This window comes from Eschscholzia californica, unplaced genomic scaffold (assembly GCF_041429995.1).
Source record: "Eschscholzia californica isolate CP2 unplaced genomic scaffold, dmEscCali1.0.p SCAF_4, whole genome shotgun sequence".
Lineage (NCBI taxonomy): Eukaryota > Viridiplantae > Streptophyta > Magnoliopsida > Ranunculales > Papaveraceae > Eschscholzia > Eschscholzia californica.
Window position 1 is genome coordinate 11,014,242 of NW_028238461.1, and position 143,276 is coordinate 11,157,517.

The 143,276-nt window shown below is 36.2% G+C and overlaps 12 protein-coding genes, 4 long non-coding RNA genes and 2 pseudogenes across 19 annotated transcripts; 9 read left to right on the top strand and 9 right to left on the bottom strand.

Moving 5' to 3' along the window:
• Window positions 1–355: 355 nt before the first annotated feature.
• CNX7 (co-factor for nitrate, reductase and xanthine dehydrogenase 7) lies at window positions 356–965 on the bottom strand. The gene is made up of 2 exons (XM_086638589.1): window positions 900–965; window positions 356–653 (listed from the first exon to the last, which is right to left on the bottom strand). The coding sequence occupies exon 2, from the start codon at window positions 635–637 to the stop codon at window positions 356–358; it is 282 nt and encodes a 93-aa protein (XP_086494715.1). The 5' UTR covers window positions 638–653; window positions 900–965.
• A 12,814-nt stretch (window positions 966–13,779) lies between these two features.
• Window positions 13,780–15,426, bottom strand: LOC147542635 (uncharacterized). Its single transcript, XM_086635325.1, has one exon. It carries the CDS (start codon window positions 15,397–15,399, stop codon window positions 13,780–13,782), a length of 1,620 nt encoding a protein of 539 aa, XP_086491451.1. The 5' UTR covers window positions 15,400–15,426.
• Window positions 15,427–21,813: 6,387 nt separating this feature from the next.
• LOC147542636 (protein SABRE-like) lies at window positions 21,814–30,543 on the top strand. Of its 3 annotated transcripts, none has more exons than XM_086636117.1 (9): window positions 21,814–24,571; window positions 24,702–24,895; window positions 25,732–26,393; window positions 26,898–27,043; window positions 28,065–28,137; window positions 28,865–29,041; window positions 29,278–29,583; window positions 29,699–29,856; window positions 29,944–30,543. In XM_086636117.1, the coding sequence occupies exon 1, from the start codon at window positions 22,017–22,019 to the stop codon at window positions 24,198–24,200; it is 2,184 nt and encodes a 727-aa protein (XP_086492243.1). In that variant the 5' UTR covers window positions 21,814–22,016; the 3' UTR covers window positions 24,201–24,571; window positions 24,702–24,895; window positions 25,732–26,393; window positions 26,898–27,043; window positions 28,065–28,137; window positions 28,865–29,041; window positions 29,278–29,583; window positions 29,699–29,856; window positions 29,944–30,543. The 3 variants fall into 3 exon arrangements, with proteins under 3 accessions (XP_086492243.1, XP_086492244.1, XP_086492245.1); XM_086636118.1 differs by having other exon boundaries at window positions 26,898–27,000; XM_086636119.1 differs by having other exon boundaries at window positions 24,207–24,571.
• A 17,449-nt stretch (window positions 30,544–47,992) lies between these two features.
• Window positions 47,993–49,444, top strand: LOC147542637 (uncharacterized). Its single transcript, XR_015223619.1, has 2 exons — window positions 47,993–48,310; window positions 48,961–49,444. It is a non-coding gene; the product is annotated as an uncharacterized LOC147542637 (long non-coding RNA).
• Window positions 49,445–49,831: 387 nt separating this feature from the next.
• LOC147542638 (uncharacterized) lies at window positions 49,832–51,532 on the bottom strand. The gene is made up of 2 exons (XR_015224379.1): window positions 51,198–51,532; window positions 49,832–50,282 (listed from the first exon to the last, which is right to left on the bottom strand). It is a non-coding gene; the product is annotated as an uncharacterized LOC147542638 (long non-coding RNA).
• Window positions 51,533–54,773: 3,241 nt separating this feature from the next.
• On the top strand, window positions 54,774–55,313 carry LOC147542639 (uncharacterized). The gene is made up of 3 exons (XR_015223931.1): window positions 54,774–54,974; window positions 55,084–55,177; window positions 55,267–55,313. It is a non-coding gene; the product is annotated as an uncharacterized LOC147542639 (long non-coding RNA).
• A 9,503-nt stretch (window positions 55,314–64,816) lies between these two features.
• Window positions 64,817–67,054, top strand: LOC147542640 (F-box protein At1g30790-like). Its single transcript, XM_086638055.1, has 2 exons — window positions 64,817–64,955; window positions 65,345–67,054. Exon 2 carries the CDS (start codon window positions 65,371–65,373, stop codon window positions 66,772–66,774), a length of 1,404 nt encoding a protein of 467 aa, XP_086494181.1. The 5' UTR covers window positions 64,817–64,955; window positions 65,345–65,370; the 3' UTR covers window positions 66,775–67,054.
• Window positions 67,055–77,519: 10,465 nt separating this feature from the next.
• LOC147542641 (putative F-box protein At1g32420) lies at window positions 77,520–81,587 on the bottom strand. The gene is made up of 2 exons (XM_086638350.1): window positions 79,674–81,587; window positions 77,520–77,765 (listed from the first exon to the last, which is right to left on the bottom strand). The coding sequence occupies exon 1, from the start codon at window positions 81,218–81,220 to the stop codon at window positions 79,697–79,699; it is 1,524 nt and encodes a 507-aa protein (XP_086494476.1). The 5' UTR covers window positions 81,221–81,587; the 3' UTR covers window positions 77,520–77,765; window positions 79,674–79,696.
• A 3,172-nt stretch (window positions 81,588–84,759) lies between these two features.
• On the bottom strand, window positions 84,760–85,988 carry LOC147542642 (uncharacterized). The gene is made up of 2 exons (XM_086635326.1): window positions 85,323–85,988; window positions 84,760–85,227 (listed from the first exon to the last, which is right to left on the bottom strand). The coding sequence occupies exons 1-2, from the start codon at window positions 85,974–85,976 to the stop codon at window positions 84,760–84,762; spliced, it is 1,122 nt and encodes a 373-aa protein (XP_086491452.1). The 5' UTR covers window positions 85,977–85,988.
• A 2,920-nt stretch (window positions 85,989–88,908) lies between these two features.
• Window positions 88,909–97,144, top strand: LOC147542643 (oxysterol-binding protein-related protein 1D-like). Its single transcript, XM_086638113.1, has 8 exons — window positions 88,909–89,928; window positions 91,071–91,427; window positions 91,870–91,957; window positions 93,359–93,837; window positions 94,900–95,055; window positions 95,249–95,557; window positions 95,766–96,110; window positions 96,713–97,144. The coding sequence occupies exons 1-8, from the start codon at window positions 89,386–89,388 to the stop codon at window positions 96,893–96,895; spliced, it is 2,460 nt and encodes an 819-aa protein (XP_086494239.1). The 5' UTR covers window positions 88,909–89,385; the 3' UTR covers window positions 96,896–97,144.
• Window positions 97,145–103,541: 6,397 nt separating this feature from the next.
• On the top strand, window positions 103,542–105,588 carry LOC147542644 (BTB/POZ and TAZ domain-containing protein 1-like). Its single transcript, XM_086638117.1, has 4 exons — window positions 103,542–103,852; window positions 104,051–104,184; window positions 104,263–104,566; window positions 104,912–105,588. The coding sequence occupies exons 1-4, from the start codon at window positions 103,676–103,678 to the stop codon at window positions 105,353–105,355; spliced, it is 1,059 nt and encodes a 352-aa protein (XP_086494243.1). The 5' UTR covers window positions 103,542–103,675; the 3' UTR covers window positions 105,356–105,588.
• Window positions 105,589–105,903: 315 nt separating this feature from the next.
• LOC147542645 (vignain-like) lies at window positions 105,904–107,853 on the bottom strand. The gene is made up of 4 exons (XM_086638115.1): window positions 107,159–107,853; window positions 106,780–107,015; window positions 106,559–106,699; window positions 105,904–106,346 (listed from the first exon to the last, which is right to left on the bottom strand). The coding sequence occupies exons 1-4, from the start codon at window positions 107,604–107,606 to the stop codon at window positions 106,101–106,103; spliced, it is 1,071 nt and encodes a 356-aa protein (XP_086494241.1). The 5' UTR covers window positions 107,607–107,853; the 3' UTR covers window positions 105,904–106,100.
• A 1,302-nt stretch (window positions 107,854–109,155) lies between these two features.
• On the top strand, window positions 109,156–112,153 carry LOC147542646 (glycerol-3-phosphate dehydrogenase [NAD(+)]-like). The gene is made up of 11 exons (XM_086638114.1): window positions 109,156–109,683; window positions 109,825–109,901; window positions 110,003–110,075; window positions 110,353–110,573; window positions 110,656–110,766; window positions 110,993–111,056; window positions 111,140–111,177; window positions 111,270–111,390; window positions 111,500–111,554; window positions 111,656–111,704; window positions 111,787–112,153. The coding sequence occupies exons 1-11, from the start codon at window positions 109,485–109,487 to the stop codon at window positions 111,967–111,969; spliced, it is 1,191 nt and encodes a 396-aa protein (XP_086494240.1). The 5' UTR covers window positions 109,156–109,484; the 3' UTR covers window positions 111,970–112,153.
• Window positions 112,154–112,283: 130 nt separating this feature from the next.
• LOC147542647 (uncharacterized) lies at window positions 112,284–113,634 on the bottom strand. The gene is made up of 2 exons (XM_086638118.1): window positions 113,358–113,634; window positions 112,284–112,532 (listed from the first exon to the last, which is right to left on the bottom strand). Exons 1-2 carry the CDS (start codon window positions 113,460–113,462, stop codon window positions 112,446–112,448), a joined length of 192 nt encoding a protein of 63 aa, XP_086494244.1. The 5' UTR covers window positions 113,463–113,634; the 3' UTR covers window positions 112,284–112,445.
• On the top strand, window positions 112,286–113,174 carry LOC147542648 (uncharacterized). The gene is made up of 2 exons (XR_015224211.1): window positions 112,286–113,025; window positions 113,073–113,174. It is a non-coding gene; the product is annotated as an uncharacterized LOC147542648 (long non-coding RNA).
• Window positions 113,635–125,234: 11,600 nt separating the features above from the next.
• On the bottom strand, window positions 125,235–126,257 carry LOC147542649 (autophagy-related protein 16 pseudogene; annotated as a pseudogene).
• An 857-nt stretch (window positions 126,258–127,114) lies between these two features.
• On the bottom strand, window positions 127,115–129,977 carry LOC147542650 (uncharacterized; annotated as a pseudogene). The gene is made up of 5 exons (XR_015223502.1): window positions 129,391–129,977; window positions 128,712–128,748; window positions 128,365–128,601; window positions 128,217–128,264; window positions 127,115–127,809 (listed from the first exon to the last, which is right to left on the bottom strand). The product of XR_015223502.1 is annotated as an uncharacterized LOC147542650 (transcript).
• Window positions 129,978–138,190: 8,213 nt separating this feature from the next.
• LOC147542651 (Transducin/WD40 repeat-like superfamily protein) lies at window positions 138,191–140,826 on the top strand. The gene has a single exon (XM_086638119.1). The coding sequence runs from the start codon at window positions 139,349–139,351 to the stop codon at window positions 140,678–140,680; it is 1,332 nt and encodes a 443-aa protein (XP_086494245.1). The 5' UTR covers window positions 138,191–139,348; the 3' UTR covers window positions 140,681–140,826.
• Window positions 140,827–143,276: the final 2,450 nt, after the last annotated feature.

The following is a 143,276-nucleotide window of genomic DNA, read 5'->3' on the forward strand; positions in this document are numbered from 1 at the left end:
GATCCCGAATAGTCAGATTTCAAGCAGAAGTTCTCACCAAGGGCCTTTGAGAAGCTAAGCAGCTGAATTATCTGAAGAGCAACTTCATTCAGGGAGAAATGTTTCCTATGTAGTAATGGATATCTTACCAATCTAATAGATGCATTGAAGTTTAAGAGTTTCCTACTTTTTGATATAAAAAGAAGATCAACGAAACATTGAAACATAACTGAATTAAAATCAGATTAGTTTCTCGATGAATGGCTAATGATTAACAACAAGATAAACAACATTGCTTTATTCAAAATCATTAAACAAGATCCGTATGTACCAAAATTCGAACAGAGATCCGGTTATTTCATTAACCTTCGACTTTCTAGCCCCTACTTATCGGAGGAATGATAGCTAACTCGTCTTTGTTTCTAACAACTGTACACTCAGGTTTATATTCTTCATTCAGAGCAACGACCATGCAGTGGCGGATTTCTTCCAGTTTAGGGAACTTATCGAAGATTTTAGTTAGACAATCTTGAGCTGTACTACCAGATGGGACTTGTAGTATCACATATGTCAAGCCAGTAAGATCTCGAGCTCTTGCAAAGAACATAACCTTTATCACAATATAAGAATTGCTATTCGCTTTCTCTCCATCATCCATGTTTAGGATCTCCTGCCTACACACATACAATCATAAATGTAATACTGCAAAATCATCCTAGAAAACAAAGAAAAATGGGTCGTTGTTGTTCATCCGGACGGAAATGGCTAACCTTGAGAACTCCAGTAAGTAAGGACTCCAAAAAAGTCAATGAACCCAAGTTCGAAAAAGAATTAAGCAAGACAAGGGGTGGGTTTTCTCAAATTTTGATTGCAAAAATTGGAACTTAACGAACTCGAAAGAATCGAAGAGATTATTATACCTAAGAACTGAAATTTGGTCCAATCCATCGGAATCGTTTTTTTTGTGTTGGGTACACTGCTTGCTTGTGGATACTCAATCTCCATGACTGATATCCTCCCTGCCCAAACAGAAAAATTCGAACACGAAAACACCAATCCCTTTAAATTCCAAAAGAGAATAGTTCATAAATCAAGCTGAATTAAGCCTCCTTGGTTTCAACTTTGAGGTTTAAGAATGATTTTTAAATGGTGATTGATATCAAAAGGAGCTCATAGTATTATGCTTTTCCAATAATTAAGCAGCAACCAAGTCCTAACCCTTTTTGAAACTATAGATGATGTATGCCCTAAAAGACCTGAAATTTGTCAACACCTCCATCACTTTAGGTCTTCTACATACACTATTACTTTTGATGCTACTCACCTGACTATATGTTTTTCTAAATTCTCCAAGCTGTTGTCTCCTTTGAGTATGTTGGAGAGAATGTCAAGTCGGTTTCTGTTTTTGTTAGAGCGTCTCCAATGCAAAACTCAAAAAAATCTCTATTCGTCCTATTTGTCGAGTTCCAATTGAGATTCTCACTCATAGGTGTCGAAAATAGAGATCCTCAATTCTTGTATGTCTCCAATGCGACACTCTAAACTCTTTTATTTTACTTACGTGTCATGGTTATTTTTAAGTAATTAGTTATTTTAGAAATATACGAAGACTTGATTTCTATTGGTTGAAATTTAAATATTGATGAGTTGGACAATTAGAGATATCTCAAGAGGACACTCTGAAAATAGAGTGTCCTCTTGAGATATCTCTATTCCACTCTCGACACATCATCTTTGAAATCTTAGTTGAGTTTTGCATTGGAGATGATTTTTTAAGAAAAACTCAGAAAATCCTACGTGGCACTCCGAGTTTCTAAGATTGAGTTTCTAAGATCTTAGTCCTATTTGACGCCTGCCATCTGTGAAGATTAAACACTGGAAATTAGGAGATGACGCCTGCCAATGAATGTAGTTATTCCTATTAGATTCTCAGTCATCAATTTGGTATATTCTTGAGTTACTAATCCGTATACTATATATTGTAATTGTCCTGTCTGTTATTGGTTACAAAATTTTTTCTCAGTTGTGTTGAGGCCAGAGTAGAAATATTGGTATCCCATCCTGTTTCTGTATGTTTTGGCCTCTTGTATTTGACAAACACAAAATAGGTGAAAAAAAACTTATGGTGTGTTTGGTTGGAGGATTCTTAAGTAGGATTCCTATTAAAAGTGAGATTTGGTAGGAATCATGAATCCTTGGTCTGTTTGGCTACCAAGAATCTTATGACAAAAAGAAACTAAGGCGGCGTTTTCTTTTCCCATGAATTCTTACTAGAAATCTAATTAGACCCGAGTCAGAGTTTGGAATATTTTGTGCGTTATATATGACTTGTTTGAATCACTGAGTTGAGCTAATTTTACGTCCATTTGAGTCGACACATACAATAGGCCTGGGATCTCTTTCAGCTGACGGGGAAAAGAAATTCTGTGCATCCCAGGACGCGTGCCTCACAGCTCGTGTTGGATACATTGGACCCCCAGGAGATGTATAGCTATACAAGCACGCTTTCAGCCTTGTTCTTGTTGTCATTCTCAGTTCCAAGCCTGGCAACAAATCAAACTTTTACTCAGATTAACTTCGTAACCCTGAAACCAAGGCATAAGATGAATAAATAAATGAAAGGGAAGAGAAGGGATTACCCTGAAGCGCTTTCAGCTGAGAAAAGTAGTGCAGTAATACTGGCTCTACTTTCAACTTCTGAAAGTGGTGACGTGTAGCAAGTTTCAGCATTGTCTGAAATTGCTGCAAATCAGCTCGTGTTAAGTTGCCCGAAAGGGCGTAATAGCGACAAGGTAATCTTTATGTGAAGGGTTGGTAGAACTACGGTAGGCTTGATCCTGTAAAAAGGTACGTAGGCAGCCATGGTCATATGGTGCAGTCGGATGAAGTTACAAAAGGAAGATATATCTTACAAGGAGTATCCAGGTGTTCGTCCAAAATTTGAAGTATATCAAATTGTGTACGAGGTGGAGAATTGTAAGAGGCAGTTTCTAAAAATTGAAGAGGAGGTTTAAGAGGCAGCAATAGGCAGTTTCCAAATTGGGATGGTTTCCAATTTTTTGGCTCAATAGGCAGTTTCCAATTTTTTGGCTTATAATATATATAAATAGGGGTTGAGTGCTTTGTAATCAACACACCAACACAAGCAACAACAACTCTTCTTTAGAGAGCTAGAGAGAGAGAGCAAGAGTGAGAGAAATTTTTCATAGTTTTTTGAGCGGTGTTAAATTTCTCGGTCGTCGAAGATTTAGTATAGAAGTTAAATTCTATACGGTACCATCTTGGGACGAACTTGCGGGTTGTGTGAGTCGTCTTTATCTATCCTTCAATAAAGATTTCGTGTTCGCCCGAGGACGTAGGCTTTAGGCCGAACCTCGTTAATTTCTGTTCGCATATTTGATTTTGACTTAGCTTTTCGATTAATCTTCATAATCGGATCAATTTCTAGGATAGGTTCGATAGCTTCCGCGACTTTTAGTTATAACAATTGGTACCAGAGCCTTGTTGAGATTGAACGAAGAGAAGATGGGATCGAGAAGTGGTACGGTCAAAGCAGGGAAATATGAGATAGAGAAGTTCAATGGGAAAAACGATTTTTCTTATTGGCGGATGCAGATGAAAAATCTGTTAATCTCGCAGAAATTACACAAGACGTTGACGGGAAAGAAACCAGGAGATATGTCAGATGAGGATTGGGAAGAGTTAGATCTCGAAGCACGGGCTACCATTATGTTGTGTCTTGAGAGGGACGTGGCGTTCCTAGTAGACGGAGAAACAACGGCGGCGGGTGTGTGGTTAAAGCTAGAAAGCAGTTTCATGACGAAAACTTTAACAAATCGGGTCTACTTAAAATCCAACTTATTCACATGTAGAATGGAAGAGGGTTCTTCTATTCAGGAATATGTGAATAGGTTTGACAGCATTATCTCAGATTTGAAGGATATTGATGTTAAGGTTGAGGATGAGGACCAAGCCCTCATATTGTTACTTTCATTGCCTAAATCCTATGAGAACCTTGTTCAAACTTTGATGCTTGTTGGTGATAGTCTAAGCATGGAAGAGACGAGAAATTCGCTATTAGCGGATGACCTTCGTAAGGTTGCTACTAGCAGTATGGCGTCGGGTGGAGTAGACAAAGAACAAGCACAAGGGTTGTTTGTAACGAGGGGGAGGAGTAATGAAAGGGGAAAGGGAAAGGGCGGGAAATCTAGATCAAAATCTAGAGGCTCTTTCAAGAAAACGTGCTTTAGTTGTGGTGAGCTTGGCCACTTTAAAGCGGCTTGTCCAAAGAGAAAGTTGAAGCAAAAGAACGAAGGCTACAAGGAGAAACAAGAGATGTAAGAGGCGGGATATGTGTCAGAAGAGGCGGATGAATGTTTCTCGGTGACAGAGGTGTCTGAGAAAATCTTCGATAAGTGGATGCTTGATTCAGGGGCGTCACACCATATGTGTCCAAATAGGGAGTTGTTTACTACCTATAGGAGTATAAATAGTGGTACAGTTATACTGGGTGATGATAGTATATGTAAAACTGTGGGACTCGGAACAATACGGATCAAGATGCACGATGGAGTGGTGAGAACATTGACGGACGTAAGACACATACCCGATTTGCGGAAAAATCTAAGTTCCCTTGGTGTGTTGGAGCGGAACGACTGTAAGATAATTATAGAGAATGGCTCCATAAAAGTCGTTAAGGGTTCTTTGGTGGTAATGAGAGGTACTCGTTACGGTAATTTATACAAACTTTTGGGGACAACAATTACTGGAGATGTAGCGGTAGGAATCAGTGGAAGGGATCCAACGGCTAGTACGAGGCTTTGGCATATGCGCCTTGGGCATATGTCAGAAAAGGGTCTATCTCTGATGTGCGGGAAAGGCTTGTTGAAGGACATGAAGAAGCCTTGCATGGAGTTTTGTGAGCATTGTGTGTTCGGGAAGGCACACAGGGTGACGTTCTCTACAAGCAAGCACAGGAGCAAAGAGGTATTAGACTACGTACATACCGATGTCTGGGGACCGGCAAAGTTACCTTCCAAGGGTGGTTCCAGGTATTTTGTTACATTCGTTGATGATCATTCGAGATTTGTCTGGCTTTATTTTCTGAAGCATAAGAATGAGGTATTCAACACTTTCCTGGTGTGGAAAGCAATGGTTGAGAACAAAACTGGTCGAAAGCTGAAGACGTTAAGGTCGGATAATGGGACCGAGTACACGGATGGGGCATTCAAGGAGTTTTGTAATCAGGAAGGCATTGTGAGGCACTGGACAGTAGTAAACACACCTCAACAGAATGGAGTCGCAGAGAGATTGAACCGTACACTACTTGAGAAGGCTAGATGTATGCGCTCCAATTCGGGATTAGGCGTAGAATGGTGGGCAGAATCGGTTGCTACAACTTGTTATATTGTGAACAGGTCTCCACATTCTTCTTTAGATGGCGGCATACCTTACGAGGTGTGGTCAGGTGAACATGCAGATTACGGGAGACTTAAGGTTTTCGGTTGTACGGCCTATTACCATGTTAAAGGTAACAAACTTGACAATAGAGCAAAGAAGGCAATTTTCTTAGGATATGCTACAGGAGTCAAGGGTTATCGGCTATGGTGTACGGAAGACAAGAAGTTTGTAATCAGCAGAGATGTGGTGTTTGATGAGTCATCTATTGTAGCTATGGCGAAAGCTACGGTGCCTAGTTGTGGTGATGTTGGGTCTACTAAAGCTCAAGTAGTGGAAGTAGAAATCGAAGACCAACGGGTTTCTAGGAATCATGATCAGGTGGAGCATCAGGATAATACTCAGGATGAGGAAATTGATGAACCCGATCATGAGGAGGTTCAAGGGGAAGGTACACAAGTTTTACAACAATAACAGCAGGATGTTTCGGTACACACTAGGCCGAAACGGTTATATAAGCCGGTACAGAGGTTAGGGTCAGACAAACCTCTTAGGCATTATGGGCAGACAAATCTGGTTGAATATGCACTCTCGGTGGAAGACGACGAGCCGGTCACCTTCAAACAAGCTATTACCGCGGAGGAAAGAGAGAGTTGGTTGGTTGCTATGCAAGAAGAGATGGAGTCTCTTCACAAGAACCAGACATGGGAGGTTGTCCCATTGCCCGAAGGTAAGTCTGTTATTGGTTGTAAATGGGTGTACAAGAAGAAAGAGGATTCTTCCGAAATCAAGGGTACAAGGTATAAGGCAAGACTAGTGGCCAAGGGTTATGCACAGAAAGAAGGGGTCGACTACAATGAGATTTTCTCACCGGTCGTGAAACATACTTCTATTCGGGTGCTATTGAGTATTGTTGCTCACAGGGATCTTGAGCTGGAACAACTCGATGTTAAAACCGCCTTCTTGCACGGTGATTTGGAAGAAGAAATTTATATGGCTCAACCTGAGGGATACAAGGTTGAGGGTAAAGAAAATCAAGTATGTCGTTTGAGAAAATCTCTTTACGGATTAAAACAATCCCCTCGCCAATGGTACAAACGATTTGATTTTTTCATGCTAAAGCATGGTTTTCGCAGAAGTGACTATGATTGTTGTGTATACATCAAAAAGCTTCGCGAAGGTGACTTTATTTATCTCCTTTTGTATGTGGATGACATGCTTATTGCTTCTCGAAGCATGGTGGAGATAAATAAGTTGAAATCTCAACTCAGTCAAGAGTTTGAGATGAAAGACATGGGCGCTGCGAAGAAAATACTGGGAATGGAGATTAAGAGAGAGCGATTAAGTAAGAAATTGTACTTGAATCAGAAAGGTTACATCGAACGAGTAGTTTCTCGATTCGGGATGCAGAATGCGAAGGCGGTGTCAACACCTTTGGCACCACACTTCAGGCTCTCGGGAAAACAATCTCCCACTACTACGGTGGAGAAGGATCATATGGATCGTATACCGTATGCTAGTGCAGTTGGCAGTTTGATGTACGCTATGGTGTGTACTCGTCCGGACATTTCACAAGCGGTCAGTGTGGTTAGTAGGTTTATGGCAAACCCGGGGAAGACACATTGGGAAGCTGTGAAGTGGGTCTTGAGGTACTTGAAGGGTACTGTTGATACGGGTTTGTGCTTTGGTGGAGACACATGTCAGGTAAGCGGTTATGTTGACTCAGACTATGCTGGCGATCTAGATAGAAGACGATCTACTACTGGTTATGTATTTAGGGTACATGGTGCTCCAGTTAGTTGGCGATCGATGTTACAATCTACAGTTGCGTTATCTACTACGGAGGCCGAGTATATGGCTATGGCCGAGGGTGTGAAGGAAGCATTGTGGTTGTGGGGTCTTCTGGATGATCTAGGGATTAAGCAAGAGTGCGTGGATGTATGGTGTGATAGTCAAAGTGCGATCCACTTGGCGAAGAATCAGGTTCACCATGCTCGCACTAAGCATATCGATGTCAGGTATCACTTTGTACGAGATGTCATAGAGGAAGGTGATGTTTCTCTCATGAAGGTACACACAGATGAGAATCCCGCGGACATGTTGACTAAAGTGGTGACGTGTAGCAAGTTTCAGCATTGTCTGAAATTGCTGCAAATCGGCTCGTGTTAAGTTGCCCGAAAGGGCGTAATGGCGACAAGGTAATCTTTATGTGAAGGGTTGGTAGAACTACGGTAGGCTTGATCCTGTAAAAGGGTACGTAGGCAGCCATGGTCATATGGTGCAGTCGGATGAAGTTACAAAAGGAAGATATATCTTACAAGGAGTATCCTGGTGTTCGTCCAAAATTTGAAGTATATCAAATTGTGTACGAGGTGGAGAATTGTAAGAGGCAGTTTCTAAAAATTGAAGAGGAGGTTTAAGAGGCAGCAATAGGCAGTTTCCAAATTGGGATGGTTTCCAATTTTTTGGCTCAATAGGCAGTTTCCAATTTTTTGGCTTATAATATATATAAATAGGGGTTGAGTGCTTTGTAATCAACACACCAACACAAGCAACAACAACTCTTCTTTAGAGAGCTAGAGAGAGAGAGCAAGAGTGAGAGAAATTTTTCATAGTTTTTTGAGCGGTGTTAAATTTCTCGGTCGTCGAAGATTTAGTATAGAAGTTAAATTCTATACGGTACCATCTTGGGACGAACTTGCGGGTTGTGTGAGTCGTCTTCATCTATCCTTCAATAAAGATTTCTTGTTCGCCCGAGGACGTAGGCTTTAGGCCGAACCTCGTTAATTTCTGTTCGCATATTTGATTTTGACTTAGCTTTTCGATTAATCTTCATAATCGGATCAATTTCTAGGATAGGTTCGATAGCTTCCGCGACTTTTAGTTATAACAATTGGTACCAGAGCCTTGTTGAGATTGAACGAAGAGAAGATGGGATCGAGAAGTGGTACGGTCAAAGCAGGGAAATATGAGATAGAGAAGTTCAATGGGAAAAACGATTTTTCTTATTGGCGGATGCAGATGAAAAATCTGTTAATCTCGCAGAAATTACACAAGACGTTGACGGAAAAGAAACCAGGAGATATGTCAGATGAGGATTGGGAAGAGTTAGATCTCGAAGCACGGGCTACCATTATGTTGTGTCTTGAGAGGGACGTGGCGTTCCTAGTAGACGGAGAAACAACGGCGGCGGGTGTGTGGTTAAAGCTAGAAAGCAGTTTCATGACGAAAACTTTAACAAATCGGGTCTACTTAAAATCCAACTTATTCACATGTAGAATGGAAGAGGGTTCTTCTATTCAGGAATATGTGAATAGGTTTGACAGCATTATCTCAGATTTGAAGGATATTGATGTTAAGGTTGAGGATGAGGACCAAGCCCTCATATTGTTACTTTCATTGCCTAAATCTTATGAGAACCTTGTTCAAACTTTGATGCTTGTTGGTGATAGTCTAAGCATGGAAGAGACGAGAAATTCGCTATTAGCGGATGACCTTCGTAAGGTTGCTACTAGCAGTATGGCGTCGGGTGGAGTAGACAAAGAACAAGCACAAGGGTTGTTTGTAACGAGGGGGAGGAGTAATGAAAGGGGAAAGGGAAAGGGCGGGAAATCTAGATCAAAATCTAGAGGCTCTTTCAAGAAAACGTGCTTTAGTTGTGGTGAGCTTGGCCACTTTAAAGCGGCTTGTCCAAAGAGAAAGTTGAAGCAAAAGAACGAAGGCTACAAGGAGAAACAAGAGATGTAAGAGGCGGGATATGTGTCAGAAGAGGCGGATGAATGTTTCTCGGTGACAGAGGTGTCTGAGAAAATCTTCGATAAGTGGATGCTTGATTCAGGGGCGTCACACCATATGTGTCCAAATAGGGAGTTGTTTACTACCTATAGGAGTGTAAATGGTGGTACAGTTATACTGGGTGATGATAGTATATGTAAAACTGTGGGACTCGGAACAATACGGATCAAGATGCACGATGGAGTGGTGAGAACATTGACGGACGTAAGACACATACTCGATTTGCGGAAAAATCTAAGTTCCCTTGGTGTGTTGGAGCGGAACGACTGTAAGATAATTATAGAGAATGGCTCCATAAAAGTCGTTAAGGGTTCTTTGGTGGTAATGAGAGGTACTCGTTACGGTAATTTATACAAACTTTTGGGGACAACAATTACTGGAGATGTAGCGGTAGGAATCAGTGGAAGGGATCCAACGGCTAGTACGAGGCTTTGGCATATGCGCCTTGGGCATATGTCAGAAAAGGGTCTATCTCTGATGTGCGGGAAAGGCTTGTTGAAGGACATGAAGAAGCCTTGCATGGAGTTTTGTGAGCATTGTGTGTTCGGGAAGGCACACAGGGTGACGTTCTCTACAAGCAAGCACAGGAGCAAAGAGGTATTAGACTACGTACATACCGATGTCTGGGGACCGGCAAAGTTACCTTCCAAGGGTGGTTCCAGGTATTTTGTTACATTCGTTGATGATCATTCGAGATTTGTCTGGCTTTATTTTCTGAAGCATAAGAATGAGGTATTCAACACTTTCCTGGTGTGGAAAGCAATGGTTGAGAACAAAACTGGTCGAAAGCTGAAGACGTTAAGGTCGGATAATGGGACCGAGTACACGGATGGGGCATTCAAGGAGTTTTGTAATCAGGAAGGCATTGTGAGGCACTGGACAGTAGTAAACACACCTCAACAGAATGGAGTCGCAGAGAGATTGAACCGTACACTACTTGAGAAGGCTAGATGTATGCGCTCCAATTCGGGATTAGGCGTAGAATGGTGGGCAGAATCGGTTGCTACAACTTGTTATATTGTGAACAGGTCTCCACATTCTTCTTTAGATGGCGGCATACCTTACGAGGTGTGGTCAGGTGAACATGCAGATTACGGGAGACTTAAGGTTTTCGGTTGTACGGCCTATTACCATGTTAAAGGTAACAAACTTGACAATAGAGCAAAGAAGGCAATTTTCTTAGGATATGCTACAGGAGTCAAGGGTTATCGGCTATGGTGTACGGAAGGCAAGAAGTTTGTAATCAGCAGAGATGTGGTGTTTGATGAGTCATCTATTGTAGCTATGGCGAAAGCTACGGTGCCTAGTTGTGGTGATGTTGGGTCTACTAAAGCTCAAGTAGTGGAAGTAGAAATCGAAGACCAACGGGTTTCTAGGAATCATGATCAGGTGGAGCATCAGGATAATACTCAGGATGAGGAAATTGATGAACCCGATCATGAGGAGGTTCAAGGGGAAGGTACACAAGTTTTACAACAACAACAGCAGGATGTTTCGGTACACACTAGGCCGAAACGGTTATATAAGCCGGTACAGAGGTTAGGGTCAGACAAACCTCTTAGGCATTATGGGCAGGCAAATCTGGTTGAATATGCACTCTCGGTGGAAGACGACGAGCCGGTCACCTTCAAACAAGCTATTACCGCGGAGGAAAGAGAGAGTTGGTTGGTTGCTATGCAAGAAGAGATGGAGTCTCTTCACAAGAACCAGACATGGGAGGTTGTCCTATTGCCCGAAGGTAAGTCTGTTATTGGTTGTAAATGGGTGTACAAGAAGAAAGAGGATTCTTCCGAAATCAAGGGTACAAGGTATAAGGCAAGACTAGTGGCCAAGGGTTATGCACAGAAAGAAGGGGTCGACTACAATGAGATTTTCTCACCGGTCGTGAAACATACTTCTATTCGGGTGCTATTGAGTATTGTTGCTCACAGGGATCTTGAGCTGGAACAACTCGATGTTAAAACCGCCTTCTTGCACGGTGATTTGGAAGAAGAAATTTATATGGCTCAACCTGAGGGATACAAGGTTGAGGGTAAAGAAAATCAAGTATGTCGTTTGAGAAAATCTCTTTACGGATTAAAACAATCCCCTCGCCAATGGTACAAACGATTTGATTTTTTCATGCTAAAGCATGGTTTTCGCAGAAGTGACTATGATTGTTGTGTATACATCAAAAAGCTTCGCGAAGGTGACTTTATTTATCTCCTTTTGTATGTGGATGACATGCTTATTGCTTCTCGAAGCATGGTGGAGATAAATAAGTTGAAATCTCAACTCAGTCAAGAGTTTGAGATGAAAGACATGGGCGCTGCGAAGAAAATACTGGGAATGGAGATTAAGAGAGAGCGATTAAGTAAGAAATTGTACTTGAATCAGAAAGGTTACATCGAACGAGTAGTTTCTCGATTCGGGATGCAGAATGCGAAGGCGGTGTCAACACCTTTGGCACCACACTTCAGGCTCTCGGGAAAACAATCTCCCACTACTACGGTGGAGAAGGATCATATGGATCGTATACCGTATGCTAGTGCAGTTGGCAGTTTGATGTACGCTATGGTGTGTACTCGTCCGGACATTTCACAAGCGGTCAGTGTGGTTAGTAGGTTTATGGCAAACCCGGGGAAGACACATTGGGAAGCTGTGAAGTGGGTCTTGAGGTACTTGAAGGGTACTGTTGATACGGGTTTGTGCTTTGGTGGAGACACATGTCAGGTAAGCGGTTATGTTGACTCAGACTATGCTGGCGATCTAGATAGAAGACGATCTACTACTGGTTATGTATTTAGGGTACATGGTGCTCCAGTTAGTTGGCGATCGATGTTACAATCTACAGTTGCGTTATCTACTACGGAGGCCGAGTATATGGCTATGGCCGAGGGTGTGAAGGAAGCATTGTGGTTGTGGGGTCTTCTGGATGATCTAGGGATTAAGCAAGAGTGCGTGGATGTATGGTGTGATAGTCAAAGTGCGATCCACTTGGCGAAGAATCAGGTTCACCATGCTCGCACTAAGCATATCGATGTCAGGTATCACTTTGTACGAGATGTCATAGAGGAAGGTGATGTTTCTCTCATGAAGGTACACACAGATGAGAATCCCGCGGACATGTTGACTAAAGTGGTGACGTGTAGCAAGTTTCAGCATTGTCTGAAATTGCTGCAAATCGGCTCGTGTTAAGTTGCCCGAAAGGGCGTAATGGCGACAAGGTAATCTTTATGTGAAGGGTTGGTAGAACTACGGTAGGCTTGATCCTGTAAAAGGGTACGTAGGCAGCCATGGTCATATGGTGCAGTCGGATGAAGTTACAAAAGGAAGATATATCTTACAAGGAGTATCCTGGTGTTCGTCCAAAATTTGAAGTATATCAAATTGTGTACGAGGTGGAGAATTGTAAGAGGCAGTTTCTAAAAATTGAAGAGGAGGTTTAAGAGGCAGCAATAGGCAGTTTCCAAATTGGGATGGTTTCCAATTTTTTGGCTCAATAGGCAGTTTCCAATTTTTTGGCTTATAATATATATAAATAGGGGTTGAGTGCTTTGTAATCAACACACCAACACAAGCAACAACAACTCTTCTTTAGAGAGCTAGAGAGAGAGAGCAAGAGTGAGAGAAATTTTTCATAGTTTTTTGAGCGGTGTTAAATTTCTCGGTCGTCGAAGATTTAGTATAGAAGTTAAATTCTATACGGTACCATCTTGGGACGAACTTGCGGGTTGTGTGAGTCGTCTTCATCTATCCTTCAATAAAGATTTCTTGTTCGCCCGAGGACGTAGGCTTTAGGCCGAACCTCGTCAATTTCTGTTCGCATATTTGATTTTGACTTAGCTTTTCGATTAATCTTCATAATCGGATCAATTTCTAGGATAGGTTCGATAGCTTCCGCGACTTTTAGTTATAACACACACGTAGTGAATTTCATCAGATATAATTAATACTTCAATTTGAAATAGTCGACGGTAAGACAATACAAATCTATGATTGGGGAGACATAAGCAAACTACTAAAACCTGCGAAGGAATTTTGTTCAGACGGACGTGAACCAGAGCAACTTCTTCAAGAAGATACTGAGCAAATACGATTGAAAAAGAATTAAGTTGAAATTGATCAAAGAACTTGTTTTATTCCTTGATGGTTTACCAAAGAAATATAAGACTCTATTTATAGAGTTACAATACTACTAGTTTCTAATTTTACTAGTTCCTGATATTTTACTAGTTTCTAATAGTTTTATGCTAATATATATACTAGCTCTTAATATCTTATTAGTTTCTAATATTTGATTTCCTACTATTATATGGGATATCTTAACATATAGAAAGATATTTCAACACTCCCCCTCAAGTTGGTGCATAGATACCGCACATGCCCAACTTGTCTGTCAATTGCAAAAACATATTCGACTTGAAACTGTCATCGTGGCCCGACTTAGACTTCAACACATAAATTTCTTCACTGAGCTTGTCATTCTCCTGCTCCAATGATTTTAGCCTTTGTGCTTCGTTGTTTAGCCGTTCATTGAGCATGTTTATCTCGTTATGCTGGTGAGCCATGACCTCCTTTTGTTCTGATAATTTACTTTGCAGTTCTTTGATGGAGGATTCCTTTCTATCAAGTGATGCCTCCAATTCCTGAATAAGAGTTCCTTGCTTTGTTGTTCTCTATTTTCACATTCTTGTGCATCTTCAATTCAATAGCCTTCTTTTCTAATCTTTCTGTTTCTTCAGTAAGACAATTGATCATCAATTCACACCGTTTAACTTTAGATTCCGAATCTTCTGCCTTCTGGTTGGCTAATGAGGTCACAAATTCTACATGTTGTCTACCAAGTTCAGCTGCTTTCAGAGTTACCTCCATTTGCTTCATACATGCGATTACTTGACCAACTGTCGTCATATTTTCAATCACCTCTTTCTGCAAGCTTGTGAACTTAATACGTATGTCACTTGGACATGAAACACCAGGAATATCATTGGTTAATGACTTCCATGCCATTAGTTCATTCTCCAACTTTCTCACATCAAATTGAGTCTCTTGTTGTTTAAGTAACTCGAATTCTGCACGCTCTCTTCGGTTTTTTTCTTCCAATAATTTTTCTTTTAATAACTCATTATTTTGATGAGATGATTTCAACTTCCTTGCTTCTTCGACTTCAGACTCATAGTTCCTTAATTTTTCTTGCAACTGCTTCACCAAAATACTTGTATCTGCAGAAGTACCTTTTTGAGATAGAGAGCTAAGACTTGATAGTTTCTTCTCCACTTCGCACTTTTGGTGCAGACACTCGTTCAGTTGATTTCTGAGATTCTCTAACTGCTCCACGTAGCATAGTTTATATCTAAAGTTCTCCATCTTCGTTTCTACGTTACCTGTAGTGACTACCATTGATGAAGCTTGCCTAACAGTTGGATTTTCTTCCTCTGTCTCAACAAGTGCAGCTACAAGGGGTTTCTTAGAGTTTTTCTTTAGATTATGATCCCACCATTCCGGATAACCTACTAATTCATAACAATGACTTTTGGTATGACCAGTTTTGTTGCAGTGGGTACACTTATAAGAAGATTTGTCAGATTGACAAATAGCTTTAACAATATTATTTTTTGTCTTATTTATCATTGCGGAAGCATCAGTTGTTTCAGATTCACTGTTCATCGTTGTGCGTAGAACAAGCTCACGACGAACCAAAGCATAACATTCTTCTAAATCGGGAATGGGATCATTTCTCAAAATTTCACCACGGATTTGTTCAAATTCACTATCTAACCCTGCAAGAAAAATATGCACACGTTGTCGTTGAATTGATTTACGATAAGATACAATATCGTTTTCGTTTTTCATGATCACTTTATCACGGTGATCTAATTCACTAAAGATCTCAACCAGTTCACCGTAATAAACCGAGAGTATCCTCCCATTCTGTTTGGCAGAAAATGCCCTCTGATTTAAAGAGAAGACTTGCAATTCATTAGATCCATCATAAAAAGCTTTAGATAAAGCTTTCGAAATATCACGAGCTGTAGGTAAACGAATGTATCTCTTCATAATTTCTGGAGTCATAGACATCAACAACCATCTCTTGACTTTTTGATTTTCTGCATACCACTTCTCATATTTAACGTCATCTTCAGCAGGTGGTAATGAATTACCTCGAATAAACGAAAGTTTTTCTTTTTCAGCAATATGCATCTCCATGATTTGAGACCACATATCATAATTTTTTTCATTCAACATAATCACTGAATTAAAGGATCCTCCTGACTGAAAAATTGTACCAATTATCTGATCCATATTTTTTACTCTATTAATTATGAAGAAAAATTTATATCAGAAAATTTTAGAAACTGAATCTTTGAGAAGATGTGTTCTACCAACTCAAAGTTTGTAAATTGTGAGACAATATAGATCACACTATAACAATTAAAGTTATTGTTTTGTCTTTTTTCCTTCTTTTTAATACCAAAACTGATGAAGGATTTTTTTTTTCCTTATTTGAAATTAAGATAGAAAAAGAAGATGAAGATGAAGGTTCTTTCTCCTTCAATCGACAAAAAAATTCAGAAAACAGATTTAAGACCGTTGGCTCTGGTACCAAGTTGAAATTGATCAAAGAACTTGTTTTATTCCTTGATGGTTTACCGAAGAAATATAAGACTCTATTTACAGAGTTACAATACTACTAGTTTCTAATTTTACTAGTTCCTAATATTTTACTAGTTTCTAATAGTTTTATGCTAATATATATACTAGCTCCTAATATCTTACTAGTTTCTAATATTTGATTTCCTACTATTATATGGGATATCTTAACATATAGAAAGATATTTCAACAAGGCGCAAGGTAATTTGATTCATATAGACAAAAAACCAAGAGAAACATCAGTCAAAAAGGGATCTTACACGAAACAAAGAGAAGAAGCGTCTCTTGTTTGTTTGGATATCAATCCTGTCAACAAGCATTTCATTAAGTGATTAGATAAATATGTAAACGGAAATAGACAAATTCAAAACATTTTTTAAGGCAAAATACATGCCCAAAAAGACATAATGCTCAGGTTTTGTGGCAAATACTTGTAAAAATTCGACCAAGATGAATTAAGCAAGTAGATTGCAAATTGAACTTAAGTGATTACGATAAAATTATAAACAGAAAAACTCTAGAAACTCTTATTGTCTTGTGTTGACTAGCGGATTATTTCTCTAACAATTATTTGGCTAGCCAATGTAAGTAAAAGTTCTTTCCTTTTGGAAACCTTAATAGAGAATTCCTACGCTTTAGGCAAATAAAATGTTTTGCTTAATATAAAGAGATCCTTCAAACCCTAAAGCTATATCTAGGCCCTTTTGTTGGGTTTTCCTCCTAGTGGGGAAACCTAGTTGGGTTTGGATTAGGAAACCAAAGCCGGGCCCAAGTCGAGTTTCTTTGGGTCGGTTACTTATGACGGTGGAATTAGGATTAAGGAGGAGTCTATAAATACTACCTTAACCTAATTTAGATGTGTGTGAGTAGCACCAAAGGGGGAGAACACAATTAGAAACACACAAGAGAAGAAGGGAGAGAAGGAGGTTGCCGAGAAGAGCGAGGCAGAACTTTTTCAGCACGCGCAGTGTTCGTTGTTCGGAAAATCCGACGGTGAGTTCTTCTCCTATTGAGCTGAAATTTGGCAGAACTGTTCTTGACATATTCATCTAGTATATGTATGGAGAGATCGTTGATTGATCGCTGGAATCCTAGTGAATTTAGGGTCGTTTCGGACTGCAAATTTTTGGGTTGTTTTTGTTCTTTCTTGTGAGGGTTTCTCCGTGTTTCTTCGTGTTTGAGATTGATTCTTTTGGGAAGGGTCTGAGTCTCGGGTGGACGTAGTTTGTAACTACTCTGCTTATTATAGTTGATTTAGTTGGACTACGAGTCCCGTGGTTCTTACTTCTCACATTGAGGAGGTTTTCCACGTTAAAAATCGTTGTCTTATTTACTTTAAGTTCTTTGCTTATTGCTCCCACATATTCTTCTGCATTATCCTCGTAACTAACACAAAGGGGAAAAACTTTTATACTTTCGCTGCGCCTAAGTGCCCGTTTTTCCCAACACCTTTTGTAAGATAAAACTTATTGCCATAGAAAAATATCTCAAATTAGTTCCCATGAAATCTATATGGCATTAGTAATTCGACTTATTTACAGGAACTAAAATCCCCAGAAAAATTACACTAATGAAATCTAGATCGCCATATCCGTACAGGAATCATTCATTCGAGAGAGAGAGAGAGGTCGATGACGAAGGAGTGGGGAAATCGAATTTCCCTAGAAACAAAAAAACACAATGTTCAGAAACAGAAAAATTCACTGATCAACGTAAAAAGTAGCAAAAATAAAACAATGGACTCAAATTAAGAACAAAAATCGTTTAGATTAACTTACATGAAGATAATCTGTCCAATAACTGATAAAAGTAAGAACATGAAGAGAAATTTGACAGGTGAAAACGCCATCCCAACCAAACAAATTACCGATCTTATAAGAACACAAAGAAGAACCAGATGAGGTAAAACTCATCCACAACCACAACATATCAGTTATCATCAAGTAATAGTAATAACTTCAAAAATCTAATTCTATTTCTGAGAAATTCTTCCAAGCTTCTGAGTAAGTGTTGATGATCATGATGAATCGTGATGTTGTTTCAGTAAGTAGAGATCGACAAGTGATAATCTTTTATGATTTTAGAGAGAGAAAGTAAGAGTTATATAACTTTGGATCCGCGACCTGAAAACCAATAGATATCAAAAGAACTGGTTCTTATTTCTGTGGGAATTTTAGATCCGGGTTGGTTTGAGAGAATGTAAATCAAATTTACTAGAGACAAAGTTTATTTATTTATAAAATTTATTTATTTATAAAATTATTTATTTATAAAATTTATTTATAAAATTTATTTATTTACAAAATTTATTTAATTACAAAATTTATTTACTCCAACTAGTTACACTATGTAAAAGAGAGAGAGAAGAGACTTAAGTGGCTGCGGAGGATGATCCGCTCCCGCCATTTTTCTTTTCACCTTTTGTCTTTTTTCCTCCTCTCCCATAATCATCGGGCTCTTCTTTGGTTTTAGAATCTACCTTTTTTTCTGGCCGTGGTGGTTCATTTGATGTAATTCCATTTCTGCCACAGTAGAAAAGACCTCTCAAAATGTTATAGCTAGTGTAACTTAAGCTATATTATATACTCTTGACTGAAATGATTTGGTTGGGATTTTAATCTTATATAGATTTAAATGTAGTTATATTTGGTTATGAAAAAAAAATAAAATTTGAAGTAAAGAGATAAGATAGATTACAGAAATAAAATTTGGTTTCTTATATAGATTCAAAATTGTTGTTGTTGTTGGTGTTCCTGTTCATCATCTTCTAAGATTAAAATTTAAGATTAAAATTTTAAATATTTAAGATTAAAATTTTTAAGATTAAAATTTTAAATATTAAAACTTATAAGATTAAAACTTTAAATATTGAAACTTTTAAGATTAAAACTTTAAATATTAAAACTTTAAATATTGAAACTTTTAAAATTAAAACTTTAAATATTAAAACTTTTATGTTTAAAATTTTAAATATTCAAACTGTTAAGATTAAAACTTTAAATATTAATACTTTAAGCTTCAAACTTTAAATCTTAAATTTAAATTTTAAAACTTTTAAGATTAAAACTTTTAATTTTAAAATTTTGAAGATTAAAACTTTAAATAATTAAAACGAAAGTTTATATTTACTTAAAAACTTTAAATAGTAAAACAAAAATTATATTATTTTAAGATTAAAACTTTAAATAATTGTGGAGGTAGAGATTACGTAAGTTGTTACTTGTTAGGAAGAAAGAAATGACCCCTTGTGGTGGAGATTAAGTACGGGTGCGTGTGTACACGCAGAGTAAGAATTTTAAAGATCTACCTAAACAGTTGGATCTTTGAATGGACTAATTTATGAATAAAGTTATCTCAAAAAATTTCTGGGCCAGATCTTTTACTAAAAGTTCTTAATTTTCCATAAAAAACGAATAACGCGTTTTTTAAAAGTTTTTAAAAAAAGTTGGAGACTAATAACACTAAACTTTTATGTTCTTGAAAAATATCTAAATTTATAACGCAAAATTTTAAAGTTCTTAAATAAAGGTCTGCACCAATAACACAAAGCTTCGAAGTTCTTAAAAAATGTCGAAACCAATAACGTTTAACTTCAAAGGTCTTGACAATTTTAAAGACCTGATAAAAGTTCCGAGTGATTGACCACCACTTAGTGTAATTTTTCTGGGGATTTTAGTTCCTGTAAATAAGTCGAATTACTAATCATGATCAATTTTTATCTGTGAAATTGAGTTTTTGTGGTGAAGGATTAATTGAGCGAGCGACTTTTTTTTTTTGTTGCAGGCACTAATTTCCCAACGTCAAAGAGTTGCCTTGTTGCAAGAGCTCTTTGTTGATATAGCCCTAGAAATTGACTTCCGAGCAAGAGGTGATCATTTTTTCTTTACACAAATTGACATTAAGAAATTGGGTTGTTGATTTGAATATTTGATTTGCAATGTCGATGAGTATGAATCTTGTTTTAGAAAAGATGACACCATTATTTCAATTTTATGCAAGTTGTGTTGATTGGGTATGAAGTGTGAATAAGAAAGTTAAACATGCAAATTATTTCTCCCTGATTTATTGACTTAATTATAACATGAATGAAACCCTTGTGCCCCAAAACCAAATATTGTTATTGTGGTAGAGTAGTTTTTCTTTTTTGCATTGTTTGTGGTAGAGTAGTTGTATCTCATAGTTTTCTATAGTTTCAATTTGAGTTATCAGTGCACCCATTCTTAGTAGTATTGCTAATGGTGATCATGAGGATAGTAGATATCTTATCTTTCTTGGCCATAGAGACAGTAGTATCTGGATCCGCGTTTCACTGTTTGTGACTTCAGGCTCTATGGGTATGTATAGCACCTGAAAGTTCGACATTGTCAGTGGGAGAAAAAAAACTTATTTGGACTGAGAAATTTGTCAGGTGTACAAGATTTTTCTTTTTTGAATACTTTGAATTAATAAAGAAAGGGGAAAACATATATACAGTCCCTAGGGGCAAAGGGAGAGAAAACCATAAAAAAAAGAGAAAACGGAAAACAACCTCCCAAAGAATTACAAGGAGAAAATGTAAGTTTCTCAATTCCCTACTATATCAGCAAAGGAAAAAACCTTGACCCTAGGTACACCCCTAGTCCAGTGAAATATGAAACACTTGGTGGAGAAGCACAAATCGTCCACCGATCCAAGCTTGTCAGAGAAAATCGTCGCATTCCTGGCGACCCAAATTGCCCAAATAATGGCTTTGGGAATAAGGTTTAAAATCGACTTTCTACCTTTCATACCACCCCAAGCAGCCAAAAGATCCAAAATGAAATAAGGGTTGGTCCATGCGATACCCAAAGAAGAGATGAAATACCTCCAAACCTTACTCGCAGACTCGCAACGGATGAATAGATGCAATACTGTTTCCTCATCGATTTTGCACATCGGACATCTATTAGGGCTGACACAACCCCTCTTCCTTAGTAAATCACTCGTAGGCACTCTCTGGAGACGCGCCGCCCACAAGAAGAAACTAATACTTTCTCTCTGTAGATCACAACCTGACACGTCACCCCATCGGGTTTCGGCCAGGTTTCGTGCCGGGATGTGTATCACGGTTGTTAGAGAAATGCTATTGAGGGCGGAGATTGGAGACCTACTCCAGACTTCATCCGACGTGGGGCGCCACGTGGATTCGATGAAAAACTGATTTGACACCCCGTTCAGCCATGGCTTTCAGAAATTCAGTGTTAAGTCCTCCACTTCACCGAGTTTTCATCCTGATCCCTTGATTTTGTTTTGATCTGTACCGTCTAAGGTGATCAAGATCAAAACAAAATCAGGTTAACTTCCAAATACCACCTCCCTTCCTTAACAAAAAAAAAAAAATACCACCTCCCTTTATCGAGCAAAACTCACTCTCTCCCTCTCTCTAACCAGCCACATACTATGAGTGAAGAAGAAGAAGTAAGATCTGCCCTCCCTTTCCCTCGTATAAGCTTTGACGCGCGGCAAGAAATTTTAGAGATGGAATAAAAAATCCGTCCTTCATTCGATTTTTGCTATTACCAGAGAGGTTGTTTGAGATTGATAACCTAGACAATAATATGTTGTGACCAACCTCAAGAACTTCTAACTTGTTCAAGTTTGAGAGGCATGGACAACAAACAGATGATTTGGATCAAGAAGCAATAATGGATTGATTTGTGAGAGTTCCAGCACATTCTTTCAATGCTAACAAGTCATTTCGACACAGCTTAGGGTTAGGGTTTCAAGATTTAAAAGATGAACAAATAAGTAAAACCATCAATGGAGTATGACAGTACTGGTCTAGAGTTAGAAAGAGAAAATAGAGGATTTCACACCAGATTTCTCAAGAACCCAGCGCCCACGTGGCGAGCCAAGTCAGCACCACGTCAGGATGAGGTGGTCTCCAATCTCCGCCTTCCCTAGCATTTCTAATTATATTAGTATATGAAATAATATATTTTTACTAAAGAGAAACAGACTTTGTATGTTAATATTATGGTGGCAATATCTTGGTTTCCGGTAAGATTTTAAAGTAATACTATAAATTGATAAGTGGAAAATGGTATGTAATTTCCTGGAAAAGGAAGTTTATACTTTTTTTCTAGGTGGAAAATGGTTAGTATACAGATAGTCAGTTTTTCAACAACTCTATATACTCCTCGATCGTATTCTTTCTTCTCTGCTTCCTCTATCTTCTATTCTTCTCTATAGTATGGAGCTAATCAACAGCAGGTTCATAGCACCACCGATTTTCATAAAGAGCACAGAATTGGCCAACCATGACATATTTGAGTATTGGCAATCACCTTGTCATGAAGGATGGTTGATTGTATGGTGCAAAAAAGATGAAGAAGAAGAAGAAGAAGAAGAAGAAGAAGAAGAAGAAGAAGAAGAAGAAGAAGATGTAGAAGAAGAAGAGCTAATAAACTCAATTTCATCAAGAGGGGGGAGGAGGAGGTGGAAAATGGGTGATTGCTTTCTCTGGAATCCTACAACATTTGAGTCAATTATGTTACCTTCTCTTCATTCATTTTTCGAGGACTATCCGTATCCAGGCCCTTACAGTTGTATTCTATCTTCTCCGCCAACCTCAAATAATTCCATGGTTTTTTTTATGTTCTCTAACACAGATATACATGATTTGATACAAGAGTTGTGGTTTCTTCTGTTTTGCCATCCTGGAGATAAACAATGGAGAAAACAAGAGTATTCATTACTTGATGCTTTTTCTCTGTTTTGCTTCAGAGGTACTAGTAGTAGTAGTAGTAGTAGTAGTAGTAGTAAATTACTATATATCATGGGTAATAGTGATCACATCCATGTGATCGGAAAACTCGAGCCTCAAATATCTATAAACTCATTCAAAGTTAACAACAGTTCACTTCATCCAGCAGAAGGAGAAAAAATAGGATGTAGTACTAGAACAGATTATGTGGATTGTTGCTATGAACTGTTTAAGATTGTCAGAGCTTATCATTATGATAAAGGCAGATTCCCAAAAAATCGATTGTTATATATAAAAATTTCCAAACTTGATTTAAGAGCTTCTCCTAGTCCTAGTTGGGTAAAAGTTGAAAACATGGGAAATCATGTGCTCTTTCTAGGGCATAATACTGTTGCTTCTTTTTCAGCGGCCGAGTTGGGTCTCACAAAGGGTTGTGTGTATTTCACTGAGCAAAGGGAAGACAACTTATATAAATTTGACCTAGAAGATGATTCTATTTATGTTCATCAACTACCCCCCTACTCCTATTCTTCTTCTTGGGAGGAGGAGGAGGATCCTCCACTAATGCCGCCGTTGTCATTGTCGACGCTACAGGATTGGGTTAGGCTCGTAGATGGAAGATCGGGTTCCGACGATAAGGAAGGAGCAGAAAAGACTACTCTCCCTGCTTCTGATCAGGTAGTAGTGGACTATTATTATGCCAATATTGTACAACCACCTACTACTATTACATCTCCATATCTAGTTTTTTTACGGAAAGAGTGTCCCGTCTGGAACTTCATAGATCCAATGCATAATAACCACAAGTATCACTCGGAAATTCCATTATTAGATGATGCAACAATCCACTTCTCTAAGGGTGGTTGGCTACTAATGTCTAGAGGAAAAAGAAACGTATTCTTTCTCAACCCCTTCACTAGAGTTACAATTTGTCTTCCCGACTTGGAAAAGTATTATATGTTTTTTGGCATCTCTTTCTCGTCTTTACCTACTTCTCCAGACTGTGTAATTTTCGGCATTGCAAAACAACTTAAAGGACATGTTTGCATCTCTATTTCACGGGGAGACGATTCTTGGTTTTACAATGCTGAATTACCTTCTCAAGAAGAAAATCTTGTGGAGGAGTTTGAGGTGTCTTTTAACAATCCTGTTTTCTTGAACGGAGTTTTCTATTGCATAGACAAGTACGGAACTTTGGGCGTCTACGAAAAACAACATAATGTATGTAAGTGGAAAGTTCTTGACAAGCCTGAAAGGCCAACTACTAATGGTGATATCTATATGAGTTTCTTGGTGGAGTGTCAAGGAGAGTTGTTATCCGTGTTTTTAGGGCATCTAGGGGAGTATGTTTGGGTATTTAGACTGGACTTGTCGAACATGAATTGGGTTGAGGTTAAAAGTTTGCAAAAGCACATGTTATTCATTAGCGATACCTCCAGTATCTCGGCGATCGCTCCCAATAGTATGATGGAGAACAAAATCTTCTTCGCTAGACTTGTCCGTGGTGACAAAATTCTATACTATTGTCTTGAAACAAGTAGGTATTATTGTTTTGGGAGTCAACATTCCGCTGAAGATTTCTACGGCACAAAGACACATTTAAATTGTAGTTGGATTGAACCTAACTGGTCAGATAACGCGGGTCAAGAGCTTGATTGGAACAATGTTTAAATTATACTATACTGTCTTATTTTCCCCTTTGTAATTGAAACCTTAGCAATTTTTTAATACAATTTTACCTTCATCCAAAAAAATAAAACCTTTGTTGACATTTTAATAATCAAGACGATCTGAAGAAGATTACATACAGTAGCCCGTAAATTGGGTCATCAAATTAAATTGAAAAATCGTATATATTACAAGTTGTTTTGAGGATCAATATTTTGAATCAAATTCGTTATGAATATATTCTTACTTGTTTTGGGTTTAGTTTCACCTTTGACATCTTTGATTGTTCTTAAAACCCATTTTCCGCAGATCGTTGATCTGGCCACCTTAAGTAACTAAGGCATGTATAGTTGCCCTTGGACCCTCAATTGCAGGTACATTTCATTCTTTGTTCTTGTACCTCTTTTATTCTGCATTAATACTGTCATTAACTTTATGTAGTAATTTTCACGAAGAAATACCAATAGTGTTGACAAGTTGAATTGTTGCTCCATGTCATCAAAGAACTGTTTTTTTTATGAGTATACACTTCGAATGATGATCTAGCCGAGGAGGTGTTTGCTGCTTCAGAGATTTCCGGGGAGAAGTTATGGAGGAAAGCTACTGGGAGTCGATGAAATCAGGGGTTGCCGATATGGTCAACACTGGAGAGAGGCCGTCAAGGTGGCTCGATCACTGCCGCCCTATTATTGAAACAGGTTTAATTTGTCATCTCGATCCTGTTTGTTTCATGTTTCTGTAACAAAACCTATTTGTTCCTTTAGCAAATTAGCAGTTGCATCATATTTGAAAAGGGTTACAAATGGACCGTGTGGAGAAATCTATGGATCCATTTATATAACTATAACCATCCCACCTGAAACACATGAATAAAGAAATTTTGTTTCATTATTACGATAAGAATAACGAAGAAATTGTGCGATCTACTCCACGTCCTGTTGAGAGATGAATATGAATCCTAATTGCTGCTTTAATTTATGTGTTACGTGTTTATTATATAGTACAAGGGTTTTATATCCTCTCATATGGATTGGGAATTTATCTTTTGAATCTATTGATTGGGTTTTTGTCACCTAAGGTTGATCCTGAGCTTGAGGTTACTGATGGACCTTCATTGCCTACTAAAGGTTCTGATGAGTTCAAACCTTTCATTCGTCGCCTACCCCGGTGTAATTCTGGTAAATCTCTTTTATACAAAATCGATGACATTGTTGACTAACTGGAAGATTACCTCCAATCACCCTAATACGACTAGTTTTGCGGGGTGTGACATTTTGACCACCATAATAATGTAGGAGAAAAAAGAATTCCGTTGTTATAAATAGATGACCATAATATTTCCTTTTTATATAGATGACCCATTATCTAAGAAGATCTTTAAGTTTACCAAATTTCTTCAGACCTATAAGAGTTTTATCCCTTTACATATATTCATTCAAATTTTCAAAAAAAAAAATGTTTCTCTAGAGATGCATTCTTCAGTTCACCTTGAAATTGAAATATGTCATTTAAGTATTTAACTTTTGTCATCCAGACCTCGGAAAAGTAGTATATCTACTCTCGTTGAGAATGATGAAGATGTTGAAGAAGAGGCGGATGAGGTGGTTCCTGACGGTGTTGAAGAAGTAAAGCTTGCAAGACTCAGGCTTGAAAAAACAGAACAAGAGCGGAAGTTGCTTCTTCATGACATTAGGAAGCTGTCCTCTTCTACCAATACCATTTCTGGGGAGTCATGTCCATCTCCAGAAAAGGTTGATACTTTATGGATGATAACATGTGGAAGGTCAACACTGGTATGTCATGAATCCTTTGAATAGTTAATAGTGCAATTCTAGTGATTCTGTTACTTTAGAGCCCAAACTACTGATTGGGAGTTTTTCGCATTTGTCAACGCCTAATCCGAATGTTTGAGGTTGGTAGTGTTTTCAATTTGTTTTAGATGGCACTACTTCGCAATTTCGTAATTTTTAGGCACATGGATTGAAGAAAGAGCTGGTTAACACCCAAAACTCTAGAAAGAAAGCATCTGCAGCTTTAAGGGGAGCTCTCCAGAACGCTGCGTAATTACGACTGACAGAGAAGGAGAAGAACAAAAGTCCTTCTTATGCCATGCGTATCTTATTGAAAATCAATAAAGTGGTGTGGGGCATGCTTGCAGATGGTAAATCTTTTGCTGAAGCCGAGATAAATAACATGGTGAGTTAAGCTCTAATGCAAAAGACGAAATTTAGATAATGAAATATCACAACATTATTGATGTCCAAGAAGCATTTTGTTTCATAGTTCATATGTAATGTGCACCTGGGCACCTTGCCACCTTCATTGGTGTTGAAGTATTTAAGTTACTGGCATTTTCTAGAATATATCTTTAGATGGTTTTGGGGGAAACCAAGATCTTCCACCTTTTTTGCTAGTTTGTAGTTGTTGGCCTTTTGCTTCTTACTAATATGTTTTATCCTATAGAATCATTTCATTCGGATTACCTATATGTGGGTGCTGTGATGATCAGAGGATCACTAGTTGAATCTATATGGCATGGGAAAAGGAAAAAGAGGGGACAGAGACATATATACAATAGGATCTTGGTAGCACGAGAGCCCTAATGTTAGAAGAGTTGAATATCTAAAGTATTTTCACCAATCTTCAGCCGACTTGTACCGACATTTCAGGAGTCTCATCTCACAGTTTTCTTTTTGGCAGGTATATGATGTTGACCGAGATTACAAAGATGTTGGAATTGCTCAGTTCACAACCAAGTCAATACGTTGTTAGCCGCTTGGAATCCTCCTCCTGACTGGGGAAAGTATGTAGTATACCAGCATCTCCAATTCTCTTGCACTTCCTAGGTCAGTTGTCTCTGATAAATGACTTTTGCACGTCTAGAACTTCTGTTTTCTTCTCTATACTTGCTTAGTGTTTGCATTTTTCCTTGTATTCATATATTGTGCCCTCATAAAATTACTTACTCCTCAAACAGTCATGAGTTGTTTTGTGTAATCATAATATGCCCTTTTCTGATTCTTTTACATCCAAAAGTTCTATTTCTTTTCAAATTACACGCTCTATGACTGCATGCCCTCCATTTCTAGCCTTGTCGATGCTTGTTGTCTTCAAAGGTTTACATTTTTGTACGAGTGAAATAATAATAATAGTTGTATCATCATGATGCGCATTTTCTAATTTTTGGGTTGCTCTGTTGTTAGTGGAGAGTACTATATTATATATTTGTCCTCCCATTAGCCTTCTAAGACAGCATAACCTTTGGGTTGTCGGTCATTTTGTGCTGTCAGACTGAGCCTGTTGAAAGGCCAGAATGTTGCCACCTCTTCTTACACTTATTCATTGGGATCGTCATATCACCTGTTCACCCTAACCACATTAACCTGTGGGATGTCATTACCTCCTTTATAAAATATAGCAGCATGAATGGGTGTTTAAGTTATACCAGAAAAAAGCACCCTGAACTGATACTCTTACAAATCTTAGGAAGGATTTCTATCATTTGGTCAGAAACACCTCTGTTTAAATGTTAATCAATCCTAGTAGTTATATAAATGGGCACACGGCGTAGGAGAGTGGTATTTGTGGTTATAACACGATTTTATGGAAGTACATATGATATCTACAAACAAGAGTATCTGAGTTGTGGATATAATCATATGAGCATTTGATTATCGAAGAAGCAGAATGTATGAACACAGATTATCTCTGTAAATATTTAGAAAAACCACTCTGCCTAAACATTAATCCCACTAGATTCACAAGTGTCAAATACAGATGTTATTTGCCCACGTACTGGTATATTATGGATTACAACAGAACGCAACTTAAGGTAAATTATCTCAATTTCTGTTATTTTGGCTGCAGAAATGTAATGCTTCGTGTTGATGCAAAACAAGGAGCACCGAATGATGGAACCTCTACTCTTGAACTTTTCCAGGTCATCAGTTTTTCTTAATAATATAATCTTTAACAGGGTGGTATGAAGATTTTAGTAATTTATCGAAGTCGTTTTTGCTTTCCAATTGAGCATGGCAAAATGAGATCTATTCCAAAGAGAAGACTACTACTTTACGAGGAAATGTTGGACACCTAGGCAACCGTTATTTCTTTTGTAAACCCTAAAAAGAATACGACGCAAAGTTCTTGGCCGTTTGTAGCAATTTATCTCTTAGCTAGCCCATAATACTTGTCTTGGAGAAAATTGCAGGAGAGGATTTGTTGAGAATTAACTTGAGAACTATGAAGCTTTTTCGAGATTCTGGAGCGAAGATTTGTGTGAACATTGTACATTTCCCTCTTTTAGCAAATACCCTTCTTGGCCCATTAGCTAAGGTGTTTTCGATTGCTCAAGTGAAGGAGTTACTCTTTCTATTAGGCCCATTCTCTAATTTCTATTTCCGTAAGCAATGTTGGTGAATAAACTGCGTGTATACTAACATAATGACGTATGATTACTGTAGGTAGAGATCTACCCACTGAAGATACACTTGACTGAAACAATGTACAGAATGATGTGGGCATATCTTTCCCCAGAAGAAGAACAAGACTCATTAAGACGACAGGCAAGCTGCATATATTTAAAAGTTTATGGCGATGCAGTATTATACTAAATACTTATTTGGCCAACTGAAAGATTGCCGACTGTCATGCTATTGAAAATGCAGGAAGTTTGGAAGGTATCTACAACTGCTGGTTCAAAGCGTGTGAAGAAAGGTGGATCAGTCCATGAAGGATCCGCATCAATCAGCCATTCATTGAAAGATTCTGACTTACTATCGAGATCAAGTGCACCTGTTATTGCTTCATTTAGTCAGTCTTCTTCTCATGGAGACACTTCCCAAGTAAGTTTCCTGAACTCTTAAATGGTGTATAAGCTCAAGGGTTTATGAAGCATTGAACTAATGGTAGTGCACTTTCACATGGTATACATATACACGTTAGACCAGTCCTCAACTGGTTAACCAACTTTAGTGACTTATTACAACTTAGAAGGTCAAGCATGGCAGTGGCACTCTGAGCGTTGATATCAAATGACAGATTATCGTTTATGATATTTGCTAAATTTTGCTTAATGTAGGCCTCAAAGTTAAGAAACGGTAAAGCACAACCAGAATTGAGGCGGACCTCTTCATTTGATAGAAGTTGGGAGGAGAATGTTGCTGAGTCTGTGGCTAATGAACTCGTTTTGCAAGTTAATTCCCCAAGAAGTGGACCTTTAAGTTCAACAACAGAAAACGTGGATGAATCGTCAAGATATAAATCGAAAGACATGAAGTCAGTAAAACCTGGTCGCCCTTCCCACGAAGAAAAGAAGGTTGGAAAGTCTAGCGATGAAAAACGGTCTCGCAAGATGATGGAATTTCACAATATTAAGATAAGTTAGGTGGGTTCAGTTTAACCCGTAAAATTGCGCAAAATTATACTAAAATTTTACCTTTATCTAGAAAAGATAACGTAACTTTTTTTTGGGTGTATTAATATATGTTTTAAATTTGTAGGTTGAATTACTGGTTACTTATGAAGGGTCCAGATTGAACTCAGGTTGCTGATGGATTCATTTCATCGTGTCGACTTCACTGGAACCTGGAGAAGACTCTTTTCACGCGTTAAGAAGCATATTATTTGGGGAGTCTTGAAGTCTGTAAAAGGAATGCAGGTATAACTTCTCTGCAATTTATGAACCGAACGTGTGCAAACTGAGTTAATTGGAACTGATTATTTCCAATTTCTCTAACTTTCACAGGGAAAGAAGTTCAAGGATAAAGCACATAGCCATAGGGAGCCAAGTATAACTGGTATTCCTGATACTGATCTTCATTTCAGCGATAGTGATGGAGAGAAACCTGGTAAACAGGATCTCCCTGTAGCTTTTCTTAAACGACCAAATGATGGAGCTGGTGACGGATTTGTCACCTCCATAAGGGGGGGGGGGGTCTTTAATTCTCAACGCCGAAAGGCCAAGGCATTCGTCTTGCTAACTATGAGGGGTGATGGGGAGAATGATTATCAAGGTGGCTATAGTGAGAGTGATACTGAATTCTCACCCTTTGCTAGACAACTGACAATAACAAAAGCTAAAAGGCTCCTTAGAAGGCACACAAAGAAGTTTCGAAGAGGGCAAAAAGGTTTGCATTCTCTGCTTTCCTTTTACTCACCTTTTTGGTTGAAGGTATATGCTTTTATCTTGGTACCCGTATTTTTCCATTAGCACATTTTTATGATCTTCAATTATGGTATTTGAGATATTCAAAGATTCCTATACGCAAACTACAACACGTAAAAACAACCATAGTTGTGGAAGGCATAATTTCTCCTTTTACCAATATACATTCTCTTCTTGGTATGCCCGGCTGGTCTTCTGCGAATACCGAATATTGAGTTTGAAACTCCTATTTCATGTGCTTTCTTCATTTATCCGGGCAAAGAAAGCAACATTCTAAATGACAAGGAAACACCTTTACCAAGTTCCAGTGGAGCATGCCGGACGTTATGGTTGCAACAACACACACACTGAGAGGCATGAAATTGCCTTTTTGAAGTCACATTATAACATTTTCGGAAGGGTTTGACAGCGTCAAAAATGCGATTATTCGCACAGTTGTATGCCGGGTTTTCTTTTTGAGTTAATTCCTATTTGGCCCCCTACTTTGTGACCAGCTTCCTTTATGGCCCCCTTTTTTTCGTAAATTCAAATATGGCCCCCTTTTCTTAACACCGTCAGTCAACCTTTATGTTTAATCTTTTTATTTCCATTATTACCCTTGTTTGTAAAAGAGATTTTAGAAATTCAAATTTGACCCCCTTAAAAAATGGGTTGATTCTCAAAAAATTTAAGTTGTTTAAAAAAAATTAGGGGTCAAGACAGAATTTCTTTTAAAAATACCAAACACACTTCTCTCACCTCCATGTCATCACCAATCTGCCCACGTCATCACTCACCTGCCACCTCACCATCTTCTCCGGCCATGGTCGCCGGACGGCAAAAAATTCCGGCGACCATTTTTTTTTTTTTTTCTTCTCTTCTTCTTCATCTTCTCTCTTCTTCTTCTTTCTCTCTCTTCTTTCTCTTTCTTCTTTATTCTCTCTCTCTCCCTCCTTTCTACTCTCTTTCTCTCTCTCTCTAATGCTCCGGCGAAGGGGAGGACCCCTTCGCCGGAGCACTGGTTTCCAGACGAAACCGGCCTGGTTTCGTCTGGAAACCAGGCCAGACCAGACGAAATCGTCTGGTCTGGAAACCAGACGAGGTCTCGTCTGGTCTTGAAACCAGACGAGATCTGGTCTCGTCTGGTCTTGAAACCAGACGAGATCTGGTCTCGTCTGGACCGGATCTCGTCTGGTTTCCAGACCAGACGAGATCTCGTCTGGTCTGGCCTGGTTTCCAGACGAAACCAGGCCGGTTTCGTCTGGAAACCAGTGCTCCGGCGAAGGGGTCCTCCCCTTCGCCGGAGCAATAAAGACAGAGAGAGAAAGAGAGTAGAAAGGAGGGAGAGAGAGAGAGAATAAAGAAGAGAGAGAAAGAAGAGAGAGAAAGAAGAGAGAGAAAGAAGAAGAAGAAGAGAAGAAAAAAATGGTCGCCGGAATTTTTGCCGGCCGGCGACCATTGCCGGAGAAGATGGTGAGGTGGCCGGTGAATGATGACGTGGGCAGATTGGTGATGACATGGAGGTGAGAGATGTGTGTTTGATATTTTTAAAATAAATTCTGTTTTGACCCCTAATTTTTTCTAAACAACTTAAACTTTTTGAGAATCAACCCATTTTTTAAGGGGGTCAAATTTGAATTTCCAAAATCTCTTTTATAAACAAGGGCAATAATGGAAACAAAAAGACTAACCATAAAAGTTGACTGACGGTGTTAAGAAAAGGGGGCCATATTTGAATTTACGAAAAAAAAGGGGCCATAAAGGAAGCTGGTCACAAAGTAGGGGGCCAAATAAGAATTAACTCTTTCTTTTTCTTAGGGTTCACCAAATAGCATAATTGGTATTGCCATTTTCGTTTGTTACTGTCATCTACTTGTTTAAGATTCTCTTCTCAAATTGCAGGTGGAACTTCTCAACAGAGGGATTCACTTCCTTCTACACCAAGGGGGGAACATTCACCAATTGAAAGTGGGGATGAATCAAGTGGATCCTCTCCATACAAAGACTGCCACTACTCTCCTCGCCCCAATATCTGATAACGCTTAGGGTTCCCGCTTCCATACGTTTTCAAATCAAATTATCTGAGACAATCGTAAATTATTTGGCTTAGTGATAGCCTTGGAGAAAGATTTCGAAGGATCACCGAGTGACACTTGAATAAAATAAGAACATGCAGCTAAAATACAGGTGATGATGGTGGTTCACAGTCACGGTGACCAAGTTGAAGCAGCTGACCGATTTACTTATGTATCAGTAAAATGTAGAGCTGCTGCTTTTCAGCAGCAATGTTTACTTTTATACATTATATTCAGCTAGATAAACTTTAAATGGGTCAATAAAGGCTATAAAGCTCTCTGGTAGATCAGTATTGTAACAAAGCTATTCTCAATCTTAGAAACCAGCTTAATTTAGATACATATATTATAGCTGTTCATACATGACTTAGATCACAAAATCGTATGTTATTTCTATATTTTATGTATACAAACACAATCAAACTAACAGGCGAGACTAAATTTGGCTCGGTTGGTCAAGAAAGAGATATTTGGGACCAACAAAGCTCAACAGCGCATAAACATGATGACAATAACGCCATTATCACCAACCTATAAACACACAATTAATCTATATCTTGTCACCCAATACTTCTCTATATTTTTCTTGTGGGGAAGCCATTGTTATCCGGTGTACGTCGTTTAGCTGGCACCTGAGCTATAAATTGTTTGTCTCCAATGTCGAAGTTAAAAGTCTCTCTGTAATTAAAAATTAGTAGACAGAACAGTAAACAGACGAGGAATCAGTTTCTAACACGATGAAGATCAAAGATGACCTTGTGGTTCTGTGGATAGTCTCTTACCTTTTTGTTTGAGTTCGAATGAGTCTCAGCATTTCTTGTTGAAACATGACCGGGCTGACCCATAATTCCCTGTGGGTTCACAAAATCTAGATTCAGATGAGAAATCTTCACTTAGCAAAGAAACATATATTAGCAGAGAGAGAGAGTGATAAATCACAGTAACAAAATTGGGCCCAAAAGGATGACAAGTGAGTAAAACACAGTAACAAAATTGGGCCAAGGATATGCATTAGTAACTAAACATATGTATTAAATTAGAAGACGAAGAACAAGAGTTATTAACATAAAATGCAAATGATAGAAGGAGAATTGGTTACTAACACTACAACCATGTTTGGCGCGCGGGAAACGAATGTGATTACCATGAATAGCGACCCTGTAATGTGATTCTTAGTAATCGCTGAAGTGTTTAGTTAGGTCAGGAATAGGATTGGTTCAGATTGAATTGTACGTAGATAATTTAATTTTCGATTCCAAAGGAGATGGAATCGCTAACTCACCTACCTCCCTGGGGTTCAGGAAACCCCCTTGAGGAGGAACTGCATTCCCCTGAACCGAACACCATTATGGAATGCGATTCCTAGTATTTCGCATTCCATTCCCCTGCACCTGCCCAACTGGGTACAAAACATGAAACCCTGAATCGACTATTAGTGTTTGTATGTGTCTGAAAGAGAGATAGATTCGGGCAGAGCCGCAGAGATCGATAGAGAGGAAGAGGGTACCTCCGTACCTGGTGGTGATGAGGAAGTAGCGTGAAGGAGAATGGGCGGGGAGGGTGTTTCAAAATAAAGCATCTTTGAAAGATGCTAGTTTATCTTTCTCCTCTAATTAAGACCCATAGATCATTTGTAAAACCAATCTATACCATCCAATTTATAGAAATTAAATCCCAACCACTCTTTATAAGTTCATGGGATTAAATCTCAACCGTTGGGAGGTGGGGAAAAGATACCCTCCTCCCTTATTATATAGATAGATGTAAGTAATTATGTGGGTATCCGTTTTTAGTACCTCTCTCTCTACTTTCTCTCCCTAAACTGTCCTAAAAACTTCCAACAGGAGTTTGAGACAACGAAAATAGATACTTTCCCCTCCGTTTTACCACTGTCACTTCGCTGACATATCAGAAATAATACATGCATAACCGCCACGTTTGAGTATTCACGGAGTTCATTGTTACCGACATCGGCGACGTGATCCAAATTAGACTTGGACTATCCTTAGATTTGAACTGGATGAACATTGTAATTGTCAGGTAAGATATTTTAGACTCTAAAGATTATATAAAGATTTTTAGAGTCATCCTAAAGGGCCCTAAAGTCCTTCTGTGTCTAATTCTACTTTATTTATTATCTAAATTACATTAGATATTCTATCGAAATTCGTTCCTACTACTTCATTAGCTTAATAGGGAGTGTTGAACCACAAAATCAAAGGAGTGGTAGACAACATGAGTTTTCGTCAACTAAAATAAGAAAAAATATAATTTAAGAAGGGAAAAAGATGCTTAGTTGAACTCCAAGTTAAGTGGTTCCGCGAGTTCGAAACTCGGTGAGTCGTTGCTTGTTTAGTTTCCTTTTTGTTTTTCAAACCGAAAAAAAAAATTAGTAAATGAGTTTACGAGGAAAAAAAAACCAAAGAAATTTTAGCCTTCTCTTTAATATCACTTCCCTTTATATTCTCTCCGTCCACAAAAAAAAACAGGCAGATCGTTATATTAACTTGTTAGATGAATAAGCAAGAAAATAATACCCTCACTGACCAGAAATGGAAAGTGGGAAAAGAACGGGAGGATTGAAATTGAAAATTTGAAGAACGAAACCATGAAATTGATGTGGGGGTGGTGGGTTGGATGGTGGTGGGGTTACTGGGGAAATAGATTCTTGCACTGTTGCTGTCTTGGATGGTGTTGGGTTGTGGGTATAGATTCAGGAAGAAATGGAAATAAGGGGAAATAGAACTTGGTGGGTGGGGGCAACCTAAATAATACTAGGGTTTAAGTTTCTAAATGGGTCAACAATAGGTGGGCTGGAATGATGTGATGGCCCATCTCTCTTTGTTTTACAATTTTTTGGGTCCTTAAAATCTAGTTACAGAAGTTATAAGATATGAAACGCTTTTAAAAATTTGATATAAAAATGTGGCCCTATAATGTGGTGGCCCAAAGTAAAGCCTTGCCTGCTTTAGGTCCAGGGGCGACCCTGACTCGAGTTCAAACTCTTGGGACCACATAATTCTACAGGAGTACTTTGACCACAACTCTGTCCATGGACCATAAGAGTTGCTCTCAATCTCACGTGATCATTCCCCAGATGAAGTAGGATTTCGAGGGCCACCTGACTTCTTGGTGCTGGAAAATCGAAGTCTTGAAATAAACTATCTTCATTTTTCGTTAAGTCCAATAAGCTAATGGTTGTGGGTGACCTGCGCTTACATAACAATAATGGTCCCACAGCAGGCAAATGTTTTGAGCCCAACTTTATAGTCCCCAAGAATCCTACTTCATACTTCTCTGTTCATTTAAATTTTTGTTAAACCCTTCCAAAGCCTCTCTTGTTGATCCTTAGAATCAATGGGGGAGTTTTGGGTAACTTCATTAACTTTTTATGTTGTCCTATTTCTTAGCAACTTCTTATCTGTGTTTTTTGATGATGTTTATTGCCTTATCACCTGTTCTTGTATTTGGAGTCTTTTAACGTATTAGGGTTTAACTTTTCCCAATTTTCTTGACATAATAGTAATCGCAGTGTTAAAGATGTGTTTAATTTATTAGAGATTGAATCTCTTGTATTGTGTGTATATGATGTTGTTTATTGACTTATCACTTGTTTTTGTATTTGGAGTCTTAACTTTAACGTATCAGGTTTTATCTTTGAGTCTATGGGTATATAGACCAAAATAATGTTCAAGAAAAGTATATGATACAATCTTCTCAAAATATGGATATTTAGTCATTTTACATTATGGACATAAATAACACATACTTTATTAAATAATATTGTTCATGTCCCACCAAACAAAATCACGGGTTTATTTGATTTTCCGACTGAATCCGAAAAATTTCTAAAGTGGAAAGGGCGTGATTTGAGGGGTTTAAAGCTGGCAACGGTATCAAATTGAAATTGAATTTTCTCTCTCCTCAAAACCGTTTTGGAAATCAAATATTCTCCCAAATCGATTGAATCTGAACCCTAAAAAAATCGTAACTACTGAAAAGGTAGCGTCCTTTCTTCTTCTCAACTTTTCCTTTTCATTTTTATCAGGTGAAAAGATAAGATTGTTTTAACACCATTTCGTTTTCAAATCTGTTGAAAAACGAATCGTCGTTATATTCAGGTGAAAGCTTTATAAATCTGTTGTTGCATGTTGATTTTATGATAAAGTATAAGTTATTTTTGACAAATACTAATTATTTATTTAATAAGAATAATTTGATGTTTTTTTGTCCATTAAAAGAAAATCTGTTGTTGAAGAAGATGTTGGAAACAAGAAGACTAACACCAAAGAAACATCAATATCTGAGGTAATGTGTTTGAAATTTATAGTAATTAATTGTTAATGTATGCAAATACTCTCTAAAGTATGTATCATTTACGTATCAGTGTTCAAAATTTAATATACATTTGCATTTCTTCTAAGTAGCCATTAATTTACATATAACATACTCTGTTTTTTTAGATGTAAATCAATAATGTACCATAAAGTATGTATACTTTACGTAATATATTGGTTGCATGTACAGTTCTGATCTATAATTTATTGTACAGGTTGGTGGGAGTTCTAAAAATTATAAATTGAAGATGTTATTGGGAGTCCACGAGCATGTCGAATCTGGTTGTTAAAGGACTCTGATAGTTGAGAAGATATAGTTGTGTACCTGTTTAAACAACATATTATATGGTTATTTTATCATTAGACAAACTTAAAACATTTATATAAATTATGAATGAAGTAACATAAAAAAAGATCATGCCGGAAAAAACACACATAATATATAGTTTATACTTGATTATCCATAATAAATTACGTATACTTTACGAGACAAATAATAATGTTTTTCAACAAGATTTCATAATTTATGATAAAGAACTTCGATTTTCTAGCTCTATTAGCCAATCTTAAATTCAGATTGTTCTTTAGATGCCAAACACAAAAGCTAATCTGTGATATCAATAATGAAACATTTAATAAAATACAAATGAGATGGATCATAAATAACAGGTACAGATCAATAAATTATGTATAATGTATGGAAAAGTACAATTGTTTATTAGGTTAAGAGAAGTTTTATATGCTTGTCATGGCCAATGTTCTGGTAAAAAAAGGACGTGTAATGTTGGATAAATTTTTCATACTTTACGCACCTTTGTTCATTAATACTATCATCTTACGTGAAATGTATGCAAACTGTATCAGAAATATGGTAATTTATCGTAAAGTAACTATAATTTTTAGAGTTAATTCCTATATGGCCCCCTACTTTGTGACCAGCTTCCTTTATGGCCCCCTTTTTTTCGTAAATTCAAATATGGCCCCCTATTTTCAAGTAAATGTACTAATTGTCCTTCCTATTTATAATTTTTCAAAATAAAATTAAATACATTTTACCTCATTTCCACCTCACCTCTATCTCCACCTCACATGTCTCTCCACCTCACCTCTCTCTCTCTCCACCTTTCTTTCTCTCTCCACCTTTCTTTCTCTCTCTCTCCACTTCTCTTTCTCTCTCTCTCCACCTTTCTTTCTGTCTCTCTCTTTCAACCTCTCCCACTTCGTCTTCCCCGGCAAGGTCGCCGGCCGGAAAATTTTCCGGCCGGCGACCTTAAAAAAAAAAAAACTCTCATCTCTCTCTCTCTCAAAAGATTCCGGCGAAGGGGGTTACCCTTCGCCGGAATCTGTTGAACCAGACCTAAAGGTCTGGTTCAACAGACCTTCGAAGGTCAGTTCCGAGCAGACCTTCAAAGGGTCTGCTCGAACATACCTTCGAAGGTCTGTTCCGAGCAGACCTTCAAAGGGTCTGCTCGAACAGACCTTCGAAGGTCTGTTCCGAGCAGACCTTCAAAGGGTCTGCTCGAACAGACCTTCAGATCTGTTGAACCAGACCTTTAGGTCTGGTTCAACAGATTCCGGCGAAGGGTAACCCCCTTCGCCGGAATCTTTTGAGAGAGAGAGAGAGATGAGAGTTTTTTTTTTTTTTAAGGTCGCCGGCCGGAAAATTTCCCAGCCGGCGACCTTGCCGGGGAAGACGAAGTGAGAGAGGTTGAAAGAGAGAGACAGAAAGAAAGGTGGAGAGAGAGAGAAAGCGAAGTGGAGAGAGAGAAAAAGAAAGGTGGAGAGAGAAAGAAAGGTGGAGAGAGAGGTGAGGTGGAGAGACATGTGAGGTGGAGATAGAGGTGAGGTGGAAATGAGGTGGAATGTATTTAATTTTATTTTGAAAAATTATAAATAGGAAGAACAATTAAGACATTTGCTTGAAAATAGGGGGCCATATTTGAATTTATGAAAAAAAGGGGGCCATAAAGGAAGCTGGTCACAAAGTAGGGGGCCATATAGGAATTAACTCTAATTTTTAGGGAAATTTTAAAAGGCCCCCCCGTTTTTGTTAAAAGGCCTCCCCGCTAAAAGCGCCCCTCATTATAATCCATTTGGTTATAGGGCCCCCTCTACAAAAGAGCACCTCCTTCATCAATATTTGACCTAACGGCAAAGTTAACGCCGTTAGGTCAAACTTAACCCAAGACCGGTGATGTTGACCACGCCACATCATCATCTTCTCCGGCAGGGTCGCCGGCAGGCCAAACTTCCGGCCGGCGACCTTCAAATTTTTTTTTTTTTTTTTATCCTCTCTCTCTCTAAAAAATAAAAAAAAAAAAAAAATTTCTCTCTCTAGATCTGGTTCATATGAACCAGATCTAGAGAGAGACCTTCTTGAAGGTCTTCAACATACCTTCAAGAAGGTCCGAACAGACATGCTTGAAGGTCTGTTGCAGACCTTCAAGCAGGTCGAATCGGACCTTCTTGAAGGTCTGTTGAAGACCTTCAAGAAGGTCTCTCTGTAGATCTGGTTCATATGAACCAGATCTAGAGAGAGAAAAAAAAAATATTTTTTGTTTTTGGAGAGAGAGAGAGAATAAAAAAAAAAATTTGAAGGTCGCCGGCCGGAAGTTTGGCCGGCCGGCGACCCTGCCGGAGAAGATGATGATGTGGCGTAGTCAAATGATGTGGGTGAAATACACCTTTTAAGGGGGTTTTTTTCACCCATTCAAAGAGGGGGACCCTTTAACCAAGCTAAGTCAAAGGTTTTTTACTAAGTCAACGAAACCATGGGGAGGCCTTTTAACAAAAACGGGGAGGCCTTTTAACCGCACCCTAATTTTTATTATGTTACAAGAATCAGAAAGGATAAACATCAAGATATTATTAGCAAATTGGCTCAGAAAGTATGGAAAGGTATCGTAAAGTACCTGTACTTTATATTCTGTTATAAGAATAAGTGTGGATAATCACAAAGATCAAGAATTGTACGGACAGATGATTCTGATCTGCAAAAAAACAAAAATAGAAGAGGATTTAACGTAGATCTGAAGAAATATAGAATGAACATTAAAAGGAGATATAACATACTAAAATTGAACAAATCATTAAATAAGAAATAAACATCAAAGATCTTAAAGAGTTATGAAAGTTTTAGAGAGAGAAAATATAAATCTTCCATTCGAAGCTAGTTAAGATGGAAACAGATCTTATGTAGTTGGAACACAAATGTAAGATGTTCAATAATAGAGCATCGTAATCTGATAATAGAAAAAAAGAATCATCATTAGATCTTAACAATGGTGTTAATACAAAACTGAAAATTTTAAACCTTATAAAAGATGAATGATTTTCGAGCAATCTAATGAAGATGAAAGAAAAGTTATGAGATTAATGTAGGTTTAACAACTAACTTCGAGCTTAAGAGAGAGGAAATAAAGAAATTTCCGTTACAGAATATAATGAAGCTAAGATTACTTTGAATAGAAATGTGATTGGAGAGAGAATGAGGGAGATAAAAAAGGAAAAGAGATATGCTACGATTTTTATGGTTAATTGGTTACATTAGATAAGGAAGGTTATATTCGGTATTAAGAAAGATTAAGTATTATAGAGATTTGTGTTTTCTCTCTAGATGGATCCAAATGGACTAGATATCCATTTAGATTATTATTTTGGTTTTCAATCTCTTTATTGGATTAGAGAGGACTAAAAGTCCTATTAGGGGCCGTTTTTTGAGCTATAAACTCAAAAATTCTTTATCTTTTCTGCTATCCTTACATTAAAGTAGCTCCCTTTGTGTTCCGTTTGGTTTATATTTATCAGTTAAGCTTATTTATTGAAGAAAATATGACGATATTTATAAATTCGTAGATCAAATACACATCAACGGTATGTATGTCGAACTCTCTATCTCCCCATCCTATATCTATCTAAAATCTCTTGTATAAGGTAAAATAACTCTTTTTCGCTCTATAAATTATTTTTCGATTACAAATAAGTTAGTGTTTTAATAATAAAAAAATATATTTAATTAATAATCTTATTAATAAAATAATATCATATTTGAATCCTTAATATAGTTTATAAATTGACATTTATGTAACATTACGCTTATAGTCCAATTAATAAATTATTTTATTAATTATATTATAATATATAAAGTTTAAAATAATATGAGTAATTATCAATAAGGTCATGTTCTAATTTTTTATGTTGTAAGAAAAGTTAAGAAGACATTAGGAATGAGATATTCTATCTAAGATTAGAAGAGGTTTGTTGGTCAGGTGAGCTTTAATTTAATTTACTTTTTTTTTTGTGAAAAAAGAATTACATTTAACTATTTTCTATATTATTTTGACCTACGTAGTAAAAACCCCTTTTGTTTTATTTTAGAGTTAAATTTTTTCATTTAGTATAGAGATTAACACCAAACACAAATCATTATTCACGTCTTAATATTAACATCTTTATTACTTTATTAATTGTAAATCTATTAAATTACTTTTTATTATAAACTTGTAAAATTTAATAATTTAAATTTAATATATAATATGCCAAATAGATAAAATACAAATACATTATACTATATTAAAAATATAAATATATTATTTATCTCAATTTATAGAAATTAATTATATTAACTATCAATTAAAATACAAATTAATAATATTATTTATATATTATAATATATAAATGATTTTTTGACCTAATTTACCATTTTCCCAAAACTAAAAGTAAAATAGGGTCAGATCGCCAGCTATCCTTGCATTGAAACAGAATTCCCCTTATATTCAGTTTGTTTTGTATCGAAAAACGTTATGTATGTAATATAACTCTCTGATTTTATATTAAGTGCTACAATACGCTTCTCAAAAGGCGATTTGTTAGCAATTTTCAAAGGATCGAAAAACTTATTTTTCTTTAATTCATTCGTAGAGATAAATTTTTTTTTCTCAACTAAAGTTCGTAAATTATCTACCATGTGATTTTCATCCTTACCACTTCCTCCAACTGTGAAGGTTTTGTCATAACAAAACATCGCTTGGTAGTTAAAATATGCTTGATTAGACGAGGAATTTGATTATATTGCTTGTTTATAGTGATGTTTAAAATGTTGCGCCAGGCCAAGTTAGGCTCGTTTCTTTTTTTTCCTCTTTTGTCTTTTTTAATTTATTTATAACAATCCACCGATTATATTTGTTATTTAACAAGTTTTATGATTGGTATCTTTATGTTCTAGATTTTTAATTCATATATTTTTTTCGTATTTTTCAGATAAGTTGTCAGAAATAATATTAGGCCAGTTTTTTCAAAATTAATATAAATTGTTAGGTAAGTTTTGGATTTTAAATTTGTATTAGTTTGTTGTTCCACTTCCGTACAAAAATTTAGGCAAGTTTTTTAAAATCAATACGATAATTTCTTAGGTAAGATACAGATTTTTTTAATTGGTAATTTTTGGGTAATTTTAGATAATAGGCCACAATGGAATATTTTAGATAGATCCGGCCGTGCATTTGATGAAAAGTCGTGGTCAAGGAGTAAACCAGCTAAGGTACTCACAGAGTATCGGAAGTCTGATGTACTTAATGAATTATACACGTCCAGACATAGCCTATTCTGTTAGTAAATTGAGTAGGTTTACTAGCAATCCAAGTAAAGAACATTGAACGGCAATAGTAAGGGTACTCAGGTATTTGAGACAGACTAAAGAGTATGGGCTATTATATACCAAATATCAAGAAGTATTAGAGGGATATGCGGGTGCCAACTGGATCTCAGATACTGATGATACCAAGTCAACCAGTGGATACGTATTCACACTGGGTGGGGCTGCCATATCATGGAAATCCTCAAAGCAAACATATATAGCTCGATCGACAATGGATTCAAAATTCATTGCTCTAGATAAAGCAATAGAAGAGGCAGAGTGGTTGTGACACTTCTTGGAGGATATTCCTATATGGACTAAGCTGGTGCCTGCAATAAATATACACTACGATAATAAGGCAGCTATTGCAAGAGCACATAGTAAAATGTATAACGGTAAGTCACGACACATTCGTCGACGACATAACACCGTTAAGCAATTACTCTCAGAAGGAGTCATAAAAGTAGATTATGTCAAATCTAAGGATAACCTAGCGGATCCATTTACAAAAGGGTAGAGAGTTAGTAATTGCTTCATCAAGGGGAATGGGACTTTGCGTAAAGTACATGAGTAAAGTCATAACGGAAACCCAACCTATGTGACTGGAGATCTCAAGATGTAGGTTCAACGGGAAAACTGAAGTTATATACTGACTCAAACGGAACACTGAAAGAGATTTATCTCTTACCCATTCCTAGGATGACATTAGTGTTGTCTGCAATGAGAGATTACGCGTTAAGCTTTTAATGAATCCGAAAACTTAGAACTTGAGTCTAACGTGAGGTATAGCAGAATACCTTATTACGGATGACCTATATGTGTGCGAACCGATGTCGGTTCTATGACAAGATCGTAATGACCGACTTCTCTAGAGCACACATGAAAACCAGGTTGTTCAGGGCCGAAATGAACGCAACCGAGAACTTTTGAAAGTAAGGAACTAGTTGTGTGATAGTTACTCGTTGGTTTACAACTCATGGGACCCAGTTCAAGACATAGTTCACTAAGGTCTTGGTAAACCCGATGGCTATCCACTACGGAAGATTCAAAGCCGCAAGATATCTATCCCGATGCAGCGAAGTTCCGCCTCTAACCTCTGTCAGTGTCAGTGTGTCAATCTAGTAAGTCTGCATGATAGGAAATCTCGAATATCATTCATGTGGGGGATTGTTGGAATCGGAGCCGATTTCAGATTGGTTCAAGTCGTCAAACTCGTAAATGAAGCAAGCCATTGCGTTTGCCTCGTCGAGCTCTTAAGTTTAGAGCCAAGAATCACTTAAAACCGATTCCGGATGAATGAGATATTCAAGTTTGAAGTTTGGACGGAAAATGGTTAAGTTAGGGACCAAATGGCAATAAGGAAATGTTGGTTTGAGGGTTATTTGCGCAAGGAGCGCTGGTTCAGATCTAACGACGCTTGTTGAGTCCGCGCAGATCCAAAGTATGGCGTTAAGCCCGTGTCGGGCATGGGGTGGGACATCTCCCGAACTCCATCTAACGGCCACCGAGATTAATCTGGTGGGCCAAAATCGGGCGCGCCTAAGAAGATCTAACGGAGGGCGTTCCTTCCGAGCTTTTGAGCAAGATCTAACGGTTCAAATCTCAACCGACAGGATCTGTTGCTAAAGAAGTGACCCGTCACTTTACTTTCTTAACAAATGTGCCCCTTAACCAACAGAAGTGTCCCAAATGCATGTGTCTATTCGAAACCTATTTATAGGACCCAAATGAACTCCAAATTTAATTCTGTTTTTTCCAGAGCATCAAGCATTATTAGAAGTTCATTTTAGAGAGTTTAAGAAGATCATTTGATAGAGTATTCAAGGATTTTCATAAGAAGGAAGTCCGGTCCATTCGCATTAAGTTAGAGGTTAGTATACTTTCAAGTTCGACTGTTTTCTGATTCGAAGTACCATTGAATCGAAAGGTAATCGTTGTATCCTGGGAGACAAACACCGCTAACTGTTTCGTACTATACAGGGCGTCAATTGTCTTAAGGGAAGAGAAATACCTCGTCTCGATTAAAAATCTTCTTCTTCTTATCCTCCGATTTTTCTTTTTCTTTTTAGTCTATCTGATTTCTTAATCAAAGACATTCTGATTTTTTAAATCAGAAGTTTGTTGATTTTTAAGTAATAAATCAGTAAACACAGAAGGAATACAATTTCTCTTTCCGATCTTAAATCGATAGTGAGATTCGACTACGAATTATCTAATCTGGATAACAGACATTATCGGTTAGAAATACGAAAGAAATTGAGTTGTTCTATTCCTTAGTTTTTCTCCATTATTTTGGAAAGAAAGTGTTTTTGATTGATTTACAAATAAAATCAAAGTATTAACCAGTTTCACCACTGATTCGGTCATAGACTCGTTGAGCCAAGTCGTTGAATCGGTATACCGAACCAACAGAAGATGAAGACGAAAGAAGAGATAAAAAGAAAAAAATCAGCCCCAAGAATAGCATTGCCTTTAACCAAACTTAGTCATGATGAATTGACCAAGTCAAGCTTGCAAAATACGTTGTCTTTAACAATAGAGGGCATTGCCTATAAAATCTCCCAATTTAAAAACTTTTGATTCTTTCTTTAAGTTTGGTTGTAGGTAAAGAATTCAGAAAGAAAGTCGTAGTCCAAAAAGAGTATAATTATTCATAATAAAATTTATCTGTAAAATCACTAAAATTCGTCTGCAACACCTCATCCAGATTGAGAAAAAAATAAAAAAACAAAAATATTTAGAAGTACATAAATTATCAAATTTGTTATGAATACTTAAAAGTTTTTGTATGAAAACCTAAGATGGATTGGGCGGAGCCGGGAGCATATCTAACTGGCTTTAATTGAACGCAGACTAACTGTTGGCTCGGGGCCAGACTCAAAATCAAGTCTAGCTCGAGCTAGCTTGGGCCGTCTACCGTATGGGGCGAGGGACGGCCCATGCCTTGTTAGAAGTATCTAACATATGGAAGACTAACTAATGATTATGATCAACGAGGGTTGTTGGGCTTTAGGTCATAGTTTAGTTTGGTTATAGGCCCGTTCTTTGTAAGAACTTGAATTCGGCAGTTTTGTGCTTATTACCAGGCCCGTGCCTGACCCAGTGCGGGCTGGGCGCCCGCACTGGGCCCCCCAAACTATGGGGCCCATAAAAAAATTAGGGCTAACTTGTTTATGCATGGGCATCTTTTAATAGGGTTTTAAATGGGGTTAAAATTTTCTGCAGAACAACAACCTCTCTTCAACTCATATCTCTCTAAATTCTTATCTAAAATTTCTGGCAATCTAAATCCCTAGCAGATCTTTTCATAGTCTTCCATTTGCTTTCTTCAATCTCCACCGAATCTTACTATGCATAAATATTTTAGAGAGAGAAATAGGAGGGTTAGAGAAAAAGTAAGAAGAGGAATAAGATAGAGTGATTGATTAGTGTTTCCTATTTAATTCTTTTATGTATGGATATGGATGATAAGAGTTTAGTTTTAGACAAGAGAAATCAGTTGGTGCTTGCATATTAGCATATATACTAATCAATTTGATTTAGAAGAACAGAGATGCAAATCTAGGTGATTGGTTAGGGTTTTTTTAATTCTTTTCTGTTTAGTGTTGGAAGATAATGATTCTATTTGAATCAATAGAGGTTAAATCATCTTTTTATCACTTTTGATGAAGAATACTAGGAAGGTGTAGATCTAGTGACTGGTTAGTGTTTTTTTATCTTCTGTGTGTGCTGTTGGCTGAGAATGGTTTAATCCATACTGTTCATGATCTCTTGAAACCCAAATCTCAATTTTGAGAAGAAACCTTAACATTCAAAAGGCACCAAACAAAAGTTCAATAACTGAATCAGTTTATATAGGCACTCCATAATTTTCCTACAAGCTATCAAACATCGACTTAAAGAATCTAAATTGTGAAAAAGACTATTTTTTCCCATCACAAAATTACGATTTTCACACCATATATTTTCACACGAACAAAGGATCCTAAATTCTAAATTTTGTATTACCTAAATCCCTTTAGATTAGAAAAAATGGAGGAAAAAATGTTAGTGAGTATTGTCATTTCAGATTCTTAAAAAAAAAATAATGTTATTTGATGAACAATTCTTTTTTCACATTTGATATAAAAGGCCCCAACTGGAATTTGGCACTGGGCCTCCAAATTCTCAGGCACGGCCCTGCTTATTACATCTTTGATGTATCAAAGCTAATGTTGACTATCGTAGATCGTAGTCAATTTCCAAAAAAAAAAAATCAACGAAGTATTGGACATTTGTGTTTGTTGGTGGCTAAATGTTTGGGTGAACTTTTCCCATTGTAGCCCAAGGGTGCCCGTCTCATGCTCCTAGTAGTCCCCCAACTTCCTTTCATGTTTAGGATGGGACATTGGACTCTTGGAAGTAACTTTGCATTGATGCCTTGCTTGTGTGGACATAGAAAACCTCCTCTGATTTAATTAAAATGTCAGGATTATAATCTGTCTAACCACAGGGAGAGAGAGAGAGACGATCGATGACTTTCTAACTTGTAATTACGCAAACGTAAGCCCCACTGGGAATCTAACAACTCAACACATTATAACTAAAGACACTGTTTTAACTAGTGGTGCTCAACACATTAATAAATGTAAGTCAGATTCTTCTCTCATTTATAATGTAAGAGATTTATTATATGACTTACATTTGCACGTGAACTTTGATCAGATTTTGATGTAATTTGAACATCAAAAACAATCAATGAAAAGTAAATGAGATAGAGTGAGAGAAGAATCTGCTCGGAATCATGTAAAGACAAATAGAACTTGACACAAACGTCAATGCCAATATTGAATAACCAAAAATAAATAAACGTAAAAGAAGGCCACATTTGTACAAATCAAAGTTGGTAGAAGTAGTAAATGATGAGCAATATATAGTAAAATTGACAGCATTTACGATTCTATCTGTTTATTTCAAATTTTATCTTTTTCATAAGAAACTATATAACTACATATAAATAGACTACCATCCCAACCAAAACATTTCATAGCTTAAACATATATCCTCCCTTTCTAAAAAAAAAAAAACATATAACCTCCCAACAACAAACAACAAAAATGAGTCCTTCAAAAAAAAGACAACAACAGCGACCTACTATTGCAGCACTTGTCGACGAATGTTAGAGGAGGTTTCTACCGTGGAAGAAATGGAATTACATCAGATGAAGCACCACGGCCAGAAGAAAAAGATAGATTCCAAAACCAAAGAAGAGCCCGATAATTATGGGAGAGGAGGAAAAAAAACAAAAGGTGGAAAGAAAAATGACGGGAGCGGATCATCCTCCGCAGCCACTTAAGTCTCTTCTCTCTCTCTTTTACATAGTGTAACTAGTTGGAGTAAATAAATTAAGGGTAGATCTTGTAGAGCACTTGTGGACTACTAAAGATCGCAACGACTAGCAGAACTATTATCGTTATTTTACTTATTTATCTGTATTTCGATTATGTGTTTGTGAGGGAGTTATTATGTATTTGGTTTTCAATCAATGAAGTGTTATTTAAAAAAAACATCTATATAACAACAAAAATGATCAAAAATGATGCTATGCCCGGCCGGAATCCCGGCCGGCCGAGTTGGCAGTCCAACCGGGCATAGCATCCTGACGTGTCAGGAGGGAGAGGGTGATTTTTGGGTATTTAGCTTTGAGTCCCTCACGTTTTGTACTTTCGAGTTGAGGACAACCCATAACAAAACACGGGATGAAGATTTCATTTACAACAGCTAAGGCAAAACCGAGTGAGCTAGGGCAAATTGCGATTTCTCCCCTCTTCCCCCTCTTCAAATCGATTTTAACTCGGTTTCAACTCAATTTGCATCATCTAAAGCTTTATCAGGTTCCCATCCCCTTCTTCACTCGATTCCAGCCATCATTACTTCATCGGGTAAGGTTAAAATCATCTTCTTTGTGAACCAAGTATTCACTCATTATTTGATTACAAGTAGTACATCTGTAAGGTTATATATGGTCTGAAATTTATATTATATATGTTCTGAAAATTTTGATTATCGCGATTTGTCCTAGCTTTTGGGTTTTTCCCTAAATTGCTAATATGTTCTGAAATTTAGATTATATATATGTTTTGAAAATTTGGTTATATGTTCTGAAATATTGAGTATAGTTCTCCTATTGTTCCTTATCATCTACTATCCTTGCTCTTTCTCTTTTCATTTTAAACTTAAATGTTTGTCATTGTGGCTCCATGCCCCTTTTTATTGATCAACATAATGTTTGTCATTTGTCATTTGCTGCTATGAAAAGCTCATCGTCATGTTAAGACACACCATTAGTAAAATATCTTTGTCTCAATTCTTGATTAAGTTGCAATGTGATCTATAATTTATTTCTAGTTCTCTCAATTCTATATCTTAAAAAAAAGAATCTGCTTGAAGTGTACAGTAGTGTTTGGCTGTTTGTTGTTTTCTATGTTATAAGTCCTCTGAAATTTGTGAACTTCGTATGATTTTTCCCTAAATTGATGTCTGGATGTCTGATTTGATGAATTTATAATGTCCAATGCTTATGTTGTCGCAGGAATGTGTGATGAGAAGGTTTGAAGAAGATATTTATGATTGTTGCCCAAAGTCATCTTATGATTGAAGGTTCGAAGAAGATATTTATGATTGTGATTTTATAATGTCCAATACTTATGTTGTCGCAGGAATGTGTGATGAGAAGGTGACGGTGAGAATTTGAAACGACGTAGAACTCCTGGTTGTCATTCGATCGAGGAATCTTATGGGGTCTTGGAGATGTGACGAAGAACATGAAGCCTGTTATGTGGAGGAATGTTATCTAATTTGAAATTTGTATGTTGAACAACTAGAATCGTTGCAGCCTTTGTACGATCTTTTTTTTTTGAGAAAGAGTTAGAAAATGTTATGAAGGCCCAAACATGGATAAATGTTGTATAATTTGAGTTCCTGTTGTATCACATATTTCCGTTAAAAGTGTTTCACTTAATTACAGTTGTTCCCGAATTGAAATGAAATGGTGTTGTCGTTTGCTTGTTAGTTAATGTTGGATTCAAGAGATGCTAACCCTTTCTTGCAGTACTTGTTGCATCCTAACATAGTAAAAGACTGAAACTAATTGATGTTGTTATGGTTGTTGTGGTTAGTAATGATGATGGTGATGATGAAGAAGATGAAAGTGAAGATGGAGAGAAAAATTTGGGGTTTTCTTCTTGTTTTCTTCTTTTGAGATGAATATGATATAAAAGTAAATTAGTTTGGATATATTTCCAAGGTGTTTCATTTACTTACTTTTGAGAAATTTGAAGTTTGTTTATTGATCATAATGGGATTGATTATATTGGTTGAATGCTTCAAACCTTGGCAAAAGGAGATTAGAAATCAGTAGGTTGATGAAACTATTTTAAGAACTTCATAACAAAACATAGTGATGAGATGAAAAAGAAGATTTTTGATTAATAAAGACGTTCATTTACAAAACCCCCAAGAAACGAATGAAAAAGAACACTTGGAGCTTGTTATCTCATATTTCATGAATTAGAAGCGAAACTAGTAGATAACATTTATACAAAGATAACACTTGGAGCTTGTCATCTCATTTTTCTGGAGACTGCTTTACATCGAGACTCCGACTTTCTCATTCTTACGCGCTTCATCTAAGTTGGGTAGAAGACAATTGGTTTCTGGCCTTTACCTTCATCCGCGAAGACATCTTCTTTTGTCCGAACTCCGATGGCTAATCTAGCAGCATAATCTGCTCGTAATGCTGTTGTTTCAATGTCAAGTGCTTGCTGTGCACTTGTAAACTAAGAAAAATGTGCACCTTTAGCCGAAGATCAAGCAGTCGGATCATCTCTCTCAAGGCATCTTACATGTCGAAACCTAAAACACAAACATAGTAGTCAACACTAAATAAGAGTTACAGAAAATAAGAAAAGTATAGTATGTGTGTTGGTGACTACCACACATATGATAATATTAGTAAACTAAATAAACAAAAACATATTAAGAGTTATTAACTTAATAAGAGGAAAGGTAAATAAATTACCATCCTAGGTTCCGGTGTATAGTATGTGTGTTGGTGACTATCACCAAGCGAACTCTCTTGTGTATCCAACACGGGAACAAGAGAATTAGCACAAAATTAAGTTCTAGAAATGATTCATCATCAATAGATTACTCTATATCTTCTTCTTCATCAGAAAATATTAGTGGGTTGATTATATATGGAAGATCTTTAGCTATAATTTGCACTTCTATTTTCTGGTATTTGATGGATTTCATCAAGGGTCATGAAGAAAATATGAACAATTTGAGGAGTTCATCAATGAATATTAAGAAGAAGATAAGCAAAAAAGAGTTTATAAGGTCTAAAAGTGAACAGAAGATTAATAGTAATATTAATCATGATTCATGGATTTTCATGATCTTGTTTAAAGAGTAATTAATTAATTATAGGTTGATGTTTGAATTTGTGAAATTCTATGGGTCTTTGTTTTTCTTCTTTTCAAAATTTGAACATAACTAGACACAAATTTTGTTTCTTCCTAAAGAACACCATTAGTGTGATCAAAACCCTAACACTAGTTCTACTTCAACTACTATAATCAACAGTGTTTTTCATCAAGACTAATTAGTACTAATAATGGGGTTTACAATCAGTTTCTTCCATATGGAGATCAAAACCCTAACACTAGTTCTACTTCAACAACTATAAATAATCCTTCTTTTATGGGTTAGCAAAGAGAAAGAGGTAACAGAGATAAATAAAGATAGAAGAAGAGATTAGAATCTTACCTAGTCTGATGAAAGAGGGCAGAATGAAGAACCCTACCTTTTGCTCCCAAATTTCCTCTTTCTCGGCAAAATCGATTTTGCCCTAGCTTTTGAATTTCAGGAATTTTGGAATCGAGTGAAGAAGCAAAATCGAGTGCTTTTGAACTAAAAATCACAACTCAAAAGAGGAAAGGAAGAGGGGAGCAAAATCGATTTGAGACAACTTTGGGAGCAAAATCGATTTGAGACAACTTTGGGAGCAAAATCGATTTGGAAGAATTCGATTTTGCCCTAGCTTTAGCTGTTGGAAGAAGAGAATCCCGTGTTTTGGTGAAAATAGATAATGTCCTCAACTCAACAGGCTGCAAACTTGAGGGACCTATTTGTAAAATTCCGAAAAACTACCGTATCTCTCATTCCATGTCATGATGCTATGCCCGGTTGGACTGCCAACTCGGCTGGCCGGGATTCAGGCCGGGATTCAACCGGGCATAGCATCGTTTTTGAAAAATGATAGGGGAACCGACACTTTGGGCAGACCCTGGGCAGATGCTGACATGGCGTAGCCACGCCAGCCAACTTGCCCAGCTGGTCTGCGTTTTTTTGTTTCCTACATATTTTTACAGTTTAGTCCCTCTTTTTGGAAGTCTTACATCTCACCCCCTTTAGTAGGAATTAATCTGGACCTTTGAGTTGATCAACGGTTCAGATGTTAATCACCCGAAACCCCTAAATTTTGGACAGTTGAACCCAAAGGTCTCTCTTCTTCCTCTTTTCATCGATAAAAACCAGTTTTTCCCAAAACCACTATTACAACTTAGGTTTTCAAATCTCTTTTACAGATCGATATCTAGAGAGAGGTGATCGAAGGTTTCAAAACGAGGATCTTGAGGGCGCTCGAAGGTTTCTTCACTTCATCTCACTAACCAAATCAAGCCATCTTGATGAATAACCACACCACTGAAATTTTAGTGAAATGCTGGTTTGTTACTTTAGGGATTCAAATCGAGCAATCTTGAGTATATTGTATTGATGCTTCAAGCTCTGAATTTTTTTTATTACTTCAGGGTTTCTGTTTAATCCTTATTTAGGTTTGTTATAGACTTATGTGTGGCTGGAATTTTGTTGCTTGTTTACCAGTAAGGAACTCAATACTCTTTTCCTAAGAAGTAGTTGTGCCATAAAATATACTACTGTTTACTGTAGTCTTACAGAATCCTATAGGATTAGGTTAATTTTTGCTCAAATTATAGGTTTCTGTATGCTCCATTGCTTGGATTAGTGTTTTTGTTATAATTATACAATTGGGTTAATTCCGTTTTGGTCCCCGATTTGTGACCAACTGGCCGTTTTGGTCCCGAATTGTGTCCAGCAGTTCGTTTTGGCCCAAAAAAATTCCTAAATGGCCCCAAATTTTTTCAACCTCCCAATTCTACCCCCATGGCATTTCTGTAATTATTTTTTTTTCTTTTTCTTTGTCCACCTCATCTAACCATTACCACATCACTCTGTCCACCTCACCCTTCTTCTCCGACGAAAAGTTGCTGGCCGGAATAAAAAATTCCGGCCGGCCACCTTTACCAAAAAAAAAAAATCTTCATCTTCTTCATTTCTCTCTCTTCTTCATCTCTTTTTTTTCTCTCTCTCTTCTTCTCTTTCTTCATTTCTCTTTCTCCCTTCGCCGGAAACCAGACCGAGATCTAGTTTCTACAACCAGATCCCGGTCTGGTTTCCGACCAGACCTTGAAGGTCTGGTTTCCGGCGAAGGGGCGGATTATAGAGAGAGAGAAGGGTTAGAGAGAGAGGGGTTAGAGAGAGAGAGGTAAAGAAAGAAGAAGAAGAAGAGAGAGAAAGAAAAGAGATGAAGAAGAGAGAGAAATGAAGAAGATGAAGATTTTTTTTTTGTAAAGGTGGCCGGCCGGAATTTTTTATTCCGGCCGGCAACTTTTCGCCGGAGAAGAAGGGTGAGGTGGACAGAGTGATGTGGTAATGGTTAGATGAGGTGGACAAAGAAAAAGAAAAAGAAAAAAAAAATAATTACAGAAATGCCATGGGGGTAGAATTGGGAGGTTGAAAAAATTTGGGGCCATTTAGGAATTTTTTGGGGCCAAAACGAACTGCCGGACACAATTCGGGGCCAAAACGGTCAGTTGGTCACAAATCGGGGGCCAAAACGGAATTAACCCTATACAATTCATACCCTTCTTAGATTACTGTTCAACTAAATTTTGAATGCAAGAAGTTCTTAAGTATTATTGGTTTTATCTTCTCAGCCCAACTATGGATCTTCTTAGTGACAAGGATGGATGAGCTTCAATCTTCATATCTCTTCATTGTTCATTATCCATTTAGTCATAGCAAAACATATGAAATGGTTAGTATATAGTTTACATTGATTGACATTGTCGATAGCACTATTGTATGAGCTTGTTTTTTTTTTTTTGTTGAACTTATTGTATGAGCTTGTTGATATTGCTATGACAAAGAATGAATGATAGATGGAAGGAAAAGATAATTTGTTTGTGGTGAAGCTTTTGAAGTTATTTCTTGCGAAAACAAGCAAGAATTTGGATTGATGGTTTGTCAAGTGTCTGAATGCAGTATACTTTTTTTTTCCTTCTTTACATAAATATGTTACTCTTTTATTATCATCCTTTGAATATAATAGTGATTTTTTGTGTAGAGATGTAATGTCGAGATATTGATGAGCTACCTACTTATAATTATGAACTTTTGAAAGAAGCTTCTACAAGCGAAGATGACGTAATCACACTCACCTCGGAAAAAATGTCCAAGTTTGAGTTGGAACCTCTGAAGGCATTGATGTATCCGAAAATAGGATGTGATTACTTCAAGACACAATTTAAAAAAATTGCCGAGATGAAGTTAAAAATGCATAAACAATAAATTTGTTAGTTTAGTAGTTTAAAAGTTAGTGTTATGTAATATCAGTTTAGTAGTTTAAAAAATAATGTTATGTAATAGCAGACTCATGTTATGTACTGTAATGTTAAGGTTGTATAATTTTAATTGTCTTTCTACTTAAAACTGCAGGTTAAGTAATATCTGATTACATGTATTATAGTGGATCATGTAATTTGTCATTAGTAAGCCAATGCAAGAGAAATAGATGCTCTTAACGATTCCTTGGTAGAGGATCTGTAAACCAATGCAAGAGGCATTGATGCACACCAAGCACTTGGACACAACTCCTTGCACCACTGAGTTAAGAAGAGAGATCTTGGGGTTCAACCAGGGGTGGGAATCGGGCGGGCGCGGACGGGCTCGGGCTACAATGAGCCGGACTCGGGCGGATCGGGCTCGGATAAGCCGAACCCGCAGTAGGGAGTCGGGCGGATCGGGCCGGACCAAACACTTAACCCAAAGTGTCGGTTCCCCTATCAGTTTTGATATAACAATTCACCTGGGTTTTTTTGCCATGTCATAAGTTGGCTCTATAAATCTTAACCCTCTATGTTTAGTTGTTAAATTGGGTCCCTCAATCAAAAACACTACAATTAATCTAACGACCTATAACTTTAGCTTTTCTTTCGCCTGGTTATCACCCTAATCACACGTTCAACTCTCAACTTCCCCATGATTTTTTTTTTTTTTCTGAGAAACACACGTTCCCTCCTTAACTATCTTCTCTCCTGACGTGCCATTCACCATGATCTCTCCTCCATGATCTCTCCTCCATGTCTCCATTAAATTAAACTCACTGAAATTGAAGAACCTGGTCCAAATTGTTTCCAAAGTCGAGTGGAGTTGGAGTTCTCCGTCTTTCTCAATTGGAAGGTAAGTAACCATTCTTCTAAAACCCTATATGTATGTGCTTGATTGTTGTTCCTTTTCATTACTGGGAACTGTAGTTTTTATTAGATGTATTGATTGTTATGTAATGTAGAAGTTCAGGAATAAGAAGCTTCAGAAAACACAGTTTTTAGGAAGCTTAATAAGTTGAGGGAGCTTAAGAAAACACAGTTTTATCTCAATTTGTGGTATGGAAGTAATTCTACTTCATGCACACTACATGTTTGCATAAATGTTCCAAGGAAATTAAAATTAAAATTTGTATTTTCCCATGTAGGAATAAGAAGCTTAAGAAAACAGAATTTTTCGGATCATCAATTGAAGAATCAAGTAAGTCTCATACTGACTTTTGCCATAATATCTACTACCATTCCTTTAGGCAGGACTCTATATCGTACAGACAATTTGGTATGGAAGTACTTCTACATGTCTTTACCATAGGTAAAGATAATAATTTGTCTAGCCTCATCAGTCCATCAACCTAACTTATAAGTCTGAAATAATTAAAGATAAATTTCCGATTAGATTTCAATGTGAATAGAAATTAGGTATACATGCCACCCTAGGAAATCCCATTTTCTGTAAACCTCTCTGTTAAACATGGCCATTATGGGACAAAATTAGAACTTGAAATTTCATGTGCGCCCATGACTTTTATGGGAACAAAATCGAAAAGAATATTATTCTTCGAAGTATTTGACTTTATTCACCAAAAAAATGGCTTTGACAGAAACGTGTAGGCATCAAAACCCTTCAATACTTCTCCTAGACTGGTAAAAAAAATTACCTTCTCTAAAATCATTGTTAGTTTAGTTTTATAATGAGGTATACACTAGAGAAATATTTAAGGTGAAATACCCGAAACGTGTTGATAATCAAAGATTAAGAAGTGCGGAAGGGGGGTTTTATACTATGCTGTAACCATTGAAATGAAAACCTTATTAGGAGATTTTGAAGAATTCAGAATAGGATATCTAACTCCCTGGTCTTATATCCGTAAAATAAAAAACAAACGAGATAAGAATATTAGTACATCTTGCCCCTTCTTTTATAAGGCTTGAAGTTCCTCGCCTTAACCATGACACTTTGCATAATCATTGTGCACTGGAACACGAGTCGGCGTTTAAAGTTAAGGTAGTGTTTGATTTGATGCTTTAGGTGTAATTGTGATATGGTACTTGCAGGGACTTGGTGGAAGGCCTGGCTTTGGGTGTGGAGGATGTGGCTTCAGTGGTGGCTCTAGTCTTGAATAGTGGGGTTTAGTCATTTGTGAACCACGTGGTTCGCGCAGTTCAATTTATCAACAAGCTGACTACAAAAACTTAGACTATTGATTTTGTACCTTCTTGTGGAGATTTGACACGGGTCAGAGGTTTATCAGTCTGTTTAATTTTCAATATGGTTGCTCAAACAACTTATTCCATCTTGCTTATAACAGACATGACTTTTAGTATACCTCAGCCTTGATCTTTGTTATGGTTGCTCAAACAACTTTTTCAATCGTGCTTTCTTCATTTGGGTGCTTCTAAACGCACCGGGCTAAAAGGTTATTAGCATCCGGAAATTTTATTGACTCGGGGCAATGGTCATTGACTCGAGTTCTCTATAAGCACCGGTTTTTAATGTGGGTGATGTTCACCTTCGTTTGCTTCTTCCATGTTCTTCCAAAGCAAAAGGAATTCCAATGAGTTAATGAGTCGATCTAAAATTCACCATTCAGACATGTCAGCGCAAGTATAGATATTCTAAGTTGTCTCGAATCTAACCTGATCTCCCTTGAGGAATAGAGTAATTTTTGTTCCTCTTCCCAGTAGTTCACAATTAACCATAAGGAGACTAAAATCCAAGACTAAAAAAAAAATATGAGTTTTCTTGATGAATTTACACCTGATTTCGTCGTTCCACTCCACTATCTATAATGAAAGAGTTATGTTAACTTTATCGGGTAGAATTGCTTTCACCAGTCAAGCTTTCATATCAGACGTGGAAGTTGATTGATCTCAGCTCGGAATGCAAATGTCTCAGCATCTCCTTTCATCTTAACGTCCACCATTAACCTCTGCAACAAAATTCAACCCTCAATACTGAAAACACAAATAGAAGATTGCAAATTCGAATTAACGCAATCGAAGATTTTGATTTTGTTTAAGGAAATTTGATTGAAGATGGTGAATGAAGTAGGATTTTATATTCCCCTTTGGTGTTAAAATAATGTATTTTGCAAGCTTGATTTAGTCAATTCCTTCTGACCAATTTTTTTGAATGGTTTGGCGTGTCTCGAATACTTGACCAGGGTGGAAGTTGACCGACAAATCTACGGCCTAACAACTTTAATTAAAAAAATATTCTTCTTCTTCCTCTCTACATTCTCTCTGGTTTTGTCTCACTCTATTATCTCTCTCTTTCGTCTATCTCAATGAAACTAGATGAAATCTGGTTTCATACAAGAACTCGTCTGGTTTCGTTTCCAGACCAGAGTTTCAAAGTTTGGTCCGTGAATTTTCAGACAAAACTAAACCTGATTTCATCTGAAATCGAACATTTCTGACGAAGGAGCTCTATCCCCTTCGCCGGAGATACAAGGTAGAGAGTAGAGAAAAGTAAAGGAAGCAAGAAGAAGAAGAAAGAAAGAAAATAAATTAAGTCGTCCGTCGACAATGACCCGACAATTGACGCCGTTAGGTCAAACATTGGCTGAAACCTTGTGTCCTAAATACATATTGCACTTAACAACTTTGGGTATCGGGAATAAAATCTCCCTTTATAGTTTAAATGAGTAAGTTTTGGCATCAAGGAACGATTAGGTATTGAACTGTGATCTGGACATCCCTTTAGTACCACCCATTTTTATTTCTCAAATATAATCCGCTTAATAATGTAGAGAAGTAGTTCGGAACAGTTAAATATTTACTACTTCACTATACTTCCATAAAATACTTTTTTTCCTTCTAACTTTTATCTTAACTTTATACAGTTTCTTACTTGATGAGTTGATAATGTTTATTTCTAATTAAGAATTAGTGATTTATGTTACAACACTTTTAACCGTTGTAGAACTACAAGAAATATTTTGGAGAGCGATACTGACGAAGAAATGTTAGTTGTAAAAAGCTTTGCAAATAGTTCTTCAGAGCTCTCTAAATACTAGCGTCCATAACAATTTTATGATCTATTTAGATTTTGGTGGAGCATACTTTCTCTCGAGAGAGAATTCTGGTGGGGTACTCCAGAATCTTCGGATTTCGATATGAAGAAATTACTCGACATGCTTGAAGTTGTAGATTTCTTTTTCTACTGGCTTCTACTGGTGTGGTTTGAAGTATTTTAGGTTTTTAAGTAGTGGATCCGGTTAAGGTTGTGTTTTGACGGTTGCTCACCAATAGACCCTCTGTTTCTTTCGAGTGTTCGAGGGTTTGGTCTCAAGTTGGCTTGGAGACTACTACTTGAGAGAAGTTTTATGTCACGGTTTTGATATCAACCGTGAAAGTTTCAAGTTGGAGGGTGCTCAATGTTATATATTTCTGTTAATCACTCTGATGTAGTGGTGCTCAAAAGGCTGAAATAGAACGGTCCAGGCCGGGTTGCGGGCCGGGCCCAAGCAACCCGGGCTGGACTAACCCCGGGTCGGGCCGGTCCCGGGTTGGCTAAACCTATGGCCCAGCCCGGGACCGTGACTTGATCCAGGCCAGGCCTATCCGGGTCGGGCCGGGCCAAACCCGAGTTTGACCAGGCTAATCTGTTTTTTTTTCTTCTTTTTTTCCTGTTTTTTAATATGAAGCTCAATTAAAACTTAACTGATCCTAAAAGTAAATTAAAAAGAAATATTACAAATATAAAACTATTTGTAATAGAACTTCCTTAAAAGAAAATAAGACTTATCACGTAGTATTAAAGTAATGACTATTTACCTAAAAAAATCGAAGTTACCTAAAGTAAATTTAAACAAAATGAAATTTACTTAAAAAATTTATAGTATTTACTAAAAATTTCTTCTCTTACTCGAAAAGAAAAGATTTTCTAGAACTTACACAAAAATGGTTTAATGAAACTTACCTATATTCTTTGTATATTCTCTAACTTAAAAGGAAAAGATTTTCTAAACTTACATAAGGATATATTAACATAAATATAAATATTTCTTTCCAACTCAACAAGTTACCTAAATTTATTTTTAGATAATATTTTTTAAAGCTTACCTAGAATTTCTTCTCCAACTTAAGTTTGTTATATTTTCTAGGGAGAATTTGACATACACCCCCACTATTATATGAATATTAGGACTACACCCCCACTTTTTGAAAACTTTTGATATACACCCCCACCTGGACGGAAACCGTCAACTCAGAGTTAAGTTGGGTGTGTGTGAAACACACGCGCCAACCATGACGATTTTACCCTTTTGTAGATGTTGAAATATTTTGAGCGATTTTGACATACACCCCCACTATTATATGAACTTTTGGACTACACCCCATTTTTTGAAAAAACAAAAATTTTCAATTTGTCCTCCAACGATCATCTTTTACCTTTTTTCTTATAAACTTATTTATCTTAGACAAGCTAAAAGATCAAAGCGAAAGAACTTATTTATCTTATATGTCAAATAAGATAAATAAGTTCCTCCCATATAAGATAAATTAGTTCTTTCGCTTTGACCTTTTAGCTTGTCTAAGATAAATAAATTTATAAGACAAAAGGTAAAAGATGATCGTTGGAGGCCAAATTGAAAAATTTTGTTTTTTTCAAAAAATGGGGGTGTAGTCCAAAAATTCATATAATAATGGGGGTGTATGTCAAAACCGCTCAAAATATTTCAACAACTACAAAAGGGTAAAATCGTCATGGTTGGCGCGTGTGTTTCGCACACACCCAACTTAACTATGAGTTGTCGGTTTCCGTCCAAGTGGGGGTGTATATCAAAAGTTTTGAAAAAGTGGGAGTGTAGTCCTAATATTCATATAATAGTGGGGGTGTATGTCAAATTCTCCCTATTTTCTAAATAGGATATAAATGATTAGGAGGAATATAAATATTTAAAGAAAGAAAAATAGAAAAAGAAAAAAAAAATAAGTTGTCGGGTTCAACTCGGGCTTTTTCGTGCCTGGCGCCTAGCCCGTCGGGCCCAAAATAGAGGCCCAGCTCGAGTCCGGGACAAAATCCGGGTTGACCAGGGCTGTTTTCCGTACGGGCCTGTACGGAACGGGCCGGTCTTGGGCCCAATCCGGGCCGACCCGACCTTTTGAGCACCTCTACTCTGATTTTGTAACTTTATTTCTCTTTATGTAAACTTTGTTATATAAATAATACGATATTTACAGCTCAAAAAAAGAAAAGAAAATTATGATACCCAAAATCTAATGTGCGATTTCATCATCATCATCGTACCGAAAATCGAGATTCAGGTTGACTGTATCAGAAGTCAATGTTACGTTATCACCACTATTGGGGGCTTTTTTGTAAATCATCCCTAGCTAGATCTTTTTTTATTTGAATTTGTCAACGGGTTAAAGTGCCCGACACTTACAATAGAATAACTTTAAAATAAAGAATGAAGGACAATTAAATAACTACAAAAAAACTAACTAGTAGCTAATTATATCGAACTCTAATCACGCCTCGTTTGTCTTCTCTCAATATCTTCTTGAGATCCTCCGGCATTTCTGGTGGTAACATTTCTAGTATGTCCGTATTTGGTTTCATCTTCGATAGAAAGTCCGCTGCTTGGTTGGTCTCACGGAACACATGTACAATAGAGCACTCCTCTAACCTTTCCCAAAGTGAAATGATCTCATGGTAGATGCGTAAGGCTCTCCAAGGTGGTTTAATTTCTCTGTTCGACAGAATGGTAACCGTGAGTGACGAGTCAGAGGCAATTTTAACTCGCCTAAAGCCAAACTTGATTGCTAATTGCAATCCCAACTTTACTCCTTGCATCTCATGCATTAGCACCGATTTGCTCTCTGTTTTTGCTGCTGCAGCCACAATTGTATCTCCTTGCGAATCTCGTAAAACAGCTCCGAATCCCCCTAGTAGCTCATTGAATGCCCCATCGGTGTTTATAAGAATCTGGCCAGTGGGTGGCCCGTGCCATTTACAAGTCGTGGGTGCTTTTATAGGTACCACTATATCTAAATTCCAGCGGTCTAAGATGAGTTGGGACACCGTTGCTGAACTGGGTTTTATCTTCCACGCCGACACCTTGATTTTAACGTCACTAACTACCACCTGGAGAACAGATTGTGATAGCCGTTTACCCCTCTGAAATACTCGAGAATTCCTCTCTGCCCATATGTGATATATGTATGCTGCAAAGACCAGTCTCCCTAGTCGGCTGAGTATAGAATTGTCTTGAAACGTTGCAATACACCAGCTGATTTCATCATCCCATATACCCGTATGATTTCGATAAATACCGAGCATAGAAAGTAACTCTGACCAGATTGTGAGAGAGTAAACACATTGAAAAAATAGGTGGTTGTCCGTTTCACTAGCTTGCATACATAACGGGCATATGTCATCCACTTCTAATCCCCATTCACGCAATTTTGTTTTTGTTTTTAATCCACGTTTCATTGCGATCCAGGAAATGAATGAGTGTTTAGGAATACCATCCGAGCACCACACTAGGTCTGCCCAGGGGACTTGGTTCTTCTTTTTCCGGATGAAGTTATATGTGTCTTTAACCGTATAATCACCGGAGGTGGAAATCTTCCACACCACTGTGTCTTCCCCTAAGCCTCCAACCTCCACCTCATTCAGCGTATCAAATAACTCACCAAGAACAGGATGAATTCCAGTCGGACGGACCCAGTTACCATTACTTAAGAAATCAGAAACTAGTGCATCTTCCCTTAAATTTGAAGCAAATCTAACATAAATCTCGAAAGGAGGTGTTAACGGACCTGTTGGGTGCCACACATCCCTCCAAAAGTAGGTATGTCGTCCATCGTGTATTAGATATTGAACCATATTTGTCGCCAACTCTCTACTGCCAAGGATCCTTCGCCAACACCAAGAACAATTCGATGGAATCTTCATGGTCCAGAAATTTTGACCCCTAATCAAGTTGCGTCTAACCCATTTGACCCATAAGGTGTTCTTCTCGCTAACAAGATCCCAGACATGTCTAAGATTCATGGCTAAAGTCATCGTTTCAATATCGCGAAGCCCTAAGCCACCTTCATTCTTCGGGAGACATATATCACACCAATTAACAGCTGGTCTATTACTTCCCTCCTCAAGCCCTTTCCAGAGAAACCGGCTGAAAATTCGATTGATTTCTTTATATACTCTTTTTGGTAGTACAAAAACCGATGACCAGAAAACCACCATGCTTCCCAAAACGGTTTTAATAAGAAGAAGTCTTCCCGCATAAGATAGAAAACGCACCTTCCAAGATTGAACTCTGATTTGAATCTGATTTATAAGTGGAATACAGTCTTTATATGCAAGGCGTGATGCAAGCAGAGGTAGCCCTAGATACCTCACCGGGAGGACGCCTAGTTGGAACCCGAGTACTGACTTAACAACCCCAATCTGGTCTGAGTTCATTCCTGCACAATAAATTGAACTTTTCTGCTCATTAACCGCTAGACCAGTACCTTTGAATAACTTGCTCACTGCTGTTTTTAGTGCTTGAGCTGAGCCAACATCCCCTCTTGTAAAAACCAAGAGGTCATCTGCGAAGCAAAGATGTGTCACAATCGGGTCTCGACACCGAGGATGGAGTTTAAAAGTACCATTCTGTCTTTCCTGTTGAAGTAGGACTGAGAAGACCTCCATTACCATAACAAATAGATATGGTGAAAGCGGACAACCCTGTCTTAAACCCTTCTTGCCCTCGAAATAACCATGTGCGCCTCCATTAACCATAACCGAAAATCGAGAGGTAGACACACATTCTGTTATCCATCCAATGAACCGGTCTGGGAGGCCAAACTTCTTGAGAATTTTAAATAGTGCTGACCATCTGACAGTGTCGTAGGCCTTTCGAAGGTCTATTTTGACTGCACACCTATCCAGACCCTGTGCTTTACCATAATCTCGTACTAGTTCATGTGCCAACATTATGTTATCTTGTATTAGACGCCCGGATAAGAAAGCTGATTGATTTTCGCTGATAAGTGAGGCAGCATACACTTTCAGCCTATTTGCTAATATCTTCGTAATACATTTATATAAGACATTACAGCATGAGATTGGCCTGAAATCACTCAGAGAAGATGGATTAGTAACCTTAGGAATCAAGGAAATAAGGGTTGAGTTTACCCTCCTTAGCAAGCGTCCCGAGCGGAAGAAACACTGAACGGCTCGTGTGAAGTCATCTCCCACTATCTCCCAGAGAGAATTGAAAAATAGTGAAGAGAACCCATCTGGTCCTGGTGCCTTATCCGACCCAATGGCAGAGAGAGCTGCTACAATTTCATCACGGGTAACCTGACGTTCAAGTGAAGGTGCTGAATTTGAACTGAGGGTATGTGGAAATTCGAAGCTCATGAGTATTTCATCCTCTTCTTCATGTGGAGAGTCTGTGCCAAGAAGACCTGTGAAATAGTCAACAAAACATGTGGGAATAACATCTACATCAGAAATCTCAGTGCCATTCTCTAACACTATTTTTGTGATGCTATTTCGTGATTTTCTCTCTTTAATGGAGCTGTGAAAGAAACGAGTATTTTGATCATCTAAAGTCAACCATTTAACTCTGGATTGTTGCTTTCGCATAGAAATTTCAGCAGACATCTTTGACACATACTCCTGAACTGAACGCCTTTCGTTTCGTCTCAATATCGGGTTCATTGGGTCTGCGAAGAGCTGCTCCTGGTCCTCATGCATTTTTTTCCTAGCCGAGTCCACTTGGTTGGCTAGATTTGCAAACCTCGACCCTTTCCACTGTATAATTCTGCCTTTGACCGCCTTTAGTTTAGTAACCAACTGGTGCATCGGATTTCCCTGCACCTGGATAGACCAAGGTAAAAGATGATCGTTGGAGGCCAAATTGAAAAATTTTGTTTTTTTCAAAAAATGGGGGTGTAGTCCAAAAATTCATATATTAATGGGGGTGTATGTCAAAACCGCTCAAAATATTTCAACAACTACAAAAGGGTAAAATCGTCATGGTTGGCGCGTGTGTTTCGCACACACCCAACTTAACTATGAGTTGTCGGTTTCCGTCCAAGTGGGGGTGTATATCAAAAATTTGTGAAAAAGTGGGAGTGTAGTCCTAATATTCATATAATAGTGGGGGTGTATGTCAAATTCTCCCTATTTTCTAAATAGGATATAAATGATTAGGAGGAATATAAATATTTAAAGAAAGAAAAATAGAAAAAGAAAAAAAAAATAAGTTGTCGGGTTCAACTCGGGCTTTTTCGTGCCTGGCGCCTAGCCCGTCGGGCCCAAAATAGAGGCCCAGCTCGAGTCCGGGACAAAATCCGGGTTGACCAGGGCTGTTTTCCGTACGGGCCTGTACGGAACGGGCCGGTCTTGGGCCCAATCCGGGCCGACCCGACCTTTTGAGCACCTCTACTCTGATTTTGTAACTTTATTTCTCTTTATGTAAACTTTGTTATATAAATAATACGATATTTACAGCTCAAAAAAAGAAAAGAAAATTATGATACCCAAAATCTAATGTGCGATTTCATCATCATCATCGTACCGAAAATCGAGATTCAGGTTGACTGTATCAGAAGTCAATGTTACGTTATCACCACTATTGGGGGCTTTTTTGTAAATCATCCCTAGCTAGATCTCTAGTTGAAAGAGACGGGAGTAAGTTGAGACCGTGGGATGGATGTCTTTAGGTGTGTGTGTAATTCAATCCCAGCCGTTGATAGATGAGCAACCAAATCCTATTACACACGAGAAAGAAGGTAGAAACGCCTCTCTATCTCTGAGTCTCTCTCCCTGACGAACTCCTCTCCTCCTCCGGAACTCCGGCCGTCCAAAGTAAAGCAGTAGCTGGTACTCTCTCTCTCTCTCTCTCTCTTGTCTCTTGTCTGTCTCTTAGTTTTAAACCCTAAAAATTGAAACTTTCATCCAAATTTTTGCTTAATCTCATTCAATTGAAACAAGGGTATAGCTTGTTTAGTGAAATTTTTCCATGATTTCTTGTTTTATATACACTTTTTATAGATTCTCCTATAATTTTGTATCTCACAACCATTATCCTCCATGATTTCTTCTTTTATATGAATAAAAATTCAAACTTTCATCCAAATTTTTGCTTAATCTGTTCAATTTAACCATGGGTTTAGTCTGTTTGGAAAAATGTCCCCATGATTTCTGTTTTTATTTAATAAAATTAAGGATTTAGGGTTCTTGACATGGGATATCATATTTATATGGAACAGGAGTTCAGGTGGGTAATAATATTAAGATGAAAGTTGATGCTGCTGCTGCTTTTAGTGGTATTACGGATGGTGATTGGTTGATATGTGACATACTAACCAGACTCCCCGTGAAATCCCTTTTCCGCTTTAAGAGTGCTTGTAAGAAATGGTGTTGCGTAATCGAAAAAGATCAAAACTTCATCGATTCACACCTTACCCTTTCGAAAACACGCCCTCCTTGTCGTATATTTATCGTCATTCCTGCCCCAATGACAGAGGAGGAGATAAAAAGGGAACGAGAATTAGATGAAGTCTTCAGTCTAGGCCCAAATTGGCCTTTTAAAGAGTTCCACATTACAGCTGACCTGTTTGAAGACAATGGCTCTGCAAAGGTGGTATTTGACACTGTAAGGGAGATTGACTCGTCCTCTTACGAGGAGATATCGAGTCCTGTAAATGGTTTAGTTTGTCTCATTGACTCAATAACCACGTATGCTGTTCGCATATGCAATATCAGTACGGGCGAATTATCACCACGGTTTAACTCACCAGCGTTGTCGGAAAAAGATCACCGTGGCATACAATGTCATTATGTTCAATCATCTAGTTTCGCATTTGGTTTTGATCCAGACACTAAAGAACACAAATTAGTTTGTGTGTGGAAGTTACTGCTACCTAATTTTGGTGGTGATTATTTTATTTGTGAGGTTTTGACCATAGGGCGCCAAGGTGGTAATAGATGGACAAGGATCAATGAGGTCCCACCTCAATGGCTAACGAACAACTCTGTTTATGTGAATGGCGTTATTTATTGGAGCACTTTCAGCCTCGAGCAAGGCATGTGGGATACTAGTCATGGTCCTTTTTGGTTAGTGGCATTTGATGTAAGAAGGGAGAAGTTCAGAAGAGTCACAATTCCAAACTTCATCCTTGACCAACCACGAGGTTATTCTGAGTACTATGATAATGCTGATTGGAGTGAGGCTATCATTGGGCATGTTAGCTTATTACAAGTGGATGGGCGTTTAGCAGTGATATTTAGGATGAATGATTCTCTGTTCAAGATGTATATTTATGAAGACGACGAAATTAATAGAACGCCTACTGGTAGTAATAGTTATCCATGTAGTGAGGAAGGAAGATGGAGCGAAGTGTGTAGCATCACATTGCCTTTCAATTTGGGTAAGGACCAACGTGTTAAGTTTTATAATTTTGTAGGATCAGATGATAAGGTGATCTTAAAATCCTTCGAGGGACCGGAATGTCGTGTAAAAGTGGGGGGAAAGAAATGTGTATCTTTCCATTGTTACAATTGGAAGAAGGGTATCTGGACGGAGCTTGAAGTAAGTGGAATCCCCTCAGTTCCACATCTCTGCACTGACTCTTCTTTTACTACTTTCTCGGAGAGCCTTTTACCTCTTAACAACCACAATTTTGCTGACAGCACGTAGCACAAACATCAACTTCACTCTATCTTGAAAATCAAGTTGTCTTCCTTGTAATTTATATAAATATATGTGTGTGTGTGTGTGCGCGCGCATGTGGATTCCTTTGAGATAGACGTTTATTATTTTACCTGGTTAAGTTTTTATTAGGAAAAGTCTGAGTAGTAGAAGCTCTCTCTCTCTCTCTCTCTCTCTCTCTCTCTCACACACACACACACACAGTTTCTATGGCTTTTAAGGAGTTTGGAATTTTATATTAAGGAGAACGATCAATCTTACTTCTTTCTTTTTGTTGTTAAAACTCTGACTTATTACTTGGACACAATGCAAACAAACAAAAATCTTTGAGACTAAGCGATTCAAATCAACAAATATTCAGACTTAATGGCAATGCTTTATAATCCATAAGATGGGTCACTCAACCCGAAAAATACCAACCGAACTTGCAAAATATCATATTTGGGGTTTCATATCTTATCTTGCGTATATATATATCGTAATCTTATTCTTTTGTTGAACTGTTCCTCCATAATATTCATTGTACTGTGTAAGAATGAATATTTTCAACAACACTAAGGTCATAAAATCAAATTCTAGGTTGGATCTTATTTCCTATTTTAACATTGTTAACGATTGATAATCTATCTAACTCTCCGTAGGTCCTCCGTCCTCGTGATCCTCTATGATAGTCATAGCTATGACCTAAATATTTATATTTAACAAATGACAGATATTATCGTCTTTGACTTTGTCTAATTCTTCTCTACTTGGGGCGCACCACTGTCCATCGCACACCACCACCTTAGAAATTCCCTTTCTAACTATCCACAAAACTCTTGATACTAGAGGGTAGATGAGGAGATGGAGTTCTTAATGGAATTAGTGTTGCAGAGAAGAAGGAAGTAGTCCTCCCCCATCCATATTTACTGTGGGCACACAATTCAGCCAAGGACATGGCTGAGCGCCTGAGCCCTTGGAAATCACTACTTCGCTAATTTTCTTCATTAACCATCAACCTAATACTAGTATTTAGTATTTACTGAGAGGGGAGATCACAAAAGCAACATCTCTTTTTCTCTCATAACAAAATGATACTAAATCATCAACTTCCAACAAGTTAAACAGTTTTGACGTTAGAAAACACTTTTAACACCAAATAAGAGTTAGGATTGTAATTGACCTAAAGGTAGTAGTAGTAGTAAGTTCACCGCTGCAACAACATTGAAATTTATATAGTAGCACCGTGGTCCATCTTCTTCCTCAAAGAAGATCGGAAGCAACACACTCTTCTTCTCTCATCATCTTCTTCCCATTTTGCTTAGGGAAATTTTATAGGCAATGTTAAAATTTGTTAAAGACAATGTATTTTTCACATATGACTCGGTCAAGAGAAGTTGACCAAGTATTGTCAAAGGCAATGCTCAAATTTGAGGGTGTTTATCACCCACTTTTTTTTCTCTTCTTCTCCCGCAAACAATCGCCGACTGGTGATCTGTGACCGGCGACTTTAACTTTTTTTCTTTCTCCTACCCTCTTCTTCTTCCTTCTTCTCTCTACTCTCTCTGTGCAACTCTTTCACGAAGGGATAACTCTAATCACTTCAAGTTTGTTACCAATATAAACTACCCCTAATCACTTGTAGTTCCATTTTCTATTACTAAACTAGCTACCAATTTACTAAAACAGGAAGCTACCAAAAAACCTACAAAGTTAAAATGACTCAATCAAACCCAAAATTACCGAAGTTTCCTGCCTTAAGTTCTGAATATTTTTATCACTTTTGTCATGTTTAAGTGTAAATTTCATTGCAATAGTCTGTAATCAGTCAAAGAAATTTAAACCCAGATTAACAATCTTCATGAAACAGTTTAAAAAACAAAAAAAAAACTGTTTCAACAGAGCAAACTATCACCTGCCCAGAGAACTTTCGTCTTCCTTTTATAAACTTTCTCAAAACATCTTTCTCCAACAAGTTCGATCACATAATAGTGTCTACTCAGCTACTCCCATACTTCAGATCTACAACATTTATACTATAGTGCTTGAATGAAACCCTAATAGATTTAAAGGGAAGAGTAACCAGACTATGATATGAACAAGGAACAAATATCTATTAAGTGTGGAATTCGTTACATATTGTTGCTTGTTGTGTACTGATAACCATCCTTTATTTTACGGTAAATAAATAAGTTTACTGGTTCAGTATACATAAATACTTAAAATTATGATGGGTACATATTTTTGTTTACCGTGAACAAAAATATGGTGAATAAATATTTTTGTTTACCGAGAACAAAACTGTTTCCTTACCTAAATTAAATTTACCCGTGCAATGATATGATTTTCTTGTAGTGATATTTTGTTTATTGTTCTGATTTATCATTTAAAATGAAACCATTTTGTTTTGTGCAGTGTCCAACGGGATATTTTCTCAAATTCCTCTCTCACGGTTGAGGATGCATCTACTGCGACGGATAGTTGGATTCCTGACATTAATACACCCCAGAATCGAAGTAATGAGTCCAGTCTGACTAAGGTAGCTCAATTGATCATTAATAATGAGTGAAATGAAGAGGCTCTTACAAGTACCTTTGACAACTCGACCCATAACTTAATTAAATCCATTTCAATCTATGCAACGGGTGAAGATCAAAGAATTTGGACGCTTACAAAATCAGGTAAGTATACGGTTAAATCTATGTATAAATATCTATGCACTTGTATGAATTCCCCTCCTCCCCTCAACCCTAATTGAAAATTTATTTGGTCGCTCCCAACTATTTCTAGAATCCAAAATTTCATTTGGAAAATATGTACCAAATCCCTTCCAGTGAGGAAAAGAATTGGTAAGTATATTAACGACAACTTGGTCTGCCCTAATTGTAATGAAATTGAATCTATTGAGCATGCACTCCTTCACTGTCCTCTTGCTAGAAACATCTGGTTCTATTTTAATATTATTTTATAGAATATAATGAATGTGGCAGAATGGATATTTTCATGGGAACACACACCTCAATTCAGTGACCCTGCTTACCAAAATCAATTAGCCACTATCCTGTGGATCATTTGGAAAATCAGATGTGATCACTGTTTTCAACATGAAATAAATTCTCTTTCACAGATTATTAATATGATACAATCTTTTCCTAGGAATATTATAACCCAACCAAGCACGAATACACACTCGCAAGAAAGATGGAACCCACCGGAACATACTTGGTTGAAAATTAATGTAAATGTGTCTTTTATCAATGTTCATGAAATTACAGGTACCAGCCTGATGTAGATTGTTGCGGAAGCGTAAAAGTAATGGAATCCACCATTGTTATTAAACTAAACTAATGAAATAAAGCTGATGAAATAAAGATAAAAGCCATAAACGATAAACTTGATTAATAATAAACGATAAACTTGATTAACAATAAACTTGATTCATAATATTCTCTGATCTAATTAACAAAGACAGACTGGACTTCTCTTATATAGAGATTGTACTTTCCTAGATAGACTCGAATAAAGAAAGAAGATAACTACTAAGGATACTTTCCTTGATTGCTAAGATACTAAAACATAGAAACCCTAAATACTAAAATCTGGAAACTACGTTAATGTAGTAACCGGCCCGTTAGGCCCACTAATCTCTTGGCCGAGAGGCCCACTAAAGGGATGGCCGCCATCACAGCCTTATTATCCATGATTCTGACTCTAAATTCATAGAAGCTCATACATGTATTACTAGAAGCAGAAATAGTGAAGAAGGTGAGACAATAACTATTCTCAATGGCCTGTTATGGGCGGCTGAACATAATTATAATAAAATCATCATAGAAAGTGATAATATCAATGTCATCCATAACATTCAGAATATCAAGCATGAAGTTCAATGGCAGTCTAGAATTCACATCCGGAAAATTCATGAAGTCAAACGAAAGATTGAAAGGGTGAAATTCAACTACACAAACAGAAAATTCAATTCGCCTGCGGATAGGCTTGCGAAATGGGCTAGAAAGAAGAATAAATCGAAGACATGGAGTAGAGTACCTTATTTTATTGTTCCTTTGTATTGTAATGACATTTTATTAGCTTAATAATAATTAGTACCTCTTAACAAAAAAAAAGAAAAGCTACTAAGAGGCACCATCTAATATAATTTTTTTTAACTATGCTTCTTAAGTAAATGATAGTATTGTTCCTTTCATTTCCTTAACTTCCTTCTCTTTGCCCTAGTGTATTTAGGTATTACTTCTAAGCCACAAATGAGATTACCAAAACCTAACTTCAGATTTAAACAACAACAGAGATTTAAAATTGCCTTGCTTATTCTAGAATTCTCAAAGAGGAAGAAACAATGGTGAACGCAGATAGGCTGCCACAGAATAGCCTAGAAAGATTACTAATCACAATGCAGATAGACTACCACAGACCTCCATTAATCGAGAAGTTAGTATCCAATCCTCACTAAAGATTAAGACTCGATTTTCATGAAAGAAAAAAAAATTACTTACCCATGGTTATTCAGGTCAAAGATTATGAGGTCCATAGAAAAGCTTGACTCAAGAATGCTAAGGAAAACAAAGAAAATGCACTTATAACAAATCAACTAAAAAAATTAGAACGTTATATCTATGTTACCGACTTACGCCCTCTACTTGCTATATGGGGGTAAAATTAGGATATAAGCCCATTATTGTTAGGATTAAAAAGCATAAGAATTGATTATCAAAAGGATAGTCAATACAGACCATCCCTTCCTTCTCTCACTAACACAACCTGTCTCTCTTATTGTCAACAAAATTGACAAGTTATAATTAATCAGAAAAAAAAATAACAATTCATTTTTGTACACTGTATACTTGACTATCCAGGTGGTGTGAAAGAAAATCAGGTCATGCAAACTGTTGTACGGGGTGTTGCTTCCCGAGAACTTCGACGAATCACGCCTTCCAAGCTTCCAGGTAATGACCAAAGAAATCGATTAGAGCTGCCATCACAACATAAAGAGATAGCTTTTGTTAGTTCTTCTAAGAAATTGATATGCCCATGAAAAGGGATTTCGGTATGACTTCATGAGATGTAAACACTTTTTATGAGATGTAAGAAAATAAAGAGATAAGAAACTAATGGGGAAAGACTGACAAATGATTGATTTGACAAACATTATCAAGATAATTTCATCAGCAGGATAGCTCAGGTGGATGAGAAACTAATTTCAATCTAAACTGAAATTCCGGGAAACTGACTATTCTAGAATCATTTGTGGCAGGATGCTCAAAATGGTGGATTTCCTCACTTTTGAGGGAGTTAGTGACGGAATAGTATGTAAATGGATTCTCAATACCCACATGAATGGTTTGCCTCCAAAATGATTTGGAACTCCAAGTTGCATCAAATAGTATTGTTCTTTCAAAGGCAAGTTTGTCAATTATCACTATCACTTCCATCCTGAAACAGGCTTACAAAAATTGGCAATTAAAGTTCGAAATTTAGCAGCAAGCACAAAAGTATGAGGGGAATGCTTTTCTATGTCGGGGACCTTATGGACCTAACCCAGTTGCTAAAGAGGCAAAAGGTTTACACAACTTAACCTCTGAACAACTTCCTACTCGATGACTAACATTTATACTTTTGTTTAGCTTGTCTTGCCCTAGGGATACTTCCTTTCAATATAAATGGTTTACGAAACAAATTTAATAGCATAAATATACTTATTTGCAATTGAGGAGAGAAAATACTTTGGTTATGATATTTTAGACGGTAGGAAGCTGATAAACTCTCAAAGGCCTGGACACTTTTGAGATCTTTCTTTTCAGCCTTACCAGCGTTTACAAACTCAGATGGGCTGAAAGGTCCAAATACAACAACTTTGGAGGTATGCCTTGTTTGCAGCTCTTCTAGCGAACTATCACGGTTGATATCATTCTTTATATCTCTACATTATTTATATCAATCTTTATACCAGAGTAAGAAAACAGAACATTAACATTTAACAATGAAACAATAACATAATAGGTATTTAGAAAAATAACACAAGAGGTAAACACATGTATTCAAGTTCAGTCGGACATTTCATCAAACACATAATGTGTGTAATAAGATTAAGAACTCACATGCTAAGTAATCTCCAAACAATAAGGTTCGGGGTCAGCCATATTCCTGAAACTGAACCAAATAAAGTTTGATTAGATCAACCAAATAATCTCCAAGCATAGAAGAATACAAAAAAGATAACCGAGTAAGAAATTAATCAAAATATGAACAATTTTTCTGCTTTATATTAATATAACCTTGGGAAAACCATGTTTCCTTCACATAGATACCTAAAAATGCAAATATAACCTTGGAAAAACTATATTGCAAAATATAAACCTTGAAAGAACTAATTTTTTACAATGAAGATTAACAATTATAAAATATTCTTTTACCAATGTAAAAAACAAATTTCAGAAATCCAGAATTACGATATGAGAACTTCAGCTGGCCAAAAATATACAGTAGATATAAACATCATCGGCGAAACAACATAAAGTTAGAGAGATGATAAGGTATTGCCTGTAAAGAATGGAATAATAAAACCCTTAAACACAAAGGAGAATTTAAGAGATCAAAAAATATTACATCTACAGAAGCATCACACACCTACACTTAAAAACATATAATGAATGAAATAGTACTACTATAATCGAGGGAAAACATTCTGCAATTTATAAGAATATAGAATCAAAGATCTAGAGACAGTGTCAACTGTAATAATTCTTTCATTTGACTATAATGGATGAATAGGTAAGGGTGGAGAATTCGAGAAAGTACCTGCGAATTAGTACTTTATTATCAAAAAATCAAACCAAAAAAAATGAAATAAGCTTATAGAGATTAAACCTATTTAATTGAAGATAATTTGAGCAAAATTTCAAAGATGTTACATAAGAGAAAAATGAATCAAATAGTAACTAAAACTTGACAATCTAGGTTTCATCCAAACACATTGAAACAACCAAAGATTATAGAAACTTCAGTTTTCAGATACATAATATTTCAAATTAGCATATCGCCAACGGCGTAAGCAGTCGCCTTACAATTGTACTTAGTAATTCCAGACCAAACCCATGTGCCAATTCAACATATCAGGGTTAGAGGTATATCTACTCACATCAACTACTTGGTTTTCATATAAGACCTATGAAAACCAATTAACTCAGTTTCCCTCTTCCAACTTCAGCTCACATTTTCATTTTTACTTGGTAAACTGAATCCTCATAACATTGAACATAGACAATAGAAGTATATTAGTTGGCTTTCACAAGCTCAAACTTTAACTGTGACACCTTGCTGTGAACAGTTTCTAAGGGTCGCCTCTGTTACAACAAAAATATCAGGAATCTATTATATTAAAACATCTCAGTCAGTTATCAGGGGATAAGTCTGACCGTCTCTTTTATTTTAGAGATTTGGTTGGGAGCACATCCGACGGATGATATAAAAACTAAAATTGGTTAAAATATCCCTACAATAACTACTATCCACTTATTTCTCTTTGCCCACGTATTTCTCTCCCTATTTATAAGTCGGTTGATATTTCTTCTTTGAGAAGATCGTGGGGATCCTGGGATTAAGAGATTAGTGAGGAGAAAATATTTTGTAACCGCTTTGAAGTGAATATCACATACTGCTATATATATTTTTTTAGAATTTTTTGGGCTTATAGTCCAAAAACCGGACCCTAAACACACATTTAGTCCTCTCTAATCCTAAAAAAAGTTTGTAAATCAAAATATTAATGTAAATGGATATCTAGTCCACTGTATCCATCTCGAGAGAAAACACAAATCCCTAGAATACATATTAAATCATAATACCTAAACTAACCTTCCTTATATATAAAAACTGATTTTCCTTCAAAACCCCCAAATATTCGTTTCCATTTTTATCTCCCACCTTCTCTCTCCAATCACGATTCTATTAAAAGTAACCATTATCTTCATTATTATCCATAACGGAAACTTGTCTCTTTTCTCCCTCTAAAATCGAATCATCTAATCAACCTCCATCTTTGAATCTCAGAAATCTGCTTCATCTTCATTAGTGCAGCTGAAACCTCCATCATTTATCAGGATTTCCATTGTGAAAGTCTTTGTTCGTCCCATTGTTAAGATCTACTATTGCTTCTCAGGTTAAAGTAACAGATTTAATATTACTGTTTTTAATCTTCATCTTCAATGTACATTTTGTGTTTCATCATCATCGGTTTCATCTTTGTATCATTTTTTAACCTACTTCATCATAATACATGATTTTACCTCTCTAAAAATATTCATAACCGATTTATGATGTTAATGTTAAATCCTTGTTTACTAATTCATTATTATGTTATGTTGATATCCATATATTATTTTATTTTTCATTAGATTTAGGTTACAGATCTTGATGTTTAGAACTTCTCTTGATATCAGATCCGATAATGATACGATTTTTTATCCAGAGAAGATTACGTACATTTTTTTGTAACAGAATGTAAACGATATGTAATTTATAAGAAATTATGTGTACTTTATTGAACATAACAATTTCGTACCAGAGAAGATTTCGTACGTTTTTTTGTAACAGAATGTACACGATGTGTAATTTACATGAAAGTATGTGCACTTATTGAGCATCACACATTTGTACCATAGAAGATTCCGTACAATGTTACTGTAACAAAATGTAAACAATGTGTATTGTGCAAATTTACACATTTGAACCACTGAAGATTTCGTACAATTATACGATAAATAAATGTAAACATTGTGTAATGTTCCAAAAATTATATGTAATTTATTGCACATTATACATATTTTTTTCACATAACAGTGACCTTGTGATTCAAACTAAAGTTTTGTTTCTCCCAACAGATTATGAAGTCTAACAAACATTATGCATAATTTATTCCATTATACATGTCGTTTCTAGTAAATTATATGTCATGTTCACAAATGTATATGTTTTTCTTTTTGTAGTTTTGCTGTTACTTATGGAATTTTCCTACAGAATCATCCAATCTAAGTAAGACCACAAAACTAAAATATGATGGCTGGGATAAAATATTTACTGAAGTCGGTCAGTTGTTTCCTGGTGGTGTAAAAACATTTCGATATGCTCTTCGACAATATAGTATAAACACAGGGCATGATTTCAAATTCATCAAAAATGATTTAAAACGTGTAACTGTTGTTTGTCCTGTTCAAGACTGCAAATGGAGAGTACATGGATGGGCACCATTTCTGAACAAGAGAAGATTTTGTACGTTTTTTTTCTAACAAAATGTAAATCATGTGTAATTTAAAAGAAATTACGTGTAATTTGTTGAACATGGCACATACACATTTGATAAATTATGTTGGGTACATGACAAATGATGGTTTCCTCGTCATAAATAACATATAATTTACGAACTTGTTTCATAATTTTATATCCAATGTGTGGTTATGTATAAGTAAAAACAAAAACAAATGATGCTATAATGTTCCCAGAAAAATATACTCTTTCCAAATCTGAAAGTTAAGTGAGAGAAATCGATATACGTTTTGTATATTAACCCCCAAATCACGCTAAATTGATACTCTTTCCAAATCTGAAAGTTAAGTGAGAGAAAATTCATTTAAATCGAAAAAAATTACATAGTCAGAGAGAGAAAATTGATTTGGTTTCCAAATCTGTAAAGAGAGTGAAAATTGATTTGAAAATATTCGTTATTTAATATTTAATCCTCCCAACCACGCAAATTGATTTCGTTTCCAAAACAGATTCGATGAGAGAGAAAATCGATGATTTCGTTTCCTTTTTAAAACCAAAAATCACGGTACCAAATGCCGTTTAAAATTTCGTCTGGCCCCACATTAAAAAAATCACGGGAATTCAGTTTGGGGCAGGAACGCTATATTGTTTAATATACTAAGGGTTTTTGGTCCAAAGTGCAAAAGGACTAAAACCTATTTTTGGGAAGATTGGACCCTAAACCCTTTTTCAACATTATTTTGGGCCTTATACCCCTGGACTCATTTTTTTATCCTAACAAAGTTTTGGTATCTTTTTCAAAAAAATTCACCATTTTCGGTTATATTTTTTTCCTTTCCTGATATGTGATTTACTACAACGGCGTTAGCCAAAAGGGATCTACCCCGCCCGCCCGTAGGGCGGGGTGGGAACCTAGTACAAAAAAACAACATATAGGTAATGAGAGTGTTATAGAACTTGTTATCTAGTTAGATGCAACAAACAATTAGGAGTTTTAAAAATAAATACAAAAATTTGCTAACAATCTTTTCAAGTATTGCATCTTTTTATGTTCCTGATTGGGTAGCAACGGTGATAACATTTGAATATATGAAAATGAAAAACCACAAAACATTCAATCAATTGAATATTCGTGTAAAATACATGAAATTAAATTGGAGCGTTAGATAGTATGGGATCTTACTCATGTAGTCGTGTACAAAGTCAATGTGACCGAGTTTTGTATCATTCAAAAGGGTATATATATACACATATGTTGGTATGTATATATATAGTACATAAGACGCAAAGAAGATAAGAAAACGATATCCATGCATCCCCATTTTAATTACCTAGCAGAGCGCAAGAGATTGCTCGAAATATATTTGTAAAGCGGGAATGCAAGAGTACTGTTTAGATGGGGGTAATAAGGCATCAATATATCCTATGACTATTACACCTCGCTAGTTGTAATTAGGGAGATTCTTGCACATGTACAAAATTTCAAACAACAAATTACAAATCTTCAACCTCTACATGTACATATTAACGTACAGATAGTTCTTCAATATGATCACCACAAATAAGGTAGTCAACAATCTTCTAACAGAAAACATTATAGATAAATATACATATGTCATTTACTATCAAAACAAATGTTACCCGAACAAAGTTGATGAGAAGGGCAACAAGCTGCCAAATCCAAAAAGAAGTCACCCTTAAGTTTAACAATCCATAAAAGAAAACTGCAAAAAAATAAAGAGCTAGATTAGAAAAAAAACATACCCAGATTCCATTTATTCAAATTCGGTTAGGGTGCTTCTAAAGGCACCAAGCCAAAAGGCTGTTAGCATCCATCTCTATTAGCACCAGGCCCAACTGCTCATTTCTCTGTTAGCACCGTTCAACTATGTAGGCACCAGTCAAAGCCAACTTAACCCTAACACCTCCATCCGTTTATCACAAAATCAAACAAAAATCTATCGGACGGACCGTACCAGTCCAAGCCTTAAGAGGACTAAACAGATCCGTTGATCCGGGACTTAATAGGACCAAACGGATCAGGTGATCCGGGACTTAAGAGGACCAAACGGATCAGCTGATCCGGGACCTAGGAGGACCGAACGGATCAGCTGATCCGGGACCTAGGAGGACCGAACGGATCAGCTGATCCGGGACCTAGGAGGACCAAACGGATCAGCTGATCCGGGACCTAGGAGGGCCAAACGGATCAGTTGATCCGGGGCTTAAAAAAACATCCCAATCCTCACTCTCTTTCTCGTGAACTCGACCATGACCAGCTCCTCTGCTACTTCTCGCAAGGTTTTCTTCATCTTTCTCTCTCTAAAAACCCTTATTCTCATCTCCTTCTCTCTACCTTTCTGAATCTTGCAATCTTTCTTCTACATTTACAAAGGGGATATAGAAGGAATGAAGATGAATATGAGAAGGAAGAGGAGAGAAAATGAGTTTATTTTGTGGATGAAATTTGGTGAAGAAGGAAGAAGAGAGTGGACCCATTCTTTTCAATTTTGTGTATTTACTAACAGGAATATAAAGTAAATAAGAAAAAATGAATTTTTTTTACTTACACTATCTAGATGAGCACACATGATTTTTGTTTTGGAAAAAAAATGAATTGGTATTCTTTTTATTTTGGAAGAAGAAGATGGAAGAAGCAAATAAAGGTGAATGTCACCCACATTAAAAACCGGTGCTTATAGAGAACTCGAGTCAATGGCTATTGACCCGAGTTAATAAAATTTCCGGATGCTAACAGCCTTTTGGTCCGGTGCCCTTTAGAAGCACCCATTCGATTATCAACCCCAATATCCGTAGGTGATACAAAAAAAATACTATAAGAAAGAATAATTCATGTATTCACCAATATATAAATTCATTGAGGAATTTTATAGAACACTTTTTATGCGACTTAAAATAAGGAATCTTCACATGCCCAACTTACCAAAAAGAGTGGTCGTGGAGAATTACAAAAGAAATTATCACAAAATAAAATAAATTATTACATGGAAATTCAAGTCATTAAAAATCAAATCCCAAAACAGAGTAGTCTTCTTCTAATCCAATCCAACAGGGAATTTTAACAGAAAATAGTCTTTCAATGAAAATTATTAGCTGCTCAAGAGATCATTACCTCTCATTGAAGATCTCACATTCCTATCCTCTCATAACCAAAGAGCCCACAAGATAGCAAATGGAGATAAAGCAATAAAAAAAAATCTCAGAACTTTGTTTTTAACTTTCTTGGCTGCCACTATCACCTCTTCAACAGAGACACAAGAACTAAAATTTGCAACTAGATATTTGCAACTTATTTTTAATGCTATTCGCAAACAAAAAAAGCCGAGTTTTAGCTTTTGCTTGGCTACTGGAGATGCACGAAAATGCCACCGAAAATATAACTATACTAGTATCTCCTTATTATCTACCTTTTGGATCCAATATCGTTAAGAATCCGGTTTGTTTCTCACTGAAATTCCAAATGTACATACTAAGTTTGATCACATCAGTTTAAAAAAACTCAAAACATGCACTCGTTTTGTAGCAATACCATAACTAGCTAGAATGTCAAGAAAGTATATAAATAACTTATCCCAATTGCAAAACATAAGAAAAGTGAAGAAACAACTCACTTTTGGGATGTGAATATGGTTGTTCATTTGAAAGTAAAAAATTTATTCCTCTCTCCCTTTTTTTCCTCTTCTAAACTCCCACTGATGTGGTGACGTCTCACTTTAGCAATGTCACTTAACTTTGGAAGAGTCAAAATGCTTTCCACAAACAAGGTAAGTGCAGAAGAAAAAACAGTATTTATCCGAGGGATTTTTCCGACTACAACCTGAGTGAATATATTCTTCTTCCGATCGAAAGAATAAAGAGAGATGGTATAATCCTTGGTCTCCATGTCTTCACGTACATTGTACACTTTGTTTGGATCTTTGATATGGAAACTTTTCAGAATTATATGATTAGATATCGTATGAAGAGAAACGACTTGAGATTTTCCCCAACAAAAAGGCAAGGTCATATTCATTTCACTCCAGTTTTTGTTACTAGATGTCGTGGTATTATTCTCTTTCTTTTCATCGTTAAATATCCATAACTTTATAACGTAACTACTCATCTTAACTTGAAGAGCTAAACGTCCGTCCAGTTCCAATAAATTGAACTTCGGATCAGGGGGAAGTCCGAGTTCATATGCATTTGCATCTTCACAATGTTTCCTTGGCTCATCAAATATGATATTAGGGACTTGAATAGTTCTAAACTTCTCGCTTCCAACATCAAATGCAATTATATATCTAGGTTTATGATCTTCACGAAGGAATCTCTTCCGATAATCATCTACATCGGTGGTCCAATATATAGAACCATTAACATAAACAGATGGACTATTACAATCCACCTCATAAGGTGGCATACTATTATTATCAATCCTTCTCCATCTATTATTATTATTATTATTTTTAAGCTTTTTGTTATTGCCGCCAACTCTTCTATCTCTGGAGCCCATAACTGTCAAGACTTCACACAAATTATGTAAGCCCCCCGCAGGAACATTATACGTAATCGTAAAACATACCAATTTGTATTCATTAGAAGCAGGATCGAATCCAAATTGATAGTTCCAATTTGCTATACAAACAGGAGTGCCATACTTTTCTCTCTCTTCCTCTAAGAGTGTTGATTTTACCAATGGTGTTACTTGTCGAGTACTTAGATTACACAATTTAGGAGTAATGGGACGATCCCATACGTCAATAAAACAAATCAAACCATTAATTGAGTTTGTTGATATATTATTACGGAATGCGTCTGTAAAGTGAACCAAATCCGTTGTTGTCATTCCTTCTTCTTTGCAACCACCTTCAATCATGTTACATGTCAAGAACATCATCTCCGTACAACTTGGATTCTTTTCTTTTGGTGCAGGAGTAGTGATAAGAAGACTAGGGTTCTTTGACTTTGATCGGGTAAGGTATAAATCAACAAAGTTTTCATCTTCTCCAATTATATAATTCCATCGTCTACAAACGGATCTGAAACGAACAAGTGACTTCGTTGGTAATCTAATTAGTATCTCATGTACTAATAAATCTTCTTGAATAGGAGGGTTTGGGGAAACATGAACAGATCTATTGTTTTTCTTCTTGAATTTGAATCTGTTCTTCTTTTTCATCTTCCCGTTCGGAGGAAGTAGTAGGTAGGTAAAGATAAAAAAGAATATCAATGGAAGGAAGCTAGGGTTAGGGTTTTAATATACCGTAAATATTTGGAAACACTAAAAAGACTAGATTTCAATGTTTCCAAAACTAGATTTTCTGTCGGTCCAGCTAATGCCCGATGCCACAGCAATCATGTAGCCAATTTATATTCTCAACGTTTTTGTCAACCAAGAAATCTTGTTTAGAAATTTAGAATGTTAACTCAAATAAGGATCATCCGAAACCTTAAAGTCCATCAATCATTCAAAGGTGATAAATATCTAGGCATTAATCTCTTCATAGACAAAAACAAAAAGCAAGCCTTCAATTCTCTTCTAATCCAAATAAAAAATAAACTCTCTAAGTGGCAGAGGGGATATCAGCGGGTCTCGAGGAAACACGTTATATTTCCCAATAACGAAGCTCCACGCGTCCTCGCATGACGGAACGAGTTACCGTGTGCAGTAACGCAAAAGATCAGCGGGAAACGCGTGATCAGAAGATCAAATCTGTGACGTCACAGGATCACACATGGAAAAGAAAACAATTACTTGAGCAGAAGTCGAAATGTGTCTTGGGAGAACAAACCACACGTCAAGACAAAACACAGCCGGGTAAGCTCTGGCAAAAATAGCACTTGATCAGAAAAGGTATCCACTCAGCTCGGTACCAATCAGCTCTGGAACATCAACAAAAAGACCGAGCTTCGCGAAACAACTCTTGTCCAGGTAATACCTTTGACTTCAGGATCTTCAAATATTTGAAAAACACACGAGTTACTTCTACTCCTTAGTCTCTTTACTTTCAACTAAGTAGTGACGGGACTCATGATGGTGCACAAAATGTCCAGACGTTGACTGACGTCTGAAGAAGTCAAGATCAGCCCTAAAGTCTCTTGGGTCAATCCGGCTTAAGACAACAGGACAGCTAAGTACCTGATGGTCCACCATACGTTCCCCTAACTGGGAGGTCGGCCGGAAGAAACCAGCTCTGCAGAACGCCTTTAACGTGACCAGATCAGCCACGGGGTCGCAAAAGGAGTAAGGGGAGTCTACACAGGTTCGGCCAGTGTCTTATGCCTAGAACTGGGCAGACAGCAGTGCCAAGCGACCTACTGAATTAATCCCGAATCTTCCAGAAAGATCTCAGTAGGCCACATAAGCCCGATTGGACTCCACGTATCTAAAGGAGGAAACTTCTCCTTTTGAGTTTATCACTCCGGTAAGATATTTACGAAGTATCCTTAAACTTAGGAACTTTCACTTATCAAAGATTCGAGATAGACTTGAAGAGAAATCCTAGATACGCAAAAGAGGAAACTTCCCTTACGGTTCGACGGCAACCGCCTAGCCACCGCCACTAATCACAGTCGGTCTAACATCGCCTATAAAATGCCCCCCACATTGTCTTTCACAGGATACGATCTCTTCACCTGAAACAGATCACAAGACACTCAGAGTTCCCATAACTCGCCCCCCAAAAGAATCGATCAATATTCATTCTTTTATTACAAAGAGCACCCTGATTGTCTTGAGCGTCGGAGCGGTTTTTGAACCCTTTGCAGGTTTCCCCCTCGGGAACAAACGAACAGGAACAAGGAGCAAGGCACGAGGAGCAAGGAGCTAGAACAGAGGAGAAAAGCAGAAACCAGAGCTGAAAGCAGAGCTGATCAGAAGAATCTCACCTCTCATTACAGAATATACCATCATAACTGATGTAGATTGTTGCGGAAGCGTAAAAGTAATGGAATCCACCATTGTTATTAAACTAAACAAATGAAATAAAGCTGATGAAATAACGATAAAAGCGATAAAAGATAAACTTGATTAATAATAAACGATAAACTTGATTAATAATAAACTTGATTCATAATATTCTCTGATCTGAATAACAAGGACAGACCTGACTTCCTCTTATAGGAACTTAGAACTAGATAGACTCAAATTAGGATTCTTAAATATCAAAGATACTCAAATATAGAAACTTCTAAACCTAGACTTAGTAGGAAATACTAAAACATGGAAACTCCTAAACTCTAACCCTAATGGACTCGGCCATGAGGCCCTCTAACTAGTTCGGTCGTGAGGCCCATCTTGATGGTCTCCATCATACTCCCCGACCGAGAACGAACTTGCCCTCAAGTGAGACTCAACAATGCAATCCTTAATTCCCACTTCGAGCGAACGGTGCATTGGGGTCGAAGAACACCCACTTGGACGAAATCATTAGCTTCAATCTCATAGTGCAAAGAATCTTGCAAAAATAAATGTAGGAAAGAAACTTCCAACAAATTGCAACATCTCCCGTCATCTTTTAATTTGATGAAGAAGACCACAAATACCACATAATATTTTATGGAAAAATCAACCTTGAATTTCTTCACTTGAACGATCTTCTCACGTTCATCTTCGTGTTGCTTATAAACCAAACTCGAATATGGCTTAATCAAATCTAAACTAGAATGAACTGACCTTTTCAAGCTAAAAGAGGATAATTCACTTTGTTCTTCTTGTTCCTCCGTCATTGAAAAAATTTTATTTTTTTTGTCAAGAACTTCTTCAATACCATCGAACACGGTGACCGAAGTAACATTCGAGAACTGTCTACTGGATTCAATCTTTGTCTCCACATATGAAAAAGATTCATCTAAAGGAAGAAAAACATACCTAAAGATGCTTTTCAATGTAGTCCAATCGTCGACGAAATTTTTTCCTTGATCAATGAGTCTCCATTGCATCTCGTTGAATTTTTCATAGACTCTTTTAGACAAGTGTTGTTCGATGACAAAAACCTTATCTTCGTCATGGACTTCTTGGTTTATAAACCAATCTTCCATCTGTTGAATCCAAAAATCTATATGATATTGATAATCAAACATAGGAATTTTGGAATCGACATTAATTTTGTTTTGATCTTTTCGATCAACATAGAGTTGTTGTGCATCTCTTAAAGGATCCCAACCTAAACGCGAAAGATTATTCCAACATTCAAGATGAGAAGTATTTAAAAAAATTATCTGTTCCCAGATTCTTAAAGCTCTGAATACCAGCTGATGTAGATTGTTGCGGAAGCGTAAAAGTAATGGAATCCACCATTGTTATTAAACTAAACTAATGAAATAAAGCTGATGAAATAACGATAAAAGCGATAAAAGATAAACTTGATTAATAATAAACGATAAACTTGATTAATAATAAACTTGATTCATAATATTCTCTGATCTGAATAACAAGGACAGACCTGACTTCCTCTTATAGGAACTTAGAACTAGATAGACTCAAATTAGGATTCTTAAATATCAAAGATACTCAAATATAGAAACTTCTAAACCTAGACTTAGTAGGAAATACTAAAACATGGAAACTCCTAAACTCTAACCCTAATGGACTCGGCCATGAGGCCCTCTGAATAGTTCGGTCGTGAGGCCCATCTTGATGGTCTCCATCAATAACGGAGGTTGTCATGCATCAACTCCCTTTTTCATGTTGATTTGACGGAAGGCCTTTTTTTGACATCAGCATTTGGCGCTAGAAGGAGGGGATCTCTCTAGCAAATCATCAAATTCGGTAACCCGAACCTCACTCAATACTTTTTCAGAACTAACTATTTCCCTAAGCCCCTCAGGTAAACATGTCTTCATACGAAGTACATTTGATAAAGTAATTTTCTTTCCCGATGTGAATACAAGTTCAACATTACCTTTACCAAATACTTTAGAACGGACTTCATTTACCCTTTGAATTTCTTGAACATCATTTATTGAATCATAGGTTTTGAATATTGATCTATCATATAAAACATGAACCGTGGCACATGTATCATACCACCATCCTGGAACTTTTCCATGAATTGCATTGATTTCGCTTAAAACTGCGACAACCTCTTCATTTATTGCATTTGCCTCTTGCGTTTGTTCCTTACGAAATTTACAATCTCGAGCATCATGTCCCACTTTTCCACACACAAAACAACCTTTAGGTTTCTGCATGGTTTAGAACGTCTTTTTAAATTTTCCTTGAACCTTCTTCGGACCCGAAATTTTTTCTTTATTCTTCTTGGGATGATTTGATTTTTCACCATGTTGGCTTTAGATATGCCAATATCATTCTCCACTTTGTTGTCTCTTGACCTTGATTCTTCTTCTATCCGGAGATGTTTTTGGATTTCCTCCAATGTAAAATCTTCGGATTTGTGAAGAATCATATTCCTATAATTTTTCCAACTTGGTGGTAATTTTGCTATAATTGCACCAACTTGAAAAGACTCAGGAATGTCAATTTTGACAACTCTCATTTTATTCACAATAATTTGTAATTCATGAATTTGGGATAAAATAGGTTCATCATCAAACATCTTAATATCAAAATATTTAGAAATAAGAAATTTTTTCGTACCTTCTTCTTCAACTTTATATTTAAATTCAAGAGCAGTCCAAATATCTTTTGCAGAACGAGTATCGGTATAGAGATCATGCGATTGACCAGACAAAGCATTTAGAATATGACCTCTACAAATAAGTTCATCTTCTTCTCTGTTCTTTCTTTCATCCATTAATTCATTAGTATCTTCTTCACTTGGTTCAGGAATTGATTTCAGTGTAGGATCAAGAATATAGATCACTTTCAGAGCAGTTAAAAGAAATTTCAATTTGTCTTGCCAACGAGTAAAATTTGTACCATCAAAACGATCTAATTTCACCAAATCTTGATTCATCAATTTAATAGTTGCCATAGTAGTCTCAGTCTCCACCAAAATATTGCTTTAAGATTGTTAGAAAATTTTAGTAATACAACAAATTAATATAGGGATTGTAGAGACTTGAAACGTGTATTTCCATTTCTCTTCTTACTGACTATCTTCCCTACAACCTTAGATGTGTTGTCTTGTGAATCTCGAGGAACATCCATGACATTGTTTATGAAGAACCTGATGAGTGATGATGCATGTCCATGATGATATTTTAATTAAACTAATGATCGTACGAATCTCACATGCATTCAGAGACAAACCACATACAAAATCAGCAAAATACATCCATAGGATCCTCTTCCAAAATCCAAATAAAAAAATATGATTTTTGTTTACTTGTTTACTAATTAATTAGGTTAAGATGGTTTACTTAAATACCCTCATTAAGATCATAACACCCTTTGCTAATCAATGAGACCAAAATATAGGGTGTAGTAGATATTTACACTCAATTGTGTCCTAGGCTGGACAAAGATTACCATGTGGAGAGTGTATAGAAAATGTACTCAAACCGAAATGTGAGTGTATATCCTAAGAGATGTAGGTAATATTTCGTAAAGATAACGCAATAAATGTGATGTAGACGCAGCGGAATTAAAGAAGAACAATAAAATAAACTAAGAACAATAAAGAAAACGATAAGAAACGATAAAATAAACTAAAATTCTTAATAACTTCAATAGTTTTTCTCTTCAAGGTAAATAATAAAATAGACTAGACTTCCTTTTATAGGATAAAAGACTTTCCTAGATAGACGCAAACTAGGATTCCTAAATAATAAAATACTTAAAACATAGAAATTTTAAAATAAAGAAATACCAATTTAAAGCAACTTCCTAATCCTATACTAATTAGGACCACTATTGTGGCCGACCGGAACGTGGGCACGCGTGGACGTGGGCCCACGTGTTATGCGCCTGCATCAAAATGTCTTACAAGTCAGATATAGATTAACCTTCCAATTATACGATTGACATAAGAGTTCTTTATATGTTTGTATGGTTAACTATCGGTAGAATTAACACCGACTATTTGTTAACGATGGCTACAACTACACAATTCATTATGAAATCTCTTGATCGGTAAATATGGATTTTGTCCATATCTCTAGGAAATATTACATAATAACCCAATTATATGAGTTAAGACCTATGCCACTTTTCTTTAACTGTTTTTTAGTAAAAATCAAAAGTTTAACTTAAAGAATATGGACCATACCACATCAATTTTTGCACAAATCTTGTTATAACTTTTTTTTGACAAAGAAGATAAACTTCGATAAGATCAAAAGATCACGAATACAAGATATTTATGGGAATTTAGGTGGAGCCCCAGATTCCAGATGAGTTGTCACTTACAACCCTTGCTGCACAAACGTGTGCAAGCACATTACATTCTTTATAACACTAAGAAAAACTAACATATTCCAGCCTGCGTGAAACATAACTTATGTTTGAAATTAAGGCCTTTTTTTGTTAAGGATTAAAATTAAGGCTCTGCATTTCCAAGGAATAAATGTATCTAACCCAACAAGGATATCAATCAATTCCTTAAAATCACCTTCTAGTATGATGTTGGATATTTGAAAGTGTTCGGCGATTTCCACCCTTAGGAGAATAGCTTCGGCTGCCAAAGTTGAGTTCACATTGAGGATCTTTGAAGCTCCCCCAACAATTTGCCCTTTTCAAATTCAGTTGATTGTTGCGGTTGCCACGCCTTGATCTGAAAAAGTGCCATCAACAGTGATCTTAAACTGATGTATTGGTGGGGGTATCCATTCATGTGTGATTTGATAACGTGGGTTGTAACGTACAATCGGGTTGCCAGAGGTGAGATTTCTCAGAACTCCCATAGTATCACAATCCAACTTAACCCTCTGGTTAATAGTTGCTATTGAAAATTCCGTTTGGTTAAAAAGATCTTGTTTCGTTCTTTCCAAATGTTCCAAATGAGGACTCCTGCTAACTGAAATGTGTGCCCATTAATCGGCAATTGAAACATGCTAGTAGATTTTCAAAGATACGATCTGAATTGACTAAATTGAGATTGAGACGCTGGAGTGGTCCCTTAGTTCTAGCACAGAGAAATAATAGATGTTCGTAAGATTCCACCTCCGAGTTACAGAACGCACATGCCTGATTTATACGAGGAATGATTCTCCCAATTTTTTACCTAACTGGAAGTCCATTGTGTTATACATTCAACATTTCAAAACATAACCGTTATATTAGATAGACTTCTTTAAACTGATACTTTATTGCAAGACTTCTAATTACAAGTTTATAGATACAAGTCATAGAACGATCCGATCCAACTAGGCAGACTTAGAATTTTTTATGCGAGCCATCACGGCGGGAGACTGTTAGGTGTCATATTTATATATTTCTAGAAACATAGTTAACCTTAATGCGAAAAAAGAAAATATAGTTATGGTGTGTTTGGTTGCAGGATTCCTAAGTAGGATTCCTATCAAAAGTGGAATTTGGTAGGAATCATGAATCCTTGGTTTGTTTGGCTACCAAGAATCCTAGGACTCTTGAATCCTAAGGATTCCTAATTCCAAAATTTGTATTGGACCAAAATCTCACCTTACCCCCTAGGATTTGCTAGGATTTTGGATTAATGAACCTAAATTTCAAACTTAAAATCAACAAAAAAAATATTTCCTTCTACAAAATCATTATTTTTTTTCAAAATCATTATTTTTTTCAAAAGTCATATTTTTTCTAAAGACTTTTAAAAATACTCAAATAATAATAAATCATAAGATTCTTAGTTGCCAAACAAACCAAAAAATATTACTTGGATTCATGAATCCGTGGAATCATGAATCCCAAGGACTCATGAATCCGCGGATTCATGATTCCGCCATCCAAACACACCATAAATGGTAAAAAAAGGGAATGACCCTCAACATTAACTCATTAAGGTCTACACACCAAGTTTACAGGGGCAAAACTCGGAATTAAAATTACTCACTCGTATTACCTATTCTTTTTCTCTCTCACTGACTGACTAGTTTCTCACTTTCTCTCTCTAAAATCAGAATCAGATCAAATTGTAAGATCTACCAAATTACAAATTACCCGTTTTCGTAAAAAACTTGTCGTTCTTATGTCATTTCTTATTCCAAGTTTCGGATGCCTCGCCGCCCTTTCGATTTCCGATCGGGTTTTCTTTCTCTCACTACCACAGAGAGAACAACAACAACACTCCAACTATCTCCAAATTAGGGTTTCTATCTCACCGGACGAGATCATTCAGTTCATTCATCACCATTTCCTCTAACAATCTAACTGCTACATTTAGGTTTGATCGTCTCTATTAACTGATTCCTCGTTTTGATTTGTTTATTTTTGAGGGTTTGAGTTTGATTAAATTGATTGTTGAGATGAATCCTTTATGTTGCATTGCTCCGGTTTCGATTGATCGAGACTGTAGTAATGCTTCTTCTGTAGTTGTTAGATCTTCATCACAATCTCCATTAAAACCTGTGAACTCAGTTAGAAATGTTGGATTTGGATCAAGTAAGCAACTTTTTTCAGCTCAAGTTTCACTTGCATCAACTGGTACTACTGATTATGATTTTACATCATCTGGTTTACCGGATCATGATCAAGAAGCGTTTTTGAGTGAAGTAAGAGACGCAAAACTGTCATTTAGTAATGTTGTTAGTGGAAGTGTAGGTGGTATTCTGTATAAGTGGGTAAATTATGGAAAAGGTTGGAAATCAAGATGGTTTATGCTTGAAGATGGTGTTTTATCGTATTATAAGATTCATGGTCCTGATAAGATTTCAATGAATACTGCAAGAGAGAAAGGGGTTAAAGTAATCGGAGAAGAATCGATGAGGTACATTAAAAAGGGTAACTGGAGCAATGGGGCTTCTCGTACTACAAAGCAATGGAAACCATTTGGGGAAATACATTTAAAGGTCCGACCTTTCCTTCTTAAATTTATTCTTTGAATTATTTTATGTTATCTTGCCTCTGGATGTTAGTGCTATGCAATGTTGGTGAACTGTTATAGATAATTAGTATTAATCGGTTACTATGATCTACATATTCACTGGTTGGCTGGTAGCATTTATGTGTTCAATCTCCAACTTTAGTACCTCAACCATAGGACATTGCTAATTGCACTGCCCTTTTAGGTGGGTTTTTCGTATCTCCGTTATTCCCATTAGCTGATTAGATACGAAATCAATAAGCAATCTACGAGGCGAAGATGGGCATTAGAGACATTTATATAATGGAAAACTAATATGTATGGACGTGTTAAACTTCTTTTGACTATTCGTGGGTACCTGTCAAATGATTTAGAATTATTCCATTTTCTGGAAATGAAATAGATTGAGGATTTAGTCTACCCTCCAACTGAATAAAGAAATAAACTACATATACAAGAATAGGAGAAAAAGTGACAAAAGAATCTGAGTAATAAAATTGGCAATGTTATCATTTATCTGTGGAGAAAGAGAGAACGATAATACAGTTGAGAAATAGGAAGTGATCCACGTAGTTTAAATGGGTGTTGACCATGGTGTTCTTTCTTCAATCTGGAAATTGATTTATACTTATATGAATTGACTTAGCTATGGTTTGTGGAATTTAAACAATGTGTGCAGGTGAGGCAGATATCTATATCATGCATTATTCGCGTTCCTGTAAGCAACATGTTCTCATAGTCATATTCTATGAAATGTACCCCTTTTACATGGAACCGTAATTTATTTTTTGGTTCACAGACTAGGTGATTCAATTACTAGGATGAAAACTTGATTAAGGAATTATGAGATTGCAGTTGAAAAGATCAAACATGCTATTACAGGGATTACATAACTAGGAGAAAGCTTGTTATGATGTAATTACTGTTATAAGGCTGTGATTGAGTTCTTCAAGCGTAGCTTTTATACTAATAAGTTGATTCCCCACTTTCTTGTTTACTAATACTAATACTTTCTTGCATAAAAAAAGTTGATCAAGGAAAATGGACACCATAGTGTGGATTTCTATCTGACCTTTAGTAATAACGTTTATTTGTTTCTTTATTGTTCTTTTGTCATATTGATTGCAGGTTTCTTCAATACGCGCGAGCAAGTCAGATGATAAAAGACTTTCTATTTTCACGGGCACAAAGACTCTTCACTTGAGGTGTGTGTCTAGAGAGGACAGAGCTAAATGGATAGAAGCGCTGCTAGCTGCTAAAGATCTTTTTCCTAGAATTTTGACAAGCAGTGACTTTGCACCTTCTGAAGACATTAATGTTTCGACTGAGCAGCTACGATCACGACTCTTGCAGGAAGGACTGAGTGAAGTGGCCATAAATGAATGTGAATCTATTATGCTATCAGAACTCTCCGAGCTGCAAAATCAACTTAAGGCTCTCCAACGTAAACATATTGCCCTGCTTGACACATTGAGGCAGCTGGAGGTATTACTGTTTGTTAAAGCTCTTCAATCCAAATCTGGTCATAATAAGTTAATATATTGCTAGAAATGGAACTGAAACTGCAGTCTGTTAGTCATCAATTTAATTTTTCGTACTTGTTTTGCCTATGATCACTAGGCCTATTTCTCTGTATACCCAAGGTCGTTTCTTTCTTTTATGTTAGATTTCTTCCTTAACTATCTAGTAAAAATGTTAGACTAAATGCTTAGTAATGCCCATTCTGTGGTTATTATGCCCTGGGGGAGAGGAAAGCTGTATGTTGAAAGTCATTACAAATTTACATTTGCACAGCTGCAGTTTTTCTTCATGCTACAAATTGAATCGAGGTTATTGTTTTGTAAAGTATTCCTTCAAGATTTTATAAAGCTCATGCATTCTTTTTTATGTCATAATAACATTTTATCCCTGGGTTTCTGATTTGCAGACAGAGAAAGTAGAGCTAGAAACTACTGTGGTTGATGAAACCAAGGGGCGCAAGTCATGTTGTGGACCAGGGAATGGAAGATTAAGTGGTCAGTAATGATCTTACATAGCTGATGTTTACATGTTGTTGATTGGGTATTTAGGTATATTGTATTACCCTGTATGTAGATAACATGATATTATTTGCCTCCTACGTATTTGAAAACCTTATCAGTAAGAAATGTGAATATTGGAAGATTAAGTGGTCAGTAATGATCTTACATAGCGGATGTTTACATGTTGATTGGGTATTTAGGTATATTGTATTACCCTGTATGTAGATAACATGATATAATTTGTCTGCTCCGTATTTGAAAACCTTATCAGTAAGAAATGTGAATATTCAAGTAATTTTGCTGAAGAAAATAATTGGTTCGCTAGGATCTTCAGTGTCTTAAGCCGCGGGGTTGTATATTTGGTGACTTGTCGTTTTCGCTTCTGTTGTAATGGAAAGTTTATGTAAGTAGATGTATGCACTATGTAGTCTGTCTCGGCCGAGATGGCCGAGAATCTCGTCTCTCGGCTTGGTCTCGGACCTCTCCCGAGACGAGACTCGGTCGAAACACCTAGTTAGGGTTTGGCTGAGTTTCTTGTCTATCTCGGCCGAGTTTCTCGTCTATCTCGGTCGATCCAGACCGAGACGAACCTACACTTCACTCGGCTGAACAACAACTTTAAATTTTCTGGACTTTTTTTTAGAAACTTTAAATCCTAACTGCATACTAACTATTTATTACCTTCTTAACTACTTATCATATTCCCAATAAATCTAAGATAGTTAGCAATGATGTAATATGGATATTTTAGGTCTTTTGCCTGACAGAAACTTTGAAAGTTCTAGTATATTAGAAATACAAAAGATTTATAAAGTTGGATAAAATAGTAGAAAACTAAGATTAAGAATAAGTGAAGAACACAAGAAGATTCAAAGTTCAAAGTAGAAGGTGATTCCACAAATCTGACTAAAGAAGAAGTGATGGTTATATTTTAGGTCCTGGTGCAGGATACTGCCTGGCTCGATCTCGGCCTTCGGCCAAGACCAACTACATAGTATATACATGCTTCTCCAGTCCTTCGAGATCCATAATAAAGAAGTTCTTTAGAATTTAATCTCTTATATTCTTGTCTTTTTGTCTCCTCAGTAACTGCTATGTAGGACAGCTTGCTAATCGACCACATTCCTAAATTTTGTATTCTCAACTGGTGTTTTATTTCATCGTCACTACAAATGCTTTCACATTCTCTTTATCTTTTCTGTTTCCGAAATGTTGTATTGTTCTTCACTCTGCTACATTTTTTGTGATTAGAAGTTGTTTTCTCTCTATAAAATCGTTCGTTCAACTGTTCGTTTGCCACTCTCTTCTTCTAAATGGAATTAATAACTGGTATTTTGTTCCGATGGAAAGTTTCAAGTTTACTCATTCTCCTCTTCAATTTGTGATTTGTTACAGATTTCTATTCCATTATGTCAGAGGGCAGCGGAAGTGACTCTGATGCAGGTAACGAAAGTCATAATGGAGTGGACGTGGAAACGGATGAGGATGATGGCATCTTTTTTGATACAAAGGACTTTTTGTGTTCAGAGTCTCTCAGAAGTGCTTCTTATCGTAGTAGGGGGACAGCAGGAAATACCTGTAATGCTTTAGCGCGTGATAAAGATTCTTTCTTTTCTGACCGTATTTATGAGATTGATTTGGAGATAACGGCCATTAATTATCCTTACGTCAAAAGAAGGGATAAATTGCCTGAACCAAAAGAAAAGGAAATTCCTGTTGGCCTGTGGTCAATAATAAAAGAAAATATTGGAAAGGACTTATCTGGAGTTTGTCTCCCTGTTTACTTCAACGAGCCACTATCTTCGTTGCAAAAGTGCTTCGAAGATTTGGAGTACTCATATTTGGTTGATCGAGCATCAGAATGGGGAAAACAGGTATACTCCTCATGTCTGAGTTTATTTTCACTTGTAGCCAATTCCTCAAACATGGTTTCCTTATCTCATTTTAATCAATGTTGTGGCTTGTTAAAGCAAACAGGCCTTATTCTTGTGGCATTATAGTTCAACTTAGAGATATGGAATCACCAAAAGTTTTATTTCTCATTTAACCTATCTTTAGGTAAATCCGTAAATGGCAATTTGTTGTTTGATAGAGGCTCTCCTTGACAAGAATAAACTTTTTATACTTCAAGTGTTCTTGTGGCATCTGAAACAACTTGAAGCTCAGTTAGCTAATTGATGAACATGTATGTAACAGAAAAAGGCTAGTACTATGTGTTCATAAATTGAAGACTAACACCACCTTCTGTCAATGTGTACCACCTGTATAATATTAAATCTCGTGTCTCAGATCTTGGTGGGGAGATGATTCTGGGACGGGGCTATATTATGCGAGCTATCTCTTTTCTTCAATCATAGACTACAAAAGAAGTGTATGGCACTGGAACCACAAAGTAGGAACCAGTCAGCACCGTACACCAGCCCTGGATGTGATCTCTGTAGGAAAACTCAGCGAGACTACGAGGCCTAAAATATATAAAGTTAGATCCAATACAAAGCAGTTCTTTAAAATTTTAAATTATACTGGTCAGAAAAACCGAAAGCAATTGAGGATCACACTTCGAGATAGCAAAACCAAATAGCTTACTGACTGTCTAACGAGATATAGCTGTAACTTATCTTATTTTTCTTTTCATTGTAATCTTCCCTATTCCGCTGCTAGCTCATCCAAAATGGACTTTTTGTTTGAAGACTAGGATTTGTTACTCTAATGGGATGAGCTGGCTTTACAGCCCTTGCTAAGAAAATGTTCAAGTAAATAATTTCTTGTTCAGAATTAATTGGGCTATCGGTGTATAATATTTGTTGAATCAATGCTATTTTTGATATCTAAGAAGAGAAATTTCGAACCTGTGGTGGTTTCTTGGTCTGGTTGACATTTTTCAAATGTCCTTAGTGTCGGTCCTGACTGAAAACCTGATCATGTGCACTTTTCAGGAAAATAGCTTAATGCGAATCCTAAATGTTGCGGCATTTGCTGTGTCTGGCTACGCTTCAACAGAAGGCCGACACTGCAAGCCTTTCAACCCGCTTCTTGGGGAGACATATGAAGCTGATTATCCCGACAAAGGTCTCCGTTTCTTCTCTGAAAAGGTTAATATTTCTATTCTAGAATTATTTGTAAAAGATCAACAAATACCAAGAGCGCTGCACATGCACACAAACTCCAGCCACTGTGATAATGGGGAACTTTAACTAGTCAGATTTATTATTTCCTGCCATTTTCAAGAAGATTATGTTCTTAACCATTTTAAATGGCATGAACTAGTGAGTAGTTTTGATTCAGGTCAGTCACCACCCAACAATTGTTGCTTGCCACTGTGACGGAAAAGGTTGGAAATTCTGGGCGGACTCCAATCTGAAAGGGAAGTTCTGGGGGCGTTCCATCCAGCTCGATCCTGTTGGAGTTCTTACTTTGCAATTTGAAGATGGAGAAATGTTTCAATGGAGCAAAGTTACCACTTCCATCTATAACATAATTCTTGGTAAAATCTATTGCGACCATTATGGTACAATGCGGATCAAGGGCAGTGGCAATTACTCCTGCAGGCTCAAATTCAAGGAGCAGTCTATCATTGATGGTAATCCCCACCAGGTATGTGAGAAGTACCTATAAAATAATATTGATGAAAAAACCCTAATATGATGGGCATAAGTGGAATTTGATTACCAAAATCATATTCGACAAATGCACCGATGAGATATTATTCATTTATTATCACCTAAAGTCATCAATAAAATGGTATTTCGTGTTTTTCTCTAATTCTGAAACGGACAACTAAATAAATGTCATGATCGCTCAGGTACAAGGGTTTGTGCAAGATAATAGAACTGGAAACAAGGTAGCTATGTTATTAGGTAAATGGGATGAAGCAATGTACTATGTTCTGGGAGATCCGACTACAAAACCTAAGGGGTATGATCCCATGTCAGAAGCTGTACTCCTGTGGGAACGAGAAAAAACTATTACCCAGACAAGATACAACCTAACACCTTTCGCAATCTCCCTTAACGAATTGACCCCTGGTTTACAAGAAATATTGCCTCCAACAGACTCAAGGCTTCGTCCAGACCAAAGGCACTTAGAAAACGGTGAATACGAGCTAGCGAATGCGGAAAAACTCAGGCTTGAGCAGTTACAAAGACAGGTATCCAGCTTTTCACTTTTTTCATATTCTTGACGTTTGTGATGGGCCTGGATGTCCTTTACCGATCTTGATAAATTATCTTGGTGGGACCAATGTTAGAAATACTCTACTCTTGCATATCACACACCCGATTCCCATACCCTTTTTGGGTTTGATCGCTATCAAGTACCCTAAATTTGGTGCATCAGAGTCCTGTCTTAATTAACACTATATCTTTGTAAAAAGCTTTAAGCTCGACTAGTCAAGTACAAGACCGGTTATTTAGCAGAGTTCAGCTTTAATATTTCGTGCCTTCATGGAGATAGAATATTTGAAAGTAGGTGGGATCTATATATATGCATCACAGAGAGTAGATATTGGTTTGAAAGTAGTCCAAAACATACTGCATACTGTAGAGGTATAACCCTAGCGTGCTAATGCTCGTATGATAGCGTACCCCGTACTGGTACATGTACCACGCACCGGAGCAATCCGCTTACCAAGTAACATTGGGCTAGACCCAACCTATATTCTTTAGCCACACTGTATATATATACCAAAATTTCTCGTGCCCACTAATTTTGAGCTCAAAGTCACCGCTTATATCGTATATGGTGTTGCAGGCAAGGAGGTTGCAGGAGAGCGGATGGCACCCAAGATGGTTCAGAAAGGACACCGAAGATGATTGTTACCGCTATGTAGGTGGATATTGGGAAGCGAGAGAGAACAAAAACTGGGAAGAAATTCCTGATATATTTGGCCAGAGCAGCATCGACTCTTCTCCTTGTGTCCAGATACAAGAGTAAGTCTCGTCTCTAAGTTTCTAATTTCCGAAATGCCCGTATGTTTCCTTTCCACTACTGATCTTAAAACACTCTTCCACGATATGCCGAAGATGCCATTTGTTTAGTTGTAAGAAAAAAGTGTTTTTTTGTATCAAGTAATAGTGATTTAAGCCCAATTCATCAAGTGTTTAGGTTTATGTAAATCTGAAAATAAATCATATACTCAATATTAAGGAGAAGGATTAATGTATTGAAGCCATTTCATTTTTATATTTATGTCCCTAAAACGAAGCCAAATTCTTTTACTTGAAACAATTATAAATAGAACAGTATGTAACATAACCTTGCTTTAGTTTTTGATTCTAACGACTAACATAAACTTAGGAGAAAATGGAAACCAAATCAATTGTTAGGTGTTAGTCAAATTATTTATGTAGTCATGTGTTATAATGCATCTGGTTTCCTTAATCAAGTAAAATTCTTTATTTTCAACAAATAATGGGTATAATTCTTCATTTTATTTTCTGTTCTTGGTTTTGTTTTGTTTTGTTTATTATACTATGAATGAACTTGCAGTATATTAAATACGAGTTAAATTAGGTTCAAACAGCAAGTTTGACACGCAAACAATACGTTTGCAATACTTTTTCTTTTTTTCTGTATCATAAAAAATCATATATCAATTCAACACACCTAAAATGATATAAATATAATAAGTAAATATATGTAAAATTATTCTGGTCATGAAATGGCATGATATAGTTCAAACTTAGTTATCATATTCTTTGTATTTTGTGAAGAGATTCATTTTTACTAATTACAAACTAGGTAATTATATACATATATAGTGAAAAAAAAAAACACAACTATTTGGCGAAAAATGTATTGACAAACTTAAAAGAGAGGAAAACTCGTGGGCACATAGAAAATGGGGTCGGATGTTTTATTGGTAACAATTGCTAAAAATGTATAGACAAACTTAACAGAGAGTAAAACTTAGCAGGCAACAGAGAAAACATGGTCGAATTTTTTATCCATAATAAATTAGACTTCAGACCAATACAACACGTGCATTATCCATACGTTTAAGTCTATTTCACGTATTAGTTTAACCTTTAAAAGTTCGCCGACGAAAATACACTTAGGTTGTGTTTGTTTTTTCTTTGTGAGTCTGAATTACTGAATATGAATTGGCTGAACTGAAATGGCTGAATCTGAAAAATCTGAATTATTTTACATTAAGATGTTTGTTTTTCATATCTGAATAATTAAATCTGAATTATGGCTTTGACATTTATACTCTCATGTATCTTTCTTAAAAGAAAAAAACCCTAATTTTTCTTAACCTTTCTCCTCCTCTTTCTGCTCACTCTCTCTCTCTACCCTACTCTCTCTCTACACAGCATATCAAAAACCTAAAAAAACCCTCACAGATCCGGTTGATTGAAGAACCCTCTCTCTCTCTTAAATAATGAACACATATACTCTCAAATAATGAACACATAACTACTCTCTTCTACACAGTAGATATGTGGACTGGTTTTGCTAGAAAACTCTCACAGATCCGGTTGAAGGTCGTGGATGAAAAGCTTTAATGGATCCCTAGGGTTTCCCTCTCTCTCTCAAATAATGAGCACATAACTACTCTCTCTTATACATGTCGTGGCTGAAGGTCGTGGCTGGTTGATTGAAAAACCCTAGGTATCCAAAAGAACCCTCACAGATCCGACGAAGTTTCACAATCTTTTCTACAATGGCTTTTGTGGAGTGGTTGTCTCCGTGGTGTTTCCTACGTGGTGGTGGTAGTGGTTTTCGGGGGTGGTGGGCTGGGGTGGTGGTATATGGTGGTGGACTTTGGTGGTGGTCTGTGTTGGTGGTGGTCTGTGTGGTGGCCTGTGGTGGTGGCCTATGGTGGTGGTGGTTTGTGGTGGTGGTTTGTGGTGGTGGCAGTTTGTGGTGGTGGCCTGTGGTGGCGGTCTGTGGTGGTGGTGGTTTATGGTGGTGGTGGTAGTTTTGTTTTAGTGGTGGTGGAGAAAGAAAATTGTTCTAAATTATATGGGCATAAATGACATTTTACACTTTTCAGAATTTATTTCTTCTTTCAGACTTGTTTTGAAGTCTGAATAAAATGGGCTCTAATTCAACCAATTCAGACAAATGCATGATTCAGCTTAATTTTCAGATTTCACTAATGAAAAAAACAAACACCTGGAATCTGAATTGGCACCCAATTCAGATTTCAGATCTGAAAAATTAAAAAAACAAACACAACCTTAGTTGAAAAGTATAAGTTTAGTTGAAAAATATAAGGATAGAATGGATATTCTTTTATAAAACTCGCGAGTCAACTTAAGGAACTAGTAACACATAAACCTACATTTTATTTCACAGATAAGCAATTACATTGTGATGATAGGAGCAGTGCTATTTGTCATGTCAAACACAAGTAAACATTGTGCTAGTTCAACAAAAAAAAAAAAAAAGTAAACATTGTGCCCAGCATGAAAAAGTAGACAAACAAATCTATAAGAAATTTTTAATATAAATAAATAAAATTGAGACAGATGGAACATAACCTTATTTACAAATAAGTTGACTCATAATATTTTTCTTGTTTATAAATTCATCATAGGAAATAAAATTAAAGTCCAAGAAGATATATACTTAGGAAATGTATACCAATTTTATATTTCCAAAAAAAGTTCCTGAATTTGACAAATAACCTTGTATAAAAGTAAAACTATGAGAAAAAAAAGGCAACTTGAGAAATGTCACTAGTTTTTCATTTTTCAATGAAAGTTTGTAATGTAAAAGTGAATAAGTAAGATCATCCACATTGTCTTATTTCACAATGCCATAAAATGAAAGTATAGTAACTTTTTATTATTTCCTTAGACAATAATGTTAGACAATTCTCTTGGCAATAGCTTTAGCTTTTCCACAAATTAATCAATCAAAGGACTAGAGACTCTAGACATTTGTCCACCTCTTCAATCCACTGTCATTCTGTTTATCCACAAGTTATGTTCCAACTATTGACAAAGGACAAAAGACACTTCTCTCGACCTTTTTGTAATATCAATTAAAATATATGGTGTTTCAACAAAAAAAAAAAAAATTAAAATATATGGTGTGTAAGAATTATATCTCTAAAATGACCTATTCTTCAACAATCCTTTTTCAACTTACCTAATGCCCCTTCAATAATTCTCTTTCATCTTCACTTCTCCAAAAAAAAAAAAAATTCTCTTTCATCTTCACTAAACTTTTATAAATAAATAGATAATATTAAGGATGACGTGGTGGATTTGATGACTGGATCTAGTCAAACAAATAAATAATGTTTGTTTGAGGTGCAACAAAAGGAAAACCCCACCCACCCAATTTGAAGAAAAGAAAGGGCACTTATCCAAAGAAGAAAATTCGTGGTAGGCAACTAATTTGGATTTTAGTTTTTTAGGGTTATCAAAAAATACTTGATAATTACGTGGCTATTAAGAGGACCACCTAATCCACCAAATGTATATGATTTCATTTCACATCTCGCTTCGGGGAATACAATTTAGACTGCAGGTCACACTAAAGATTTGGGTGGAAAAAGATGCACACAAAACCTTTTGTAAAGTCTAAAATTTGAGAAGACTTTTCCCTTTTCTCCATCTTCACCACTCTGACTATCACAGCTAGTGGTTATCCAGTCGGTGCCGGCCCAACCGGACCGGAGAGAAAAGAATTAGTCGGGACGGACCCAACCACCCCGAACACCTTATGTAAACCGCTTATTAGACAAGAGAAATGCTAAATGTACTTAAGATCTTTACTTAATTTATAAGTTAATGACTCATCTAAGTTGAAAGAGGAAAGAAAAACAAAAGCCCAAGAACTCCATAAAGAGACATGGTCTGAGGTAGCTTTACCATGTTCCAACTTGGGACTTGATTCGTCAAATCCGACCCGATTTGACCGTCGACTTAGTAACGAGCATCGTTAGAACGGATTGTTCCGGGCCAATCTAGGTAAAACTGATTTTTTTTTTCAAAAAGATGAAGAGTAAAGAAGTGGAATAAAAATTGGGGTAAAATTAGTTTGGTATTTACAGATTAAAAAGGGATATAAATCTATATAATAAAAATGAAGAGAATAATGCTGACTAGGACAAACATCCTCTTTTAGTAAATGATATTGTTTAGAAGTCATTATCAAAATTTAAAATACAGTCCTTCTTCAAAATATAATAGCCTATTTAAAGAAAAAATAACCGTGTCATTCTTAGAGATAAAATATTTTCAATAAAATAATTTTCAATAAAAAGGAAAAAGAAGAAATTTGCCAGGGTTAAAAAATGAAATTGAAATATTTTCAATAAAATAACTAATTTAAGAAAAAGAAAATAAACAATAAGTAGGCTACCAAAAATTTAGAGTATCAAGAATATAGTAATAATAAATTTGGAAAGTCCGGTGACATGTTTAGGGAGAGTGCGTAAAGCAATACAATGGGGGTGCCCATAGAAGCACTGGGTTAAAATTTTGTCACATTTGATTGATACAAATGTTCGTGCCCAAGGATACGGGATATACCTTAATAACTATAATAGTCAGGGATGAAAAATGTAAAACCCCCTAACTAGCCGTTTGGGTGCCTTTAGATAAATTTCTTCTTGAAAATCTGAACGTTGAGTTTAATGTTTCTATTTAGCGGAGTGGTTATTTGCAAGAACTTATTGAATCAATCATTCAGGGTCATAACAAATTAAAAGTTGCTCCTCCTACCCCGTTAGAGCCTTCAGCATTGTACGAGGATATATGGTCTCACCAGCTCGGTGGGCTTTCCCCAACCCAGACTTCTTGTCGCGCCTCGCCCATCAGATTTAGATAAAATCAAGTTGACTTTGCCCGTTTTTCGTACGGATTCGAACTAAAAGACACCACTAATCACCTCCATTTTGACCGCCACCACAACCACTCGTAATAGGGTTTCTTCTTGAAATCCCATATTGAGGTTTTATGAAGGAGTTTCATTTCAAGATTAAAACCGCAATGATGTTTCGATGGACAAATCCCATTGGGGATTTTGCTTGCTTAGGAGAGAGTGTAGATAGTGGGTGTAGTGAGAGTAAATCAAGAGAGAAGCAGAGAGGATCGAGGCTTGTAGGCCTCGTTTGGTTCCGCTTAAAAAAAGCTAAAAGCCAGCTTTTAGCATATTTTAAGCGCTTATTGAGAACTTTACGCGTTTGGTTCAAAAAAGCTGTAGCTTATTTTAAGCTAGAAAAGCCCATTTTCTCTAAAAAGCAGAAGCCACAATTTTGTGGCTTTTTTGTAGCTGCTTATTAAAAGCTAGCTATGAAAATAAAATATTTTTTTTGTCACCATCAATAAATATACACCACCATCACAACCACCCCACCACCTCTGCCACCACAATCACTCCACCACCTCTGACAATCACCCCACCACCTGTGCCACCGTTCCGCCACTTCCATACCACCTCCGGCGCAACTCCATCACCACCACTCCATTACTTTAGCCGCAACTCCACCACCATCACAACTATTCTACAACCATCAAATTTTTTTTACAACCACTCCGCCACCTTCGTCACCACTCTACCACCATCACCGAACGCTTCGCCATCTCCCCCACAACTCCACAACCTCCGACGTAGCTTCACTTTCGGTGCAACTCCACCACTACCACAACCACTTCACCACCATCGCCACAAATCGACCACTCCACCACCACACTATACCACCTCCACCAACCCCATTTCACTACCGTCGTTGCAACTTTACCCCCTAACCACCAACACCCCCTCCATTCTACAACCACCATCACTACTATAACTCTGCCACCATTGAGCACCACCATAACACGTCCACCACCATTGAGCACTATCACCACTGCATTAGGTTCAAATTTTGAGCTTTATGTGTTTATGAAAATTAAAAAAATTCTATTATTTTATTTCAGTATTTAATGTTTATAAATTTTTTCTTAATATAATGATATAAGCATATTGTTTGATAACTACAATACGAAGATTACATTTTTTTTTTTTACCAAATGTCATACTTTGCTTTTAAAGATATAAAAACACTTTTTATGCAGCGTACCAAACGACTCAGACAGATTTTTAAAAAGCGCTTTTATTTATGGGCTTATAGAAAAACTCATAATATAAGTTATGTGTGTACCCAAATGAGGCCGTGGTGGTAGTGATGTTCTAGAAGAAAGACTGAAAACAACGTCTTTCATCTTAAAAAGGGAGAGTCCACAATGAGAAATGATTTTAACAAAATCCTTGATTTGATGATTCATTTTCACTAAAAGACAACTTTCTTTTAAAGTTTAACTAAAATTTAGACCTTCTGTTACCACAGGAGTGACTCATCAAGTATGTCATCAAAATCCTTTGCACACTTGGAAAAAATTCGATACTTTGTTTCCACACAAATCTTAGTATTCCCCTACAACCAAAATGGGATGGCTTTTAATTATCCACCCTGGAAACTAAAAAGAAATGGATAAGAGTTAGCACCACGTAGGATAATAGGTCAAAGCGGTTTGTCTTAACTAACTCACCGTGTTTACACTCTGTAACTGACGAGGACTTTATCCTCCACGTCAGCTTCCCTTTTTTTCTCTATAAAGAAGGAGCCACCATGATCTTGGAGTTACATCCAAATCCAACTTATTAGACTCATTCTTCCTCTCTCTCTCTCTAGAACTCTGTTTCTCTCTCTAGAACTCTGTTTATCTCTTTCTCTCTCTAGAACTCTGTTTCTCTCTTTCTCCGTCTAAGATGGAAGGAATACGAAATGAAATCAAACCCATCTCTGAAATGAAGTATTCAGAAGATTTATATGCATTAAGACTTGTAGCTAAAGGAGTTAAGAGAAGTTCTGTCAAATCACCAATTCCCGATGTTAAAGTTATCACTTCTGGTGGATCAATCATTCCTGCTCATTCTAGTGTTCTGGTACTTGATTGGCCCAAATCTATTCCAACTACCTAAAAACAGGGGAAAATTACAATATGTGGAACCAGATCCCCTGGTTTTAGTAATCAAAATTATGATTAATTTGCTACAATAAATGAAAGATCGGATTTTCATCTTTGGGTTTTGTTGAATTTGGAAAGTTCTTAATATTGATCTTTGATTCTTTTGAATTTGTAGGGTTCAGTTTCAACTGTGTTGGAAAAGATATTAGATCGACCTCGTAAAAATTATTCCTCTGAGAAGATTGTTACTATTCTAGGGGTTCCTTGTGATGCTGTCTTCTCCTTTATTAGATATCTTTATTCTTCAAGGTAACCCCTCTCTCTCTCCAGACTCTCTCTGTTTCAATCTCTTTATCCTCTGTTTTAATATTCTTGATTGATTTTCAGATGCACAGATGAAGAATTGGACAAATATGGAATCCACCTATTAGCATTATCACATGTTTACTTGGTACCCCAATTGAAACAAAAGTGTTCAAAAGGATTATCAAAACGATTAACGATCGATAATGTTCTTGACGTTCTTAAACTCGCTCGACTCTGTGACTCACCCGATCTTTATCTCAAATGCATGAGAGTTATATCACAAGATTTCAATGATGTTGAACAAACTGAAGGATGGAAATTCTTACAAGATCATGATCCTTTTCTTGAACTAGAAATCTTACAATTCTTCGATGAATATGAAAAGGTAAAATTTTTCATCATTAACATAATATTTTTATCCTATTATGAGTCTATAGGATTTTTTGATAGTCCCACATCCTTTTGGGTGGGTTGTGGATCCATCATCAGGATCGGTTAAGTTTGTGGTCATTCAGCTCAAAACTAATTGGTAATGAGTTAGATGTATTAATATATACCCTACGGGGGCATCAAGTATTGGTCTAGCTCTGATACCATATTGAGTTTGTGATACTGAGTTAGATGACCTAAAGTCAAACCTAGAATTCCGATCTTATATCTATCGTCATATTATTTTTATTTAGAGAGCTTAGAATTTCTAAATGATTATTATGATTTTATGTGAAAACAGAGGAAAAGGAGGAGGAGCAAGAAGATAGAAGAACAAAATTTGTATTTACAGTTGAGTGAAGCAATGGACTGTATAGAACACATATTCACAGAAGGGTGTACAAGTGTAGGTCCAAATGATATAGAACCAAACAAGAATAGAGAACCTTGCAAGAAATTTTGCACTTGCAATGGTCTTCAACAAGCGATTCGTCATTTCGTTCAATGTAAGAAGAGGGTCAATGGTGGTTGCGTATGGTGTAAACGATTATGGCAACTTCTTCGACTTCATTCTTCTATATGTGACAAATCCCATAATTGCAGAGTTCCACTTTGCAGAGAATTCAAGTTGAGGATGGAAATTGAGAAGAAGGTTGAAGATGGAAGAAGGTGGAAGTTACTTGTGAGGAAGGTGATTTCGGCTAAAGTCATGTCTTCCTTGATATTGAATAAGAGGAAGATCTAGTTCCATGGTTGTTGGAATTAGAAATACACAATTGAATTTGTTACAAAATTCATTTATTCCTTTACAAAAATTATATTCATAAGAGATATGATACAAATACATTAGAAGAGAATGGTAGAGGTAGTGAGGGCCGAGGGGACTCAATTTTTGGTCCCCTTGGTATTACTAGCTAGGCTGGTTAAATGTTAATGTATACTCAATATTTTTCTAAAATCAAATTCTTTTCTTATCTTCGTTTTATGTATTACGACCATAGTCCTAGCCGTTTGCCAGTTACCGATATTGTTTCCGCTTCTGCTGTGCAGGCTCAAACTCAATGGCCCAACAAGCACATGGTATCGTTCTTTGCTAAGTTTTCGTGAGCCTACTTAGAAGGCTTTGACATTCACTAAGTTTGAGCTTACACATGTAGTCTTCAGACTCTGGACACTCTCCTGAGCAACGCGGGCTATCACATTACGACTCTTATCCTTTAGTCATAATGTCTCTTATAGAAAAATTAGTATCCTAGCTTCGGCTACTATTTGTGAATTTATGTTTTGATCTTATAGAAAAATCAACATCCTTTTTATTCAATATATATGGAATAGATCCGAATACAATCTATGATATTATAATTACCAAACATACTTAACTACATTACAACATTCCATTAAAGATTACTAATAGGCACCAAATTTGTGAAACAAATTTATGCTTTTTTATGATAATAACAAAGAAAGACTAGAGAAGGATGTTGATGAATCTAGAGTTCATCTTTAACAGATAATCCTGGACTAGATTTGAGAGGATATGAAGCTTCCATGGCTATACCACAATGACCTTCTTTGGCAGGCACATTTCGTTCGATTCGAATATAACCTTTCTCACCCCATTCAGGTCCCCATGAGTTCTTAACTATCCAGTACTTTGTTCCGTCCACTGTTGTTCCATATCCAACTATTGCAACTCCATGATCTAGCTCTGTTCCACACTCTCCATTGAACACACCCTGCCAAATTCATCACCCGAATCGATAAATTATAGCAATCTATATGTATATCAGCTACAATTTGAGGTCTGAGTTGACCTGAGTCAGATTTGAAATCCATAGTCTTTTTTGACATTTATGACTAGTCAAATTTGACTTGTCAGTTGTCAATTAGTAAGACTCATAGATTCGGGTTCAGATGAGTCAGATTCAGACATTGAGAAAAATTATACCTCAGAGTAGAATTGGAAGTCAGAACCTTCCGCGTCTAATGCTACTGATACTGGTTGATTGGCAACGACTTTCATTAAAGCATCTTCATCGGCAGCCGGTACCATCTCATGTCCGTCTATTGTCACCGCGTGAGCATTCGCCTGTACAACCATTACAAGAATTGTAATTCTAAACGCGGCTTAAATGAACATATGACATAAAATTTGGATTAGTTAATTACCTTAAGATTATCACAAGTTCCATCTTCTGCTTGATAGGGATAATCTTGTTCTGTTGTTATTCCTCCATTTTGCTTAATGAATTCCATTGCATTTTCCATTAATCCCCCATTACAACCTTGATTATCAGTGTTGTCACAATCTATTAACTCTTGTTCAGACAATGATATTAGCTTCTTGGTTGTGATCTGGTTTATACCTTCAACTGAAACCACAGTTGAGAAAGCCCAACAACTTCCTGCAATTTTCATAAATTCATCCAGACTAATTAGCAAATTAAGGAAAAAAAACACGAGAAAATGTAAAACACGTGCCTGAAGTGCGAATCGAATCAAGTAAATTTAGTACGAAACAAAATTATTACTCCACTAATGAGCTTACCACATTGGCCTTGATCCTTTACAGCTGTGACTGCACCTTTCTTTCTCCAATCGACAGATTTCGGTACATCAGTCACATTCTCATACATGAAAGTACCCGTACCACGAGGGCTTCCACGTAACATTCTATAGTGTTTAACTTTAGAACCGGCATATGAAGTTTTGAATTCATGGTTGGTTAAATCCGCGAATTTATTCAATCTCAATTTATAAGGTCTATTTTCCTTATTCCTATTGTGAACATGGTGGATATTCGCTTTAAAAACATTAAAACGCTTCTTTATCTCACTTAAATCGCGAGAAATTGTGTGATGAGTTCTCCATCTTTCGTATAAACCCCAAAGACTTTCTTCCGACGCTAAATCTTTTTCATGATACTCAAAACTCTCGGCGAAACTGAAAGCAAGAACAAGTGAGAGAACAACCAAAACAACCTTACTCTTATCCATTACCCACAAAAATGAAGAGTAGCTAATGAAATTAATGAAGTAGAGGACTAATGAGGAATGCAAGAAAAGAAGAAAGAAAAATGGTGAGTATTGTGAATGAAAGATGAGGAAATGAGATTGAATATAAATAGCAAGATTCTTATAAAAACAAGAAAGCTAGAAAGGGGAAAAAGGAGGTGACTTTTAAACTGTTATTGTGGAAAGTTTTTGTAACTCATTTTGGAATTATTTTATATGAACATGCCAAACATGCTAAGTTGTTTTAAACTTTGTTTATATGAGGATATAAGTTTGTTATGATGTTAAGGTTTTTGTGGCACGAATATTTCGCTAGCGACGCTTTAAAGTTGTTAATACATATTATAACTGTCCTCTCTTATATTGACGGGTGGTCGTATTTTTTCAGAATTTTTCTCTTTAAGTAAGAAAAGTGAGTATTGATTTTGTTAGACATATATTATAATCACTCTGATTTCATTCGGAGCCTCTTAGGTTTAGCACCAAATTGTTTACCCTTCAAGGTCCTAAAAATTTAGTCGAGATACACTCAATCTAGTCGGAATAGAAAGAATGGGAAATGTGTGTGAAATAACACCTTTAAAAGCCATAGCATCCAAACCTGTGAGAGGCCTATATTTTTTTGTTGAAATCGTGGCTGGCGTATTTAGGTTTGTTAGGAAAGAGAAAGCCTGAAAACCATAATGTGTCACATACACCAAATCAGTGAAACTCCATGTGTACGTGGAGCTGGAGGTGGGCTCAACGCGACCGACCCGATAAAATAAGGGTTTAGAGGTGCTACTGGCGGGCCGCCTGAGCTCAAACGCGCTAGAGTTTGCTCCATGATACCTGCCCATTGACGCCAGTTATATACATGGTGAAATATACCCAAACATCTTAGACCAACAAGCCCACCCGAACCGTGGTAGCCCTCCTCTACAAAATTGACCTATGAAATGTTTCGACATCCATATCAAAATTTTAAAGCCCCCCGTAAGCCAATATTTTTTTAAAAAATCGACTACGGTCGACGTTAGTCCTTACAAGGCATTCGACTACGATCGACGTTAGTCATTACAAGGTATTGATACATCATCAAGATGTGATAAGCATGATAACTGCCCAAGTTAAACCAATAACTAAAGGGCTGAAAGCCCAACAACATAAAGCCTAAAGCCCTACAAACTTATTATTATTTATATTTTTTAATAACTCAATTCAATAACTATGGATTCCACTTCTTCTGGAAATCGAACCTGATACCTCCAGAACCTAGTTGTATTACAATGTAGTAAAAAAGAAGCCTTGACTACTTTTATTTCCATCTAGTTAGACTTAAACCACAAACAATAGGGTAAGATGATGAATCAATTCAAGTGGGTCGGTCGACCAGTTCCATAAACTTTACAAGACGAGAAATCAATCATCAAATATATTATCAACCTTATACTATGTTCGACCACTACTCTGACCGAATTTCGACAAACTTTCTCTCTCTAAATCCTGTCACGCTGTATACCTCTACCGGATAGTCCTCGACAAACTTGTTGTTTTTCTTTATACTCCATAAAAAATCATAATCCCATTTAAGATGAAGAAAAAGAAATGGTTAGAGATGGCGAAAGTGGGTGAACAATTAAGTATCAAACTAACACTTAACATAGAGTATATCGCCAGATCTAGCCTTTCCCTCTTCTTTCTTTCCCCACGTATCGTTTCCTCTTCTCCGCCCATTTATATCTTCACCTCTCTCTCTCTCTCTCTCTCTCTAAAACTCGATTTCTTTCTCATTTCCATCACATTATCACTACGACCTCCATTCTTCATTGATACTTGTTTCTCTCTCTATCACTCACTACCTCTTCTCTACTTGTTCTAATGGCTCCAGCTGTGGATGTTTCACCTACCCATCAATTTCAAGAAGAAGAGGAAATCAAAGCTAGTAATGATTTTGGAAACCATGAAAGTATTGTCACAGGGAAGAAATACAAAGTGACTGTAGTTGGAAGTGGAAATTGGGGTAGTGTTGCTGCTAAACTCATTGCTTCTAACACTTTAAAGCTAAGCTCTTTTCATGGTTAGTTCTCTCTCTCATTTACAGACCCACAAACCCTATTTACTTTCTTTAATCAATTCTGGGTAAGGCTCAAATTAATCAATAATGCATGAACATGATCAAACTCTTAAAACCCCATTTTGTCAAATTGATGAAATTCAGATGAAGTGAAGATGTGGGTATATGAAGAAATCTTACCAACAGGGGAAAAACTTACAGATATCATCAATCGGACAAATGTACTTACTCTATCTATCTTCTAACTCTTAACAATTGAATCCATTTCATCGATTATTATCTACATTTTCTAAGAAATTGGACTATTTCCTCATCTTAACAGGAGAATGTTAAGTATTTACCTGGAATAAAGCTCGGGAAGAACGTTATCGCTGACCCAGACCTCGAAAACGCAGGTACTTCTTTCCTGTTTTGTTAATTTGAGTGGAGCAGTGTGCCATGTTGCTTGGAAGAGCGTCCAGAGTCTGGGTTATATGTGCTCGTTGAAGTCTAGTAAGTGTGGAGGCCTTTTGGGTGGGCTCATGGAGCCTTCACCCTGTTGGGCTCGAGCTTGGGTGTTTAAAGCAGGGACAATATCGAGAACTGCTAAGACTTAGGGCGTCACAAGTTGGAGAAAAGATTCTTCTTCTTCTTTTGTCATTTACTTTAATGGTGGTTTTGTTTCTTTTGCAGTTAAGGATGCAAATATGCTGGTTTTTGTGACTCCTCATCAGTTCATGGAAGGAATATGCAAGAAGCTTGTGGGGAAAATAAAAGGAGATGGTGTTGAAGCTATCTCACTTATCAAAGGTATGGAAGTGAAGAAGGAAGGACCATGCATGATTTCAACTCTCATCTCTGAACAGCTTGGTATCAACTGTTGTGTTCTCATGGGAGCAAACATCGCTAATGAGGTAAAAGAAAAAGAAGAATGACAATCTCGTCTTCAGCATTTATAAGTGTTCGTCTGAAAACGATTCGATCATGAAAATGCAGATTGCAGTGGAGAAGTTCAGTGAAGCAACAGTTGGGTATAGAGGAGAAGATAAGGAGGTTGCACATAGATGGGTTCGCTTGTTTAGTACTTCCTATTTCCTGGTTTCCCCTGTGAGTCTCCTATTACTTAGCTTTTGATTTGCTAGAATTAATACAGAAGTCGACCAGCAATGATGCTCATAAACCATAAGTAGCTTAAAAATGCAATTCGAAATGAATGCCTGAAACAAAGCTATGACCTTTATGAGAATATCAAACATCTGACAGATAAATATGAATATGGATGACATTCAGTTCAAGATATTCTTTTAACTCACTGTCTTAATGAAACGAACAGGTCCAAGATGTGGAGGGTGTCGAACTGTGTGGAACACTAAAAAACGTAGTGGCCATTGCAGCAGGTATTCGAAGGTTTTACCTTATTCCATGTACTTCTGTTTTATTCACCTGAAGGTCGAAATATTGATCAAAACGAACAATGCAGGTCTTGTTGATGGCTTAGAGATGGGAAATAACACCAAGGTATAGTAATTAGTGGGTCTTTTACTTGGTGCAAGTACCCGGCTTGAACTTATCTCTAAAGATTAATGGTTGTTTCTAATGAATTATAACAGGCAGCGGTGATGAGAATTGGATTGAGAGAGATGAAAGCATTCTCCAAGCTGATGTTCCCGTCTGTTAGGGATAGCACCTTCTTCGAGAGCTGCGGGATAGCGGATGTCATCACTACATGCTGTTAGAAATCAGATTCCTATCCATTTCCTTTTCATTGAGCATCACACACTACAATTCTCTTTCAAGTTTTCAATCAAAATGGTAATATCTTTGTGTGTTTATATGGCAGTGGGAGGAAGAAACAGGAAGGTTGCAGAGGCTTTTGCAAGGAATGGAGGAAAAAGGTCTTCTTTAGTTGCTAGCGCTTTTGACTTAGAGTCATGAATCATTGGTTTAAAAGTGGGTTTTCTAGATTGCATAACCAATTTGTATGTTCGATAATCAGGTCTTTCGATGAGCTAGAAGCAGAGTTATTGCAGGGCCAAAAACTACAGGTACACATTACTAACCAGCATTTTTATCACCCTTCTAGGAAAACGTATTTAAGTGTCTAAACCTCTAATGTCTTCCTTGAAGGGTGTATCAACGGCGAGTGAGGTGTACGAGGTTTTAAGTCACCGAGGATGGCAAGAATTGTTCCCACTATTCACAACAGTTCATGAGATATGCATAGGTCGGCTTCCTGCATGTGCTATAGTTGAATATAGCGAGCATACTCCCAATTTTTCTCTCGTTGAAGGCTCTGCACAATACTATTGACCGTTCAAAGATGCAACTCATTGATAGATATGGTTAAGCTAGCAGCATAAAGAGCGCAAAAAAAGCTTTGTCATGTTCTTGAATTACTGCAGTAGTGGTATAGTGACCTCAAATAGTGTTTTCTTCGGCTGTTACTGGTGTCAAAAACTCTTTTCTCTATAAGAATGGCATTTCAGAATTTCAATTAGCTGTTTCTAAGCTGAGAATATGATGGTTATCTTTTCTTGATTATTATCTTTTGGCTACTGAATTACTAACTACAACAATCAACATTAGGAGTCATAACCTAATTTCCATAACTAATTGCAATCGAATAACATTAAACAGAAGATGTCATACTCATTATTAGAAAATTTGTATTTCAAAGTGGCATCATGCTTTATAAATGTTAATGTCATAGCAGAGAACTTCCATGAAAATAGAAACACAAAATAAACATGACATTGACAAAATGATCAAAAGGAGAAGATGAAGATTTATGCAAGAGGCTCTTTCTCTTTTTGTTGTGCCAGTAGCTCTTGTCTCATCCTTTTGATCTCCATTTCTTTCTCCAATCTTTCTTGCTGTAAATCATGAAGAAAAGCAAACAACACTAAATGCGCAATTCAGAAAAATTAGAAAACTTAAATATCAATATCAGAGTTTGTTTAAAGTGTCTTGAATATGGGTCAATATGTACCCGATGAGCGACCCAAGAACCCGTTCTCGATCCGTTTTCTTATGATTGCCTAATCTTATAAAGGGTGGTTATCAATGTGAGGGAGGGTGGAAATATAGCTAGGGTTTCGATGAATTACAAATACTGAAATAAGATATCTTTGTAATCTTGTTCTTCGTTCATAATGAAAATCATTGCCCCATTGTTAGCCGTCTCACCAACCGAACCACATAAACATCTGGTGTTATGTGTGTTTGTTTCCTTAACCTTTCACTATTGCTTTTCTTAGTTTGGTTGTTCTTTGCCATTACCATATTTAATGGAAGAAGAGGGAATAATGAGATCTAAACTCAAAAAAAATCTCAATTTCCATGTCAGGGTTGCATAATTTTTCTAAAGTATACATAAATTAGAACCACCCCCATCTAGATTAGTGTAATAAAAGATGGTATCCAAATCATTTAATCAATAGATTTCATTTCCAGAAGCTAATAGTTGTCTATATCTATTAGTAGTAAGTTAATTTTAACAACACTAACAAGGGAAAGTAGGGAATTCTCTGTAACAACATAAACCTAAATTTCAACATAGATCGTTGGGGACAAAACTAGAATGAGAGTTCAATTGCTAAAATTAAAAACTGACTTTAAAATGTATCAACTATTTTAGGGATCGAACCATCATGAACAGAAATAAAAAAAACCCTAAGAATGAGAAATAGGTAGAGAACCTTTTCGTCTTGATGAAGAGCGATCCAGAGGTGAACTTTATCCATGGATTGCCAGAACACGAAAGCACCCAGTGTCATCGCGAAGTACGTCGCTACTTTCACCATCTTCCTTCCTTCTTCTGCTTTCTCACAAAAATGAGAGAAACTCCTTCGGACGTCAGGCCAATTTCGACAAGGAGGAGGAAGAGTGTTTTTCCTTTTCTTCAATTTCAGTCCCTCTTTATTCAATTTAGGTCCCTCTTTCAATCGATCAGGGGATATAGGACTTCTTTGAGGTGTTGCCTTCTTTTCGAACAGTCAGCCGGACGCCCCCCGTGGAGACTGCAAGACGAAATAAAAGCATTTCCAATGCAAAACTCAATCTTAAAAATTCGGTGTGTCACGTTCATTTTTTTAGAGTTTTTTCTTTTAAAATCCTCTGTAATACAAAACTCAACTAAAATTTCAAAAATGACGTATCGAAGGCGGAATAGAGATATCTCAAGAGGATACTCCATTTTTGGAGTGTCCTATTGAGATATCTCTTCGTGCCAACTCATCATTTATTTATATATTAAATAAAAAAAAAAATTAAACCTAAATAAAACAATAACAGGTCGAGATTCACTGCAACCCTATCAACATTGGCTTCTCTTCTCTCTCTCGGTAGTTCTTTTAACAACAACAAAAATTTTGTTCGTAGTTTCTCTCTATTTGTTGGTAATTTCGATTTTTTCATGACTAGTTTGTCATCTCTCAATCTTTTCCATCCAGTCCCCTAAATCTAATAACCCTAATGAATTGTAGAAGGATTCTAATGAATTGTAGAGGGATCGTAGAAGAATTTAAAACGAAAATTATGGTGAAGTTTCATATTTTGAATTCAGAGAAAGAATAACTAACATTAGATATCTGATTTTCTCTATTTGTTTTTTTTTTTTTGGAAATCAAACTTCATTTAAATGCCAAAAGGCTAATGAGAATTACATCATGAAGTTGAAAAACAAAGACATAACCAAACCGGACAAACAAGACAAGTTATGCCACTTTGGATGCCTCTAGATCTGTTTGATCTAACTGGTGGACTACTTCTGGTGCAGTCGCCACTAACCAACTGAGGGTGGTTTTAAACCGATGCTTCTTTCACCTTCTTCTCTTCTCGCCGTCAACCGTCGGCGTGCAGATTTCCAGTTTGCGTCTCTGATTCCGGTACATCGGTAGAGAGAGTTGTAAGTTGATGAAGAAAACTCCCAGTAGTGGTCCATGATCAAGACACTCGATGATTAAAAAAACGAAAATAACAGAAAGGTCCTAAAGACCAACAAACCAGGCCCTAAAGACCAACAGAGAAACATAACCTTTATTGTACTAAATATATAGAAGACGATAACACTCTCTTTTCTCTTGCTCCGCATCACCACATCAACCCAATCCAAAGCAACTCCAATATCAAAACACTTCTGTTAGTGGTAGATATGGTTCCAGTGGATTTTCTCAATGTCCGTTTTAAGAAGATTGACCACATTTACTGTCCTCATTTGCCACGTGTCTTCATGTTTAACATCTCCCTCCCCACGCCTCTCGCCCACCTTGTCTATTACCGGCTAACTGCCGCCGACACCGGAAAACGTCGACGCCATATTACTGTAGATAGTAAAAACCACCACAGATCACACCACCACCTTAATCACCACTGAAACCACCAGCAACGCCATATTCACAACCATCTATAACGGTTATTTGTGTTAGACTAGTCAGATTCAGGCATCACAGAAATATGCGTACATGAAGACGTTCTCTTGAAATCAAAGGCCCTGATTTCTCTTACACAGAATTGTAGAGACACGACAAGCAAATTAAGATCTAGACAGCAACAATCCTACCAAAACCCAAATACTGTAATTCTTGATTTTTATCCTCAATTTAAACCATTATTGCTCTGAAATTGTTTGTGCTCCTTGAACCGTTGCTCTTCAGCGTTTTTAAAGGCAGAAAAAGTTACTAGTACCACCAATGGTGGAATCACATAAACCGCCACGAACGACCACTTCACACCACCAGATCCAGCCACCATCACCACTTCTCTATTTGTTACTATATGTTTTCTCTCTAAATTCAAACATCAAAGACCTATCTCATTGATGAATTACAGAGAATATGAATAAATTAACAAAAAGAGAGACTTAAAATGATTCATTAATGTATTGTAAATAAAATCATGAGCAAAATTTTGAAAAACCCCTAGTAATCCACTTGCTACAAGTTTCTAACCGAATTTAATTGAACTTTCTATAAAGTCTCCTTCCGAAATTGTCGACTAAAATGGAAACTTGAGTGGAATTGGTTTTGGCGTATATTGGTTGAAATTATTGGGTTTTTAGATTTTTTTTTTAAATAAAAAAGGTAATGTCAATAAGTATTGTTTTGAGTTTTAGAGGGTTGCATTTGAGAAGTCTTTCAAAAAGGGGATCTTTTTTTGATTGGTCGGATGACTATTAAGTATCGCAAGATTTATAATTATTTGATTTTTTGTTTTTTTTTTGAAGAAGTTGTTTTTCTAAAAAATATTTTTTCTCAAATTTTTCGAAAAGCAGTTTCTTTTTCTTCTGAAAACAACGTCTTTCTTGAAAATTTGTCTGTTTTTTTCGAAAACCATTTTTTCAGAAATTATTATTTTTAGAAATCCATTGTTTGACAGATATTGTTTTTTGCAGTAAACTATTTTCCAGAAATAATCTTTTTCAAAAACCATATTTTCGAAACCCAATTTTTCAAAAAAAAAAAATAAAAAAATAATCTCCTGAAAACATTTTATTCATAAAAAAATTTAGAAATGGTTTTTTTTTTCGAAAAACCATTTCAAGTTAAAAAAACAGTTTATGGAAAAACGATTTCTGAACAATCGGTTTCTAAAGAAAATTGGGTTTGAAAAAAAACGGTATTTTGACAAAACGGCTTCGGAAAAAAATATTTCTGAAAATAAGCAGATTAGAAAGATAACAATTATGAAAAACCCGGTTTCAGAGAAAACAATTTACGAAAAAAAAAGTTTTGGAAAAATATTACTAAAAAAAACTGTATTCGCGAAAAAATTATTTCGGCAATTTTTTTTTCTTCGAAAAGACAGTTTCTGAGAAAAGGATTCTGAAAATCTGATTTAAAAAAGACGATTTCGGAGAAAACGGTTCATGAAAAAATATATTTTCTGAACAATTATTTTGTAGGAAAAAAAGATGTTCTTAAAGAAATACTTTTTTGTGTTGATTTTAAGTTTGAAATTTGAGTTTAATAATCCAAAATTCTAGCAAACTCTTAGAAGGTAAGGCGAGATTTTGGTTTAATACAAATTTTGGACTTAAGAATCCTTACAATTCAAGAATCCTAATACTTTTGGTAGTTAAACATGCTAATGAATCTTGATTCCTACCAAATCACTTTTTTAGCAGGAATCTTACTTAGAAATCTTTCATTCAAACACACCATAACTTGAATTTCTCTTTGCTAATTAAGTATGGCGGCCAATACGTGGACAACCGTTTCTCTTATATGGACAACTATATTATGTGGACAACCAAAATAATTAATTTTTTTATATGGACACCAGTTTCTAAGGGGACAACTCTCTATTATTTTCACTCAAGTCTTCTTAAAATTAGATGTATTATTTTAATACCTCCCTCTTTTCTCCATAAATCCAAAGTAAGTTTGGTCTTCTACTACTTCATCTTCATCATCAACCCAAAATTCTAGAGAGAGAATTTTTTCGGAGAAGATTATGAGATCAAACAAAGGGAAGGGAATTGCTGAAGGATATTTCTAACCAGAAAGATCAGATCTAAAAACTCTAAAACCCGTTAAACTTTTAAAACCTAGAAATAAAAAATTTCAAAACCCTAGATTTTTTTTACAAACAAGTAAAGTTGCTAGTGCTTCGTGGAAAATCGGCAAAACACGAGAGATCTTAACTTCTGACTTTTGTTAAAAAAAAAATTATGTCTTGCCAATTTCGTATATTTCCCACGAAAATTTGACAAGACAGAAGGAAACTTGCCACGAAAATCTAGCATATTTTTGTAGATTTTTCACGAAATTCTGGGAATTTCTTCTTCACTTCGAATTTTTGCCTTGAAATCGTTTTGTATTCTTTCAAACTACCTAAACGAAAATACAAAATAAAATTAAAAAAGTTAGAATTTTACCTCATCAATGTAGGGTTTGATTAAAATCCATCTAGGGGTTGGTAAAAAACAAAGGGAAGTAATAGAAACTATAGTTCACTAAAAAACAAAGAGAAGAGTGGTAGAAACTATAGTTTACTAAAAAACAAGGGAAGTGGAGATTGATGAGTTTTATCTTCTTCATTCATCTAGGATTTGATAAAAAAACAAAAGTGGTAGAAACTATAGTTTACTTTTAGTAGCAGTAAAGGAATAAGAATAAGACTAAGAATGAAGAAGAAGAACATGATGAAGAACATGATGAAGAAGAAGACAACTTAGGTTTTCAATTTTGAACTATTATTTTGTTAATGGTCCACAAGTTAGTAACTGTAAGTATTTAAGACTTTATGGAGTTGTCCCCTTATTAAATCAAAGTCAACTAAGTCAAGCATAATTGACTCGCACTGGTTCCGAAAATAGGTATCTATATAAAAAAAACAGTTGTCCACGTATTGATCACCTTAAGTATGGGGCTTGTGATTATTTTTATCACAAAAATAGATGGAAGCTCAAATTTAAAAATATTTAAATAAAAAAGGCAACTTATATTTTGATTTGGTAGTAAGGGAGATGCTGGGACTGATTGGGTGGTTTGGAATGAACTATTTATAAATGTTGTTTTTTTAAATGTTGTTGGTGTTCACTACTCATACATGAACAGTTCATGAACAAATAAAACATCCGTGGAACATGAACATTTTTTATTTCATGTCGAACTCCATATATAATTTAACTTTTTATGAACTTATTTCTTGAATCAAATTCTTGACTGAGATACTTTTCTATGATCTCGATTACTAGAAAATTTGCAGCAATCGGAAATGGAGATATTGGAGTAAACTAAAAGGGTTAATTCTTCCAATATCCAAATTTCTGAAAATTCGAAAAGAATTCAGTGAGCCGTTTTGCATTAAAGTTTTAAGTGGCACAATACTATCAACTTAACCTCTTCACTCCTCACTATATATACCCCATAATTTTTGAAAAATGGATCTCTACTCTCTTTAGTATTTATACCTTAGTTATTTCTTTTTGGTCAATGTTTTGGGAAATCAAAATAGTTTCAGGGAGACTTTGTAAAAAACTGGTCGTTGACCAGTATATTTTCTAAATGCTAAGGGGAACGCAAATTTTTTGACGGATAAATGATTCAACATGTTGAAGGAAAGCAATTTCAATCATTTTTTTATGTTTATGAAACTACACATGAAGGCTTAAATTGATCCAAAATTAGTAGTGGAAATCAAACCGACCTTGCCCAACGAGAGCTTTACAATGAACTGTATCCATAGGAATAGATTGATATTAGTAAGTGAGGGGTTTCAAAGATGAAAAGGAATGAGCACAGATGATGGAATGAAGCATAGGGTATAGGAAGTTTACATTGTGTCTTGTGCCTTGTATTTCTGACCAGGATTGTCCAAACCCACAAACAACCATGACTTCTTCTCAAAATAGGAAGAAGAAGAACAAGTGGAGAAGAAACGCCTTATTATAGTTCCCTCTGCTAGGTATTTACAAACAATCATGCTTTACCCAACTTTTTCTTAACTAAGAATGACCACCCATCTTTCACCACCTTCAATAATTAAACAAAGAAAAAAAATCAGCTTTGTTATTTCATTTTATTCAAGAAATTTCAGACTGTAATCGGACTCAACTATTACTTACTCTTGGTTCTTCGGACCAAGTGGAAGATGCTTCAGCTGATTTGCCCTTTCTCTCTCTCAATTTAAGCCTTCATCTGTAGATTAGGAATTCACAATTTGGGTTAATCCTAAGAATGTTAGTTTCTGGTTATGTTGTTACCCATTCCTTCAACTGTCGATCGCCAATTGCTCTTGATACAACCAAAGATCCTTGTAATCTCCACATACCATGGCAAAGATCTACGTAACCCGATGGGAGAGGAGGAAGAAAATAGTGGTGGTTGTGGCCAGAGATGGTGGTCGGAAATGGTGCCGGAGTTGAAAATGATGAAGAAGAAGATGAGGAAGAAGCAATGTTTGATTTCCCCTTAAAATTTATTTCCCTGGAAAATTTCTAAAATTTCACATATTCCGTTTAAAATTTCACATCCCGGAAATTATTTTGCTTTCCTCAAAGCGCTGACCTTCTTTTTCTATGAGATTATGTTGAGAGATATTAAGTAATAAAGATATTTATATCATCAAATAAATAGTTCTTTGATCATTACTTTCAGCTCCATCTATTAGTTTACGATAAAAAGTTCATTTTATTACAAAGATAATTTCGTCAGGAAAAGTATGGAGCAAGAGAGATTTTAATGCCTACTCTTTTCATGTTTCAAGTAGAAAGAAAGGGGTTAAGTGAAGTAACTAATCACCACATCTTACACTTGTTAAATCTTTAAATAAAGACATAAAACGAAAAAGAAAGCATAAGAAAATGGAGAAGTTAAACACTAAAAAAAATAGAGAAGGTTGTAAATAAATGGAAAAGGACCTTATTCATCAAAAAAAATGGAAAAGGACCGCTCACTTACGACAATAAGAAATGATAAAATAAATGGAATATTATGCATTATGTACAGACTAGTGGATTCATTTACGGCATGTTTTCTTCCTAGCTCAGACATGTCTTCTGAATGAGCTCATTCTTCTGTAAGGTAGTTAATCTAGAATTCGAGTTCAGTATTCGGGATCTTGCAAGGCCAATTGTGTTATTTGCATTTTGTGAACAATCTGCTTGTTCCATGGATTGTGATGGCAACTCAATATCATTTTAATTCTCTTGCACATTGTTCCATGGATCTTGCAAGGTTAATTGTGTTATTTGCATTAGTATTAGGCTTCTTACATTTTGGTAACAAGTGCCTCGCACCTTTTCGCTTAAAATATCTCTACATGACTTGACTTTTGAGAAATAAAAAAAATATACTAACAAAATTAAGTTTTTATTCACAACGTGTAATATTAAATAAATAATTCAAATAGGGGTACATGATATACCTTGATTGTATTATTGATGAGTTCAAATAGCTAAAACAATGTCTTTCAACCTGAATAAAGAATTTGATTCATAGCTTGCAGCAATCCAAAAATAAAAAGAAAGTATAAATTTATTTGAAACACGAATTATTATAAAACCCTAAAAGACTTATCGGGTTACTTGACTAGGTTGTAGGTAAGTTTGAAATATGAGCTTTCAACAAAAAAAAAAGTTCGAAATATGAGTACATTAACATTAATTTTTAGGTAGTTTTAAAGGCCTCCCATAAGTGTTACAGGGGTCTCCCCTCAAGGCAAATTTGAGAGGGAGTTTGTGAAGGAAGGAGGCGCCTATAACACTTATGGGAGGCCCCTATAAAACTTCCTTGTCCCTAGGGATTGTAAATTATAACCTTCTTTCTTTAATTCAATCAATTTATTTGGAAAAAGAAAAACACTACTGACTTAAATATCACAGTATTTGAATATGCTTGTACAACCATGTTGTCCATCCTAATCTCTCAACCTAAATTTGTATCTGCGAACGTGAAAATTGCTTGAGCAAGAAACAACGAGGAAAGCGAGGCTATAGCCATTCTTAACAGTCTCATTTGGGCAAAAGATAACAATCATATGCAGGTCATTATTGAAAACGACAATATCAACCTGATAAAACACCTGAACAACCCAAGGCATCAAGTTCAATGACAATCATTAGTACATATTCGTCAAATAAGAAACTTAAAGCATGAGCTTCAGCAGGTGAAATTAAGTTATATCAAAAGAATAGAGAATTCTCAAGCTGATAAGTTAGCTAAATAGACGCGCAGAAAGAAAAGATCTAAGGAGTGGTCCTGTATTCCGTATTTTCTTTTAAATATATTGTAATGCTACCCTGATTTCTTGGTTTTAATATATGCTTCCTTAACAAAAAAAAAAAACTCTCAACAAATTTCAACAAAGAAAAAATGTCAAAAAAAAATGTTGTCCATCCTAAAGACATTCACACGCCCAAAGGTCAAAAGAACGCTAAATTATGTCGTTACTGACACAAAATCAGTAAATGATGAATTTCCACTTCTTCTAGCATCGATCCTGTGACCTACCCGATTTCTGAGTGAGACATCTTCTAACTTTTCATTTTCGAGAACATGAAAATTATTGAGATACGTGTGTAAACACGTGGTATAAGAGACGAATCGAGATGAGGATATCCGACGATCAAGACTATTCCAAGGTATTTGAAGATATGTGAAGATCAAGAATATTCAGTTTCATATATTTAGAATATTTCTTGTAATATATCTAATATTATTATTAGATATATTTTATATTATTTCTTAGTTTGGTCAGGAGAAACTAGGAAACCCTGACCCTAATTTCTCTATAAATAAGAAAGGGTTCTAAGGATTAGATCATTCGATTACTAATCAATCATTGTAACGAATCACCACAATTGTGGTTAATAAAGTATGTAGCCGTTCTGGCTTTCTCCGAGGATGTATGTCGTGAATGTCCGACTGAACCTCGTTAAATATGGTGTCCTTTATTTATGTTCATTTATCTCCAATTATCACATTATCGTGAATTTCTACATGGTATCAGAACCATGGCGATTGTTATTATCTATGAGAAGTCTTCCTCTTTTACGTGAAGATCGATCCAGACAAGACTAAACCAAAATCAATTTATCCTGGTTTGAATCTCTTGTTCTGATTTCTTCATTTGAACTTCTTAAGTCAAAACCCTAGGTTTGAATTTAGATTCTAAAAAAAAAATCCTCTCTTTCCAACGATTTTCTTTCGTTGTGATTCTACTTTCCAGTAACTTTGTTGATTTGTTCGACTTTTACAAAATTCTCTTGTGTTTATGGTTCTCACTTCCAAACCGATAACACCGGTAGAAGATGACATTATGTTATCAGTTATGGCTAATGAGGTTTTCAAGAAGAGTGCGAAGAAGGTTTTGGATGTGATTATTTCACTCTTTTCTTCAAGTCGGTCACTTCAAAAGTTGTGTTCCGACTTGCAGGAGGGTATTGAGATACGTGTGTAAACACGTGATATAAGAGACGAATCGAGATGAGGAGATCCGACGATCAAGACTATTCTAACATATTTAAAGATATGTGAAGATCAAGAATATTCAGTTTCATATATTTAAAATATTTCTTGTAATATATCTAATATTATTATTAGATATATTTTATAGGATTTATGAGTTTAAGGTCCAATAATAGGGGGGGTAATTAGTCATATATCCACTCCTGAATCAATAAATAAAATAAAACCAAAATAAACCGAAAATGTAAAATAAGTCCAAAAATTCACTATTTGGTGGGCCCCATGCATCAATCCTTTAATTTTCTCTCAATTTTGTCCTTTCATAAATATTTTTTAACCATTGGTAAACCAAAGGTTTATAATAGTTAAGTTAATACAATTATTCTTTCCATAAATTTTATGAAAGAATATTTATGGTGGGTATTTAATGTTAATCTTTATTTCCAAAACTTATATTTTTCTAAAGTAACCTACCAAATCAATGGATATTTACCTAAAACTAGTTTCTCTCTCCCAAACACGAATTTCTCTTTCTGTAACTATATGTTCTTTGAATTCAAGAAAATATATTATTTTCAAAACTGATATTTGTCTAAATTAACCTACCAATTCAATGCATATTTACCTAAAACGAGATGCTCTCTCCCAAAAACGATTTTCTCTCTCTGTAACTCTATGTTCTTTGAACTTCAAGAAAGTATGAATTTGTGATTTGTTTTTTATCTATACCTCGATCCAATTAAACATCTACAAATTCTTTTGTGAGGTTAAAAGGCAAACTATTTTGCTAGCATCTTACTGATTCTACTAGCATATTTTACATTCTACTAGCATCTGATGAATGAATTGGACAAAGTAGTTTAAAAAGCAAATACTATTTAGCTAGCATCTTATTGATTCTAATAGCAATTTTTACATTCTATTAGCATCTGTTGAATAAATTTGAATACAGTAGTTTAAAAAGCACGAATATTTTGTTAGCATCTTATGAATTTGTTACAATAGGTCAACAAATACTTTTTAGTAATTTTATGAAAGAATATTTATGGTGGATATTTAATGTTAATCTTTATTTCCAAAACTTATATTTTTCTAAAGTAACCTACCAAATCAATGGATATTAACCTAAAACTAGTTCTCTCTCTCCCAAACACGAGTTTCTCTTTCTGCAACTATATGTTCTTTCAACTCAAGAAAATATATTATTTCCAAAACTGATATTTGTCTAAATTAACCTACCAATTCAACCAATATTTACCTAAAACGAGATGCTCTCTCCCAAAAACGATTTTCTCTCTTTGTAACTCTATGTTCTTTGAACTTCAAGAAAGTATGAATTTGTGATTTGCTTTTTATCTCTACCTCGATCCAATTAAACATCTACAAATTCTTTTGTGAGGTTAAAAAACAGACTATTTTGCTAGCATCTTACTGATTCTACTAGCATATTTTACATTCTACTAGCATCTGATGAATGAATTTGATAAAGTAGTTTAAAAAGCAAATACTATTTAGCTAACATCTTATTGATTCTAATAGCAACTTTTACATTCTATTAGCATCGGTTGAATAAATTTGAATACAGTAGTTTAAAAAGCAAGAATATTTTGCTAGCATCTTATGAATTTGTTACAATAGGTTAACAAATACTTTTTAGTAATTAAAATATATTATGTGAAATTGTTTTTGTTACATTTTCAGTATTTTACTAGCATTTTCTTGATTCTGTTACCATCTGATATGAATTTGTTACAATAGGTTGATTCTAATAAAATTTTATGCTCGTAGAATCTTATCGAGTCTAACAACATTTTTAACATTTTATTTTAACGTTTGTTTTTTCTTACTCTTCACTACTGTAGATGATGAATGAAACCATCAATCGATTTTCTCTCTCTCCCACTCGATGCTTTCACCTTTTTCACTCGGTTTAATTTGGGCGTCGATGATGAATGAAATCAAAACCTAGTTCATATATTAGAAAGTGACGATGCTCTCTCTCTCTCTCTTCGGTTTGCTTTTGCCCAATTCTAATAGAAATATAAAAGAAAGTATTCTGCTAAACGGTAAAGGCAACTACATTTCCGGTAGGAAAATTTGTTTTTGAGGAAATCATTTAATGAATCTCTAAATATTATGGTATATATTATTTTAGATTATTTTTTTTTAACTTAGGATAGGTTAGGCAGTAAAAGAGAATGAGAGGATAGACATGTAATTTACTTTGAGTGGATTTATTTTCTATTTCAGATTATCTTTGGTCTCTAGACTCATTGATCATGCGATTTTGGACTTAAAACACATCCCCCGTATTTTATATTGTTTCTTAATTTAGTTAGGAAAAACTAGGAAACCCTGACCCTAATTTCTCTGTAAATAAGAAAGGGTTCTAAGGATTAAATCATTCGATTACTAATCAATCATTGTAACAAATCACCACAATTGTGGTTAATAAAGTATGTAGCCATTCTGGCTTTCTCCGAAGATGTAGGTCGTGAATGTCCGACTGAACCTCGTTAAATATGGTGTCCGTTATTTATGTTCATCTATCTCCAATTATCACATTATCGTGAATTTCTACAAAAATCAATTAAGAAGATTATGGATTATGGGAAATTGAACATTGAACAATATACATCATGTCTAACCAGATACATTTTAAATCTAATTCCAAACAGAAATGCTTCCATTCTCATCAGCAGAAGCAAATGGCACTCCAAGATCACTCCAAGAACAAGAAAGAACAGAACCTCCTGATTTTTCATTAAGAACACAAACTTCACTTCTCATTAATCTAGACCAAACATGAACACTTCCATCACCACATCCAACTGCAACAAAATTATCATCAAGACTAACACAAGACTTATTCAATTTTCCTCCCCCTTCAATCCTAAACTTCTCACAAACTTCCTTACTTCGAACATCGATAAACCCATGCCAATTATCTACCCCACTCGTCATTATAATGTTCCAATTTTTCGTTTGACATATTGAAGTTATGGGTTTTGAATGAATACCAACTTCTTTAATCATTGGTCGAACTTCACCACGACTCCAGAATCGAAGCTTTCCATCAACATGACCAGTACAAATAGTATCTTCATCCATATTCATACATACAGAATTGCATTCTTTCTTACAGAGGAAATATGAGTTCAGACATTCACCTTCTTGAAGATCCCAAATTTTCAAGTGTTGATCGAACCCCACACTGACAACGTATCTGTTAGATTCCTTGCTCACATATATGGCACTGAGTTTACTTCCATCGCCTGTGAAAACATGATTTACTTCTCCCGTTTCTGCACTGGAAATTAAGAGTTTTTCGGAGTTTATAGCTGCAACAACAAACTTATGGTCACTAGTAGGAGTTAGATCAGTCACATAGCCATCGAAAGAAGCAACGTTTCGTTCTAATAATCCGGTTTTTGTGTTCCAAATCTTTATTTTACCGTCTTTTCCTCCACTGAACAACATATCGGAACCGTACCCAAATGATATAGTTTTGCAACCTCCTTCATGGGCATGGATTCTGTGTTTGAGTTCAAAATGAACATTCTTTGATGGTGTCATGAATTTTTTTGAACTAGAAGTTTCAGTTTGGCCATGGAAGTCTTTGTCGAACTTTTTCTTCTGCTTTCCGGCTGATCTTTTGCTTCTTTCTAGGGGCTGAAACAACGCCATGGAATCACGCTTCTTAATCTGTAACTTCAGGAAAAACGTCGAATAGATAGCAAATTCGAAGCAATTAAGGATGAAAGAACAAGTAACCTTCTTATGCAATCAAATCCACAAAGAATTGGGGAGCTAAAAAGTAATGGATGAAGTCTTTAATGAAATTTCAGGACTTGGGTCCCAAGCAAACCAACAACTTAAAATCACAAAAGTCAACTGCTTACCAACCAAAGAATCATTATATTATGTTACTAATTAACAAAGCACCTACTAAGTAAGCATTATTTTATGTTAATTACAAGTAATTAAAAAAGCTAATCAAATACTCCTTAGTCAATAAAGAGCTCTGGTGTACTACAAGCTTGAAAGTTTTGACTTGGTAGCCAATCATAAAGCAAGTGATTTAGAACACAAAACCCTAAAAACTTAGATTAGTCAAGCAAGCGATGTTTGGTCCCAACCTCCTGTAAGATAGGCAACAAAGTAACAAACCATGGAGAGTAAAGAGTGTATACCCTTTCAGTTTTTTCGGGTTCGCAGATCATTTCGACGAGTGCTTGCTGTTTTTGGAGTTCTTGGTAGGCATTGAAGATGGATTGATGAACCATCTCACTGCGGTAGTTCTGAGTGTTGGTCGCTGAGGAACCTACTATTCTCTGGTAAAATTGAAGCTCAAGCAAAATAGATTCATACCTGCAATAAGTGCTCCTGTTTAATTGAACTTGTTGAAATACAAACATCTCTCTGTCTTAAATTTGACAGAGATTATACAACTTCGGAAGTTCTTAAATCCTTTTTGCACCTGAAAGGCTGAAAGTGCAATCAATGATGAAATATGTATCTTTCTTTAATGACATTTAACAAACTTTCATGAATCCATTTTCTTTTCAGTGAAAGAAATCAAACATTTCATAGAGTTTTACGTTCATGAATCAAGAAGAGAAAAACACGAAAACTTTTTTAAAAAAAGAACCCCTTACTATAGAACTTTAACCAGTACTAGACAACTGCAAACCATAAAGAAATACACCAAAATAATATTCCCTTTCTTTTTTCACAAACCGGAATGTGTGTACGAATTATACATTATGTGGGTTTATTTACCCAGCTCGTATTCTATCCAACCATCTACACTTCTTCGTGCTTTCACCAATTGGAGGTCAATGCTCGTCCGAGACTTCTCAAAGCAGCCGACACTTCTTCGAGACCTCTCTATATTGTCTGAAGAACTTTTCAAATTTTCGAACTTGTCTAGAGTTGATTTGTAGTCATGGCTTTTGAACTCGTCGGTGCTCTTTCTTGGTTTCTCTCTCCGATCAGTGCTCTTCCTAGTGCTCTTTCGCGGGAGCTCAACCTGGTCAGTGCTCTGCCTTGAACTACTTCTTTCAGAAGGCGACCTTTCCACGTGACAAATGAACTTCTTGAGATGTGTAAGGTATTCAGGGAAAAGCTCCAAGTCGCAATGGCTCCCCCCTTTAAGCCATAGAGGTTCATATTTTTCTTTACATAGTTCCCAAAGTTGCTTACCATGAGAGCAGTCCACAACGTCATCAGAGGTCCCCTGCATGTTAGAAGCTGAATTCGTGAGAGTTCTGGTTATATACTAGAGAAAAAAATGAGCATCTTTGATATCTAACTGCCACGAGATTATAGAAGCTATCTTAACACAAAATTGGTTCGGCTAGTAAAAAATGACTCTCAGTTTGTTTTTCTTTTAATAATGTGAAATCGGAATGTGAGTATGATTTAGGTATAAGTACTATTAGTAGTTTTGCGTGCTTTAATCTCTCTAATGGAGTTTGACCTTAGAACAAGTCTTCTTCTCCAGAGTCTGATGCATGTAGTTTCAGTTAAATTATAAGTCTGAATTTGAGAACTAGACTGGTTTTAAGATCTACATTTATTCACAAGTTGCAAAAAATATTATATATTACTTTCAAATGAAGAATGTCAGAATGGAATACGTACGTGAATGACAAGCACAGGACAATTAACCAATGGGATTTTGTCGATGTTCTGCATGGAAGAACGGAAGAAAGTTCAATAATCCAGCATAAGCTTGTCCTCAAAGTGAATATATAAAGGTAGAGGTAGACGCGAAGATGAAGAATCTAACCTTATAAATGTCAAACCAGTACGTGCGTTTCACGGAATACATGACCCTTAAACCAGAGAGTATAGGACTATGCAGAACCACAGCTTTTAAATCAGGTAAGCGAGCGGCTAGGTCTAAAGTAGGCCCACTTCCGACAGATTGACCATAAAGTATTATATTTTCTGGTTTAGCACCATAGCTGTCTGTAAGGCACTTATAGGCAGCTTCAATATCTGCGTAAGTATTTTGTTCACTTGGCTGCAAAATTGGAAGACAACAACTTAATTGTCATTTTTGGAAAATAAAGTTCTGCATTAAGTAGTTGTATACAATGGTGATTCCAGGGCAAATTCCTAATACGAACTTACCTTTCCAGACGACTGTCCGTATCCCGAATAATCATACCTACATAAGATACATATAAGAGTTAAAGAACTAATTGCAAATGCTGCCAGTTTCCTAATCAAATCACGATGTGGGGAGCAAAGAACTAAAGTTTATATAAAATATTTAGAATGTTAGACATAAATTCACCAAACCTAGATGCTAAATGATCCATATATTAAAGAGTGAACGTGAAAAAAAGAGATCTCTTAAAGAAGGATTCTCACAACAATTCTTTGATAAATCTATTTTACTTTCATAATAACCTAATAGCACACTTAATCAGCTAGAAAAAGCACACTTAATCATACAACCCCCATTCAAATAATCAATTAAGAACATGCTTAAAGTAACCTTCAATTAAATCAAAGATTACCAAAGAAGCATAACTGCATAAGTATCATTACCAAAACCTAAATATCATGCCAATGGGAGAATAGGCCCACATGGGGAAGACATTATATTTCTTGGTTAGTAGATCGCCTATGTCGGACTATTCTCACATGCCAAAAGCCATGAAAAGAGAGAAATGAAAAGGAAAATCAGATACCCAAACTAATGGAATTATACTAAGATGCTTATGAAATTGAGTAGACCCAAACTAATAGAACTAAAAATCTAAACTTTAATAGACAGAAAACAGTAGAGTTGGAAGTATAATACCCCATGAGATTGACTCGTAAGTGGATGCTCAATTCAATAAAAAGTTCATATAACTGACCAAGATCAGAGGCGTTTCCATGAGAGTAAAGAAGGGTAGATACAGCCATGGGGTTACGAACATAAATTGCAGAGATTTCATTGTTTCGGCGAGTGGGTAGTTTAAGAACTTCAACATTTTCTCTGTGAGGGAAAGTGCTGAGAGTAATTAGACCAGTTAGTTTATCTGTTACTAACTTGTATGAAGGTGGGTTTGGTGGGAAAAATGCTAACTTTGCTGCCACTGATGAAGTCACTCCACCCATCTCTCTCTCTCTCTCTCTCTCTACCCTTTCTCTCTCTAACCTTTTACTCAGTTTCACTGAATCAGTAGTAGTAGTGAATTAGAACCAGATCGACTTCTCTCTCTCTTATTTCTTCATCCTCAGATAAAAGCTAAAGAAAGAGAAGAGAAGAGAAGAGAAAGAGAGAGGGAAAAGAGAAGAAGAAGAAGAAGAAGTTATGGGTTTTGCTCTTGCTATATTGGTAAAGCAAATTCTGGTCTTCAATTAACTCGAAATGAAAAGAGAAGAAGCAATCAATCAAAATGTGTGTCTGTCTTCCTTTTTTGCTGCTTTTTCTTTCCTTTTTTTGTTTGTTTAATAAGGGAAATTACAAGAGAATGGTTAACTTTCTTTTGGGATGGGGTTAAGGGGTGCCTATAGGCAAATAGAGGGTCCCACTCCTCTTTTTCTCTCCTCTCCCCTCCCCGCGAGGGTTTTGCCGGAAAGCTGGACGAGAGAAGGGTAGGGGTGCATATTTACTGACCAAACTAATCCGATCCAAACAGATTTGGGCGGTTTGAACACCGATCCAATGGTTTTTTTTTTTTTTTGAAACTATTAACTTCATTGATGTGGCAAAGCCAAAAGGAATTACATGAAGAAGTTAAAGTACAAAGAAACACTCTCACAAATGAGTGCCTATAAGGAGGGAAGTGACATGATTCCCACCATCTTCAGGGCCAAGTTGTGGGATTCAGTTTTAGCTATCTCGGACCGAACTGGATCGTACCCGAACTGGATTCTAGCCGCTCCGGGATGTAACCGCTCCTGGATTGTAACCACTCTGGGTTGTACCAGATTAGTGGATGTAGTGGGTAAAGCACTACCTTCCTGGATTTGTAACTGTTGGGGTCCCTCCTTATAATAAAAGGACTCCTAGTAGGAATAGGATTTCCTTTATTCCTTGTTTGGGGAAAAAATAGAAGTTTTTATTTTTTCAAGCCTAAAAAGGAATTCCTATTTCTATTGGTAAACCTCCCTATTTATCATTATAAAAGGGAATGAAAGGGAAGAGATTTATACACAACAACTTCCAGAACAAAGAGAAGTCAGAGAAAGAGAGATTTCTGAAGTGGTTCTTTCAAGGGAGATTGAAAGAGCAGAATATTGGTTTGAAGAAAAGAAGATTATTAATCTTGTGAAGCAATTTAGTTTGTGGTTATCTTCTTCAACCTTTAGGAATCTAGGATTTGTTCAAATCCTAAGGAGTAAGAGATTTTATTTCTTTGTTTCTTTGTTCAGTTTATCCACCATAGGTTTGGGGAAGAGTTGTGTAATCCATTATTTAATTATAGTGGAAGATTTCTGGACTAGGTCCCGTGGTTTTTTACCTTCTAGTTTGGAGGGTTTTTTGCCACGTTAAATAATCTTGGTGTCTCTACTTTTACTTTCGCATCGTTTATCTTCATATTACTGAACAAGTTAATTAGGTTATTTTTCCTAACAGTAACCGCTCCTGCCACGTGGTCGGTTTGAGTGGGTGATCGGTGTTCTCTTTCCGACTGCCCCGCCTCCTCTTCCGACATATTGTCGTCTTCCATAAACATATCCGGTTGAAAGGATTTCAATTTTGCCATGTTATCCTTCTCCCAAAATAGTACAACTTTAAACTCATTCGGATAGTTGGGAAGAAGCTTAACCATGACGGTATCCCTTGGGCCTTGGTGTTTGTTTCTTGTCAAGATAACCTAATTCTGAGCCATAATAAATAAATATATGCTGCCCAGTAGCATTCCATCATCTCACCCACAAGAATAACAAACAAAAGAGCTTTATTCTTCATCATTGAGAATCACCTAAAATACAGACTAACTACCATGTCTTGCTTAAACAACAATGTCAACATCATAGATGTGTTTATGGTTAAAGCAGAACTCGTTTTTCCACTTTCCCAAGAGGAACTATAGCAGGGTACTAAGCCCCGATTCTCAAAACTTCAAATTGTGAATGGAAAATGAAAATAGGTAGTATAAATGTATAGACGTCCAAGTTTACGGGTTGAACATGATGAGTTTGAACTTTGGCCGTAGTTGAACATGATGAGTTTGAACTTCAAATTGAACAAAGAACTTGTAACTTAGGATTTTGACCGTACAACTATGTCTATAGTTTACGGGTTGAACTTCTTGGAATGAAAATTGGGTTGTGAATGGTTCCGGTTTGTCGGTTGAGAGAGTTGTGAGTTGTTGAAGAAACTCCCAGTGGATGTCCATGACCAAGCACTCAACCTTAAAGAAATACGAAAACAACAAAAAGATCCTATAGATCAACAAAAACATGCCTTAAAAGACCAACAAAGTAAATGACTTTTATTAAGAACGAAGAAAGGAAATTCGGCGAAGGGAGAACCCTTCGCCGGAAAAGCAAAGACGATCTCTGGACGGTTTCTCAGGAAAAGCAGTTATGGAGAGCTCTCTCGTTTAACCCCAAGTTCCCCGATCCAATGGTTATCTGGATTGATTTGGCTACTAAATGTAAAAACAGAGTGGTTTGGTTTGGTATATGAATTCGTTTGACGGATAACCGAACCAAACCATTTATTATCATCTTTTGCATATTATATATGTAACAGTATATGATTGAACATGACGGATGGTGGAGATTATTAAATTGTTTATCATTTTTTTTATTTCTTCGAATGTTGATAAACTACGTCGAATTAATCACATACATGTAAACTTAATGGTTTGTGAGATAATACTACTTTTTAGCACGTTTTAAGTATAATTGTAGCAAGTTTTTAAGTTGAAACCCCGAAAGTTTGTTCTTGACAAAATTTTGACTTTTGGTTCGGTTAAATAACCGAACCAAACTGTTCATGCATAGTTTGGTTCGGTAACCGAACAAAACCATGAACGAATTGGTTCGAATTGAGATTTACAATAACCGAACTCTTTGAATCGGACTATGAATAGGTTCAAAAAGTCGGTTATTCAACCAATGTTCACCTTTAGAGAAGGGTCAAAAAAATTGGACTATGGAGGGTCTAAGACCCCTGAGAGGAAATGATGCGAACGGGGAGAGAGAGAGAGGCGAAAGGAAAGAAATGCAATTTTTGACATGATGTGTTATTTCCATGAGTTGCTGGTGATAATAAGGTGTTGGAATGTGTGAATAATAAAAATGGATTTGGATGGTGCTGTGAGTAACCGTGTGTGTATAGTAAAAAAAACGTGTTTGTATAAAATTTTCCTAACGACTATTCATGAGCCATTGGAAAGTGCTATGGACACACAATGTATGTACAAAGCCAGCAGACTGATAAAGGCACTAAAAATATCCCAACTTTCTTAAGTTCAGACGCATTACTAGTACACATAAACATGAAAAGATGAAGTTAATGGTGCAGGGATGTTGACGACTTGTTTCTCTCTCTCATCTTCATCGCCATTTATCATCATTCATCAACCACCAACGTTGCCACAATCGTCAACACTACCGTTGCCTCATCATGGCCACCAACATTACTACCATCATCACATACACTAATCACCACTCTCTCATGTTTGCACCCTTGCCTCAGCAAAGAGAACATAGAGAAAGAAAAATGAGTGGAACTGTGGAAAGGCAAGATAGATGAGAAAGAGGACCGACAGATGCGAGAGAGCGAGAGAAAAGAAGCGTGGACAGAGAGATGAGAGAGAGAGGGGAGCAGGTCCGTGTGGTGGGGGGTGCAGACGCCTGGTAGGGGTTGCGGGCCAGGGGCCCACACTGGGTCCCCTCACCACAAGGGCCCATTTTTCTTTGATTTCCTAATTTGTCACATATAAATATGTCTACACTGGGGCATGGCGATTTAGTATAAAAGCACCTCTGTTTGAAGCACCACTAACGGCTATATTTGCAATTCATTTTTTTTTTCTTTTTTAGAAGTCGACTATGGTGTACGTTAGTCGTTACATTTCGCATTGATACATCAAAGATGTGATAAGCTCGATAACCGCCCACTCAAACTCTAACAAGACCAGGCCTATAGCCCAACTAGATAATGGCCTAAAGCCCAACTACATTATTTTATACCCTAATACTCCCAATTTAGATAACCAAAGATTTCACCTTCTCTGAGATTCGAACTTGAGACCTCCAGGACTTTCTGGAGTTTATGTCAACACCTTGGAACCACTTGGGCTCCTAATTGTTGACGCAATTCGTTTTTTATAAGAGCCTATTAAACTCACTTGCCATGACAAATCAATATTTTGAATCTCTTCCATACCATGTTTAATTTAGAGTTATTTTCCAAATAGCCCCCAACTTTATGACTAACTTCCTGCCTAGCCCCCTATTTTATCAAAAATAGTCATCACCTCTCTCTCCTCCACCTCATCATCTCTCTCTGCCACCTCATCTTCTAGCCACCTCATCGTCTTCACCGGCCAAGGTCGTCGACCGGCGAATTTTTCGGCCGGCGACCTTCAAACATTAAAAAAAAATCATCTCTCTTCTCTCTAAAAAATTAATTTTTTTTAGAAGCCATACTAACAACCAAAACAACTAACTCTTCAATGGGGTTTGCCCCCACTCCACCACCGAACCGGGATACAACGAGAGTGTGGTGGTCATAGAAAATTGACCCAGTCAAACACAAATGGGGAGAGGCCCAAATGAGACTTCCCAATGACAATCAAGAGTGGGCGGTGGGCCGAACTGTTGTGCTACAAATACGAAATGTTTATTCGGCACTCCAGTTCAAATATATGTTTCTTCTTCGATCGTGAGTTTATATTCTTTTACTCTTCTTTCAGACGACCCATTTTTCTCTTTCTTTCATCGATGAGCTTCAAAAAGAATATATGAACTTGAATGCCAAAAATTTGAAACGACAAAATATCTTTCTCCACCTTCGCCTTATCTTTTATTTGTAGTACTTTATTTATTTCTTTCACCAAATATAACTTCTTTTTATACTTTAATTTCCTTATCACATGTATGTTCAATCAAAGGACACACCAATCCAGTATGAAAGATTAAACTATTAAAGGATCGTGTATATATAACCCAAAGTTGTACTATCAATATAATTAGGTGTCGAGAAAGTAAATAAGCAAAATAGATTATTAAGTTAGCGAAACTAGTTAGTACTATTTAAATATTTTTCTATAATTTGAAGCTTATTTCAATGGAACCCATTGGTCATGCATTACGATTCTTATACAGATTAAAAAAGTGTGACAAACATTGATTTGATAAATTACATAATGTAGGTACGAAGATTTAGCTTTATTCGAGAAACACATGCTTTAATCAGAAACTACTGATCAACTAAATCTTTTATCTTTTTGAGTGTCAGTTCTCTTTTTGTTATAGGTCTGTTATAAAATTATTACTTTCAAAGGAAAAAGGTTTGAGATATTTATAAGATATTTATGAGATATAATCACATGGAAGATATTTGAGTTTCACGTGGCTATTGTTTTAGCATGATAACTTAGTTTATTTTTCCTAAAAGATGATATTTTTCTTTTGTAATTTGTTAATGCTTGTGAAAATTGTCTTACTTGATGTAGCTTAGCTGCATAAATTTGAAATATTAGAGAGCATGTGGATTGGGAACGATTCTTGTTCTAATAGTGTTTATTTTTTTCACTAACCATAGTGGCACTAACTACTTAGGAATCAAAGACAAGAACGGAGTGCATTGTTGAACTTATAGTCGTAGCTGAACCAATTGAGCTAAACACATGAACCTAGTCAGAGCCGTGTTTGAGGGGGCGGGCGGGCAGGGGGTCCGCCCTGGGCTCCCACCTCAAAAGGGCCCACTTTCTATTAAAGGGCCAGACTGATTATATAATTTACAATACCACCTTAATCATCCACCAACTAGTAGCTTTGTGGGAAGGGTGATGTTCGTCCATGTTTTTGACGCGGGTTCAAATCCTGATGGCTACATTTTGATTTTCTTTTGGATGAGAATATAATTGCTAAGTCAATCTCTATTTTTGCTCCACTACACTTTGTCTTAACCATTTTAATATTAGGTGTATTTCATTAATTTTTGAAGTGTTTTTTAAGAAATAGAAAGTTAAATGTTTTTTCCACAAAAAAATAATAATACATAAATACACATGTGAATCACTAATGATTTTCATCATCTTACATTTTGTTCGATTTTGTGAACGTAATTTATTTATGTACGAAAGGCCCACAATTAAATTTCGCCCTGGGCCCTCAAATTCTCAGCCACGACTCTGAACCTAGTTGTACTGATCATTTACTTGAAGAAAAATAGCTAGTCTGAAGCAATTTATGTAAAATTTAACGACAAATCAGAACTTTTTCCTACCGAATTAAATACTGCATAGGATATAAAAAGTTGAACAGTAATTTTGTGTCTTTAACCGACGTCATGGGAACTTCTTGTTGTAATAGTTGTTTATTTTTTCCCTGACCATAATGGCACTAACTACTTAGGAATCAATGACAAGAAAGGAGTGCATTGTTGAACTTATAGTCCTTTGCCGAACTAATTGAGCTACACATGAACCTAATTGTACGGGTCATTTACTTGAAGAAAAATAGCTAGTCTGAAGCAATTTATGTAAAATTTAACGACTAATCGGAGCTTTTTCCTTCCAAATTCAATACTGCATAGGATATAAAAGTTGAAGCAATTTATGTAAAATTTAACGACAAATGGGAGCTTTTTCCTACCAAATTAAATATTGCATAGGATATAAAAGTTGAACAGTAATTTTGTATCTTTAACCGACGGTATGGGTACGCATAATCGTGACTTGAAATATTTGATTTAAAATAAACCAAATACAAATGAATATAACTTAGAAAGTCTTCAATCAAAATCTTTTGAAAGTCATTATATAGTGCTCTATTCAACCCTAATTATTTGAAATGAATCAATTTGCCATAACCTCAAGAATGGGAAAATGTGAACTTGACCAAGAAGAAGAATGTAATTGAATTTTACCAACCTTAATTTTCTTAAACTATGTCTAATGTTTTGGAATGAGACATGGTCAAGGGAATAAATTGATGTGAACAATTTCAAAAAAGTTATTCCTTAACAAAAAAAAAAAATTTCAAAAAAGTTATACTTTTTTCTATTCTTAAAATCATAAGCCCCTTAAAACCCTAAATGTGGAAACGATTTGGTCCTTTATCCTCACAATTGGTGTCTAATTTGATGGCTTAACTATCAGGTTAAACCTGATTATAAACTGGATTTGCTGTTACAAAATTCCAAGTCAATTTCAAGGTCAAAGTCAAGTTTTTTGCCTCAAATTTCAAATGAATATATTGTTCTTACAAGTAATTGATCATGGAGAAATTAAACTATCTACTTTAGAAATAATATTTCGCCCAGTTTTATACCTTCACATGTGAAAATGAATTTCGTCTACTGTTCCTACTACTGAAAATTTGAAATCTTACTATCTTATTCTGAACTTTGGAAGATGTTTACGGTACAACATCTACAAACCATAAGTATTTGTATACTTACACTTCATTCTCATATGAAAAATGTGACAATAAGATTTATGGCCGGGGTTTAAATTTAATGAAAAAGGTGATTCTTTTTGGTCTATAATTTTCGAGTTGTTTAATTAGGCGAGGTCTTTAATCTAAATAACTATAATTTAACTATAAAGTTGTCTAAGAAAGAGATTTTACAATCTTAACACAGATAAAGTATGCAATTATAAAGTAAGAACAAAATGGAAAGAACAAAAGAAGCTAGAAATAAAGCAAGAAATGATAGATACTTTAACTATAAGAAATTGTTTAGGAAGGATGTAGGAAAATGACTTATTTGGAGCATATTAGAGCCATTTTAATTTTTAAGAATGATGCCAGATATTGTCTAGTTGCATCCCAAATTAAATCAAATTTATAAAAAGATCATGAGATATATATATATATATATATATATATATATATATATATATATATTTAGTTTTAAATTTATTTATTTTATTCGTACCATTAACATTAAAGCAATTTGGTTTTCAATTAGTTTACTTTTCAATGTTTTATCAAACATTGTTTTATAGTCAAAAGTGTTAACCAGATCATAGTTTTTTAGATAGTCTGATTTATTTATATGATAGCAGTCCAAGTAAATTTTTCACACTCCTTTGATATAAAAGCATAAAGAAATCATGGTAAGTTTTAGAAGGTAATTTTAATCGAATTTTTAATACTTAGATCATCTTCACTTGAGAATACTATTTTGCAGACGTAAAAACGTAGATCACTAAAAGTAGTCAAGATATACGTTGAATTTGACTAAATTCTTAAAAATATGTTGAGATCTACGAATAAAATACAAAAACCAAAATGCAACAAGCCGAGCTAAGGTGGTCTTTTTCTTTTTTATTGTTTGAAATGGAAACATCTTAATCTCAATAATTAGACTTAAATGAATCAAAATCAACTTAAAGTAGTTGTTTAAACAATTCAGACATCACGAGTCAGCCAAAATACTAATATTATGATATCTGGTTTAGGGTCTACATTGTCTGTCGTTGGTTTTCAAATTATTTGTTTTTTTTTTTTTGACTCGTGATGTCAAACTTGTGTGAGTGACTAATTTAAGTTAATCTAGGGTACTGGAGTTATTTGAGTCAGATGATTCAAGTTCAGACAAACAATGCAAGTCATATTCAAACGATTCAGATGCAAACGAACTATGCAAGTAAGACGCATGCAAAGAGAGGGAACGAAACACCTTCTGCCAAGCCAAGCCAAATAGTGGTTAGAGAATTGGCGAGAGAAAAACATTATTTTGTACGACACATAAACCTGCAGAGTCTAAGCAACTTAGGTGCATGGGTGGAATACTGGAATATAGAAAAAAAATCAACTTCACTTATCTTTCTAAATCTTGCTCGTTCACTTCAGTCGCTGGGGATTTTGCAGTCTTAAGTGTCGGACACAGCATCACGACTTTGGTCGTCTCCTGTGAAAACTACCTTGATGGCAGGGTTGAGAAAAATTAGGGAGAATACGAGACTCGGTGAATCAAATTTGACCCCAACAAGACTTACGAATACAAAGACTTGTTCATCTTTTCTAGCAACCACCACCTCCTCCGACATACACCACCACCTCTACTACCACCATCGCTTCTCTCTCCTCCCTTCATAGAAATAGAGAGTTGACCAAGTTATGAGGTCAAGTCTAGTCGACCAAGTCATGAGGTCGAGTCTGATTGACCAAGTCTTACATTCAGTTGTTTCTTGATCTTAAAAGTCAACATTCTTCGCAACCAAACGTATTCCCAAAAACAGCGGCCACCCAAGAAGAAACCACAAAAATCCTTCTGTTTTGGGCCCATTGAATATCTGTTGCTTCTTCACAATGCACCCAGGGCACGACCTATTTTGTCAGTCTGGGAGTACAAAAACACACCCTCATTCTCCAATTCAAACTCCTCCTCTTCCCTTTGGTCCCACCCCCAATTAGCCCCCCCCAACCCCAATCTTTAAGTTCCACTCCCTTCTGCCTTATTTCCCCCCAAGTTGCCACAACCCACCACAATCCATCCAATCCTTTATAAATACAAACAATCACCACACTTGCCACAACTCACAAATCCAACATTTCATACCTCCCCCCATCTCTCTCTCTCTCTCTCTCTCTCTAAAACAAAAAACTTTCTCTCTCTAGGTTTACCGGCAATGACTATCAAGACCTGGTTCTCCTGCTCCTCTGATCCTCATTCATACACACTTGATGATAAAACCCGGAATAAAAAACCGTTACAATCTCCGATTCTTTCTACTTCATCCGATACAAGCAGTTTTATTTCCGAAATTTGTAACAGTAATTCATCATCTCCATCATCATCACAAGAAAGCAGTTATTCAACTCTTCAATCTAATCTCTCTCTACAAACATTACCTTCTATTCCTTCTCTTCAAAAATCTCTCTCTTCTAAATCTACGGATTTATCGGTTTCTCATATCTGTCTTTTTTCTTTCCAAAAAAACCTTTACCAAATTACTTGTCTTGCCGTCTCAAATAAACATCTATACGTTGCTTCTAGAAATCTAATCCACGTCGTTGATCTATCAAATAACACGATTATCGATACTTTCAATGATCAAGATAATGATACTGGTTCTGTTAAATCAATTACTTTTTGTAACGGTAATGTTATAACGGCTCATCAAGATTGTAAGATTCGGTTTTGGCAAATAACTGGGGAGAATAAACGACATAAACTTATATCAACTCTTCCTACTGTTAAAGATCGTATTCGTAATTCTTTCTTACCGAAAAACTACGTATCGGTTAGACGTCATAAAAAACAGCTCTGGATTGAACATTCCGATACTGTTTCCGGTATTATTGAAAATAACGGTTTAATTTATTCCGTTTCTTGGGATAAATATTTGAAAATTTGGAGATCAAAAGATCGGCTTTGTTTAGAATCGATAAAAGCCCACGATGACGCTATTAACTCAGTTGCTGTTTCATTTGACGGAACTGTTTATACAGGTTCAGCCGATAAACAGATTAAAGTTTGGAGAAAAACGGTTGATAAGAAAAAACATAGTTTGGTAGCAACGTTACAAAAACATAAATCGGCGGTTAATGCACTTGCATTGAGTGAAGATGGTATCGTTTTATTTTCGGGTGCTTGTGACCGATCGATTTTGGTGTGGGAAAAAGAAGATTCAGCTGAATATATGAGTGTAACGGGTGCGTTAAGAGGACATACCGGAGCGATATTATGTTTAATTAACGTATCGGGTTTGTTGATGAGTGGGTCAGCAGATCGGACGGTTAGGATTTGGCAAAGACGAGGTGATAGTCAAGAGTATTGTTGTTTAGCTGTGTTAGAAGGACATAAAAAACCAGTGAAGTCATTGGTAAAGGTTTTGGACGAAACGTCACCAAATATTGTTACGGTTTGTAGCGGAAGTCTAGATGGAGAGGTCAAAGTGTGGCAAATAATGGTTTCTAATCTTAAGTGCTCTTCATCTCCACCGTCTTACCATGCCTAGAATTGTTTTTTAATGACTTGAAAAAAGAAAAAGGAGTAGGAAATGGAATAGCTATTAGTGTCATGGTGTGAATTATGATTTTTCCTTCCATTTATTCGATTTTGTAGTATTTTTTATATATTTTATTCGGATTCTTTTTCCTTTAATCTCCAAATCTATGACTGATGATGGACTTTTTTCTTCGTGTTTCGTTTCTATCTCCAAATTACCCGAAACGACTTAAAGTTTTATTTATTGCTATTGATCTCGTAAGACAGTGTAAGTTCTATGACGAGATAAACTTTTATACTTAGATTAAAATATGTTGGATTCTCGTATAAACAAAAAAAAGAGGTCTATTCTTCAGTGAAACCGTGAAGTGTAATACTAAATATTTGATTCACCGGGAAAGCACACTAAAAACTATTAATAGAATTTTTTTAAGGAATAGAAATACAAAAACCCAAAGGCAACAATCCGAGCTAAGAGCATCTCCAATGGGACACTTAATCTCTAACACTTAGAGTGCCACATTTGATTTTTGAGAGTTTTTGTTAAAAAACCATCTCCAATGGAACACCTTGTTAGACACTCTAATGTGAGGTGGACACATTTATTATAGAGTGTCTAGAGAGAGAAACTCTAAAATGAGAGTGTCTACTTGAGACTCTCTAAGTGTTACTTTAATATTCCAACCAATAGAAACCCTTACTTTTCAACTACTTTTTATCTATTGAATTAAAGAGGAACATGTGTATTACTTATGGAGTCTTTAGAGATCTCCATTGGAGACCAACAAAAATTAGAGTGTCTCTATATTGACATCTAGGAAAGAGAATCTCTTTTGACCCTTGACACTTAGGATTTTTAGAGTGTTTGTTAAGTGTCCCATTGGAGATGCTCTTAAGGTGGCACTTTTCTTTTTCATTGCTTGAAATAAGCACATCTTAATCTCACTAATCTAATTCAAATGACCCAAAATCATCTTAAAGTAGTTGCTCACACAACTTTGACATCACAAGTCAGACAAAACATAAACAATATAATATTTGGCTCGAGGTCTAAATTGTCTGGAGTATACTCGTGTGAGTGACTAATATAAGTTGATATAGGATATTCTTGTAAGACAATGTAAGTACGTTCTTTCAGCAAAAAAAAAGGAAAATGTAAGTTCTAAGACGAAAGAAACTTCTAAGCAAGAATTCAAATGTGGCATGACAACAACAAATAAAACGGCATATGAGATCTTTGTTTTTCTCGTATCTAAATATAATTTGTTTGGAACTGTCCGATTGAGTTGGTGCTTGTTTATTCAAAATGTTTTCTTTTATGCTTTTTCTCTTTCTTCTTTTTGGAATATTGACTACATTGGCCATTACAGAGGCATTGGGCATCGATACGATGTGACAAGCACGATAACCGACCAAAATCCACGAAATTAAATGGGATCGAATTTGGAACTTCCGCATTGCAGGATATACGTACTTACCAACTGGGCTACCAGTTGTCGACTTTTCTCTTTCTTATTTGCCAAGATTGTGTAAGATTGAAAAAAATTTGTTGAAGGTCGCTAAGTATGTCGTTCATTGTCGGAAACCCACTCTACAACCATTTTGACAATCCGTTTCGGCTAATAAGAAGGGGAAAAGGCTTATGGAGAGAACAATTTGGAAAAAAAAAATACGAAATTTGAATGACATAATCATGAATTTGGAGAACTGATTCAAATGTTGTACACAAAATAAGGAGAACTTACTTTCTAGTGGATAAAGAAATGAAGACTAAATGAGAATTAACTCTTAAATAAAATATTACTAGATTGAAACCTTAATTAAACTAACATTTTAGTGGTGAAGCTAAATTACCCTAGATATATAAGCAACAATATTTAACCACAAAGGGGAGACTGTTACAATTAATATGTAATTAAAGGCGACAGAGAACTGACAGAGTATTGGGATGATAAATACTAGGGTGTTCAACTGGTCATGCATCATAATTCCTAGTATTCAGTGAGTGATTTGGTCCAAGTCAAGAATTGAGAGGTGGTCAAATGTATACGTAAGCTCACCGTTGGATCAAGATGACAACCTCAACAACACACAGATCATACATACCTATATATACGCGTCAGATATTTCATTGACCTTTTTTTTCCTTTTTCTCAAGTCGAGCTTCAAAGGTTGGATTATATATTCATAGGTGATATTCTTTTCCGATGACTTAATTTCGTCTCTTGGTATTCTACCTTTTCGATATTTTAATTCTATCCTATCATGATTTTTTGCTACTTCCGAACAAAATAATTATTGGACGAATAACAGTAAATCAATATCAACAAACCATGTTGTACACATTGACTTAGAATTTAGGTTTTTACCTTCATTTGTGTTGTAATTATAATGAGATTATCGAAAGATTACAAAATTTAATTTGGAGGTAGAAACAAAGTCAACTTCTAGCTTAAGCATTTAAGAGCAACTTAAGCATTCTCGATTAGTACTATGTTGTTTAATCCCAATACGAAATAACTTTCTCAACCAATAAAACTAAAGTCAGACCCTAATAACTTTTTACACTGAAATTGTATTTGATTAAATAATTATTTGATCCAAAG

Bases quoted from the DNA above. Each gene is read 5' to 3' on its own strand.
- CNX7 (XM_086638589.1), bottom strand. From the start codon at position 637: ATGGATGATGGAGAGAAAGCGAATAGCAATTCTTATATTGTGATAAAG.
- LOC147542635 (XM_086635325.1), bottom strand. From the start codon at position 15,399: ATGTTGAATGAAAAAAATTATGATATGTGGTCTCAAATCATGGAGATG.
- LOC147542636 (XM_086636117.1), top strand. From the start codon at position 22,017: ATGGAGCTAATCAACAGCAGGTTCATAGCACCACCGATTTTCATAAAG.
- LOC147542640 (XM_086638055.1), top strand. From the start codon at position 65,371: ATGAAAGTTGATGCTGCTGCTGCTTTTAGTGGTATTACGGATGGTGAT.
- LOC147542641 (XM_086638350.1), bottom strand. From the start codon at position 81,220: ATGAAAAAGAAGAACAGATTCAAATTCAAGAAGAAAAACAATAGATCT.
- LOC147542642 (XM_086635326.1), bottom strand. From the start codon at position 85,976: ATGGCAACTATTAAATTGATGAATCAAGATTTGGTGAAATTAGATCGT. The intron at 85,228-85,322 runs GTGAAAAATCAA...TAAACCATGCAG, and splicing joins GCATATCTAAAGCCAACATG to AAACCTAAAGGTTGTTTTGT.
- LOC147542643 (XM_086638113.1), top strand. From the start codon at position 89,386: ATGAATCCTTTATGTTGCATTGCTCCGGTTTCGATTGATCGAGACTGT. The intron at 95,558-95,765 runs GTATGTGAGAAG...ATGATCGCTCAG, and splicing joins TTGATGGTAATCCCCACCAG to GTACAAGGGTTTGTGCAAGA. The intron at 96,111-96,712 runs GTATCCAGCTTT...ATGGTGTTGCAG, and splicing joins TTGAGCAGTTACAAAGACAG to GCAAGGAGGTTGCAGGAGAG.
- LOC147542644 (XM_086638117.1), top strand. From the start codon at position 103,676: ATGGAAGGAATACGAAATGAAATCAAACCCATCTCTGAAATGAAGTAT. The intron at 103,853-104,050 runs GTACTTGATTGG...TTGAATTTGTAG, and splicing joins CTGCTCATTCTAGTGTTCTG to GGTTCAGTTTCAACTGTGTT. The intron at 104,185-104,262 runs GTAACCCCTCTC...ATTGATTTTCAG, and splicing joins AGATATCTTTATTCTTCAAG to ATGCACAGATGAAGAATTGG.
- LOC147542645 (XM_086638115.1), bottom strand. From the start codon at position 107,606: ATGGATAAGAGTAAGGTTGTTTTGGTTGTTCTCTCACTTGTTCTTGCT. The intron at 107,016-107,158 runs GTAAGCTCATTA...TGAAAATTGCAG, and splicing joins AAAGGATCAAGGCCAATGTG to GAAGTTGTTGGGCTTTCTCA. The intron at 106,347-106,558 runs GTATAATTTTTC...TGAATTTGGCAG, and splicing joins ACTTCCAATTCTACTCTGAG to GGTGTGTTCAATGGAGAGTG.
- LOC147542646 (XM_086638114.1), top strand. From the start codon at position 109,485: ATGGCTCCAGCTGTGGATGTTTCACCTACCCATCAATTTCAAGAAGAA. The intron at 110,767-110,992 runs GTGAGTCTCCTA...TGAAACGAACAG, and splicing joins CCTATTTCCTGGTTTCCCCT to GTCCAAGATGTGGAGGGTGT. The intron at 111,391-111,499 runs GTTAGAAATCAG...TTTATATGGCAG, and splicing joins GGATGTCATCACTACATGCT to TGGGAGGAAGAAACAGGAAG.
- LOC147542647 (XM_086638118.1), bottom strand. From the start codon at position 113,462: ATGGTGAAAGTAGCGACGTACTTCGCGATGACACTGGGTGCTTTCGTG. The intron at 112,533-113,357 runs GTTCTCTACCTA...CATGATTTACAG, and splicing joins CTCTTCATCAAGACGAAAAG to CAAGAAAGATTGGAGAAAGA.
- LOC147542651 (XM_086638119.1), top strand. From the start codon at position 139,349: ATGACTATCAAGACCTGGTTCTCCTGCTCCTCTGATCCTCATTCATAC.